Raw genomic sequence first — 143810 nt, forward strand, 5'->3', positions numbered from 1 at the left:
CTCTCTCTCTTCTCTCTGTCTCTCTCTGTCTCTCTCTCTGTCTCACTCTCTCCCTCTCTCTCTTTTCTCTCTCTGTGTATCTCTCTCTCTGTCTCATTCTCTGTCTCACACTCTCTCTCTCTCTCTCTGTCTCTCTTCCGCTCTCTCTTCCTCTCTGTGTCTGTCTGTCTCAGTCTCTCTCTCTTCTCTCTCTCTCTGTCTCTCTCTCTCTCTGTCACTCTGTCTCTCTCTCTCTGTCTCTCTCTCTCTGTCTCTCTTTCTCTCTGTCTCTCTGTTTCTCTCTCTCTCACTGTGTCTCTCCCTCTCTCTGTCTCTCTGTCTCTCTCTCTCTCTCTGTCTCTCTCTCTCTCTGTGTCTCTCTCTCTCTCTCTCTGAATCTCTGTCTCTCTCCCTTTGCGTGTGTCCCTCTCTCTCCCTCACTCACTCACTCTCTCTCTGTCCCTCTGCCACCTTCTCTCTATCAGTATTATGCTCTGTCTCTATTATTTCGATGTATATCTTGCCTTTCCTTCACTGTCGCCGGGGCAACTACCTCCCTAACAGCACAGTGGGTGTACCTACCCCTCGGGGACTGCAGCGGCTCAAGAAGGCAGCTCACCCCCACCTCCTGAAGGGCAACTAGGGATGGGTAATAAATGCCGGTATAGCCAGCGACGCCCACACCCCGTAAAGGAATTTCTCCTAAATTTAGACTTTCAGATGTGAGATTCACAAACAGCTGTCCTCACAGATGTTCGTGGAAGTCGGCAACTCGCATCGCTAGATGGCAAATGATGCTTAAACAGTTAATTTTAAATCTGACGGCGATAGATTCTTGTCATCTGAACCATCAATGGATGAGAGGCAAAGTTGTGAAACGGGGTCAGGGTGCAAATCAAACACAATGGCCCTGAATGGGTGAACATGCTTGAGGGGCTGAATGGCCTCCTGTTCCTGTGTAACAGGCTGGAGAAGGGGCTGAATGGGCCCCTCCTCCTGTCCTGTGTAACAGGCTGGAGAAGGAGCTGAATGGGGCCTCCTGTTCCTGTGTAACAGGCTGGAGAAGGGGCTGAATGGGGCCTCCTGTTCCTGTGTAACAGGCTGGAGAAGGGGCTGAATGGGGCCGCCTCCTGTTCCTGTGTAACAGGCTGGAGAAGGGGACTGAATGGGGCTTCCTGTTCCTGTATAACAGGCTGGAGAAGGGGCTGAATGGGGCCTCCTGTTCCTGTGTAACAGGCTGGAGAAGGGGCTGAATGGGGCCTCCTCTTGTTCCTGTGTAACAGGCTGGAGAAGGGGCTGAATGGGGCCTCCTGTTCCTGTGTAACAGGCTGGAGAAGGTGCTGAATGGGGCCTCCTGTTCCTGTGTAACAGGCTGGAGAAGGGGCTGAATGGGGCCTCCTCCTGTGTAACAGGCTGGAGAAGGGGCTGAATGGGGCCTCCTCCTGTTCCTGTGTAACAGGCTGGAGAAGGGGCTGAATGGGGCCTCCTGTTCCTGTGTAACAAGCTGTAGAAGGGGCTGAATGGGGCCTCCTGTTCCTGTGTAACAGGCTGGAGAAGGGGCTGAATGGGGCCTCCTGTTCCTGTGTAACAGGCTGGAGAAGGGGCTGAATGGGGCCTCCTGTTCCTGTGTAACAGGCTGGAGAAGGGGCTGAATGGGGCCTCCTGTTCCTGTGTAACAGGCTGAAGAAGGGGCTGAATGGGGCCTCCTGTTCCTGTGTAACAGGCTGGAGAAGGGGCTGAATGGGGCCCTCCTCCTGTTCCTGTGTAACAGGCTGGAGAAGGGGCAGAATGGGGCGAATGGGGCCTCCCCCTGTTCCTGTCCAACAGGCTGGAGAAGGGGCTGAATGGGGCCTCCTGTACCTGTGTAACAGGCTGGAGAAGGGGCTGAATGGGGCCTCCTGTTCCTGTGTAACAGGCTGGAGAAGGGGCTGAATGGGGCCTCCTGTTCCTGTGTAACAGGCTGGAGAAGGTGCTGAATGCGGCCTCCTGTTCCTGTGTAACAGGCTGGAGAAGGGGCTGAATGGGGCCTCCTCCTGTGTAACAGGCTGGAGAAGGGGCTGAATGGGGCCTCTTCCTGTTCCTGTGTAACAGGCTGGAGAAGGGGCTGAATGGAGCCTCCTCCTGTTCCTGTGTAACAGGCTGGAGAAGGGGCTGAATGGGGCCTCCTGTTCCTGTGTAACAGGCTGGAGAAGGGGCTGAATGGGGTGTCCTGTTCCTGTGTAACAGGCTGGAGAAGGGGCTGAATGGAGCCTCCTCCTGTTCCTGTGTAACAGGCTGGAGAAGGGGCTGAATGGGGCCCTCCTCCTGTTCCTGTGTAACAGGCTGGAGAAGGGGCAGAATGGGGCCTCCTGTTCCTGTGTAACAGGCTGGAGAAGGGGCTGAATGGGGCCCCCTCCTGTTCCTGTGCAACAGGCTGGAGAAGGGGCTGAATGGGGCCTCCTGTTCCTGTGTAACAGGCTGGAGAAGGGCTGAATGGGGCCTCCTCCTGTGTAACAGGCTGGAGAAGGGGCTGAATGGGGCCTCCTGTTCCTGTGTAACAGGCTGGAGAAGGTGCTGAATGGGGCCTCCTGTTCCTGTGTAACAGGCTGGAGAAGGGGCTGAATGGGGCCTCCTCCTGTGTAACAGGCTGGAGAAGGGGCTGAATGGGGCCTCCTCCTGTTCCTGTGTAACAGGCTGGAGAAGGGGCTGAATGGAGCCTCCTCCTGTTCCTGTGTAACAGGCTGGAGAAGGGGCTGAATTGGGCCTCCTGTTCCTGTGTAACAGGCTGGAGAAGGGGCTGAATGGAGCCTCCTCCTGTTCCTGTGTAACAGGCTGGAGAAGGGGCTGAATGGGGCCTCCTGTTCCTGTGTAACAGGCTGGAGAAGGGGTTGAATGGGGCCTCCTGTTCCTGTATAACACGCTGGAGAAGGGGCTGAATGGGGCCTCCTCCTGTTCCTGTGTAACAGGCTGGAGAAGGGGCTGAATGGGGCCTCCTCCTGTTCCTGTGTAACAGGCTGGAGAAGGTGCTGAATGGGGCCTCCTGTTCCTGTGTAACAGGCTGGAGAAGGGGCTGAATGGGGCCTCCTCCTGTTCCTGTGTAACAGGCTGGAGAAGGGGCAGAATGGGGCCTCCTGTTCCTGTGTAACAGGCTGGAGAAGGGGCTGAATGGAGCCTCCTCCTGTTCCTGTGTAACAGGCTGGAGAAGGGGCTGAATGGGGCCTCCTGTTCCTGTGTAACAGGCTGGAGAAGGGGTTGAATGGGGTCTCCTGTTCCTGTATAACACGCTGGAGAAGGGGCTGAATGGGGCCTCCTCCTGTTCCTGTGTAACAGGATGGAGAAGGGGCTGAATGGGGCCTCCTCCTGTTCCTGTGTAACAGGCTGGAGAAGGTGCTGAATGGGGCCTCCTGTTCCTGTGTAACAGGCTGGAGAAGGGGCTGAATGGGGCCTCCTCCTGTTCCTGTGTAACAGGCTGGAGAAGGGGCTGAATGGGGCCTCCTGTTCCTGTGTAACAGGCTGGAGAAGGGGGCTGAATGGGGCCTCCTCCTGTTCCTGTGTAACAGGCTGGAGAAGGGGCTGAATGGGGCCTCCTCCTGTTCCTGTGTAACAGGCTGGAGAAGGGGCTGAACGGGGCCTCCTGTTCCTGTGTAACAGGCTGGAGATGGGGCTGAATGGGGCCTCCTCCTGTTCCTGTGTAACAGGCTGGAGAAGGGGCTGAATGGGGCCTCCTGCCTGTGTAACAGGCTGGAGAAGGGGCTGAATGGGGCCTCCTGTTCCTGTGTAACAGGCTGGAGAAGGAGCTGAATGGGGCCTCCTCCTGTTCCTGTGTAACAGGCTGGAGAAGGGGCTGAATGGGGCCTCCTCCTGTTCCTGTGTAACAGGCTAGAGAAGGGGCTGAATGGCCTCCTGTTCCTGTGTAACAGGCTGGAGAAGGGGCTGAATGGGGGGATTATTGGTGAGTGTGTCAGTCGGGTGGGGTGAGTGTGTCAGTCGGGGGGAGTGAGTGTGTCAGTCGGGGGGGGGTGAGTGTGTCAGTCGGGGGGGGTGAGTGTGTCAGTTGGGGGGATGAGTGTGTCAGTTGGGGGGGTGAGTGTGTCAGTCGGGGGGGTGAGTGTGTCAGTTGGGGGGGTGAGTGTGTCAGTTGGGGAAGTGAGTGTGTCAGTTGGGGGGGTGAGTGTGTCAGTCGGGGGGGTGAGTGTGTCAGTCGGGGGGGTGAGTGTGTCAGTTGGGGGGGTGAGTGTGTCAGTCGGGGGGGTGAGTGTGTCAGTCGGGGGGGTTTCAGTGAGTGTGTCAGTTGGGGGGGTGAGTGACTCAGTCGGGGGGGGTGAGTGTGTCAGTCGGGGGGGGGGTTTCAGTGAGTGTGTCAGTTGGGGGGTGAGTGTGTCAGTCGGGGGGGTAGTGAGTGTGTCAGTCAGGGGGGTTTCAGTGAGTGTGTCAGTCGGGGGGGTGAGTGTGTCAGTTGGGGGGGGTGAGTGTGTCAGTTGGGGGGGTGACTGTGTCAGTCGGGGGGGTGAGTGTGTCAGTCGGGGGGTTTCAGTGAGTGTGTCAGTCGGGGGGGAGTGAGTGTGTCAGTTGGGGGGGTGAGTGTGTCAGTCGGGGGGGGGGGGTGAGTGTGTCAGTCGGGGGGGGGGGGGGTGAGTGTGTCAGTCGGGGGGGTGAGTGTGCCAGTCGGGGGGGTGAGTGTGTCAGTTGGGGGGTGAGTGTGTCAGTCGGGAGGGTGAGTGTGTCAGTCGGGGGGGTGAGTGTGTCAGTCGGGGGGGTTTCAGTGAGTGTGTCAGTTGGGGAGTGAGTGTGTCAGTTGGGGGGGGTGAGTGTGTCAGTCGGGGGGTGAGTGTGTCAGTCGGGGGGGGGGGGGGTGAGTGTGTCAGTTGGGGGGGTGAGTGTGTCAGTCAGGGGGGTGAGTGTGTCAGTCAGGGGGGTTTCAGTGAGTGTGTCAGTTGGGGGGTGAGTGTGTCAGTCGGGGGGGTAGTGAGTGTGTCAGTCGGGGGTTTCAGTGAGTGTGTCAGTCGGGGGGGTTTCAGTGAGTGTCAGTTGGGGGGTGAGTGTGTCAGTTGGGGGGGTGAGTGTGTCAGTTGGGGGGTGAGTGTGTCAGTTGGGGGGTGAGTGTGTCAGTCGGGGGGGTGAGTGTCAGTCGGGGGGGGGGGGGTGAGTGTGTCAGTTGGGGGGTGAGTGTGTCATTTGGGGGTGAGTGTGTCAGTCGGGGGAGGGGGGTGAGTGTGTCAGTCGGGGGTGAGTGTGTCAGTCGGGGGTGAGTGTCAGTCGGGGGGTGAGTGTGTCAGTTGGGGGGGTGAGTGTGTCAGTTGGGGGGTGAGTGTGTCAGTCGGTGGGGGGGGTGAGTGTGTCAGTCGGGGGGGGGTTGAGTGTGTCACTCGGGAGGGGTTTCAGTGAGTGTCAGTCGGGGGGTTGAGTGTGTCAGTCGGGGGGCGAGTGTGTCAGTCGGGGGGGTGAGTGTGTCAGTTGGGGGGGTGAGTGTGTCAGTTGGGGGGGTGAGTGTGTCAGTTGGGGGGGTGAGTGTGTCAGTTGGGGGGGTGAGTGTGTCAGTCGGGGGGTGAGTGTGTCAGTCGGGGGGGGGGGGGTGAGTGTGTCAGTCGGGGGGGGGGGGGGTGAGTGTGTCAGTCGGGGGAGAGAGTGTGTCAGTCGGGGGGGGGGGTGAGTGTGTCAGTCGGGGGGGGGGGGTGAGTGTGTCAGTCGGTGGGGGGGTGAGTGTGTCAGTCGGGGGAGGGGGGGTGAGTGTGTCACTCGGGGGTGTGGGTTGAGTGTGTCACTCGGGGGGGTGGGTTGAGTGTGTCACTCGCGGGGGTGGGTTGAGTGTGTCAAGCAGGGGGTTTCAGTGAGTGTGTCAGTTGGGGGGGTTTCAGTGAGTGTGTCAGTTGGGGGGGGTTTCAGTGAGTGTGTCAGTTGGGGGGTGAGTGTGTCAGTTGGGGGGTGAGTGTGTCAGTTGGGGGGTGAGTGTGTCAGTTGGGGGGTGAGTGTGTCAATCGGGGGGGTGAGTGTGTCAGTCGGGGGGTGAGTGTGTCTGTCGGGGGGGGGGGGTTCAGTGAGTGTGTCAGTTGGGGGGTGAGTGTGTCAGTTGGGGGGGGTGAGTGTGTCAGTCGGGGGGGTGAGTGTGTCAGTCGGGGGGGTGAGTGTGTCAGTCGGGGGGGTGAGTGTGTCAGTCGGGGTGGTGAGTGTGTCAGTCGGGGGGGTGAGTGTGTCAGTTGGGGGGTGAGTGTGTCAGTCGGGGGGGGGGGTGAGTGTGTCAGTTGGGGGGAGGGTGAGTGTGTCAGTCGGGGGGGTGAGTGTGTCAGTTGGGGGGGTGAGTGTGTCAGTTGGGGAGGGTGAGTGTGTCAGTTGGGGGTGAGTGTGTCAGTCGGGGGGTGAGTGTGTCAGTCGGGGGGGTGAGTGTGTCAGTTGGGGGGGTGAGTGTGTCAGTTGGGGGGGGTGAGTGTGTCAGTTGGGGGTGAGTGTGTCAGTCGGGGGGTGAGTGTGTCAGTCGGGGGTGAGTGTGTCAGTCGGGGGGGTGAGTGTGTCAGTCGGGGGGGGGTGAGTGTGTCAGTCGGAATCTGCTCCAGTCCGCGATGAGCTGGATTTGAATGTGACATCAGCGGGGAACATTCCAGCTGTGGCTGCCAGTCGGGAAATGAAAAGCAGCTGTTTGTTTACACCCAGGTCTGGGAAGCAAAGGAATTCCATCAGGAAACGTCCAGAATTCCCAACCAGAGGGAGAAAGAAGGGAAGGAACCGCACCCGAGAGAGAGCGAGACAGATAGACACATCGCATATACTCGTCACTTGTGTGAGTACACAGGCCTGCCCACAATCACCATCCATTCACTATTAAAGGAGTGTTCCTTCACACCCAGGCTCTCTCACACACTGAAATCACTATTAAAGGAGTGTTCCTTCACACCCGGGCTCTCACACACACTGAAATCACTATTAAAGGAGTGTTCCTTCACACCCGGGCTCACACACACTGAAATCACGATTAAAGGAGTGTTCCTTCACACCCGGGCTCACACACTGAAATCACTATTAAAGGAGTGTTCCTTCACACCCGGGCTCACACACACTGAAATCACTATTAAAGGGGTGTTCCTTCACACCCGGGCTCACACACACTGAAATCACTATTAAAGGGGTGTTCCTTCACACCCGGGCTCTCACACACACTGAAATCACTATTAAAGGAGTGTTCCTTCACACCCGGGCTCACACACACTGAAATCACTATTAAAGGGGTGTTCCTTCACACCCGGGCTCTCACACACTGAAATCACTATTAAAGGAGTGTTCCTTCACATCCGGGCTCACACACACACTGAAATCACTATTAAAGGAGTGTTCCTTCACACCCGGGCTCACACACACTGAAATCACTATTAAAGGAGTGTTCCTTCACACCCGGGCTCACACACACTGAAATCACTATTAAAGGAGTGTTCCTTCACACCCAGGCTCACACACACACTGAAATCACTATTAAAGGGGTGTTCCTTCACACCCGGGCTCACACACACTGAAATCACGATTAAAGGAGTGTTCCTTCACACCCGGGCTCACACACACTGAAATCACTATTAAAGGGGTGTTCCTTCACACCCGGGCTCTCACACACACTGAAATCACTATTAAAGGAGTGTTCCTTCACACCCGGGCTCACACACACTGAAATCACTATTAAAGGGGTGTTCCTTCACACCCGGGCTCTCACACACTGAAATCACTATTAAAGGAGTGTTCCTTCACACCCGAGCTCACACACACACTGAAATCACTATTAAAGGGGTGTTCCTTCACACCCGGGCTCACACACACTGAAATCACTATTAAAGGAGTGTTCCTTCACACCCGGGCTCTCTCACACACTGAAATCACTATTAAAGGGGTGTTCCTTCACACCCAGGCTCACACACACACTGAAATCACTATTAAAGGAGTGTTCCTTCACACCCGGGCTCTCACACACTGAAATCACTATTAAAGGGGTGTTCCTTCACACCCGGGCTCACACACACACTGAAATCACTATTAAAGGAGTGTTCCTTCACACCCGGGCTCTCTCACACTGAAATCACTATTAAAGGAGTGTTCCTTGACACCCGGGCTCACACACACTGAAATCACTATTAAAGGAGTGTTCCTTCACAACCAGGCTCACACACACACTGAAATCACTATTAAAGGAGTGTTCCTTCACACCCGGGCTCACACACACACTGAAATCACTATTAAAGGAGTGTTCCTTCACACCCGGGCTCACACACACTGAAATCACTATTAAAGGAGTGTTCCTTCACACCCGGGCTCACACACACTGAAATCACTATTAAAGGAGTGTTCCTTCACACCCGGGCTCTCACACTGAAATCACTATTAAAGGAGTGTTCCTTCACACCCGGGCTCACACACACTGAAATCACTATTAAAGGGGTGTTCCTTCACACCCGGGCTCACACACACTGAAATCACTATTAAAGGGGTGTTCCTTCACACCCGGGCTCACACACACTGAAATCACTATTAAAGGGGTGTTCCTTCACACCCGGGCTCTCTCACACACTGAAATCACTATTAAAGGAGTGTTCCTTCACACCCGGGCTCACACACACACTGAAATCACTATTAAAGGAGTGTTCCTTCACACCCGGGCTCACACACACTGAAATCACTATTAAAGGAATGTTCCTTCACACGTGGGCTCACACACACTGAAATCACTATTAAAGGAGTGTCCCTTCACACCCAGGCTCTCACATACTGAAATCACTATTAAAGGGGTGTTCCTTCACACTCGGGCTCACACACACACTGAAATCACTATTAAAGGAGTGTTCCTTCACACCTGGGCTCACACACACTGAAATCACTATTAAAGGAGTGTTCCTTCACACCCAGGCTCACACACACTGAAATCACTATTAAAGGGGTGTTCCTTCACACCCGGGCTCACACACACTGAAATCACTATTAAAGGAGTGTTCCTTCACACCCGGGCTCACACACACTGAAATCACTATTAAAGGAGTGTTCCTTCACACCCGGGCTCACACACACACTGAAATCACTATTAAAGGAGTGTTCCTTCACACCCGGGCTCACACACTGAAATCACTATTAAAGGAGTGTTCCTTCACACCCGGGCTCACACACACTGAAATCACTATTAAAGGAGTGTTCCTTCACACCCGGGCTCTCACACACACTGAAATCACTATTAAAGGAGTGTTCCTTCACACCCAGGCTCTCTCATACTGAAATCACTATTAAAGGGGTGTTCCTTCACACCCGGGCTCACACACACACTGAAATCACTATTAAAGGAGTGTTCCTTCACACCCGGGCTCACACACTAAAATCACTATTAAAGGAGTGTTTCTTCACACCCGGGCTCTCACACACACTGAAATCACTAATAATGGAGTGTTCCTTCACACCCGGGCTCACACACACTGAAATCACTATTAAAGGAGTGTTCCTTCACACCCGGGCTCTCACACTGAAATCACTATTAAAGGAGTGTTCCTTCACACCCAGGCTCACACACACACTGAAATCACTATTAAAGGAGTATCCCTTCACACCCGGGCTCACACACTGAAATCACTATTAAAGGAGTGTTCCTTCACACCCGGGCTCACACACACTGAAATCACTATTAAAGGAGTGTTCCTTCACACCCGGGCTCTCACACACACTGAAATCACTATTAAAGGAGTGTTCCTTCACACCCAGGCTCTCACATACTGAAATCACTATTAAAGGGGTGTTCCTTCACACCCGGGCTCACACACACACTGAAATCACTATTAAAGGAGTGTTCCTTCACACCCGGGCTCACACACACACTGAAATCACTATTAAAGGAGTGTTCCTTCACACCCGGGCTCACACACACACTGAAATCACTATTAAAGGAGTGTTCCTTCACACCCGGGCTCACACACACACTGAAATCACTATTAAAGGGGTGTTCCTTCACACCCGGGCTCTCACACACACTGAAATCACTATTAAAGGAGTGTTCCTTCACACCCGGGCTCACACACTGAAATCACTATTAAAGGAGTGTTCCTTCACTACCGGGCTCACACACTGAAATCACTATTAAAGGAGTGTTCCTTCACACCCGGGCTCTCTCACACACTGAAATCACTATTAAAGGGGTGTTCCTTCACACCCGGAATCACACACACTGAAATCACTATTAAAGGGGTGTTCCTTCACACCCGGGCTCTCTCACACACTGAAATCACTATTAAAGGAGTGTTCCTTCACACCCGGGTTCACACACACACACTGAAATCACTATTAAAGGAGTGTTCCTTCACACCCGGGCTCTCTCACACACTGAAATCACTATTAAAGGTGTGTTCCTTCACACCCGGGTTCACACACACACACTGAAATCACTATTAAAGGGGTGTTCCTTCACACCCGGGCTCACACACACTGAAATCACTAATAAAGGAGTGTTCCTTCACACCCGGGCTCACACACACTGAAATCACTATTAAAGGAGTGTTCCTTCACACCCGGGCTCACACACTGAAATCACTATTAAAGGAGTGTTCCTTCACACCCGGGCTCTCACACACTGAAATCACTATTAAAGGGGTGTTCCTTCACACCCAGGTTCACACACACACACTGAAATCACTATTAAAGGAGTGTTCCTTCACACCCGGGCTCACACACACTGAAATCACTATTAAAGGAGTGTTCCTTCACACCCGGGTTCACACACACTGAAATCACTATTAAAGGAGTGTTCCTTCACACCCGGGCTCTCACACTGAAATCACTATTAAAGGAGTGTTCCTTCACACCCGGGCTCTCTCACACACTGAAATCACTATTAAAGGAGTGTTCCTTCACACCCGGGCTCTCTCACACACTGAAATCACTATTAAAGGGTGTTCCTTCACACCCGGGCTCACACACACACTGAAATCACTATTAAAGGAGTGTTCCTTCACACCTGGGTTCACACACACACACTGAAGTCACTATTAAAGGAGTGTTCCTTCACACCCGGGCTCACACACACTGAAATCACTATTAAAGGAGTGTTCCTTCACACCCGGGCTCTCTCACACACTGAAATCACTATTAAAGGAGTGTTCCTTCACACCCGGGCTCACACACACTGAAATCACTATTAAAGGGGTGTTCCTTCACACCCGGGCTCTCTCACACACTGAAATCACTATTAAAGGAGTGTTCCTTCACACCCGGGCGCTCTCACACACTGAAATCACTATTAAAGGAGTGTTCCTTCACATCCGGGCTCTCACACTGAAATCACTATTAAAGGAGTGTTCCTTCACACCCGGGCTCACACACACACTGAAATCACTATTAAAGGTGTGTTCCTTCACACCCGGGCTCACACACACACTGAAATCACTATTAAAGGAGTGTTCCTTCACACCTGGGTTCACACACACACTGAAATCACTATTAAAGGAGTGTTCCTTCACACCCGGGCTCTCTCACACACTGAAATCACTATTAAAGGAGTGTTCCTTCACACCTGGGTTCACACACACACACTGAAATCACTATTAAAGGAGTGTTCCTTCACACCCGGGCTCACACACACTGAAATCACTATTAAAGGAGTGTTCCTTCACACCCGGGTTCACACACACTGAAATCACTATTAAAGGAGTGTTCCTTCACACCCGGGCTCACACACACTGAAATCACTATTAAAGGAGAGTTCCTTCACACCCGGGCTCTCACACTGAAATCGCTATTAAAGGGGTGTTCCTTCACACCCGGGCTCACACACACTGAATCACTATTAAAGGAGAGTTCCTTCACACCCGGGCTCTCACACTGAAATCACTATTAAAGGAGTGTTCCTTCACACCCGGGCTCACACACACTGAAATCACTATTAAAGGCGTGTTCCTTCACACCCGGGCTCACACACACTGAAATCACTATTAAAGGAGTGTTCCTTCTCACCCGGGCTCTCTCACACACTGAAATCACTATTAAAGGAGTGTTCCTTCACACCCGGGCTCACACACTGAAATCACTATTAAAGGAGTGTTCCTTCACACCCGGGCTCACACACACACTGAAATCACTATTAAAGGAGTGTCCCTTCACACCCGGGCTCACACACTGAAATCACTATTAAAGGAGTGTTCCTTCACACCCGGGCTCACACACACTGAAATCACTATTAAAGGAGTGTTCCTTCACACCCGGGCTCTCACACACACTGAAATCACTATTAAAGGAGTGTTCCTTCACACCCAGTCTCTCACATACTGAAATCACTATTAAAGGGGTGTTCCTTCACACCCGGGCTCACACACACACACTGAAATCACTATTAAAGGAGTGTTCCTTCACACCCGGGCTCACACACACACTGAAATTACTATTAAAGGAGTGTTTCTTCACACCCGGGCTCTCACACACACTGAAATCACTATTAAATTAGTGTTCCTTCACACCCGGGCTTACACACTGAAATCACTATTAAAGGAGTGTTCCTTCACACCCGGGCTCTCACACTGAAATCACTATTAAAGGAATGTTCCTTCACATCCGGGCTTACACACACTGAAATCACTATTAAAGGAGTGTTCCTTCACACCCGGGCTCACACACACACTGAAATCACTATTAAAGGGGTGTTCCTTCACACACTGGCTCACACACACTGAAATCACTATTAAAGGAGTGTTCCTTCACACCCGGGCTCACACACACTGAAATCACTATTAAAGGAGTGTTCCTTCACACCCGGGCTCACACACACTGAAATCACTATTAAAGGAGTGTTCCTTCACACCCGGGCTCACACGCACTGAAATCACTATTAAAGGAGTGTTCCTTCACACCCGGGCTCACACACACACTGAAATCACTATTAAAGGAGTGTTCCTTCACACCCGGGCTCACACACACTGAAATCACTATTAAAGGAGTGTTCCTTCACACCCAGGCTCACACACACACTGAAATCACTATTAAAGGAGTGCTCCTTCACACCCGGGCTCACACACTGAAATCACTATTAAAGGAGTGTTCCTTCACACCCAGGCTCTCACAAACTGAAATCACTATTAAAGGGGTGTTCCTTCACACCCGGGCTCACACACACACTGAAATCACTATTAAAGGGGTGTTCCTTCACACCCGGGCTCACACACACACTGAAATCACTATTAAAGGAGTGTTCCTTCACACCCAGGCTCTCACAAACTGAAATCACTATTAAAGGAGTGTTCCTTCACACCCGGGCTCACACACACAATTAAATCACTATTAAAGGAGTGTTCCTTCACACCCGGGCTCACACACACACTGAAATCACTATTAAAGGAGTGTTCCTTCACACCCAGGCTCACACACACACTGAAATCACTATTAAAGGAGTGTTCCTTCACACCCAGGCTCACACACACACTGAAATCACTATTAAAGGAGTGTTCCTTCACACCCAGGCTCACACACACTGAAATCACTATTAAAGGAGTGTTCCTTCACACCCAGGCTCACACACACTGAAATCACTATTAAAGGAGTGTTCCTTCACACCCAGGCTCGCACACACACTGAAATCACTATTAAAGGAGTGTTCCTTCACACCCGGGCTCACACACACACTGAAATCATTATTTAATGAGTGTTCCTTCACACCCGGGCTCTCACACACACTGAAATCACTATTAAAGGAGTGTTCCTTCACACCCGGGCTCACACACACACTGAAATCGCTATTAAAGGAGTGTTCCTTCACACCCAGGCTCACACACTGAAATCACTATTAAAGGAGTGTTCCTTCACACCCGGGCTTACACACACTGAAATCACTATTAAAGGAGTGTTCCTTCACACCCGGGCTCACACACACTGAAATCACTATTAAAGGAGTGTTTCTTCACACCCAGGCTCTCACAAACTGAAATCACTATTAAAGGGGTGTTCCTTCACACCCGGGCTCACACACACACTGAAATCACTATTAAAGGGGTGTTCCTTCACACCCGGGCTCACACACACTGAAATCACTATTAAAGGAGTGTTCCTTCACACCCAGGCTCTCACACACTGAAATCACTATTAAAGGAGTGTTCCTTCACACCCGGGCTCACACACACACTGAAATCACTATTAAAGGAGTGTTCCTTCACACCCAGGCTCACACACACACTGAAATCACTATTAAAGGAGTGTTCCTTCACACCCAGGCTCACACACACACTGAAATCACTATTAAAGGAGTGTTCCTTCACACCCAGGCTCACACACACTGAAATCACTATTAAAGGAGTGTTCCTTCACACCCAGGCTCGCACACACACTGAAATCACTATTAAAGGAGTGTTCCTTCACACCCGGGCTCACACACACACTGAAATCATTATTTAATGAGTGTTCCTTCACACCCGGGCTCTCACACACACTGAAATCACTATTAAAGGAGTGTTCCTTCACACCCGGGCTCACACACACTGAAATCACTATTAATGGAGTGTTCCTTCACACCCAGGCTCACACACTGAAATCACTATTAAAGGAGTGTTCCTTCACACCCGGGCTTACACACACTGAAATCACTATTAAAGGAGTGTTCCTTCACACCCGGGCTCACACACACTGAAATCACTATTAAAGGAGTGTTCCTTCACACCCGGGCTCACACACACTGAAATCACTATTAAAGGAGTGTTCCTTCACACCCAGGCTCACACACTGAAATCACTATTAAAGGAGTGTTCCTTCACACCCGGGCTTACACACACACTGAAATCACTATTAAAGGAATGTTCCTTCACACCCAGGCTCACACACACTGAAATCACTATTAAAGGGGTGTTCCTTCACACCCGGGCTGACACACTGAAATCACTATTAAAGGAGTGTTCCTTCACACACTGGCTCACACACACTGAAATCACTATTAAAGGAGTGTTCCTTCACACCCGGGCTCACACACACTGAAATCACTATTAAAGGAATGTTCCTTCACACCCGGGCTCACACACACTGAAATCACTATTAAAGGGGTGTTCCTTCACACCCGGGCTCACACACACACTGAAATCACTATTAAAGGAGTGTTCCTTCACACCTGGGTTCACACACACACACTGAAGTCACTATTAAAGGAGTGTTCCTTCACACCCGGGCTCACACACACTGAAATCACTATTAAAGGAGTGTTCCTTCACACCCGGGCTCTCTCACACACTGAAATCACTATTAAAAGGAGTGTTCCTTCACACCCGGGCTCACACACACTGAAATCACTATTAAAGGGGTGTTCCTTCACACCCGGGCTCTCTCACACACTGAAATCACTATTAAAGGAGTGTTCCTTCACACCCGGGCGCTCTCACACACTGAAATCACTATTAAAGGAGTGTTCCTTCACATCCGGGCTCTCACACTGAAATCACTATTAAAGGAGTGTTCCTTCACACCCGGGCTCACACACACACTGAAATCACTATTAAAGGGGTGTTCCTTCACACCCGGGCTCACACACACACTGAAATCACTATTAAAGGTGTGTTCCTTCACACCTGGGTTCACACACACACACTGAAATCACTATTAAAGGAGTGTTCCTTCACACCCGGGCTCTCTCACACACTGAAATCACTATTAAAGGAGTGTTCCTTCACACCTGGGTTCACACACACACACTGAAATCACTATTAAAGGAGTGTTCCTTCACACCCGGGCTCACACACACTGAAATCACTATTAAAGGAGTGTTCCTTCACACCCGGGTTCACACACACTGAAATCACTATTAAAGGAGTGTTCCTTCACACCCGGGCTCACACACACTGAAATCACTATTAAAGGAGAGTTCCTTCACACCCGGGCTCTCACACTGAAATCGCTATTAAAGGGGTGTCCCTTCACACCCGGGCTCACACACACTGAATCACTATTAAAGGAGAGTTCCTTCACACCCGGGCTCTCACACTGAAATCACTATTAAAGGAGTGTTCCTTCACACCCGGGCTCACACACACTGAAATCACTATTAAAGGCGTGTTCCTTCACACCCGGGCTCACACACACTGAAATCACTATTAAAGGAGTGTTCCTTCTCACCCGGGCTCTCTCACACACTGAAATCACTATTAAAGGAGTGTTCCTTCACACCCGGGCTCACACACTGAAATCACTATTAAAGGGGTGTTCCTTCACACCCGGGCTCACACACACACTGAAATCACTATTAAAGGAGTGTCCCTTCACACCCGGGCTCACACACTGAAATCACTATTAAAGGAGTGTTCCTTCACACCCGGGCTCACACACACTGAAATCACTATTAAAGGGGTGTTCCTTCACACCCGGGCTCACACACACACACTGAAATCACTATTAAAGGAGTGTTCCTTCACACCCGGGCTCACACACACACTGAAATTACTATTAAAGGAGTGTTTCTTCACACCCGGGCTCTCACACACACTGAAATCACTATTAAATTAGTGTTCCTTCACACCCGGGCTTACACACTGAAATCACTATTAAAGGAGTGTTCCTTCACACCCGGGCTCTCACACTGAAATCACTATTAAAGGAATGTTCCTTCACATCCGGGCTTACACACACTGAAATCACTATTAAAGGAGTGTTCCTTCACACCCGGGCTCACACACACACTGAAATCACTATTAAAGGGGTGTTCCTTCACACACTGGCTCACACACACTGAAATCACTATTAAAGGAGTGTTCCTTCACACCCGGGCTCACACACACTGAAATCACTATTAAAGGAGTGTTCCTTCACACCCGGGCTCACACACACTGAAATCACTATTAAAGGAGTGTTCCTTCACACCCGGGCTCACACGCACTGAAATCACTATTAAAGGAGTGTTCCTTCACACCCGGGCTCACACACACTGAAATCACTATTAAAGGAGTGTTCCTTCACACCCGGGCTCACACACACTGAAATCACTATTAAAGGAGTGTTCCTTCACACCCAGGCTCACACACACACTGAAATCACTATTAAAGGAGTGCTCCTTCACACCCGGGCTCACACACTGAAATCACTATTAAAGGAGTGTTCCTTCACACCCAGGCTCTCACAAACTGAAATCACTATTAAAGGGGTGTTCCTTCACACCCGGGCTCACACACACTGAAATCACTATTAAAGGGGTGTTCCTTCACACCCGGGCTCACACACACTGAAATCACTATTAAAGGAGTGTTCCTTCACACCCAGGCTCTCACAAACTGAAATCACTATTAAAGGAGTGTTCCTTCACACCCGGGCTCACACACACTGAAATCACTATTAAAGGAGTGTTCCTTCACACCCGGGCTCACACACACACTGAAATCACTATTAAAGGAGTGTTCCTTCACACCCAGGCTCACACACACACTGAAATCACTATTAAAGGAGTGTTCCTTCACACCCAGGCTCACACACACACTGAAATCACTATTAAAGGAGTGTTCCTTCACACCCAGGCTCACGCACACTGAAATCACTATTAAAGGAGTGTTCCTTCACACCCAGGCTCGCACACACACTGAAATCACTATTAAAGGAGTGTTCCTTCACACCCGGGCTCACACACACACTGAAATCATTATTAATGAGTGTTCCTTCACACCCGGGCTCTCACACACACTGAAATCACTATTAAAGGAGTGTTCCTTCACACCCGGGCTCACACACACTGAAATCGCTATTAAAGGAGTGTTCCTTCACACCCAGGCTCACACACTGAAATCACTATTAAAGGAGTGTTCCTTCACACCCGGGCTTACACACACTGAAATCACTATTAAAGGAGTGTTCCTTCACACCCGGGCTCACACACACTGAAATCACTATTAAAGGAGTGTTCCTTCACACCCGGGCTCACACACACTGAAATCACTATTAAAGGAGTGTTCCTGCACACCCGGGCTCACACACCCTGAAATCACTATTAAAGGAGTGTTCCTTCACACCCGGGCTTACACACACTGAAATCACTATTAAAGGAGTGTTTCTTCACACCCAGGCTCTCACAAACTGAAATCACTATTAAAGGGGTGTTCCTTCACACCCGGGCTCACACACACACTCAAATCACTATTAAAGGGGTGTTCCTTCACACCCGGGCTCACACACACTGAAATCACTATTAAAGGAGTGTTCCTTCACACCCAGGCTCTCACACACTGAAATCACTATTAAAGGAGTGTTCCTTCACACCCGGGCTCACACACACACTGAAATCACTATTAAAGGAGTGTTCCTTCACACCCAGGCTCACACACACACTGAAATCACTATTAAAGGAGTGTTCCTTCACACCCAGGCTCACACACACACTGAAATCACTATTAAAGGAGTGTTCCTTCACACCCGGGCTCACACACACTGAAATCACTATTAAAGGGGTGTTCCTTCACACCCAGGCTCACACACACTGAAATCACTATTAAAGGAGTGTTCCTTCACACCCAGGCTCGCACACACACTGAAATCACTATTAAAGGAGTGTTCCTTCACACCCGGGCTCACACACACACTGAAATCATTATTTAATGAGTGTTCCTTCACACCCGGGCTCTCACACACACTGAAATCACTATTAAAGGAGTGTTCCTTCACACCCGGGCTCACACACACTGAAATCACTATTAATGGAGTGTTCCTTCACACCCAGGCTCACACACTGAAATCACTATTAAAGGAGTGTTCCTTCACACCCGGGCTTACACACACTGAAATCACTATTAAAGGAGTGTTCCTTCACACCCGGGCTCACACCCACTGAAATCACTATTAAAGGAGTGTTCCTTCACACCCAGGCTCACACACACTGAAATCACTATTAAAGGAGTGTTCCTTCACACCCGGGCTCCCACACACACTGAAATCATTATTTAATGAGTGTTCCTTCACACCCGGGCTCTCACACACACTGAAATCACTATTAAAGGAGTGTTCCTTCACACCCGGGCTCACATACACTGAAATCACTATTAAAGGAGTGTTCCTTCACACCCGGGCTCACACACACTGAAATCACTATTAAAGGAGTGTTCCTTCACACCCAGGCTCACACACTGAAATCACTATTAAAGGAGTGTTCCTTCACACCCGGGCTTACACACACACTGAAATCACTATTAAAGGAATGTTCCTTCACACCCAGGCTCACACACACTGAAATCACTATTAAAGGGGTGTTCCTTCACACCCGGGCTGACACACTGAAATCACTATTAAAGGAGTGTTCCTTCACACACTGGCTCACACACACTGAAATCACTATTAAAGGAGTGTTCCTTCACACCCGGGCTCACACACACTGAAATCACTATTAAAGGAATGTTCCTTCACACCCGGGCTCACACACACTGAAATCACTATTAAAGGGGTGTTCCTTCACACCCGGGCTGACACACTGAAATCACTATTAAAGGAGTGTTCCTTCACACCCGGGCTCACACACTGAAATCACTATTAAAGGAGTGTTCCTTCACACCCGAGCTCACACACACTGAAATCACTATTAAAGGGGTGTTCCTTCACACACTGGCTCACACACATTGAAATCACTATTAAAGGAGTGTTCCTTCACACCCGGGCTCTCACACACACTGAAATCACTATTAAAGGAGTGTTCCTTCACACCCGGGCTCACACACACTGAAATCACTATTAAAGGGGTGTTCCTTCACACCCGGGCTCTCACACACACACTGAAATCACTATTAAAGGAGTGTTCCTTCACACCCGGGCTCACACACACTGAAATCACTATTAAAGGGGTGTTCCTTCACACACTGGCTCACACACACTGAAATCACTATTAAAGGAGTGTTCCTTCACACCCGGGCTCACACACACTGAAATCACTATTAAAGGAGTGTTCCTTCACACCCAGGCTCGCACACACACTGAAATCACTATTAAAGGAGTGTTCCTTCACACCCGGGCTCACACACACACTGAAATCATTATTTAATGAGTGTTCCTTCACACCCGGGCTCTCACACACACTGAAATCACTATTAAAGGAGTGTTCCTTCACACCCGGGCTCACACACACTGAAATCACTATTAATGGAGTGTTCCTTCACACCCAGGCTCACACACTGAAATCACTATTAAAGGAGTGTTCCTTCACACCCGGGCTTACACACACTGAAATCACTATTAAAGGAGTGTTCCTTCACACCCGGGCTCACACACACTGAAATCACTATTAAAGGAGTGTTCCTTCACACCCAGGCTCACACACACTGAAATCACTATTAAAGGAGTGTTCCTTCACACCCGGGCTCCCACACACACTGAAATCATTATTTAATGAGTGTTCCTTCACACCCGGGCTCTCACACACACTGAAATCACTATTAAAGGAGTGTTCCTTCACACCCGGGCTCACACACACTGAAATCACTATTAAAGGAGTGTTCCTTCACACCCGGGCTCACACACACTGAAATCACTATTAAAGGAGTGTTCCTTCACACCCAGGCTCACACACTGAAATCACTATTAAAGGAGTGTTCCTTCACACCCGGGCTTACACACACACTGAAATCACTATTAAAGGAATGTTCCTTCACACCCAGGCTCACACACACTGAAATCACTATTAAAGGGGTGTTCCTTCACACCCGGGCTGACACACTGAAATCACTATTAAAGGAGTGTTCCTTCACACACTGGCTCACACACACTGAAATCACTATTAAAGGAGTGTTCCTTCACACCCGGGCTCACACACACTGAAATCACTATTAAAGGAATGTTCCTTCACACCCGGGCTCACACACACTGAAATCACTATTAAAGGGGTGTTCCTTCACACCCGGGCTGACACACTGAAATCACTATTAAAGGAGTGTTCCTTCACACCCGGGCTCACACACTGAAATCACTATTAAAGGAGTGTTCCTTCACACCCGAGCTCACACACACTGAAATCACTATTAAAGGGGTGTTCCTTCACACACTGGCTCACACACATTGAAATCACTATTAAAGGAGTGTTCCTTCACACCCGGGCTCTCACACACACACTGAAATCACTATTAAAGGAGTGTTCCTTCACACCCGGGCTCACACACACTGAAATCACTATTAAAGGGGTGTTCCTTCACACCCGGGCTCTCACACACACACTGAAATCACTATTAAAGGAGTGTTCCTTCACACCCGGGCTCACACACACTGAAATCACTATTAAAGGGGTGTTCCTTCACACACTGGCTCACACACACTGAAATCACTATTAAAGGAGTGTTCCTTCACACCCGGGCTCACACACACTGAAATCACTATTAAAGGAGTGTTCCTTCACACCCGGGCTCACACACACTGAAATCACTATTAAAGGAGTGTTCCTTCACACCCGGGCTCACACACACTGAAATCACTATTAAAGGAGTGTTCCTTCACACCCGGGCTCACACACACTGAAATCACTATTAAAGGAGTGTCCCTTCACACCCGTGCTCACACACACTGAAATCACTATTAAAGGAGTGCTCCTTCACACCCGGGCTCTCACACACACTGAAATCACTATTAAAGGAGTGTTCCTTCACACCCGGGCTCACACACACTGAAATCACTATTAAAGGGGTGTTCCTTCACACCCGTGCTCACACACACTGAAATCACTATTAAAGGAGTGTTCCTTCACACCCGTGCTCACACACACTGAAATCACTATTAAAGGAGTGTTCCTTCACACCCGGGCTCTCACACACACTGAAATCACTATTAAAGGAGTGGTCCTTCACACCCGTGCTCACACACACTGAAATCACTATTAAACGAGTGTTCCTTCACACCCAGGCTCACACACTGGAATCACTACCGTGAACCCAGTGGCGATCTGTTTTATAGCAAGGTAAAAGAACAGTACAGGCCCTTCGGCCCTCCAAGCCTGTACTGGTCATGATTCCACCCTTGGCAAAATCCCTCAGCCCTTCCTTGTGCCGTATCCCTCTATACCCATCCTATCCATGTCAAGATGCCTTTTGAACGCCGTTAATGTATCTGCTTCCACAACCTCCCCTGGCAGCGCGTTCCAGGCACTCACCACCCTCTGCGTAAAAAACCTGCCTCGCACATCTCCTCTAAACTTTGCCCACGGACCATAAACCTATGCCCCCTGGTGACTGACCCCTCCACCCTGGGAAAGAGTGCCCGCCCATCCACTCTATTCATGCCCCTCATAATCTTGTATTAATTCTCTCCCAACGTTGGAGGCGATTGAGTCAGTACCATGTGATTAGAGAGTAATCTGTCTGAACTAATACGGGGTAAAAATGCTATTCTGGGCGGGTATGAATTGGTTCCCGAAGCATATTGGCAAACGTTTCAGAATTGAAGGAGACATCAGCACAGACATATGTTGAATTCGAAAGGGGGTAAGCAGAACAATTTTGATAGACGGGTGCGAGAATTGGGGGTTGCAAATACCCATGAGGCTTTGAGAGAGATCATTCTCTTCGGGAAATCAGCACGGTGGCCCCAAAGATGTGGAGGGTTGGTGAATTGGCCACGCTAAATTGCTCCTTAATTAGAAAAACAATTTCAAAATTCAATTCTCCGGAAGGAGTTTAAGAATTTCCTACCTTGGATAATAAGAACCCACGTTGAAGACCAGATGGTGAATACTGCCAGACAGGCAGCAATTATGGCTGACGATTCACAGCTCGTCCATGGATTTAAACCTTTGTTCCATCACACCCATACTTTGGAAAAGGATAGGAAGTGGGAGAGTGAGAGGGTAGCTGTAGCCACGGTAAAGAATGGATGGCTGGGAATACTCCGAGATCTCCCCCCTCAGACCAGGAAGGAAGGTACTGAGGGTGGAAGTGAGACTCTGAGGTATCACCATTGTAACAAGGTGGGACATGTTCATTCCGTGTGTTGGAAGTTACAAGGAAAGCCCATGGGAGTCGATAAGGAGCATTCTGAAAAGGGAATAAAAGTGGAGAATGCAGTGCAGACTGTAGCTTTAACTAGACTGAGGAGACCCGAGATTGGCACTGCTGTGGGAGCAGGGTGAGGAATGAGGCAGGTGAGAGATATGCAGGGTTTGTGTCTAAGGGGAAGATCACCCCATTTTCCTCAGCTGAGGTACCGAAACCCATAACTACCTGAAGTGGCACAAGGGCTACTTCCTTACTGGAGAAGGATTTGGTTTTCCCTCCAGAGAGTTCAATAAAAGCTAAGGTATTAGTGAATGGGATCGGAGGAGATTATATCTTAGTTCCATTGTATAAAGTGCAATTGGAGTGTGATTTAGTGTCAGGTTCAGTAGTTGTCAGGGCGATTAAGGAGTTACCAGTGGACGGAGTGGACTTACTATTGGGGAATGATTTGGCAGGAGTGAAGCTTTACCCGTGATTCCAGATTGTCCGAGGGAGGTACTGCAGACAGTGCATGAGACAACAACGGTTGGGCAATGTAGGAGTCACAAAGAAACCCACTGGATGTGAAATGGCTCAAAGACATTGACCATATCATCAAATCAAATGACAGTGGGAGTGAACCAGGTTCTCAGAGTTCCAGGGCCAAAGCTGACCAGAGGAAGGCGGAGCCCGAATTCGACAGTAATGACAGGGATGAAGAGTCGGACGAGAGATTGAGATGAGGAGGAACTACTTCTCGTCGAGGGTGGTGCATTTGTGGAACTCGCTGCCCCATAATGCAGTGGGGTCTGAGTCATCGAATGGGTCCAAGAAGGAGATAGATCTATTTCTGATTTTAAAACGGGTTAAAGGGATATGGGGAGCAGATAGGGAGGTGGATTTGAGACCAGGAAGCGATCAGCCATGATCTGATTGAATGGCGGAGCAGGCTCGAAGGGCTGAATTGACGACTTCTGCTCCTAATTCGTACGTTCCGATGAGAATTCTGAATCCGATTTTGGTTCAGATCATGAAGTAATTATAACCAGCTGTCACCAAATTAATCTTTCGCTCTCTGATCTTGAACAAATGGCAAGTAATCCTTCCAAAGCCGGGAAAACAGACAGCAAATGGGAAGAAGAAAGTGACTTTGACATTCCTAAATGTAATTTGTTGCAGACTCTTTCAGTAAACCCATTGCCACTCACTTCAGGCGTAAGTATTGCCCAGAACATGCCGGCTTTGAGGGAGAATATACATGATAGCAACGGCATCAGTTAATCAGGACGAGGACAGTAAGGGCTGTGAAGTGATACCAAGCCAACAGCTGGTTAACCCACGTCCTTTTAAAGGTCCACAGTGCCTCTTCAAGGGAAAGGAAGGAAGTAGTAAAGGGGATGAAGTAATCAATTCCATTTGAAAGTTCAGAGGAAAGATGAAGGAGAGACATGTCGTGATTCCGCCTCCCCATCTGTCAGCAACAAACCAGATGGTGTCGATAATGCGTTATTCCCCCTATTCTGAAGGTAAAGAGGAACAGTTGAAAATCTGGACAGCACAAAGTGTTTCAGTCCGTATCACTCAACGGAGATGGGGGGCTGCGATTACAAAAAGTTCGATAGCTGCACAACCAACAACGGTGGGTAGTCACGGAAAGTAACCACGCACAGGAAAAGAGAGACAGCAAAGATGGAGGGGTTGAAGAGTGTTAATTGGTTAAGAATGAAGGAAATATTTCCCTCAGATTGACAACACTACTTGCCGTTCCGTTGCAGTAGATCCTCGACAGTTTGATCAATGTCATTAGGCGATCAGAAAAGACTGACTGCGTTAGCCGAGAGGCAGATCTAATAAAGGTACAAAGAATATAGTAGGGCAGCGCGGTAGCACAGTGGTTAGCACAGTTGCTTCACAGCTCCAGGCTCCCAGGTTCGATTGGGTCACTGTCTGTGTGGAGTCTGCACATTCTCCCCGTGTGTGCGTGGGTTTCCTCCGGGGACTGGGAAGGGAACCTGCACAATGGGGATGGACCGAATGGAGATGCGTTTGTGATTTATGTCTTGCATACTTAATTTTAAAACCTTGAAGTTTAATTCCCAATGAATTGGCCCAAAAGGCTGTGCTCTGCCCAATAACAGGTGGTGATTGTTTCCTGTTCCGCTGGAATGTCTTTCAGAGTCTCTTGGTTTGCGTTTGGTTTGAGTTCTGATTCTGGCAGCGCTGCGGGGGCCGCAGCTAAGCCCCCCCCCCAAACGATCCGGCCGACTCTCTCCAGGAGGTCCCTGTGAGGGCCGACTCTCTCCAGGAGGTCCCTGTGAGGGCCGACTCTCTCCAGGAGGTCCCTGTGAGGGCTGACTCTCTCCAGGAGGTCCCTGTGAGGGCTGACTCTCTCCAGGAGGTCCCTGTGAGGGCCGACTCTCTCCAGGAGGTCCCTGTGAGGGCCGACTCTCTCCAGGAGGTCCCTGTGAGGGCTGACTCTCTCCAGAAAGCCTCTGCCTGCTGTTTTTCCAGTCACGACAGGAGACCGAAGACAAACCACCAACTGAAATCAGTTTGATGAGTCAGAAGGTGCCTCTCCCGAGGAAACTGTCAGCCATGCCGTGAACCAAAGACTTTCAACTGCACGCTTCCTGTGAAGAAAGCGTGCTAAAACCATCAACTGAGTCAACGTTCTTCACACCACTTCTGATTTTTACCCCTTTCTGTCCCTCTGTGTTTGTCTATCGTGTGTGTGTGTGTGTCTGTATATAGAGGGTAGGGCAGGTTAAAGTGGGGATTAGGTATTAGCTTATCAGTAACCAGTTGTACTAACATCATATTACATGATAGTTCTTATTCCTGTATACATTTACAAACCTGGTGACTGTAATTGTTGAACAGCCAAAGGCCAGATGTTGGGTATTTTTCAACAGAATTATTGGTTAATTCACTTGTGTTGTAACTCCAGGACGGGTGGGACTGGAACTGACCGCATACTAACCGGGAAAGTCGTAACTGTCATGGGTCAGTACTGAGGGAGTGCCGCACTGTCAGAGGGTCAGTACTGAGGGAGTGCCGCACTGTCAGAGGGTCAGTACTGAGGGAGTGCCGCACTGTCAGAGGGTCAGTACTGAGGGAGTGCCGCACTGTCAGAGGGTCAGTACTGAGGGAGTGCCGCACTGTCAGAGGGTCAGTACTGAGGGAGTGCCGCACGGTCAGAGGGTCAGTACTGAGGGAGTGCTGCACTGTCAGAGGGTCAGTACTGAGGGAGTGCTGCACTGTCAGAGGGTCAGTAGTGAGGGAGTGCTGCACTGTCAGAGTGTCAGTACTGAGGGAGTGCTGCACTGTCAGAGGGTCAGTACTGAGGGAGGGCCGCACTGTCAGAGGGTCAGTACTGAGGGAGTGCTGCACTGTCAGAGGGTCAGTACTGAGGGAGTGCTGCACTGTCAGAGGGTCAGTACTGAGGGAGTGCTGCACTGTCAGAGGGTCAGTACTGAGGGAGTGCCGCACTGTCAGAGGGTCAGTACTGAGGGAGTGCTGCACTGTCAGAGGGTCAGTACTGAGGGAGTGCTGCACTGTCAGAGGGTCAGTGCTGAGGGAGTGCCGCACTGTCAGAGGGTCAGTACTGAGGGAATGCCGCACTGTCAGAGGGTCAGTACTGAGGGAGTGCTGCACTGTCAGAGGGACTGTACTGAGGGTGTGCTGCACTGTCAGAGGGTCAGTACTGAGGGAGCCGCACTGTCAGAGGGTCAGTACTGAGGGAGTGCAACACTGTCAGAGGGTCAGTACTGAGGGAGAGCTGCACTGTCAGAGGGTCAGTACTGAGGGAGTGCCGCACTGTCAGAGGGTCAGTACTGAGGGAGTGCCGCACTGTCAGAGGGTCAGTACTGAGGGAGTGTGGCCACTCGCAAACCGGGAAGGTGGACAGCCCGATCTCTCTCTCGAGAACTCAGGGGGGGAACAGGGCAAACCGCTCCCACCACCCTACCCCACACCAGTAGAATGAAGACAATCTACAAACGAGACGGAGGGTCCTGGCAATGAGGGTAAAACGGTACCACTTAGCGGTGAGACCCCCAGTCAGAACCCCTCAAAACAAGACAATACAGGTGAACAGTGATGTAAATAATGCCGGGGCGAACTGCGACCCCTGTCACACACACACGCACACACGCAATCACACGCACACACACACACGCACACGCACGCACACACACACACGCACACACGCACACGCACGCACGCACACACGCACGCACGCACGCACGCACGCACACACACACACACGCACACACACACACACACACAGTAGCTGCCTGAGGCTCATGTGTTGCCTTGACTGTTGTGTCGATTATTACCGTTGCTTCCTGTACTTTTCGTGCAGTTTTCAATGCAAAATGCCAACAGAAATATTTATAAAAAATTACTGAGTTGTTACGGGGCAGAAAGAGGCCATTCGGCCCATCATGTCTCCACCTGCCCCATGATTTTCGACATCTCCATCTAATCTCCTCGTCGCCTTTTCCACCCAAGGGGAACATCGCAATCTCTCCAATCTATCCTCATAACTGAAGATTCTCATCCCCGAACCATTCTTGTCAACCTCCTCTGCTCTCTCTCCCGTGAGTTTGCCTCCTTCCTGTCGTGTAGCGCTCAGAACAGCGCACAATATTCCAGCTAAGGTTTAACTGGTGTGTTGTGTCAGTTCAGTATAACCTCCTCGCTCCTGTACTCTCTGCTCAATGATCGAAGCACATCTCTCCGGTGGCGAGAGAAGGTTTGCCGATGTTAATGCTGTCCCGTCTTTGTGCAGGATGGGATCGAGTCCCAGGGCCTGACTGGGTCGCAGGATAGATTCAAAGATGGCCGACACGCACATCTCCGCCATCGCGTCCGCTCCGCTCTCCGAGTCCCTCACAGACAGAAGGCCTTTAGCTCCACTCATGGATTCTGGCAATAAATCGTCCTCAGGCCTAGGTGAGTGTTTTGTATCGGGGGGGGTGGCTGGTGTTTGTGACTAGGGTCAGAGCAGAATATTAATTCAGACCCACGTCTCTCTCTCTTTCTCTCTCTCTCCCTCTCCTAGGAGCCCCCAAGCCTCCTGTCAAAACAAAGCCAACCGTCCCACCCAAACCGTCTGCTGCGAAGCCTCCCCTTGCCGAACTGCCATCGGTGCGCAAGGTGAACTCACTGGCTGGGCCCAGGCCCTACGGCGCCCCCGGAGCCCGCCCGCACCAGCCCGTCCGCCGCCCCTCCTCCTCTTCCATCTCGCCCTGCCCCTCCCCCACCTCGCCGCAGCCCCCCGCGTTGGCCGCCGGGCCCCCCACCCCTACCTCTGCGGCCCCCCCCTTGCTGGAGCTGCTGGCCGAGGCCATGAGGGGGGCGCCGCCCCAACCCACGGCCGGGCAGCCGCAGGCAGCGCCTCCCCAGGCCGGCCGGCCGGCGCCGCCCCCCACAGCCGAGCGGCCGGCCGGCAAGCCGGTCTTCCGGGTCAGGCCGGTGGCGGTACGCGGGCCGGGCAAGCGGTTCCCCGGCACCACGGTGGAGGAGATCCTGGCCAAAATGGAGGAGCCGAAGAGGGAGGGGGACGGAGGGCGGCGGCGGAGTCGCGAGCTCTCGGCCAGCGAGCTTTCCCCCCGCTTCGGCTCCACATCCTTCGCATTCTTCAACCGGGAGCCCGCTGGAGGGGTCTTCACCACGACAACCAGTGAGGGCAAGGAGAATCGTCCGTCCGCGCAAGCTCGCTCGCCACCAGCAGGCCCCAACTCCCAGCCGGCAACGCCGGAGATCGGAATCGAGGACAACACAGACGAACCCGGCACAGCCAGAGCTTCCCCACGGCAGGAAACACGGCCAACACCAACCAACGGGTAAGTGGGATAACTCCCTCTACACTGTCCCCATCAAACACTCCCTCCGCACTGTCCCCATCAAACACTCCCTCCACACTGTCCCCATCAAACACTCCCTCCACACTGTCCCCATCAAACACTCCCTCCACTACTGTCCCCATCAAACACTCCCTCTACACTGTCCCCATCAAACACTCCCTCCACACTGTCCCCATCAAACACTCCCTCCACACTGTCCCCATCAAACACTCCCTCCGCACTGTCCCCATCAAACACTCCCTCTACACTGTCCCCATCAAACACTCCCTCCACACTGTCCCCATCAAACACTCCCTCCACTACTGTCCCCATCAAACACTCCCTCCACTACTGTCCCCATCAAACACTCCCTCCACACTGTCCCCATCAAACACTCCCTCCACTACTGTCCCCATCAAACACTCCCTCTACACTGTCCCCATCAAACACTCCCTCCACACTGTCCCCATCAAACACTCCCTCCACACTGTCCCCATCAAACACTCCCTCCACACTGTCCCCATCAAACACTCCCTCCACTACTGTCCCCATCAAACACTCCCTCTACACTGTCCCCATCAAACACTCCCTCCACACTGTCCCCATCAAACACTCCCTCCACACTGTCCCCATCAAACACTCTCCGCACTGTCCCCATCAAACACTCCCTCCGCACTGTCCCCATCAAACACTCCCTCCACACTGTCCCCATCAAACACTCCCTCCACACTGTCCCCATCAAACACTCCCTCCGCACTGTCCCCATCAAACACTCCCTCTACACTGTCCCCATCAAACACTCCCTCCACACTGTCCCCATCAAACACTCCCTCCACTACTGTCCCCATCAAACACTCCCTCCACTACTGTCCCCATCAAACACTCCCTCCACACTGTCCCCATCAAACACTCTCCGCACTGTCCCCATCAAACACTCCCTCTACACTGTCCCCATCAAACACTCCCTCCGCACTGTCCCCATCAAACACTCCCTCCGCACTGTCCCCATCAAACACTCCCTCCGCACTGTCCCCATCAAACACTCCCTCCACACTGTCCCCATCAAACACTCCCTCCACACTGTCCCCATCAAACACTCCCTCCACACTGTCCCCATCAAACACTCCCTCCACTACTGTCCCCATCAAACACTCCCTCTACACTGTCCCCATCAAACACTCCCTCCACACTGTCCCCATCAAACACTCCCTCAACACTGTCCCCATCAAACACTCTCCGCACTGTCCCCATCAAACACTCCCTCCGCACTGTCCCCATCAAACACTCCCTCCACACTGTCCCCATCAAACACTCCCTCCACACTGTCCCCATCAAACACTCCCTCCGCACTGTCCCCATCAAACACTCCCTCTACACTGTCCCCATCAAACACTCCCTCCACACTGTCCCCATCAAACACTCCCTCCACTACTGTCCCCATCAAACACTCCCTCCACTACTGTCCCCATCAAACACTCCCTCCACACTGTCCCCATCAAACACTCTCCGCACTGTCCCCATCAAACACTCCCTCTACACTGTCCCCATCAAACACTCCCTCCGCACTGTCCCCATCAAACACTCCCTCCGCACTGTCCCCATCAAACACTCCCTCCGCACTGTCCCCATCAAACACTCCCTCCGCACTGTCCCCATCAAACACTCCCTCCGCACTGTCCCCATCAAACACTCCCTCCACACTGTCCCCATCAAACTCTCCCTCCGCACTGTCCCCATCAAACACTCCCTCCGCACTGTCCCCATCAAACACTCCCTCTACACTGTCCCCATCAAACACTCCCTCCACACTGTCCCCATCAAACACTCCCTCTACACTGTCCCCATCAAACACTCCCTCCGCACTGTCCCCATCAAACACTCCCTCTACATTGTCCCCATCAAACACTCCCTCCACACTGTCCCCATCAAACACTCCCTCTACACTGTCCCCATCAAACACTCCCTCCGCATTGTCCCCATCAAACACTCCCTCCGCACTGTCCCCATCAAACACTCCCTCCGCACTGTCCCCATCAAACACTACCTCTACACTGTCCCCATCAAACACTCCCTCTACACTGTCCCCATCAAACACTCCCTCCGCACTGTCCCCATCAAACACTACCTCCGCACTGTCCCCATCAAACACTCCCTCTACACTGTCCCCATCAAACACTCCCTCCGCACTGTCCCCATCAAACACTCCCTCCGCACTGTCCCCATCAAACACTCCCTCTACACTGTCCCCATCAAACACTCGCTCCACACTGTCCCCATCAAACACTCCCTCCACACTGTCCCCATCAAACACTCCCTCTACACTGTCCCCATCAAACACTCCCTCCGCACTGTCCCCATCAAACACTCCCTCCGCACTGTCCCCATCAAACACTCCCTCCGCACTGTCCCCATCAAACACTCCCTCTACACTGTCCCCATCAAACACTCCCTCCGCACTGTCCCCATCAAACACTCCCTCCGCACTGTCCCCATCAAACACTCCCTCCGCACTGTCCCCATCAAACACTCCCTCCGCACTGTCCCCATCAAACACTCCCTCCGCACTGTCCCCATCAAACACTCCCTCTACACTGTCCCCATCAAACACTCCCTCCACACTGTCCCCATCAAACACTCCCTCCGCACTGTCCCCATCAAACACTACCTCCGCACTGTCCCCATCAAACACTCCCTCTACACTGTCCCCATCAAACACTCCCTCCGCACTGTCCCCATCAAACACTCCCTCCGCACTGTCCCCATCAAACACTCCCTCTACACTGTCCCCATCAAACACTCGCTCCGCACTGTCCCCATCAAACACTCCCTCCGCACTGTCCCCATCAAACACTCCCTCCACACTGTCCCCATCAAACACTCCCTCCGCACTGTCCCCATCAAACACTCCCTCCACACTGTCCCCATCAAACACTCCCTCTACACTGTCCCCATCAAACACTCCCTCTACACTGTCGCCATCAAACACTCCCTCTACACTGTCCCCATCAAACACTCCCTCTACACTGTCCCTCTCAAACACTCCCCCTGCACTGTCCCTCTCAAACACTCCCTCTGCACTGTCCCTCTCAAACACTCCCTCCGCACTGTCCCTCTCAAACACTCCCTCCGCACTGTCCCCATCAAACACTCCCTCCACACTGTCCCCATCAAACACTCCCTCCACACTGTCCCCATCAAACACTACCTCCGCACTGTCCCCATCAAACACTCCCTCTACACTGTCCCCATCAAACACTCCCTCCGCACTGTCCCCATCAAACACTCCCTCTACACTGTCCCCATCAAACACTCCCTCCGCACTGTCCCCATCAAACACTCCCTCCGCACTGTCCCCATCAAACACTCCCTCCGCACTGTCCCCATCAAACACTCCCTCCACACTGTCCCCATCAAACACTCCCTCCACACTGTCCCCATCAAACACTACCTCCGCACTGTCCCCATCAAACACTCCCTCTACACTGTCCCCATCAAACACTCCCTCCGCACTGTCCCCATCAAACACTCCCTCCGCACTGTCCCCATCAAACACTCCCTCTACACTGTCCCCATCAAACACTCGCTCCACACTGTCCCCATCAAACACTCCCTCCACACTGTCCCCATCAAACACTCCCTCTACACTGTCCCCATCAAACACTCCCTCCGCACTGTCCCCATCAAACACTCCCTCCGCACTGTCCCCATCAAACACTCCCTCCGCACTGTCCCCATCAAACACTCCCTCCACACTGTCCCCATCAAACACTCCCTCCGCACTGTCCCCATCAAACACTCCCTCCGCACTGTCCCCATCAAACACTCCCTCCGCACTGTCCCCATCAAACACTCCCTCCGCACTGTCCCCATCAAACACTCCCTCCGCACTGTCCCCATCAAACACTCCCTCTACACTGTCCCCATCAAACACTCCCTCCACACTGTCCCCATCAAACACTCCCTCCGCACTGTCCCCATCAAACACTACCTCCGCACTGTCCCCATCAAACACTCCCTCTACACTGTCCCCATCAAACACTCCCTCCGCACTGTCCCCATCAAACACTCCCTCCGCACTGTCCCCATCAAACACTCCCTCTACACTGTCCCCATCAAACACTCGCTCCACACTGTCCCCATCAAACACTCCCTCCACACTGTCCCCATCAAACACTCCCTCCGCACTGTCCCCATCAAACACTCCCTCCGCACTGTCCCCATCAAACACTCCCTCCGCACTGTCCCCATCAAACACTCCCTCTACACTGTCCCCATCAAACACTCCCTCCGCACTGTCCCCATCAAACACTCCCTCCACACTGTCCCCATCAAACACTCCCTCCGCACTGTCCCCATCAAACACTCCCTCCACACTGTCCCCATCAAACACTCCCTCCACACTGTCCCCATCAAACACTCCCTCCGGACTGTCCCCATCAAACACTCCCTCTACACTGTCCCCATCAAACACTCCCTCCACACTGTCCCCATCAAACACTCCCTCCACACTGTCCCCATCAAACACTCCCTCCGGACTGTCCCCATCAAACACTCCCTCTACACTGTCCCCATCAAACACTCCCTCTACACTGTCCCCATCAAACACTCCCTCCGCACTGTCCCCATCAAACACTCCCTCCGCACTGTCCCCATCAAACACTCCCTCCGCACTGTCCCCATCAAACACTCCCTCCGCACTGTCCCCATCAAACACTCCCTCTACACTGTCCCCATCAAACACTCCCTCCACACTGTCCCCATCAAACACTCCCTCCACACTGTCCCCATCAAACACTACCTCCGCACTGTCCCCATCAAACACTCCCTCAACACTGTCCCCATCAAACACTCCCTCCGCACTGTCCCCATCAAACACTCCCTCCGCACTGTCCCCATCAAACACTCCCTCTACACTGTCCCCATCAAACACTCGCTCCACACTGTCCCCATCAAACACTCCCTCCACACTGTCCCCATCAAACACTCCCTCTACACTGTCCCCATCAAACACTCCCTCCGCACTGTCCCCATCAAACACTCCCTCCGCGCTGTCCCCATCAAACACTCCCTCCGCACTGTCCCCATCAAACACTCCCTCTACACTGTCCCCATCAAACACTCCCTCCGCACTGTCCCCATCAAACACTCCCTCCACACTGTCCCCATCAAACACTCCCTCCACACTGTCCCCATCAAACACTCCCTCCGGACTGTCCCCATCAAACACTCCCTCTACACTGTCCCCATCAAACACTCCCTCCACACTGTCCCCATCAAACACTCCCTCCACACTGTCCCCATCAAACACTCCCTCCACACTGTCCCCATCAAACACTCCCTCTACACTGTCCCCATCAAACACTCCCTCCACACTGTCCCCATCAAACACTCCCTCTACACTGTCCCCATCAAACACTCCCTCTACACTGTCCCCATCAAACACTCCCTCCACACTGACCCCATCAAACACTCCCTCTACACTGTCCCCATCAAACACTCCCTCTACACTGTCCCCATCAAACACTCGCTCCACACTGTCCCCATCAAACACTCCCTCCACACTGTCCCCATCAAACACTCCCTCTACACTGTCCCCATCAAACACTCCCTCCACACTGTCCCCATCAAACACTCCCTCCACACTGTCCCCATCAAACACTCCCTCCACACTGTCCCCATCAAACACTCCCTCCACACTGTCCCCATCAAACACTCCCTCCACACTGTCCCCATCAAACACCCTCTACACTGTCCCCATCAAACACTCCCTCTACACTGTCCCCATCAAACACTCCCTCCACACTGTCCCCATCAAACACTCCCTCCACACTGTCCCCATCAAACACTCCCTCCACACTGTCCCCATCAAACACTCCCTCTACACTGTCCCCATCAAACACTCCCTCTACACTGTCCCCATCAAACACCCTCTACACTGTCCCCATCAAACACTCCCTCCACTACTGTCCCCATCAAACACTCCCTCTACACTGTCCCCATCAAACACTCCCTCTACACTGTCCCCATCAAACACTCCCTCCATTCTGTCCCCATCAAACACTCCCTCCACACTGTCCCCATCAAACACTCCCTCTGCACTGTCCCCATCAAACACTCCCTCCACACTGTCCCCATCAAACACTCCCTCCACTACTGTCCCCATCAAACACTCCCTCCACTACTGTCCCCATCAAACACTCCCTCCACACTGTCCCCATCAAACACTCCCTCCACACTGTCCCCATCAAACACTCCCTCCACACTGTCCCCATCAAACACTCCCTCCACACTGTCCCCATCAAACACTCCCTCCACACTGTCCCCGTCAAACACTCCCTCCACACTGTCCCCATCAAACACTCCCTCTACACTGTCCCCATCAAACACTCCCTCCACACTGTCCCCATCAAACACTCCCTCCACACTGTCCCCATCAAACACTCCCTCTACACTGTCCCCATCAAACACTCCCTCTGCACTGTCACCATCAAACACTCCCTCCTCACTGTCCCCATCAAACACTCCCTCCACACTGTCCCCATCAAACACTCCCTCTACACTGTCCCCATCAAACACTCCCTCTACACTGTCCCCATCAAACACTCCCTCCACACTGTCCCCATCAAACACTCCCTCTACACTGTCCCCATCAAACACTCCCTCTACACTGTCCCCATCAAACACTCCCTCCACACTGTCCCCATCAAACACTCCCTCCACACTGTCCCCATCAAACACTCCCTCTACACTGTCCCCATCAAACACTCCCTATACACTGTCCCCATTAAGCACTCCCTCCACTACTGTCCCCATCAAACACTCCCTCTACACTGTCCCCATCAAACACTCCCTCCGCACTGTCCCCATCAAACACTCCCTCTACACTGTCCCCATCAAACACTCCCTCGACATTGTCCCCATCAAACACTCCCTCTACATTGTCCCCATCAAACACTCCCTCTACACTGTCCCCATCAAACACTCCCTCTACACTGTCCCCATCAAACACTCCCTCTACACTGTCCCCATCAAACACTCCCTCCGCACTGTCCCCATCAAACACTCCCTCCGCACTGTCCCCATCAAACACTCCCTCTACAGTGTCCCCATCAAACACTCCCTCTACACTGTCCCCATCAAACACTCCCTCTACACTGTCCCCATCAAACACTCCCTCTACAGTGTCCCCATCAAACACTCCCTCTACACTGTCCCCATCAAACACTCCCTCTACACTGTCCCCATCAAACACTCCCAGGACAGGTACAGCACAGGGTTAGATACAGAGTAAAGCTCCCTCTACACTGTCCCCATCAAGCACTCCCAGGACAGGTACAGCACGGGGTTAGATACAGAGTAAAGCTCCCTCTACACTGTCCCCATCAAACACTCCCTCCGCACTGTCCCCATCAAACACTCCCTCCGCACTGTCCCCATCAAACACTCCCTCTACACTGTCCCCATCAAACACTCCCTCCGCACTGTCCCCATCAAACACTCCCTCCACACTGTCCCCATCAAACACTCCCTCCACACTGTCCCCATCAAACACTCCCTCCGGACTGTCCCCATCAAACACTCCCTCTACACTGTCCCCATCAAACACTCCCTCCACACTGTCCCCATCAAACACTCCCTCCACACTGTCCCCATCAAACACTCCCTCCACACTGTCCCCATCAAACACTCCCTCTACACTGTCCCCATCAAACACTCCCTCCACACTGTCCCCATCAAACACTCCCTCTACACTGTCCCCATCAAACACTCCCTCTACACTGTCCCCATCAAACACTCCCTCCACACTGACCCCATCAAACACTCCCTCTACACTGTCCCCATCAAACACTCCCTCTACACTGTCCCCATCAAACACTCCCTCCACACTGTCCCCATCAAACACTCCCTCCACACTGTCCCCATCAAACACTCCCTCTACACTGTCCCCATCAAACACTCCCTCCACACTGTCCCCATCAAACACTCCCTCCACACTGTCCCCATCAAACACTCCCTCCACACTGTCCCCATCAAACACTCCCTCCACACTGTCCCCATCAAACACTCCCTCCACACTGTCCCCATCAAACACCCTCTACACTGTCCCCATCAAACACTCCCTCTACACTGTCCCCATCAAACACTCCCTCCACACTGTCCCCATCAAACACTCCCTCCACACTGTCCCCATCAAACACTCCCTCCACACTGTCCCCATCAAACACTCCCTCTACACTGTCCCCATCAAACACTCCCTCTACACTGTCCCCATCAAACACCCTCTACACTGTCCCCATCAAACACTCCCTCCACTACTGTCCCCATCAAACACTCCCTCTACACTGTCCCCATCAAACACTCCCTCTACACTGTCCCCATCAAACACTCCCTCCATTCTGTCCCCATCAAACACTCCCTCCACACTGTCCCCATCAAACACTCCCTCTGCACTGTCCCCATCAAACACTCCCTCCACACTGTCCCCATCAAACACTCCCTCCACTACTGTCCCCATCAAACACTCCCTCCACTACTGTCCCCATCAAACACTCCCTCCACACTGTCCCCATCAAACACTCCCTCCACACTGTCCCCATCAAACACTCCCTCCACACTGTCCCCATCAAACACTCCCTCCACACTGTCCCCATCAAACACTCCCTCCACACTGTCCCCGTCAAACACTCCCTCCACACTGTCCCCGTCAAACACTCCCTCCACACTGTTCCCATCAAACACTCCCTCTACACTGTCCCCATCAAACACTCCCTCCACACTGTCCCCATCAAACACTCCCTCCACACTGTCCCCATCAAACACTCCCTCTACACTGTCCCCATCAAACACTCCCTCTGCACTGTCACCATCAAACACTCCCTCCTCACTGTCCCCATCCAACACTCCCTCCACACTGTCCCCATCAAACACTCCCTCTACACTGTCCCCATCAAACACTCCCTCTACACTGTCCCCATCAAACACTCCCTCCACACTGTCCCCATCAAACACTCCCTCTACACTGTCCCCATCAAACACTCCCTCTACACTGTCCCCATCAAACACTCCCTCCACACTGTCCCCATCAAACACTCCCTCCACACTGTCCCCATCAAACACTCCCTCTACACTGTCCCCATCAAACACTCCCTATACACTGTCCCCATTAAGCACTCCCTCCACTACTGTCCCCATCAAACACTCCCTCTACACTGTCCCCATCAAACACTCCCTCCGCACTGTCCCCATCAAACACTCCCTCTACACTGTCCCCATCAAACACTCCCTCGACATTGTCCCCATCAAACACTCCCTCTACATTGTCCCCATCAAACACTCCCTCTACACTGTCCCCATCAAACACTCCCTCTACACTGTCCCCATCAAACACTCCCTCTACACTGTCCCCATCAAACACTCCCTCCGCACTGTCCCCATCAAACACTCCCTCCGCACTGTCCCCATCAAACACTCCCTCTACAGTGTCCCCATCAAACACTCCCTCTACACTGTCCCCATCAAACACTCCCTCTACACTGTCCCCATCAAACACTCCCTCTACAGTGTCCCCATCAAACACTCCCTCTACACTGTCCCCATCAAACACTCCCTCTACACTGTCCCCATCAAACACTCCCAGGACAGGTACAGCACAGGGTTAGATACAGAGTAAAGCTCCCTCTACACTGTCCCCATCAAGCACTCCCAGGACAGGTACAGCACGGGGTTAGATACAGAGTAAAGCTCCCTCTACACTGTCCCCATCAAACACTCCCAGGACAGGTACAGCACGGGGTTAGATACAGAGTAAAGCTCCCTCTACACTGTCCCCATCAAACACTCCCAGGACAGGTACAGCACGGGGTTAGATACAGAGTAAAGCTCCCTCTACACTGTCCCCATCAAACACTCCCAGGACAGGTACAGCACGGGGTTAGATACAGAGTAAAGCTCCCTCTACACTGTCCCCATCAAACACTCCCAGGACAGGTACAGCACGGGGTTAGATACAGAGTAAAGCTCCCTCTACACTGTCCCCATCAAACACTCCCAGGACAGGTACAGCACGGGGTTAGATACAGAGTAAAGCTCCCTCTACACTGTCCCCATCAAACACTCCCAGGACAGGTACAGCACGGGGTTAGATACAGAGTAAAGCTCCCTCTACACTGTCCCCATCAAACACTCCCAGGACAGGTACAGCGGGGGGTTCTAGCTCCCTGTGCACTGCCGAGTGAGAGTGGGTGCTCCCGGTGTTGGGGTTAGGGGGGACAGTGATTGTCATGAATGATGTGAGACTGACTCATTTCTGTTTCTCTCTCTCGCTCATTTCCAGGCATTTCAATGCTGAAGACGAGCAGATCAGGTTGGAGGCCCGGTCCCAGGTGAGTGACTGCTCGGCTGTGGGAGGCGCGGGACAGTTTGCGGGGTGGGGGAGGCGGGGGGGGGGGGGGGGGGGGGAGTGGGAGGGAGGTTGGCTGAGCGGGGAGATAGTGGAGGAGAGGAGTGGGGGGGGGAGGTGAGGCAGGGATGGAGGGAGCAGTGAGAGAGGTGGAGAGGGAGGACAGGGTGGAAGGGGGCTGGCTGGAGGAAGGGTGGGCTGGAGCCCGGGGAGGGTAGGGAGGGGGGAATGGATGGAGGCAGGTGGAGGGGAGGGAGGGGGAGAGGGTTTGCGTGGGGTTTTTGGATGAAGGGTGGATGGGGAACAGGGCTTGGGAAGGTATCCTGGGAGAGTGATTGTGTTTTCCAAGTGGCATTGTAAATACTCTGGCCTCTCTCTCTCTCTTTCTCGGCAGATCTTGCAAAACAAGGAGATGGTTGTGAAGTCCGAAGACTCCGTCGCCCATCAGCCATCTGGGGAACTGACCGGAGGGAGGAGCTCACTGGGGTCAGAGGTCACCGAGAAAGAGTCATTCGGGTCAGAGATTGGCGTGCGATGGTCAATGGGGGAACGGCATGGACCCAGGCCTCTCCTCCATTTGGCATCGCCCACTGCAGAGTGCGATCCCATAGGAGATGACGATTTTGCCTGCTCAGTACCCCCCGTCTCACCCTCGTCACCTGCCGGTTCCCTCCAGACATCACCCTCTCCCACCTCTGAACTGAGCCCAAGGCTCTGGGCACTGATGGAGCGAGCACGCATCCAGGGAGCCGAAGAGGAGGCCGCACTGCAACAAACAAACCAGGAACGTCTGGCCGAGGAGCAGCGTCTGGCCGAGGAGCAGCGTCTGGCCGAGGAGCAGCGTCTGGCCGAGGAGCAGCGTCTGGCCGAGGGGCAGCGTCTGGCCGAGGGGCAGCGTCTGGCCGAGCAGCGTCTGGCCGAGGAGCAGCGTCTGGCCGAGGGGCAGCGTCTGGCCGAGGAGCAGCGTCTGGCCGAGGGGCAGCGTCTGGCCGAGGGGCAGCGTCTGGCCGAGGGGCAGCGTCTGGCCGAGCAGCGTCTGGCCGAGGGGCAGCGTCTGGCCGAGCAGCGTCTGGCCGAGGAGCAGCGTCTGGCCGAGGGGCAGCGTCTGGCCGAGGAGCAGCGTCTGGCCGAGGAGCAGCGTCTGGCCGAGCAGCGTCTGGCCGAGGAGCAGCGTCTGGCCGAGGAGCAGCGTCTGGCCGAGGGGCAGCGTCTGGCCGAGGGGCAGCGTCTGGCCGAGGAGCAGCGTCTGGCCGAGCAGCGTCTGGCCGAGGGGCAGCGTCTGGCCGAGGAGCGTCTGGCCGAGGGGCAGCGTCTGGCCGAGGAGCAGCGTCTGGCCGAGGAGCAGCCTCTGGCCGAGGGGCAGCGTCTGGCCGAGGGGCAGCGTCTGGCCGAGGGGCAGCGTCTGGCCGAGGGGCAGCGTCTGGCCGAGGAGCAGCGTCTGGCCGAGGAGCAGCGTCTGGCCGAGGAGCAGCGTCTGGCCGAGGAGCAGCGTCTGGCCGAGGAGCAGCGTCTGGCCGAGGGGCAGCGTCTGGCCGAGGAGCAGCGTCTGGCCGAGGAGCGTCTGGCCGAGGGGCAGCGTCTGGCCGAGCAGCGTCTGGCCGAGGAGCAGCGTCTGGCCGAGGAGCAGCGTCTGGCCGAGGAGCGTCTGGCCGAGGGGCAGCGTCTGGCCGAGCAGCGTCTGGCCGAGGAGCAGCGTCTGGCCGAGGAGCAGCGTCTGGCCGAGGAGCGTCTGGCCGAGGAGCGTCTGGCCGAGGAGCGTCTGGCCGAGGAGCAGCGTCTGGCCGAGGAGCAGCGTCTGGCCGAGGAGCAGCGTCTGGCCGAGCAGCGTCTGGCCGAGGGGCAGCGTCTGGCCGAGGGGCAGCGTCTGGCCGAGGAGCGTCTGGCCGAGCAGCGTCTGGCCGAGGAGCAGCGTCTGGCCGAGGAGCAGCGTCTGGCCGAGGGGCAGCGTCTGGCCGAGGGGCAGCGTCTGGCCGAGGGGCAGCGTCTGGCCGAGCAGCGTCTGGCCGAGGGGCAGCGTCTGGCCGAGGAGCGGCGTCTGGCCGAGGGGCAGCGTCTGGCCAAGGGGCAGCGTCTGGCCGAGGAGCAGCGTCTGGCCGAGGGGCAGCGTCTGGCCGAGGGGCAGCGTCTGGCCGAGGGGCAGCGTCTGGCCGAGGAGCAGCGTCTGGCCGAGGGGCAGCGTCTGGCCGAGGGGCAGCGTCTGGCCGAGCAGCGTCTGGCCGAGGGGCAGCCTCTGGCCGAGGAGCGTCTGGCCGAGGAAGAGCGGCTGGGCAGGCACCTGGCAGAGGAGGAGAGTCTCGCTGGGAAACAGCATTCGGCAGACACGGAGAATCCCGCAGCCCAGTATCTGGCAGAGAGTCTCGCTGGGAAACAGCGTTCGGCAGACACGGAGCATCCCGCAGCCCAGTATCTGGCAGAGAGTCTCGCTGGGAAACAGCGTTCGGCAGACACGGAGCATCCCGCAGCCCAGTATCTGGCAGAGGAGGAGAGTCTCGCTGGGAAACAGCGTTCGGCAGACACGGAGCATCCCGCAGCCCAGTATCTGGCAGAGGAGGAGAGTCTCGCTGGGAAACAGCGTTCGGCAGACATGGAGCATCCCGCAGCCCAGTATCTGGCAGAGGAGGAGGATTATCTAGTAGCCAGGAGTCTGCGAGTGGAGTGTGACGAGCCGTCTTTCCTTGAATCAGACGTCTCGAGGTCTTCAGATTGGGGCCTCTCCGAGTCCTTTGAGTGGTCGACACCCAGATCTCTGGAACGGGCGGCGGGTCAGCAAGGTCGGAGCCAGACGGAGAAAACGGACCACTTGCCCTCTGTGCTTCCCACCGTCTGCCCAACGACTGGGCTGGACGGGGAGACGGAGCGTCTCGGAGATGGGCAGACGGAGCGTCCCGGAGACGGGCAGACAGAGCGTCCCGGAGACGGGGAGACGGAGCGTCCCGGAGACGGGCAGACGGAGCGTCCCGGAGACGGGCAGACGGAGCGTCCCGGAGACGGGCAGACGGAGCGTCCCGGAGACGGGCAGACGGAGCGTCCCGGAGACGGGCAGACGGAGCGTCCCGGAGACGGGCAGACGGAGCGTCCCGGAGACGGGCAGACGGAGCGTCCCGGAGACGGGCAGACGGAGCGTCCCGGAGACGGGCAGACGGAGCGTCCCGGAGACGGGCAGACGGAGCGTCCCGGAGACGGGCAGACGGGGCGTCCCGGAGACGGGCAGACGGAGCGTCCCGGAGACGGGCAGACGGAGCGTCCCGGAGACGGGCAGACGGAGCGTCCCGGAGACGGGCAGACGGGGCGTCTCGGAGACGGGCAGACGGAGCGTCCCGGAGACGGGCAGACGGAGCGTCTCGGAGACGGGCAGACGGAGCGTCCCGGAGACGGGCAGACGGAGCGTCCCGGAGACGGGCAGACGGAGCGTCCCGGAGACGGGCAGACGGAGCGTCCCGGAGACGGGCAGACGGAGCGTCCCGGAGACGGGCAGACGGAGCGTCCCGGAGACGGGCAGACGGAGAGTCCCGGAGACGGGCAGACGGGGCGTCCCGGAGACGGGCAGACGGGGCGTCCCGGAGACGGGCAGACGGAGCGTCCCGGAGACGGGCAGACGGAGCGTCCCGGAGACGGGCAGACGGAGCGTCCCGGAGACGGGCAGACGGGGCGTCCCGGAGACGGGCAGACGGGGCGTCCCGGAGACGGGCAGACGGGGCGTCCCGGAGACGGGCAGACGGAGCGTCTCGGAGACGGGCAGACGGAGCGTCCCGGAGACGGGCAGACGGAGCGTCCCGGAGACGGGCAGACGGAGCGTCCCGGAGACGGGCAGACGGAGCGTCCCGGAGACGGGCAGACGGAGCGTCCCGGAGACGGGGAGACGGAGCGTCCCGGAGACGGGCAGACGGAGCGTCTCGGAGACGGGCAGACGGAGCGTCCCGGAGACGGGCAGACGGAGCGTCCCGGAGACGGGCAGACGGGGCGTCTCGGAGACGGGCAGACAGAACGTCTCGGAGACGGGCAGACGGAGGGACTCACACCCTCAAGCGAAGTGGCTGAACTCGGGAGTGGGCGGGACAGCGAGGCCTCCCCGGTGGAGCAGCCAGGAGCAGGGGATGCCAGGACCCCAGGGAGTCAGAGCAAGGCCACCAGCGAGGAGGGAGAGATCGTCAGTGGGCGAAACGAGGAATCGATGGATTCGCAGAGAGATGACCACAGAGCAAGAGACAGAACCAGCGGCGAGTGTGACCAGGTAATGGGGCCGCTGGGAGGGGGGGGGGGGGGGGGGGGGGGGGTGCTGGAGATCATGTCCCTTTAGCTGGGTTCGTGCAGAACGTACTGTCGCTGGAGATGGTGTACTGTCCCTTTAAGCACGCCAGGGAGGGTGCATTGTGCCTTTAACTCTGTTGGCCACAGTGTCCTGTCCCTTCAACCATTCCGCAGGAATAGCCGTTTTGGGAAGAAAAAAAATATTACGTCGAAGCTTTTTGCTTTACACTCATCAGAGCATTCAGCAGGATTGGCAGGACGAGGAGGGGTGGGAGGGGGGGAGGGACAACTATTGATACTGTCAGAGGAGAGATCACTCTTTTGTTTGGCAAGTCGACTCTGATTGGCAGAGGCTTTGCCATGGGGAAATGCAACTGTTGATAGTGACTGACAGTTAACTGGCAAGCTGGATTTGGAATCCGAACCCTGATTGGTCGAGACATCGTCCCGTGGACTGGATCAGTGAATGGCTGAACCCGGTTTTGTTCACCTGGAACAGGCGCAATGTGTATACAGGACTAAAGGGTTCGACATGTCTGTTTTTTTTTCAGCAGAGTAGAGGCTGTACCGCCCCTTTGATTGTCATCGAGTCAGAACAGCACAGGAACAGGCCCTTCGGCCCACACTGTCTATTCTGGCCATAAGTACCGATCCCATTTTCCAGCACTTGTCGGCCATTTCAGTGCCTGTCCAGGTGACTCTTAAACGTTGCGGTTGTACCTGCCTCCCCCACCCTCTGGGGGAACACAGTGTTCCCTCAGGTCCCCCTCTAAACCACTCACTCCTCACCTTAAACCTCCACCGTCTGGTCCCAGACACCTCAGCCATAGTGGGGTGGCGGGGGGGGGGGGGGGGGGGGGGGGGGGGGGGGGGGGGGGGGGGGGGGAGATTCATCGAATCAGAGAAACACACAGTGCAGAAACCGCCCTTCGGCCCATTGGGTCTGCCAATCCTAATCCCATTTTCCACCCTATCTGTGCCTCTCATAATTTTGTCTACTTCTGTCAGCCCCCCCCTCAGTTCGAGGGAAAACAAACGGCAGACTATCCAGTCTCCCCTCATAGCTGAAACGTTCCATCCCGGGCAACGTCCCGGGGAATCTACTCCTCAGCCCCTCCAGTCCAATGGCGTCCGTCTGATAGGCTGCCAACCAGAGCTGCTCACAATATTCTGCCTGTGGCTGAACCAATGTTTTATACTGTTGACCCGACTGCACTGTCCCTTTAACTGGGCTAGAGAGGTTGCACTGTCCCTTTAACTGGGCTAGAGAGGTTGCACTGTCCCTTTAACTGGGCTAGAGAGGTTGCACTGTCCCTTTAACTGGGCTAGAGAGGTTGCACTGTCCCTTTAACTGGGCTAGAGAGGTTGCACTGTCCCTTTAACTGTGCTAAAGAGGTTGCACTGTCCCTTTAACTGGGCCAGAGAGGTTGCACTGTCCCTTTAACTGGGCTAGAAATGATGTCCTGTTCCTTTAACTGTGCTAAAGAGGTTGCACTGGCCCTTTAACTGGGCTAGAGAGGTTGCACTGTCCCTTTAACTGGGCTAGAGAGGTTGCACTGTCCCTTTAACTGGGCTAGAGAGGTTGCACTGTCCCTTTAACTGGGCTAGAGAGGTTGCACTGTCCCTTTAACTGGGCTAGAGAGGTTGCACTGTCCCTTTAACTGTGCTAAAGAGGTTGCACTGTCCCTTTAACTGGGCCAGAGAGGTTGCACTGTCCCTTTAACTGGGCTTGAAATGATGTCCTGTTCCTTTAACTGTGCTAAAGAGGTTGCACTGGCCCTTTAACTGGGCTAGAGAGGTTGCACTGTCCCTTTAACTGGGCTAGAGAGGTTGCACTGTCCCTTTAACTGGGCTAAAGAGGTTGCACTGGCCCTTTAACTGGGCAAGAGAGGTTGCACTGTCCCTTTAACTGGGCTAGAGAGGTTGCACTGTCCCTTTAATTGTGCTGGGGAAGCTTAACCTCACACGGTTGGTGGAGCAGAAGGAGGAGGAGTTTAAGAGGTGGGACATGCTGCCGCTGTCTCTGGCGTGTGGGGTGCAGTCCGTCAAGATGACGGTGCTCCCGAGGTTTCTGTTCCTGTTCCAGTGCCTCCCCCATCCTTATCCCGAAGGCCTTTTTCAGGCGGGTTAACAGGAGCATTACGGGGTTTGTGTGGGCACACGGGACCCCGAGGGTGAGACGGGTGTTCCTGGAGCGGGGTAGGGATGGGGGGGGCTGGCGCTGCCCAACCTCTGTGGGTATTATTGGGCTGCCAACGCAGCGATGGTGCGTAAGTGGGTAATGGAGGGGAAGGGGCAGCATGGAAGAGGATGGAGATGGCATCCTGTGTGGGCACGAGCCTGGGGTCCCTGGCAACGGCGCCGCTGCCGCTCCCTCCAACGAGGTATACCACGAGCCCGGTGGTGGCAGCTACCCTCAAAATCTGGGGGCAATGGAGGCGGCACAGGGGAGAAGTGGGGGGCTCGATGGAGGCCCCGATACGGAGGAACCACTGGTTTGTTCCGGGGAGAATTGATGGCGGGTTCCTGAGTTGGCACAGGGCAGGTGTTAGGAGGTTGAGGGACCTGTTCATAGACGGGAAGTTTGCGAGCCTGGGTGAGCTGGAAGGGAAGTTCAGGCTCCCCCCGGGGAACACCTTTAGGTACATGCAGGTTAGGGCGTTTGTCAGGCAGCAGGTGGTGGGGTTCCCCTTGCTGCCGCCGCGTGGGGTCCAGGACAGGGTGCTCTCGGGGGTGTGGGTTGGAGAGGGGAGGATCTCGGCAACATACCAGGTGATGCAGGAGGGAGACGAGGCCTCGGTGGAGGAACTGAAGGGTAAATGGGAAGAGGAGCTGGGTGAGGAGATTGAGGAGGGACGTGGGCGGACACCCTAGAAAGGGTGAACTCCTCCTCTTCCTGTGCGAGGCTTAGCCTCATACAGTTCAAGGTGCTGCATAGGGCCCACATGACCGGAACAAGGATGAGCCGGTTCTTTGGAAGCGAGGACAGGTGTATTAGGTGCTCAGGGAGCCCAGCAAACCACGCCCATATGTTCTGGGCATGCCCAGCGCTGGGGGAGTTTTGGAAGGGGGTAGCAAAGACGGTATCGAGGGTGGTGGTTTCCAGGGTCAAACCGGGATGGGGGCTCGCAATATTTGGGGTTGCAGTGGAGCCGGGAGTGTAGGAGGCGAAAGAGGCCGGGGTCCTGGCCTTTGCGTCCCTAGTAGCCCGGCGGAGGATTCTTCTTCAGTGGAAGGATGCGAGGCCCCCAAGCGTGGAGGCCTGGATCAATGATATGGCGGGGTTTATTAAATTGGAGAGGGTGAAATGTGCCCTGAGGGGGTCAGTGCAGGGGTTTTTCAGGAGATGGCAACCATTCCTAGATCTCCTGGCAGAACGGTAAAAAACAAAAGGTCAGCAGCAGCAGCAACCTGGGGGGGGGGGGGGGGGGGGGGGGGGGAGGGTTTTTTTTTTGTTCTTTCTGTTATTAGTATTTTCTGTTATTGATACTTTGTGAAAATTTGAATAAAAATTATTTTTAATAATTGTGCTGGGGAGGGTGTTCTGTTCCTTTAACTGGGATAGAAATGGTTTCCTGTCCCTTTAACTGGGTTGGGTGGATTGGCCATGATAAATTGCCCTTAGTGTCCAAAATTGCCCTTAGTGTTGGGTGGGGTTACTGGGTTATGGGGATGGGGTGGAGGTGTGGGCTTGGGTGGGGTGCTCTTTCCAAGAGCCGCTGCAGACACGAAAGGCCGAATGGCCTCCTTCTGCACTGTAAATTCTATGGCAAAAAAAATGGTGCCCTGTCCCTTTAACTGGGCTAGAGAGGTTGCACTGTCCCTTTAATTGGGCCAGAAATGGTGCCGTGTCGCTTTAACTGTGTTGGAGAAGGTGCCCTGTCCCTTTAACTGGGCTAGAGAGGTTGCACTGTCCCTTTAATTGGGCCAGAAATGGTGCCGTGTCGCTTTAACTGTGTTGGAGAAGGTGCCCTGTCCCTTTAACTGGGCTAGAGAGGTTGCACTGTCCCTTTAATTGGGCCAGAAATGGTGCCGTGTCGCTTTAACTGTGTTGGAGAAGGTGCCCTGTCCCTTTAACTGGGCTAGAGAGGTTGCACTGTCCCTTTAACTGTGATGGGGAGAGTGTTCTGTCCCTTTAACTGGGCGAGACATGATGCCCTGTCCCTTTAACGGTGTCGGAGAAGGTGCCCTGTCCCATTAGCTGTGCTGGAGATGGTGTCCTGTCCCTTTAACCGCACTGGAGAGGCTGCCCTGCCCCTTTAAACGTGCCGGTGGGGGGAAGCTGTCCTGTTCTTTTCACCATGTTGGGGGGGGGGGGGGGGGTTACCCTGCCCCTTTAAGGCCACTTGCCGGTGAATTGTACCTTGTGTACATTTAACCGTCCTGGTGAGGGAGGAGTTCCCCTTTAACAGTGCCGCGGGGAATATTTGGTGCCTCCTGATCGTTCTGCGCCTTTAAGGCTGGCGCTGGGAACGGTCCTGCGGTGTTTCTTTAAGCACCAGGTGTGTCCCGAGACTGGGGATGACTAACAGGGAGGTGTGGGGAGGGGGGAGTGCGCAGACTTTCCCAGGAGCGAGGGAGCGTGACAGGCTGAGAGAGAGAGAGAGAGAGGCTGTCGGACAGGTTCGGGCAAGTTCAGCTCTTTGACAGACACAAGACAGAGGGACTGGGGGGGTGGGGGGGGAGAGACAGGACGAGAAGCGCAAGGGAGAGCAGTTGCCTGGGATCGGACTGTGCCCGAGAAGTGGCGGGCGTGCTGGGGGAGGGGTTGGGGGAGGGGCTGGGGGAGGGGAGCAGGGTTGGGGGGGGTCGCTTCTGGAAATACAGATCATGTACAGTGAACATATTCGTTCCCTGTTCAACAAGCTAACACTTGACACTGGCTCCGAATCCCAAGGCACAGATTCCGGGATAGGGAGCGATTTGGGTTCTCCCGAATGGCACAATCGCTGTCATAGGGAGTTGGACACACTGGTGAGTTGGGACAGCCCCTATCGGGGTGGGGAGGGGGGGGGGGGGGGGGGATTAACCCTCTGACCCGTCCTCGGCCCATTTACATACACCAGGGAACCTGTTCCCTGAGCTTTGTGTGCCTGTATCAAAAACAATTAATCTTTCCATTTCTCCCCGTACAGTCTGCTCGGGTGGAATCTATTGATGAGTGCCTCCCCGCACGTCACGGTTACGTCAACGACGGTGCTGAGCAGGCAGCGAATGGAGAAGGACCGGACCAGGTCCCTGTGAGGTTCAACCCCAGTGACCTGCTCCTCCGCAGCACCCAGCGGCACTCCAAGGTCCCAGCACAACTTACCGTGATCGATGACAATCTGAACTCAGCTCCCAGGTAAAACCTCTTCATTATACACCACAAAGTTCAAACATGGTACGGCTAGAGGCAACAGGACCCATCAGAGACCCTGTTTAAAGAGGGAGTCTCTCTCCGTCAGGGACCCTGTTTAAAGAGGGAGTCTGTCCGTCAGGGACAGTGTTTAAAGAGGGAGTCTCTCTCCGTCAGGGACCCTGTTTAAAGAGGGAGTCTGTCCGTCAGGGACCCTGTTTAAAGAGGGAGTCTGTCCGTCAGGGACCCTGTTTAAAGAGGGAGTCTGTCCATCAGGGACCCTGTTTAAAGAGGGAGTCTGTCCGTCAGGGACCCTGTTTAAAGAGGGAGTCTGTCCATCAGGGACCCTGTTTAAAGAGGGAGTCTGTCCGTCAGGGACCCTGTTTAAAGAGGGAGTCTGTCCGTCAGGGACCCTGTTTAAAGAGGGACTCTCTCCGTCAGGGACAGTGTTTAAAGAGGGAGTCTTTCCGTCAGGGACCCTGTTTAAAGAGGGAGTCTCTCCGTCAGGGACTCGGTTTAAAGTGGGAGTCTGTCTGTCAGGGACCCTGTTTAAAGAGGGAGTCTGTCCGTCAGGGACCCTGTTTAAAGAGGGAGTCTCTCCGTCAGGGACCCTGTTTAAAGAGGGAGTCTCTCCGTCAGGGACCCTGTTTAAAGAGGGAGTCTTTCCGTCAGGGACTCGGTTTAAAGAGGGAGTCTCTCCGTCAGGGACCCTGTTTAAAGAGGGAGTCTCTCCGTCAGGGACAGTGTTTAAAGAGGGAGTCTCTCCGTCAGGGACCCTGTTTAAAGTGGGAGTCTCTCCGTCAGGGACCCTGTTTAAAGAGGGAGTCTCTCCGTCAGGGACCCTGTTTAAAGAGGGAGTCTCTCCTTCAGGGACCCTGTTTAAAAAGGGAGTCTGTCCGTCAGGGACCCTGTTTAAAGACGGAGTCTCTCCGTCAGAGACCCTGTTTAAAGAGGGAGTCTCTCCGTCAGGGACCCTGTTCAAAGAGGGAGTCTCTCCGTCAGGGACAGTGTTTAAAGAGGGAGTCTCTCCGTCAGGGACAGTGTTTAAAGAGGGAGTCTCCCAGTCAGGGACCCTGTTTAAAGAGACAGTCTGTCCGTCGGGACCCTGTTTAAAGATGGAGTCTCTCCGTCAGGGACCCTGTTTAAAGAGGGAGTCTCTCCGTCAGGGACCCTGTTTAAAGAGGGAGTCTCTCCGTCAGGGACAGTGTTTAAAGAGGGAGTCTGTCTGTCAGGGACCCTGTTTAAAGAGGGAGTCTCTCCGTCAGGGACCCTGTTTAAAGAGGGAGTCTCTCCGTCAGGGACCCTGTTTAAAGAGGGAGTCTCTCCGTCAGGGACCCTGTTTAAAGAGGGAGTCTCTCCGTCAGGGACCCTGTTTAAAGAGGGAGTCTCTCCGTCAGGGACCCTGTTTAAAGAGGGAGTCTCTCCGTCAGGGACCCTGTTTAAAGAGGGAATCTCTCCGTCAGGGACCCTGTTTAAAGAGGGAGTCTCTCCGTCAGGGACCCTGTTTAAAGAGGGAGTCTCTCCGTCAGGGACCCTGTTTAAAGAGGGAGTCTCTCCGTCAGGGACCCTGTTTAAAGAGGGAGTCTCTCCGTCTGGGACCCTGTTTAAAGAGGGAGACTCTCAGTCAGGGACAGTGTTTAAAGAGGGAGTCTCTCCGTCAGGGACCCTGTTTAAAGAGGGAGTCTCTCCGTCAGGGACCCTGTTTAAAGAGGGAGTCTCTCCGTCAGGGACCCTGTTTAAAGAGGGAGTCTCTCCGTCAGGGACCCTTTTTAAAGAGGGAGTCTCTCCGTCAGGGACCCTGTTTAAAGAGGGAGTCTCTCCGTCAGGGACAGTGTTTAAAGAGGGAGTCTCTCCGTCAGGGACCCTGTTTAAAGAGGGAGTCTCTCCGTCAGGGACAGTGTTTAAAGAGGGAGTCTCTCTGTCAGGGACCCTGTTTAAAGAGGGAGTCTCTCCGTCAGGGACAGTGTTTAAAGAGGGAGTCTCTCCGTCAGGGACAGTGTTTAAAGAGGGAGTCTGTCCGTCAGGGACCCTATTTAAAGAGGGAGTCTCTCCGTCAGGGACCCTGTTTAAAGAGGGAGTCTGTCCGTCAGGGACCCTGTTTAAAGAGGGAGTCTGTCCGTCAGGGACCCTGTTTGAAGAGGGAGTCTGTCCGTCAGGGACCCTGTTTAAAGAGGGAGTCTCTCCGTCAGGACCCTGTTTAAAGAGGGAGTCTCTCCATCAGGGACCCTGTTTAAAGAGGGTCTCTCCGTCAGGGACCCTGTTTAAAGAGGGAGTCTCTCCGTCAGGGACCCTGTTTAAAGAGGGAGTCTCTCCGTCAGGGACCCTGTTTAAAGAGGGAGTCTCTCCGTCAGGGACCCTGTTTAAAGAGGGAGTCTCTCCGTCAGGGACCCTGTTTAAAGAGGGAATCTCTCCGTCAGGGACAGTGTTTAAAGAGGGAGTCTCTCCGTCAGGGACCCTGTTTAAAGAGGGAGTCTCTCCGTCAGGACCCTGTTTAAAGAGGGAGTCTCTCCATCAGGGACCCTGTTTAAAGAGGGAGTCTCTCCGTCAGGGACCCTGTTTAAAGAGGGAGTCTCTCCGTCAGGGACCCTGTTTAAAGAGGGAGTCTCTCCGTCAGGGACCCTGTTTAAAGAGGGAGTCTCTCCGTCAGGGACCCTGTTTAAAGAGGGAGTCTCTCCGTCAGGGACCCTGTTTAAAGAGGGAGTCTCTCCGTCAGGGACCCTGTTTAAAGAGGGAGTCTCTCCGTCAGGGACTCGGTTTAAAGTGGGAGTCTCTCCGTCAGGGACCCTGTTTAAAGAGGGAGTCTGTCCGTCAGGAACCCTGTTTAAAGAGGGAGTCTCTCCGTCAGGGACAGTGTTTAAAGAGGGAGTCTCTCCGTCAGGGACCCTGTTTAAAGAGGGAGTCTCTCCGTCAGGGACCCTGTTTAAAGAGGGAGTCTCTCCGTCAGGGACCCTGTTTAAAAAGGGAGTCTGTCCGTCAGGGACCCTGTTTAAAGAGGGAGTCTCTCCGTCAGAGACCCTGTTTAAAGAGGGAGTCTCTCCGTCAGGGACAGTGTTTAAAGAGGGAGTCTCCCAGTCAGGGACCCTGTTTAAAGAGGGAGTCTGTCCGTCGGGACCCTGTTTAAAGATGGAGTCTCTCCGTCAGGGACCCTGTTTAAAGAGGGAGTCTCTCCGTCAGGGACCCTGTTTAAAGAGGGAGTCTCTCCGTCAGGGACAGTGTTTAAAGAGGGAGTCTGTCTGTCAGGGACCCTGTTTAAAGAGGGAGTCTATCCGTCAGGGACAGTGTTTAAAGAGGGAGTCTGTCTGTCAGGGACCCTGTTTAAAGAGGGAGTCTCTCCGTCAGGGACCCTGTTTAAAGAGGGAGTCTCTCCGTCAGGGACCCTGTTTAAAGAGGGAGTCTCTCCGTCAGGGACCCTGTTTAAAGAGGGAGTCTCTCCGTCAGGGACCCTGTTTATAAAGGGAGTCTCTCCGTCAGGGACCCTGTTTAAAGAGGGAGTTTCTCCGTCAGGGACCCTGTTTAAAGAGGGAGTCTCTCCGTCAGGGACCCTGTTTAAAGAGGGAGTCTCTCCGTCAGGGACAGTGTTTAAAGAGGGAGTCTCTCCGTCAGGGACCCTGTTTAAAGAGGGAGTCTCTCCGTCAGGGACCCTGTTTAAAGAGGGAGTCTCTCCGTCAGGGACAGTGTTTAAAGAGGGAGTCTCTCCGTCAGGGACAGTGTTTAAAGAGGGAGTCTCTCCGTCAGGGACCCTGTTTAAAGAGGGAGTCTCTCCGTCAGGGAGCCTGTTTAAAGGGAGTCTGTCCTTCAGGGACCCTGTTTAAAGAGGGAGTCTCTCTGTCAGGGACCCTGTTTAAAGAGGGAGTCTCTCCGTCAGGGACCTGTTTAAAGAGGGAGTCTCTCCGTCAGTCAGGGACCCTGTTTAAAGGGGGAGTCTCTCCGTCAGGGACCCTGTTTAAAGAGGGAGTCTCTCCGTCAGGGACCCTGTTTAAAGAGGGAGTCTCTCCGTCAGGGACCCTGTTTAAAGAGGGAGTCTCTCCGTCAGGGACCCTGTTTAAAGAGGGAATCTCTCCGTCAGGGACCCTGTTTAAAGAGGGAGTCTCTCCGTCTGGGACCCTGTTTAAAGAGGGAGTCTCTCCGTCAGGGACCCTGTTTAAAGAGGGAGTCTCTCCGTCTGGGACCCTGTTTAAAGAGGGAGACTCTCAGTCAGGGACAGTGTTTAAAGAGGGAGTCTCTCCGTCAGAGACCCTGTTTAAAGAGGGAGTCTCTCCATCAGGGACCCTGTTTAAAGAGGGAGTCTGTCCGTCAGGGACAGTGTTTAAAGAGGGAGTCTCTCCGTCAGGGACCCTGTTTAAAGAGGGAGTCTCTCCGTCAGGGACCCTGTTTAAAGAGGGAGTCTCTCCGTCAGGGACAGTGTTTAAAGAGGGAGTCTCTCCGTCAGGGACCCTGTGTAAAGAGGGAGTCTCTCCGTCAGGGACCCTGTGTAAAGAGGGAGTCTCTCCGTCAGGGACCCTGTTTAAAGAGGGAGTCTCTCCGTCAGGGACCCTGTTTAAAGAGGGAGTCTCTCCGTCAGGGACCCTGTTTAAAGAGGGAGTCTCTCCGTCAGGGAGTCTGTTAATAATGCATTTTGGAAGGTCTAATGCAGTTCGGGAATATACAGTGAATGGTAGAACCCACAAGAGTATTGACAGTCAGAGAGATCTAGGTGTACAGGTCCACAGGTCACTGAAAGGGGCAACACAGGTGGAGAAGGTAGCCAAGAAGGCAGACGGCATGCTTGCCTTCATTGGCCGGGTCATTGAGTATAAGATTTGGCAAGTCATGTTGCAGCTGTATAGAACCTTAGTTAGGCCACACTTGGAGTATAGTGTTCAATTCTGGTCGCCACATTACCAGAAGGATGTGGAGGCTTTAGAGAGGGTGCAGACGAGATTTACCAGGATGTTGCCTGGTATGGAGGGCATTAGCTATGAGGAGAGGTTGAATAAACTCGGTTTGTTCTCACTGGAACGACGGAGGTTGAGGGGCGACCTGATAGAGGTCTACAAAATTATGAGGGGCATAGACAGAGTGGATAGTCAGAGGCTTTTCCCCAGGGTAGAGGGGTCAATTACTAGGGGGCATAGGGTTAAGGTGCGAGGGGCAAGGTTTAGAGGAGATGTACGAGGCAAGTTTTTTACACAGAGGGTAGTAGGTGCCTGGAACTCGCTGCCGGAGGAGGTGGTGGAAGCAGGGACGATAGTGACATTTAAGGGGCATCTTGACAAATACATGAATAGGATGGGAAGAGAGGGATACGGACCCCGGGAGTGTACAAGATTTTAGTTTAGACGGGCAGCATGGTCGGCGCAGGCTTGGAGGGCCGAAGGGCCTGTTCCTGTGCTGTACTTTTCTTTGTTCTTTGTCAGGGACCCTGTTTAAAGAGGGAGTCTCTCTGCTGATATCATGTCGTCTCTCTTCGTCTGCTGCTAACTCTGAACCATCCTCTGTTTCAGGACAGAGTCTGTGTCGGCAGGTGAGCCAGCACAGGCTCCTGCTGCCCTGGAGCTGAATGGAGTTACCACTGATTCCAGTGAGATTGAGGGTGTAGGCCTGGCCGTTGCTGTGGAAACAGGCAGCCTAGCTGACAGGCCTGTGCTGGAAGCAGAGGCTCGCCAAGCAGCCGGAACGCAGGAAGAAACAGATGTACCTCCCGAAGACAGTACTAAACCAGAGAGCATTGATTTCTCATTCCTGGAGGTAAGTGACTGTCAGAGGGTCAGTACTGAGGGAGTGCCGCACTGTCAGAGGGTCAGTACTGAGGGAGTGCCGCACTGTCAGAGGGTCAGTACTGAGGGAGTGCCGCACTGTCAGAGGGTCAGTACTGAGGGAGTGCCGCACTGTCAGAGGGTCAGTACTGAGGGAGTGCTGCATTGTCAGAGGGTCAGTACTGAGGGAATGCCGCACTGTCAGAGGGTCAGTACTGAGGGAGTGCTGCACTGTCAGAGGGTCAGTACTGAGGGAGTGCCGCACTGTCAGAGGGTCAGTACTGAGGGAATGCCGCACTGTCAGAGGGTCAGTACTGAGGGAGTGCTGCACTGTCAGAGGGTCAGTACTGAGGGAGTGCCGCACTGTCAGAGGATCAGTACTGAGGGAATGCCGCACTGTCAGAGGGTCAGTACTGAGGGAGTGCCGCACTGTCAGAGGGTCAGTACTGAGGGAGTGCCGCACTGTCAGAGGGTCAGTACTGAGGGAGTGCCGCACTGTCAGAGGGTCAGTACTGAGGGAGTGCTGCACTGTCAGAGGGTCAGTACTGAGGGAGTGCTGCACTGTCAGAGGTTCAGTACTGAGGGCAGTGCTGCACTGTCAGAGGGTCAGTACTGAGGGAGTGCGGCACTGTCAGAGGGTCAGTACTGAGGGAGTGCTGCACTGTCAGAGGGTCAGCACTGAGGGAGTGCCGCACTGTCAGAGGGTCAGTACTGAGGGAATGCCGCACTGTCAGAGGGTCAGTACTGAGGGAGTGCTGCACTGTCAGAGGGTCAGTACTGAGGGAGTGCTGCACTGTCAGAGGATCAGTACTGAGGGAGTGCCGCACTCAGAGGTTCAGTACTGAGGGAGTGCTGCACTGTCAGAGGGTCAGTACTGAGGGAGTGCCGCACTGTCAGAGGTTCAGTACTGAGGGAGTGCTGCACTGTCAGAGGGTCAGTACTGAGGGAGTGCTGCACTGTCAGAGGGTCAGTACTGAGGGAGTGCTGCACTGTCAGAGGGTCAGCACTGAGGGAGTGCCGCACTGTCAGAGGGTCAGTACTGAGGGAGTGCCGCACTGTCAGAGGGTCAGTACTGAGGGAGTGCCGCACTGTCAGAGGGTCAGTACTGAGGGAGTGCTGCACTGTCAGAGGGTCAGTACTGAGGGAGTGCTGCACTGTCAGATGGTCTGTACTGAGGGAGTGCAGCACTGTCAGAGGGTCAGCACTGAGGGAGTGCTGCACTGTCAGAGCGTCAGTACTAAGGGAGTGCCGCACTGTCAGAGGGTCAGTACTGAGGGAGAGCTGCACTGTCAGAGGGTCAGTACTGAGGGTGTGCCGCACTGTCAGAGGGCCAGTACTGAGGGAGAGCTGCACTGTCAGAGGGTCAGTACTGAGGGAGTGCCGCACTGTCAGAGGGTCAGTACTGAGGGAGTGCTGCACTGTCAGAGGGTCAGTACTGAGGGAGTGCCGCACTCTCAGAGGGTCAGTACAGAGGGAGTGCCGCACTGTCAGAGGGTCAGTACTGAGGGAGTGCTGCACTGTCAGAGGGTCAGTACTGAGGGAGAGCTGCACTGTCAGAGGGTCAGTACTGAGGGAGAGCTGCACTGTCAGAGGGTCAGTACTGAGGGAGTGCCGCACTGTCAGAGGGTCAGTACTGAGGGAGTGCTACACTGTCAGAGGGTCAGTACTGAGGGAGTGCCGCACTGTCAGAGGGTCAGTACTGAGGGAGTGCCGCACTGTCAGAGGGTCAGTACTGAGGGAGTGCCGCACTGTCAGAGGGTCAGTACTGAGGGAGTGCTGCACTGTCAGAGAGTCAGTACTGAGGGAGTGCTGCACTGTCAGAGGGTCAGTACTGAGGGAGTGCTGCACTGTCAGATGGTCAGTACTGAGGGAGTGCCGCACTGTCAGAGGGTCAGTACTGAGGGAGTGCTGCACTGTCAGAGGGTCAGTACTGAGGGAGTGCCGCACTGTCAGAGGGTCAGTACTGAGGGAGTGCTGCACTGTCAGAGGGTCAGTACTGAGGGAGTGCTGCACTGTCAGAGGGTCAGTACTGAGGGAGTGCTGCACTGTCAGAGGGTCAGTACTGAGGGAGTGCCTTCACTGTCAGAGGGTCAGTACTGAGGGAGCTGCCGCTTCGAGGAGTACTCAGAGGGTCAGTACTGATGTGAGTGCATGCACTGTCAGAGGGTCAGTACTGAGGGAGTGCTGCACTGTCAGAGGGTCAGTACTGAGGGAGTGCTGCACTGTCAGAGGGTCAGTACTGAGGGAGTGCCGCACTGTCAGAGGGTCAGTACTGAGGGAGTGCCGCACTGTCAGAGGGTCAGTACTGAGGGAGTGCTGCACTGTCAGAGGGTCAGTACTGAGGGAGTGCCGCACTGTCAGAGGGTCAGTACTGAGGGAGTGCCGCACTGTCAGAGGGTCAGTACTGAGGGAGTGCTGCACTGTCAGAGGGTCAGTACTGAGGGAGTGCTGCACTGTCAGAGGGTCAGTACTGAGGGAGTGCTGCACTGTCAGAGGGTCAGTACTGAGGGAGTGCCGCACTGTCAGAGGGTCAGTACTGAGGGAGTGCCGCACTGTCAGAGGGTCAGTACTGAGGGAGTGCTGCACTGTCAGAGGGTCAGTACTGAGGGAGTGCCGCACTGTCAGAGGGTCAGTACTGAGGGAGTGCCGCACTGTCAGAGGGTCAGTACTGAGGGAGTGCTGCACTGTCAGAGGGTCAGTACTGAGGGAGTGCTGCACTGTCAGAGGGTCAGTACTGAGGGAGTGCTGCACTGTCAGAGGGTCAGTACTGAGGGAGTGCTGCACTGTCAGAGGGTCAGTACTGAGGGAGTGCCTCACTGTCAGAGGGTCAGTACTGAGGGAGTGCCGCACTGTCAGAGGGTCAGTACTGAGGGAGTGCCGCACTGTCAGAGGGTCAGTACTGAGGGAGTGCTGCACTGTCAGAGGGTCAGTACTGAGGGAGTGCTGCTCTGTCAGAGGGTCAGTACTGAGGGAGTGCCGCACTGTCAGAGGGTCAGTACTGAGGGAGTGCTGCACCGTTAGAGGGTCAGTACTGAGGGAGAGCTGCACTGTCAGAGGCTCAGTACTGAGGGAGTGCCGCACTGTCAGAGGGTCAGTACTGAGGGAGTGCCGCACTGTCAGAGGGTCAGTACTGAGGGAGTGCCGCACTGTCAGAGGCTCAGTATTGAGGGAGTGCCGCATTCTCAGAGGGTCAGTACTGTGCGAGTGCTGCACTGTCTGAGGGTCAGTACTGAGGGAGTGCTGCACTGTCAGAGGGTCAGTACTGAGGGAGTGCCGCACTGTCAGAGGGTCAGTACTGAGGGAGTGCCGCACTGTCAGAGGGTCGGTACTGAGGGAGAGCCGCACTGTCAGAGGGTCAGTACTGAGGGAGTGCTGCACTGTCAGAGGGTCAGTACTGAGGGAGTGCCGCACTGTCAGAGGGTCAGTATTGAGGGAGTGCTGCACTATCAGAGGGTCAGTACTGAGGGAGTGCTGCACTGTCAGAGGGTCAGTACTGAGGGACGGCTGCACTGTCAGAGGGTCAGTACTGAGGGAGTGCTGCGCTGTCAGAGGGTCAGTACTGAGGGAGTGCCGCACTGTCAGTGTTAGTACTGAGGGAGTGCCGCACTGTCAGAGGGTCAGTACTGAGGCAGTGCCACACTGTCAGAGGGTCAGTACTGAGGGAGAGTCGCACTGTCAGAGGGTCAGTACTGAGGGATTGCCGCACTGTCAGAGGGTCAGTACTGAGGGAGTGCCGCACTGTCAGGGTGTCAGTACTGAGGGAGTGCCGCACTGTCAGAGGCTCAGTATTGAGGGAGTGCCGCATTCTCAGAGGGTCAGTACTGAGGTAGTGCTGCACTGTCTGAGGGTCAGTACTGAGGGAAGTGCTGCGCTGTCAGAGGGTCAGTACTGAGGGAGTGCTGCGCTGTCAGAGGGTCAGTACTGAGGGAGTGCTGCACTGTCAGAGGGTCAGTACTGAAGGACGGCTGTACAGTCAGAGGGTCAGTACTGAGGGAGTGCTGCACTGTCAGAGGGTCAGTACTCAAGGAGTGCTGCACTGTCAGAGGGTCAGTACTGAGGGAGTGCTGCGCTGTCAGAGGGTCAGTACTGAGGGAGTGCCGCACTGTCAGAGTGTCAGTACTGAGGGAGTGCCGCACTGTCAGAGGGTCAGTACTGAGGGAGTGCTGCACTGTCAGAGGGTCAGTACTGAGGGAGTGCCGCACTGTCAGAGGGTCAGTACTGAGGGAGTGCCTCACTGTCAGAGGGTCAGTACTGAGAGGAGTGCTGCACTGTCAGAGGGTCAGTACTGAGGGAGTGCTGCACTGTCAGAGGGTCAGTACTGAGGGAGTGCCGCACTGTCAGAGGGTCAGTACTGAGGGACGGCTGCACTGTCAGAGGGTCAGTACTGAGGGAGTGCTGCACTGTCAGAGGGTCAGAACTGAGGGAGTGCCGCACTGTCAGAGTGTCAGTACTGAGGGAGTGCCGCACTGTCAGAGGGTCAGTACTGAGGGAGTGCCGCACTGTCAGAGGGTCAGGACTGAGGGACTGCTGCACTGTCAGATGGTCAGTACTGAGGGAGTGCTGCACTGTCAGAGGGTCAGTACTGAGGGAGTGCTGCTCTGTCAGAGGGTCAGTACTGAGGGAGTGCCGCACTGTCAGAGGGTCAGTACTGAGGGAGTGCCGCACTGTCAGAGGGTCAGTACTGAGGGAGTGCCGCACTGTCAGAGGGTCAGTACTGAGGGAGAGCTGCACTGTCAGAGGGTCAGTACTGAGGGAGTGCCGCACTGTCAGAGGGTCAGTACTGAGGGAGTGCCGCACTGTCAGAGGGTCAGTACTGAGGGAGTGCCGCACTGTCAGAGGGTCAGTACTGAGGGAGTGCTGCACTGTCAGAGGGTCAGTACTGAGGGAGTGCTGCACTGTCAGAGGGTCAGTACTGAGGGAGTGCTGCACTGTCAGAGGGTCAGTACTGAGGGAGTGCTACACTGTCAGAGGGTCAGTACTGAGTGAGTGCCTCACTGTCAGAGGGTCAGTACTGAGGGAGTGCCGCACTGTCAGAGGGTCAGTACTGAGGGAGTGCTGCACTGTCAGATCGTCAGTACTGAGGGAGTGCTGCACTGTCAGAGGGTCAGTACTGAGGGAGTGCCGCACTATCAGAGGGTCAGTACTGAGGGAGTGCCGCACTGTCAGAGGGTCAGTACTGAGGGAGCTGCACTGTCAGAGGGTCAGTACTGAGGGAGTGCCGCACTGTCAGAGGGTCAGTACTGAGGGAGTGCCGCACTGTCAGAGGGTCAGTACTGAGGGAGTGCCGCACTGTCAGAGGGTCAGTACTGAGGGAGTGCCGCACTGTCAGAGGGTCAGTACTGAGGGAGTGCCGCACTGTCAGAGGGTCAGTACTGAGGGAGAGCTGCACTGTCAGAGGGTCAGTACTGAGGGAGTGCCGCACTGTCAGAGGGTCAGTACTGAGGGAGTGCCGCACTGTCAGAGGGTCAGTACTGAGGGAGTGCTGCACTGTCAGAGGGTCAGTACTGAGGTAGTGCTGCACTGTCAGATCGTCAGTACTGAGGGAGTGCTGCACTGTCAGAGGGTCAGTACTGAGGGAGTGCCGCACTGTCAGAGGGTCAGTACTGAGGGAGTGCCGCACTGTCAGAGGGTCAGTACTGAGGGAGAGCTGCACTGTCAGAGGGTCAGTACTGAGGGAGTGCCGCACTGTCAGAGGGTCAGTACTGAGGGAGTGCCGCACTGTCAGAGGGTCAGTACTGAGGGGTGCTGCACTGTCAGAGGGTCAGTACTGAGGGAGTGCTGCACTGTCAGAGGGTCAGTACTGAGGGAGTGCTGCACTGTCTGAGGGTCAGTACTGAGGGAGTGCTGCACTGTCAGAGGGTCAGTACTGAGGGAGTGCCTCACTGTCAGAGGGTCAGTACTGAGGGAGTGCCGCACTGTCAGAGGGTCAGTACTGAGGGAGTGCCGCACTGTCAGAGGGTCAGTACTGAGGGAGTGCCGCACTGTCAGAGGGTCAGTACTGAGGGAGTGCCGCACTGTCAGAGGGTCAGTACTGAGGGAGTGCCGCACTGTCAGAGGGTCAGTACTGAAGGACGGCTGCACTGTCAGAGGGTCAGTACTGAGGGAGTGCTGCACTGTCAGAGGGTCAGAACTGAGGGAGTGCCGCACTGTCAGAGTGTCAGTACTGAGGGAGTGCCGCACTGTCAGAGGGTCAGTACTGAGGGAGTGCCGCACTGTCAGAGGGTCAGGACTGAGGGACTGCTGCACTGTCAGATGGTCAGTACTGAGGGAGTGCTGCACTGTCAGAGGGTCAGTACTGAGGGAGTGCTGCTCTGTCAGAGGGTCAGTACTGAGGGAGTGCCGCACTGTCAGAGGGTCAGTACTGAGGGAGTGCCGTGGTGTCAGAGGGTCAGTACTGAGGGAGTGCTGCACTGTCTGAGGGTCAGTACTGAGGGAGTGCTGCACTGTCAGAGGGTCAGTACTGAGGGAGTGCCGCACTGTCAGAGGGTCAGTACTGAGGGTGTGCTGCACTGTCTGAGGGTCAGTACTGAGGGAGTGCCGCACTGTCAGTGGGTCAGTACTGAGGGACTGCCGCACTGTCAGAGGGTCAGTACTGAGGGAGTGCCGCACTGTCAGAGGGTCAGTACTGAGGGAGTGCTGCACTGTCAGAGGGTCAGTACTGAGGGAGTGCTGCACTGTCAGAGGGTCAGTACTGAGGGAGTGCTGCACTGTCAGAGGGTCAGTACTGAGGGAGTGCTACACTGTCAGAGGGTCAGTACTGAGTGAGTGCCTCACTGTCAGAGGGTCAGTACTGAGGGAGTGCCGCACTGTCAGAGGGTCAGTACTGAGGGAGTGCTGCACTGTCAGATCGTCAGTACTGAGGGAGTGCTGCACTGTCAGAGGGTCAGTACTGAGGGAGTGCCGCACTATCAGAGGGTCAGTACTGAGGGAGTGCCGCACTGTCAGACGGTCAGTACTGAGGGAGCTGCACTGTCAGAGGGTCAGTACTGAGGGAGTGCCGCACTGTCAGAGGGTCAGTACTGAGGGAGTGCCGCACTGTCAGAGGGTCAGTACTGAGGGAGTGCCGCACTGTCAGAGGGTCAGTACTGAGGGAGTGCCGCACTGTCAGAGGGTCAGTACTGAGGGAGTGCCGCACTGTCAGAGGGTCAGTACTGAGGGAGAGCTGCACTGTCAGAGGGTCAGTACTGAGGGAGTGCCGCACTGTCAGAGGGTCAGTACTGAGGGAGTGCCGCACTGTCAGAGGGTCAGTACTGAGGGAGTGCTGCACTGTCAGAGGGTCAGTACTGAGGTAGTGCTGCACTGTCAGATCGTCAGTACTGAGGGAGTGCTGCACTGTCAGAGGGTCAGTACTGAGGGAGTGCCGCACTGTCAGAGGGTCAGTACTGAGGGAGTGCCGCACTGTCAGAGGGTCAGTACTGAGGGAGAGCTGCACTGTCAGAGGGTCAGTACTGAGGGAGTGCCGCACTGTCAGAGGGTCAGTACTGAGGGAGTGCCGCACTGTCAGAGGGTCAGTACTGAGGGAGTGCTGCACTGTCAGAGGGTCAGTACTGAGGGAGTGCTGCACTGTCAGAGGGTCAGTACTGAGGGAGTGCTGCACTGTCTGAGGGTCAGTACTGAGGGAGTGCTGCACTGTCAGAGGGTCAGTACTGAGGGAGTGCCTCACTGTCAGAGGGTCAGTACTGAGGGAGTGCCGCACTGTCAGAGGGTCAGTACTGAGGGAGTGCCGCACTGTCAGAGGGTCAGTACTGAGGGAGTGCTGCACTGTCAGAGCGTCAGTACTGAGGGAATGCCGCACTGTCAGAGGGTCAGTACTGAGGGAGTGCCGCACTGTCAGAGGGTCAGTACTGAGGGAGTGCCGCACTGTCAGAGGGTCAGTACTGAGGGAGTGCCGCACTGTCAGAGGGTCAGTACTGAGGGAGTGCCGCACTGTCAGAGGGTCAGTACTGAGGGAGTGCCGCACTGTCAGAGCGTCAGTACTGAGGGAGTGCCGCACTGTCAGAGGGTCAGTACTGAGGGAAGTGCCGCACTGTCAGAGGGTCAGTACTGAGGGAGTGCCGCACTGTCAGAGGGTCAGTACTGAGGGAGTGCCGCACTGTCAGAGGGTCAGTACTGAGGGAGTGCCGCACTGTCAGAGGGTCAGTACTGAGGGAGTGCCGCACTGTCAGAGAGTCAGTACTGAGGGAGTGCCGCACTGTCAGAGGGTCAGTACTGAGGGAGTGCCGCACTGTCAGAGGGTCAGTACTGAGGGAGTGCCGCACTGTCAGAGGGTCAGTACTGAGGGAGTGCTGCACTGTCAGAGGGTCAGTACTGAGGGAGTGCCGCACTGTCAGAGGGTCAGTACTGAGGGAGTGCCGCACTGTCAGAGGGTCAGTACTGAGGGAGTGCCGCACTGTCAGAGGGTCAGTACTGAGGGAGTGCCGCACTGTCAGAGGGTCAGTACTGAGGGAGTGCCGCACTGTCAGAGGGTCAGTACTGAGGGAGTGCCGCACTGTCAGAGGGTCAGTACTGAGGGAGTGCCGCACTGTCAGAGGGTCAGTACTGAGGGAGTGCCGCACTGTCAGAGGGTCAGTACTGAGGGAGTGCCGCACTGTCAGAGGGTCAGTACTGAGGGAGTGCCGCACTGTCAGAGGGTCAGTACTGAGGGAGTGCCGCACTGTCAGAGGGTCAGTACTGAGGGAGTGCCGCACTGTCAGAGGGTCAGTACTGAGGGAGTGCCGCACTGTCAGAGGGTCAGTACTGAGGGAGTGCTGCACTGTCAGAGGGTCAGTACTGAGGGAGTGTCGCACTGTCAGAGGGTCAGTACTGAGGGAGTGCTGCACTGTCAGAGGGTCAGGACTGAGAGAGTACCGCACTGTCAGAGGGTCAGTACTGAGGGAGTGCTGCACTGTGAGAGGGTCAGTACTGAGGGAGTGCTGCACTGTCAGAGGGTCAGTACTGAGGGAGTGCTGCACTGTCAGGAGGGTCAGTACTGAGGGAGTGCTGCACTGTCAGAGGGTCAGTACTGAGGGAGTGCTGCACTGTCAGAGGGTCAGGACTGAGGAGATGCTGCACTGTCAGAGGGTCAGTACTGAGGGAGTGCTGCACTGTCAGAGGGTCAGTACTGAGGGAGTGCTGCACTGTCAGAGGGTCAGTACTGAGGGAGTGCTGCACTGTCAGAGGGTCAGTACTGAGGGAGTGCCGCACTGTCAGAGGGTCAGTACTGAGGGAGTGCCGCACTGTCAGAGGGTCAGTACTGAGGGAGTGCCGCACTGTCAGAGGGTCAGTACTGAGGGAGTGCTGCACTGTCAGAGGGTCAGTACTGAGGGAGTGCCGCACTGTCAGAGGGTCAGGACTGAGAGAGTGCTGCACTGTCAGAGGGTCAGTACTGAGGGAGTGCTGCACTGTCAGAGGGTCAGTACTGAGGGAGCGCTGCACTGTCAGAGGGTCAGTACTGAGGGAGTGCCGCACTGTCAGTGGGTCAGTACTGAGGGAGTGCTGCACTGTCAAAGGGTCAGTACTGAGGGAGTGCCGCACTGTCAGAGGGTCAGTACTGAGGGAGTGCTGCACTGTCAGAGGGTCAGTACTGAGGGAGTGCTGCACTGTCGGAGGGTCAGGACTGAGAGAGTGCTGCACTGTCAAAGGGTCAGTACTGAGGGAGTGCTGCACTGTCAGAGGGTCAGGACTGAGAGAGTGCTGCACTGTCAGAGGGTCAGTACTGAGGGAGTGCTGCACTGTCAAAGGGTCAGTACTGAGGGAGTGCCGCACTGTCAGAGGGTCAGTACTGAGGGAGTGCTGCACTGTCAGAGGGTCAGTACTGAGGGAGTGCCGCACTGTGGGAGGGTCAGGACTGAGGAGAGCGCTGCACTGTCAGAGGGTCAGTACTGAGGGAGCCCGCACTGTCAGAGGGTCAGTACTGAGGGAGTGCCGCACTGTCAGAGGGTCAGTACTGAGGGAGTGCTGCACTGTCAGAGGGTCAGTACTGAGGGAGTGCTGCACTGTCAGAGGGTCAGTACTGAGGGAGTGCTGCACTGTCAGAGGGTCAGTACTGAGGGAGCGCTGCACTGTCAGAGGGTCAGTACTGAGGGAGTGCTGCACTGTCAGAGGGTCAGTACTGAGGGAGTGCTGCACTGCTCAGAGGGTCAGTACTGAGGGAGTGCTGCACTGTCAGAGGGTCAGTACTGAGGGAGTGCCGCACTGTCAGAGGGTCAGTACTGAGGGAGTGCTGCACTGTCAGAGGGTCAGTACTGAGGGAGTGCTGCACTGTCAGAGGGTCAGTACTGAGGGAGCGCTGCACTGTCAGAGGGTCAGTACTGAGGGAGCGCTGCACTGTCAGAGGGTCAGTACTGAGGGAGCGCTGCACTGTCAGAGGGTCAGTACTGAGGGAGTGCCGCACTGTCAGAGGGTCAGTACTGAGGGAGTGCCGCACTGTCAGAGGGTCAGTACTGAGGGAGTGCTGCACTGTCGGAGGGTCAGTACTGAGGGAGTGCCGCACTGTCAGAGGGTCAGTACTGAGGGAGTGCCGCACTGTCAGAGGGTCAGTACTGAGGGAGTGCCGCACTGTCAGAGGGTCAGTACTGAGGGAGTGCCGCACTGTCAGAGGGTTAGTACTGAGGGAGCGCTGCACTGTCAGAGGGTCAGTACTGAGGGAGCGCTGCACTGTCAGAGGGTCAGTACTGAGGGAGTGCCGCACTGTCAGAGGGTCAGTACTGAGGGAGTGCCGCACTGTCAGAGGGTCAGTACTGAGGGAGTGCCGCACTGTCAGAGGGTCAGTACTGAGGGAGTGCCGCACTGTCAGAGGGTCAGTACTGAGGGAGTGCTGCACTGTCAGAGGGTCAGTACTGAGGGAGTGCTGCACTGTCAGAGGGTCAGTACTGAGGGAGTGCTGCACTGTCAGAGGGTCAGTACTGAGGGAGTGCCGCACTGTCAGAGGGTCAGTACTGAGGGAGTGCTGCACTGTCAGAGGGTCAGTACTGAGGGAGTGCTGCACTGTGGGAGGGTCAGTACTGAGAGAGTGCCGCACTGTCAGAGGGTCAGTACTGAGGGAGTGCTGCACTGTCAGAGGGTCAGTACTGAGTGAGTGCCGCACTGTCAGAGGGTCAGTACTGAGGGAGTGCTGCACTGTCAGAGGGTCAGTACTGAGGGAGTGCTGCACTGTCAGAGGGTCAGTACTGAGGGAGTGCCGCACTGTCAGAGGGTCAGTACTGACGGAGTGCCGCACTGTCAGAGGGTCAGTACTGAGGGAGTGCCGCACTGTCAGAGAGTCAGTACTGAGGGAGTGCTGCACTGTCAGAGGGTCAGTACTGAGGGAGTGCTGCACTGTGGGAGGGTCAGTACTGAGGGAGTGCCGCACTGTCAGAGGGTCAGTACTGAGAGAGTGCCGCACTGTCAGAGGGTCAGTACTGAGGGAGTGCCGCACTGTCAGAGGGTCAGTACTGAGAGAGTGCCGCACTGTCAGAGGGTCAGTACTGAGGGAGTGCCGCACTGTCAGAGGGTCAGTACTGAGAGAGTGCCGCACTGTCAGAGGGTCAGTACTGAGGGAGTGCCGCACTGTCAGAGGGTCAGTACTGAGTGAGTGCTGCACTGCCAGAGGGTCAGTACTGAGGGAGTGCCACACTGTCAGAGGGTCAGTACTGAGAGAGTGCTGCACAGTCAGAGGGTCAGTACTGAGGGAGTGCCGCACTGTCAGAGGGTCAGTACTGAGTGAGTGCTGCACTGCCAGAGGGTCAGTACTGAGGGAGTGCCACACTGTCAGAGGGTCAGTACTGAGGGAGTGCTGCACTGTCAGAGGGTCAGTACTGAGGGAGTGCTGCACTGTCAGAGGGTCAGTACTGAGGGAGTGCTGCACTGTCAGAGGGTCAGTACTGAGGGAGTGCTGCACTGTCAGAGGGTCAGTACTGAGGGAGTGCCGCACTGTCAGAGGGTCAGTACTGAGGGAGTGCTGCACTGTCAGAGGGTCAGTACTGAGGGAGTGCCGCACTATCAGAGGGTCAGTACTGAGGGAGTGCCGCACTGTCAGAGGGTCAGTACTGAGGGAGCTGCACTGTCAGAGGGTCAGTACTGAGGGAGTGCCGCACTGTCAGAGGGTCAGTACTGAGGGAGTGCCGCACTGTCAGAGCGTCAGTACTGAGGGAGTGCCGCACTGTCAGAGGGTCAGTACTGAGGGAATGCCGCACTGTCAGAGGGTCAGTACTGAGGGAGTGCCGCACTGTCAGAGGGTCAGTACTGAGGGAGTGCCGCACTGTCAGAGGGTCAGTACTGAGGGAGTGCCGCACTGTCAGAGGGTCAGTACTGAGGGAGTGCCGCACTGTCAGAGAGTCAGTACTGAGGGAGTGCCGCACTGTCTGAGGGTCAGTACTGAGGGAGTGCCGCACTGTCAGAGGGTCAGTACTGAGGGAGTGCCGCACTGTCAGAGGGTCAGTACTGAGGGAGTGCTGCACTGTCAGAGGGTCAGTACTGAGGGAGTGCCGCACTGTCAGAGGGTCAGTACTGAGGGAGTGCCGCACTGTCAGAGGGTCAGTACTGAGGGAGTGCCGCACTGTCAGAGGGTCAGTACTGAGGGAGTGCCGCACTGTCAGAGGGTCAGTACTGAGGGAGTGCCGCACTGTCAGAGGGTCAGTACTGAGGGAGTGCCGCACTGTCAGAGGGTCAGTACTGAGGGAGTGCCGCACTGTCAGAGGGTCAGTACTGAGGGAGTGCCGCACTGTCAGAGGGTCAGTACTGAGGGAGTGCCGCACTGTCAGAGGGTCAGTACTGAGGGAGTGCCGCACTGTCAGAGTGTCAGTACTGAGGGAGTGCCGCACTGTCAGAGGGTCAGTACTGAGGGAGTGCCGCACTGTCAGAGGGTCAGTACTGAGGGAGTGCTGCACTGTCAGAGGGTCAGTACTGAGGGAGTGTCGCACTGTCAGAGGGTCAGTACTGAGGGAGTGCTGCACTGTCAGAGGGTCAGGACTGAGAGAGTACCGCACTGTCAGAGGGTCAGTACTGAGGGAGTGCTGCACTGTGAGAGGGTCAGTACTGAGGGAGTGCTGCACTGTCAGAGGGTCAGTACTGAGGGAGTGCTGCACTGTGGGAGGGTCAGTACTGAGGGAGTGCTGCACTGTCAGAGGGTAAGTACTGAGGGAGTGCTGCACTGTCAGAGGGTCAGGACTGAGAGAATGCTGCACTGTCAGAGGGTCAGTACTGAGGGAGTGCTGCACTGTCAGAGGGTCAGTACTGAGGGAGTGCTGCACTGTCAGAGGGTCAGTACTGAGGGAGTGCTGCACTGTCAGAGGGTCAGTACTGAGGGAGTGCCGCACTGTCAGAGGGTCAGTACTGAGGGAGTGCCGCACTGTCAGAGGGTCAGTACTGAGGGAGTGCCGCACTGTCAGAGGGTCAGTACTGAGGGAGTGCTGCACTGTCAGAGGGTCAGTACTGAGGGAGTGCCGCACTGTCAGAGGGTCAGGACTGAGAGAGTGCTGCACTGTCAGAGGGTCAGTACTGAGGGAGTGCTGCACTGTCAGAGGGTCAGTACTGAGGGAGTGCCGCACTGTCAGTGGGTCAGTACTGAGGGAGTGCGGCACTGTCAAAGGGTCAGTACTGAGGGAGTGCCGCACTGTCAGAGGGTCAGTACTGAGGGAGTGCTGCACTGTCAGAGGGTCAGTACTGAGGGAGTGCTGCACTGTGGGAGGGTCAGGACTGAGAGAGTGCTGCACTGTCAAAGGGTCAGTACTGAGGGAGTGCTGCACTGTCAGAGGGTCAGGACTGAGAGTGCTGCACTGTCAGAGGGTCAGTACTGAGGGAGTGCTGCACTGTCAAAGGGTCAGTACTGAGGGAGTGCCGCACTGTCAGAGGGTCAGTACTGAGGGAGTGCTGCACTGTCAGAGGGTCAGTACTGAGGGAGTGCCGCACTGTGGGAGGGTCAGGACTGAGAGAGCGCTGCACTGTCAGAGGGTCAGTACTGAGGGAGCCCCGCACTGTCAGAGGGTCAGTACTGAGGGAGTGCCGCACTGTCAGAGGGTCAGTACTGAGGGAGTGCTGCACTGTCAGAGGGTCAGTACTGAGGGAGTGCTGCACTGTCAGAGGGTCAGTACTGAGGGAGTGCTGCACTGTCAGAGGGTCAGTACTGAGGGAGCGCTGCACTGTCAGAGGGTCAGTACTGAGGGAGTGCTGCACTGTCAGAGGGTCAGTACTGAGGGAGTGCTGCACTCTCAGAGGGTCAGTACTGAGGGAGTGCTGCACTGTCAGAGGGTCAGTACTGAGGGAGTGCCGCACTGTCAGAGGGTCAGTACTGAGGGAGTGCTGCACTGTCAGAGGGTCAGTACTGAGGGAGTGCTGCACTGTCAGAGGGTCAGTACTGAGGGAGCGCTGCACTGTCAGAGGGTCAGTACTGAGGGAGCGCTGCACTGTCAGAGGGTCAGTACTGAGGGAGCGCTGCACTGTCAGAGGGTCAGTACTGAGGGAGTGCCGCACTGTCGGAGGGTCAGTACTGAGGGAGTGCCGCACTGTCAGAGGGTCAGTACTGAGGGAGTGCTGCACTGTGGGAGGGTCAGTACTGAGGGAGTGCCGCACTGTCAGAGGGTCAGTACTGAGGGAGTGCCGCACTGTCAGAGGGTCAGTACTGAGGGAGTGCCGCACTGTCAGAGGGTCAGTACTGAGGGAGTGCCGCACTGTCAGAGGGTCAGTACTGAGGGAGCGCTGCACTGTCAGAGGGTCAGTACTGAGGGAGCGCTGCACTGTCAGAGGGTCAGTACTGAGGGAGTGCCGCACTGTCAGAGGGTCAGTACTGAGGGAGTGCTGCACTGTCAGAGGGTCAGTACTGAGGGAGTGCTGCACTGTCAGAGGGTCAGTACTGAGGGAGTGCTGCACTGTCAGAGGGTCAGTACTGAGGGAGTGCCGCACTGTCAGAGGGTCAGTACTGAGGGAGTGCTGCACTGTCAGAGGGTCAGTACTGAGGGAGTGCTGCACTGTGGGAGGGTCAGTACTGAGAGAGTGCCGCACTGTCAGAGGGTCAGTACTGAGGGAGTGCTGCACTGTCAGAGGGTCAGTACTGAGTGAGTGCCGCACTGTCAGAGGGTCAGTACTGAGGGAGTGCTGCACTGTCAGAGGGTCAGTACTGAGGGAGTGCTGCACTGTCAGAGGGTCAGTACTGAGGGAGTGCCGCACTGTCAGAGGGTCAGTACTGAGGGAGTGCCGCACTGTCAGAGGGTCAGTACTGAGGGAGTGCTGCACTGTCAGAGGGTCAGTACTGAGGGAGTGCTGCACTGTGGGAGGGTCAGTACTGAGGGAGTGCCGCACTGTCAGAGGGTCAGTACTGAGAGAGTGCCGCACTGTCAGAGGGTCAGTACTGAGGGAGTGCCGCACTGTCAGAGGGTCAGTACTGAGGGAGTGCCGCGCTGTCAGAGGGTCAGTACTGAGGGAGCGCCGCACTGTCAGAGGGTCAGTACTGAGGGAGTGCTGCACTGTCAGAGGGTCAGTACTGAGGGAGTGCTGCACTGTCAGAGGGTCAGTACTGAGGGAATGCTGCACTGTCAGAGGGTCAGTACTGAGGGAGTGCTGCACTGTCAGAGGGTCAGTACTGAGGGCGTGCCGCACTGTTAGAGGGTCAGTACTGAGGGAGTGCCGCACTGTCAGAGGGTCAGTACTGAGGGAGTGTTGCACTGTCAGAGGGTCAGTACTGAGGGAGTGCTGCACTGTCAGAGGGTCAGTACTGAGGGAGTGCCGCACTGTCAGAGGGTCAGTACTGAGGGAATGCTGCACTGTCAGAGGGTCAGTACTGAGGGAGTGCTGCACTGTCAGAGGGTCAGTACTGAGGGCGTGCCGCACTGTTAGAGGGTCAGTACTGAGTGAGTGCTGCACTGTCAGAGGGTCAGTACTGAGGGAGTGCCGCACTGTCAGAGGGTCAGTACTGAGGGAGTGCCGCACTGTCAGAGGGTCAGTACTTAGGGAGTGCCGCACTGTCAGAGGGTCAGTATTGAGGGAGTGCTGCACTGTTAGAGGGTCAGTACTGAGGGAGTGCTGCACTGTCAGAGTGTCAGTACTGAGGGAGTGCTGCACTGTCAGAGGGTCAGTACTTAGGGAGTGCCGCACTGTCAGAGGGTCAGTATTGAGGGAGTGCTGCACTGTTAGAGGGTCAGTACTGAGGGAATGCCGCACTGTCAGAGGGTCAGTACTGAGGGAGTGCTGCACTGTCAGAGTGTCAGTACTGAGGGAGTGCTGCACTGTCAGAGGGTCAGTACTGAGGGAGCGCTGCACTGTCAGACGGTCAGGACTGAGAGAATGCTGCACTGTCAGAGGGTCAGTACTGAGGGAGTGCTGCACTGTCAGAGGGTCAGTACTGAGGGAGTGCCGCACTGTCAGAGGGTCAGTACTGAGGGAGTGCTGCACTGTCAGAGGGTCAGGACTGAGGGAGTGCTGCACTGTCAGAGGGTCAGGACTGAGAGAATGCTGCACGTGCGGATGGAGTGTGGCGTCCCACGGAAGGGGTGGGCTTATTGGGAGTTTCCTATTGGCTGAACGGTTATGAAGCGCGCGCTGCCTTTCCAGCGGCCGTTGGTCATTTAAAAAGTGGCGCGAGCCGTGCACATGCGCCACCCGTGCGCAGGCGCGAGCCGCCCCCAGCCGCGGAGACCCACATGGGTTGGAAAGGGGCGTGGTTTGAGAGCCGCCGGCTTCACCCATTGGGCTGGAGGCAGTCCGGCCGCTGTCTGCATGCGCTGATTGGCTGGTGCTGCGGCCCCGTTCGCCCCCCACGTGGTTTGTTCCCCGGCGGCCATGTTGTGTGCTGCTTTTTTCGCGCCGTTTCTCCTCAGCCTCCAGCAGGTTGGTGCCGAGTGACTGCAAGCTGCCGCTTGACAAAGTGCTTGACAGTTACTGTCACTGGGGATTGATGGGGAAAGGTTGTTTTCCTGCAACTTTCATGACCCCCTGGGTTAGGCTTCGAATTCAGGGTGACGAGCCACAGATTCTCTGTTAAACGTTTCCCCCGGGGTGAATCTTTCAGGAGTGAATGTGAACCCCCTCCCCGGGAAAGGAGCACTCCCTCCCGGCTAAGGGAGTGAATGTGAACCTCCTCCCCGGGAAAGGAGCGCTCCCTCCCGGCTAAGGGAGTGAATGTGAACCCCCTCCCCGGGGAAGGAGCGCTCCCTCCCGGCTGAGGGAGTGAATGTGAACCTCCTCCCCGGGAAAGGAGCGCTGATCCCGGCCAGACGGAGTGAATGTGAACCCCCTCCCCGGGAAAGGAGCGCTGATCCCGGCGAGACGGAGTGAATGTGAACCCCCTCCCCGGGAAAGGAGCACTCCCTCCCGGCTAAGGGAGTGAATGTGAACCCCCTCCCCGGGGAAGGAGCGCTGATCCCGGCGAGACGGAGTGAATGTGAACCTCCTCCCTGGGAAAGGAGCGCTCCCTCCCGGCTAAGGGAGTGAATGTGAACCCCCTCCCCGGGAAAGGAGCGCTGATCCCGGCTAAGGGAGTGAATGTGAACCCCCTCCCCGGGAAAGGAGCGCTCCCTCCCGGCTAAGGGAGTGAATGTGAACCCCCTCCCCGGGAAAGGAGCGCTCCCTCCCGGCTAAGGGAGTGAATGTGAACCTCCTCCCCGGGAAAGGAGCGCTCCCTCCCGGCTAAGGGAGTGAATGTGAACCTCCTCCCCGTGAAAGGAGCGCTCCCTCCCGGCTAAGGGAGTGAATGTGAACCCCCTCCCCGGGGAAGGAGCGCTCCCTCCCGGCTAAGGGAGTGAATGTGAACACCCTCCCCGGGAAGGAGCGCTCTCTCCCGGCTAAGGGAGTGAATGTGAACCTCCTCCCCGGGGAAGGAGCGCTCCCTCCCGGCTAAGGGAGTGAATGTGAACCTCCTCCCCGGGGAAGGAGCGCTCCCTCCCCGTTAAGGGAGTGAATGTGAACACCCTCCCCGGGAAAGGAGCGCTCTCTCCCGGCTAAGGGAGTGAATGTGAACCTCCTCCCGGGAAAGGAGCGCTCCCTCCCGGCTAAGGGAGTGAATGTGAACCTCCTCCCCGGGGAAGGAGCGCTGATCCCGGCCAGACGGAGTGAATGTGAACCTCCTCCCCGGGAAAGGAGCGCTCCCTCCCGGCTAAGGGAGTGAATGTGAACCTCCTCCCCGGGGAAGGAGCGCTGATCCCGGCTAAGGGAGTGAATGTGAACCTCCTCCCCGGGAAAGGAGCGCTCCCTCCCAGCTAAGGGAGTGAATGTGAACCCCCTCCCCGGGAAAGGAGCGCTCCCACACAGCTAAGGGAGTGAATGTGAACCCCCTCCCCGGGAAAGGAGCGCTCCCTCCCAGCTAAGGGAGTGAATGTGAACCCCCTCCCCGGGAAAGGAGCGCTCCCTCCCGGCTAAGGGAGTGAATGTGAACCTCCTCCCCGGGAAAGGAGCGCTCCCTCCCGGCTAAGGGGGTGAATGTGAACCTCCTCCCCGGGAAAGGAGCACTCCCTCCCGGCTAAGGGAGTGAATATGAACCCCCTTACCGGGAAAGGAGCGCTGATCCCGGCTAAGGGAGTGAATGTGAACCCCCTCCCCGGGAAAGGAGCACTGATCCCGGCCAGACGGAGTGAATGTGAACCTCCTCCCCGGGGAAGGAGCACTCTCTCCCGGCTAAGGGAGTGAATGTAAACCCCCTCCCCGGGAAAGGAGCGCTCCCTCCCGGCTAAGGGAGTGAATGTGAACCCCCTCCCCGGGAAAGGAGCGCTCCCTCCCGGCTAAGGGAGTGAATGTGAACCCCCTCCCCGGGGAAGGAGCGCTGATCCCGGCCAGACGGAGTGAATGTGAACCTCCTCCCCGGGAAAGGAGCGCTGATCCCGGCCAGACGGAGTGAATGTGAACCCCCTCCCCGGGAAAGGAGCGCTGATCCCGGCCAGACGGAGTGAATGTGAACCCCCTCCCCGGGAAAGGAGCGCTCCCTCCCGGCTAAGGGAGTGAATGTGAACCTCCTCCCCGGGAAAGGAGCGCTCCCTCCCCGTTAAGGGAGTGAATGTGAACCCCCTCCCCGGGAAAGGAGCGCTCCCTCCCCGTTAAGGGAGTGAATGTGAACCTCCTCCCCGGGAAAGGAGCGCTGATCCCGGCTAAGGGAGTGAATGTGAACCCCCTCCCCGGGAAAGGAGCGCTCCCTCCCGGCTAAGGGAGTGAATGTGAACCTCCTCCCCGGGAAAGGAGCGCTCCCTCCCGGCTAAGGGAGTGAATGTGAACCTCCTCCCCGGGAAAGGAGCGCTCCCTCCCCGTTAAGGGAGTGAATGTGAACCCCCTCCCCGGGAAAGGAGCGCTCCCTCCCCGTTAAGGGAGTGAATGTGAACCTCCTCCCCGGGAAAGGAGCGCTGATCCCGGCTAAGGGAGTGAATGTGAACCCCCTCCCCGGGAAAGGAGCACTCTCTCCCGGCTAAGGGAGTGAATGTGAACCTCCTCCCCGGGAAAGGAGCACTCTCTCCCGGCTAAGGGAGTGAATGTGAACCTCCTCCCCGGGAAAGGAGCGCTGATCCCGGCTAAGGGAGTGAATGTGAACCTCCTCCCCGGGAAAGGTGCGCTGATCCCGGCTAAGGGAGTGAATGTGAACCTCCTCCCCGGGAATGGAGCACTCCCTCCCGGCTAAGGGAGTGAATGTGAACCCCCTCCCCGGGGAAGGAGCGCTGATCCCGGCCAGACGGAGTGAATGTGAACCTCCTTCCCGGGAAAGGAGCGCTCCCTCCCGGCTAAGGGAGTGAATGTGAACCCCCTCCCCGGGAAAGGAGCGCTGATCCCGGCCAGACGGAGTGAATGTGAACCTCCCCGGGAAAGGAGCGCTGATCCCGGCTAAGGGAGTGAATGTGAACCCCCTCCCCGGGAAAGGAGCGCTGATCCCGGCCAGACGGAGTGAATGTGAACCTCCTCTCCGAGAAAGAAGTGCTCCCTCCCGGCTAAGGGAGTGAATGTGAACCCCCTCCCCGGGAAAGGAGCGCTCCCTCCCGGCTAAGGGAGTGAATGTGAACCCCCTCCCCGGGAAAGGAGCGCTGATCCTGGCCAGACGGAGTGAATGTGAACCTCCCCGGGAAAGGAGCGCTGATCCCGGCCAGACGGAGTGAATGTGAACCTCCTCCCCGAGAAAGGAGCGCTCCCTCCCGGCTAAGGGAGTGAATGTGAACCTCCTCGGGAAAGGAGCGCTCCCTCCCGGCTAAGGGAGTGAATGTGAACCTCCCCGGGGAAGGAGCGCTGATCCCGGCCAGACGGAGTGAATCTGAACCACTTCCCCGGGAAAGAAGGGCTCTCTCCCGGCTAAGTGAGTGAATGTGAACCGCCTTCCCGGGAAAGGAGCGCTGATCCCGGCCAGACGGAGTGAATGTGAACCGCCTTCTGCCTCTGAAATCCATCAAACTCTTCAAGGATGTGACACAGAGTGAAGAACCAGACCCGAATGAGGGAGGGAAACACCTTTCACACAGCAAGACGGAGTTGCCAACCCCCCCGGGGTTGTGGCGAGCCTCAGTTCGGTGCTGGAGGCAGTTTCTAAATGTCCAAACTGAGCACGCCCGAGCTGCAGAGTCGCGACGACCGTCTCAGAGCGACCCATCGGCCTGTGAGTTCCAATAGCTTTGTAGTCGACCTGTACAAACTGGATGGGTTAACCGGGTCTGATGTCCTTGGCAGGGGGTAGTTGGGGGGGGTGGTGGGGTACTTGCTAAAGCGGTTGGGGACGGTTCAAACTAATATGGCAAGGTGATGGGAAACCATGTAAGGATTTGGAGCAGGGGGAATCAAGTACATGTGAAAAAGACAGCAGGGAGACCAAGAAAAGTGACAGGCAGAGAGATCAAGGGCCTGCATCAGATGATGACAGTGTAGAAAATACTAGGTGCTAGGGGTGAAAGTATTCACAAAGGCCCGAGTATAAGTAAACAAAGCAGTTTATTATGTCAGAATTCTGGGAGGGGAGGTGTCAGACTCTGCGGCCGATTGACAGCACCTTCTCTCACTTATGCTAAAGCTCTCACGGGTTAAAATACAGATTCAAGGGGCGGAATTAGTTTTTTTCTCATTTACATACAATCAATCAACTATATTCACGTCACACTTATTACATGCAGTCAATCTATTTTCCTAGCATCCCACTGATCACATATATGGTTAAAGTGGGTGTGATCTTACCCACCCCTAACTTCATACAGAAGTAGTTCAAAACGAACATAATGATGTGTCCTGTCTACGGGGGCGGGGGGACGGACTTTGAGCTTATCAAGGATACATTGCAAGTCTGGTTCTGTGAATCTGTTATCCGCGGCTGTTGGGACACCCTCTATACAGACCCACGCTTGGGTCTCATGAGGCAGTTTACAGGGAATGTGGCTTGTTCAGCCATTTTGTGTCATTAATATCACAAAATAGCTAACAGCCATTGTGGTGGTATGATTTGCATAGCTGTCTGCCATTGGTGCAGAATACTGGCTTACCATTGGCCCTGGTTGGTCATGTGCCTCTCGGCCGATTGGTTGAGACCAGCCATGTGACGGCTCCCCGATTGGTCGAGAGGCTGAGTTAACCCCGCCTCCAGAGCGAGGTATAAATACCCAGAACGCCCGGCGGTCGTCCATTTACTGTAGTCGACCGCACGGCTAACTTCTAGCTTATTAAAGCCTAACTTTTGCACAGCAACTCGTCTCGCGTCCGATTGATGGTGCATCAGCCATTTTCTGTCTTTTCTGATATTAACAGCATTGAGTATACACTATCTATTTCTACAAATTGCCTCTTCTAAACAGGTATCTAAGCCAATGAGCGCCTTTTGTTTCATCAGAACTATTCAAAAGTAATATAGGAGCACAAATGTAGTTACAGGGCCACCTATAATTTATATCATAGTCCATTGTCACAAAATGTCCCCCAATAGCCAACAACACTAGTTTTAATTTGGGACAATTGTGGGAGAGAAAGGCAATGTAATTTAGAAAGCTACGTTAAAAAAAAAGGTCATTTTAGACAAAGAACAAACATTCAAAGTATTACTGCCTGGAATCAAATGGAAGTGTTTGATTTCTGTTGTACACATGAAGATATTTTATTGGGCTGTAAGATTTCTTTAGGGCTCGTGGTAGGGATCGGATTAAGTAATTGAGGTGGACAATTGAGACAGGAAATAGGAATTAGAATATTGGGTGCAACTCAATGGACTATTTCAATCTGAGATTAATATGAAAGGGAAAGTCCAGAGTAGGATGGTAAATTGATAAACTTTCTCTTGGTAATGTCTGTGTCCTTGTCTGTGCTTTCATTTAAGAGAAGAAAGCCTGATATTCTGGCCACCACCCAAGGCATCTAGATCATACGTGGAGAGATAGGCAACAACTTTCAGATCTTTTGATAAGATCACAAAAGGTTCAAGAATGTGTGCTATGATATTGGGGGCATCGCGTGCGTGTACAGATGAATTACGTGTGAAGTGACTAATAGGCAGGCTGGCCATTAGGCACTGAAGCTCAGGTCCCATGTACTCACACTACTCGACAAACAGCATGGCCAGAAATGGTCAATGGGACAACAGTGTGAAACAATCTCATTAAGTGATCATAGAATTTACAGTGCAGAAGGAGGCCGTTCGACCCATCGAGTCTGCCCCAGCTCTTTGAAAGAGCACCCTACCCAAGGTCAACACCTCCACCCTATCCCCATAACCCAGTAACCCCACCCAACAATAAGGGCAATTTTGGACGCTAAGGGCAATTTAGCACGGCCAATCCACCAAACCTGCACATCTTTGGACTGTGGGAGGAAACCGGAGCACCCGGAGGAAACCCACGCACACACGGGGAGAGCGTACAGACTCCGCACAGACAGTGACCCCAAGCCGGGAATCAAACCTGGGACCCTGCAGCTGTGAAGCAATTGTGCTATCCACAATGCTACCATGCTGATCAAGACACATGTTCCATAGAGAAACTGACTAAAACAATTGGAAAAGAATCAAACATACTGATACCTGTCGAAATGAGCACGATGTAAGTAACAGGGTAAATTATTTGAATAAGAACAAGTAAGGGCCTGGTCGCAAGTCAACCTGGTGAGATATATCGACAGGATGCATACAGATAATTTGGAGAGCTGGAGAATATTTTAAGTCCATACATGATGTTATTTTGAATGATATTTGAATGAGATGATTTGCAAATGGGGAGTGTCAGGGAGAAAGCAATATCAATCTAATCATTCAGAGCTCACATTCAAATTACAATAGATTATGGGATAAACTGGAATCAAAAACAAAAATAAAGTGTAGTTTCTCCCTGCACAGATCACCCCACCCCGCGGGCTAGAGAGAAAAAAAGTGACCAAGAATAATAAGGGGGAGAGGAGTAAGATCTCATCTTGTGAAAACGTTACTCGCAAGCCAAAATTACATTTATTTCAGTTTAGTTCTATGCACGGCAACTCAATGTGATTTTATGATCAATTACGGTCCAAACACTCATCAATGACCCGGTTTTAGCATCACACTCAAAATTGACAAGGGAGAAAGGACATATCTAAGAACATTGTATAAGGTGTTAGTGAGGCCACACCTGGAGTATTGTGTTCAGTTTTGGTCTCCTTACTTGAGAAAGGACATACTGGCGCTGGAGGGTGTGCAGAGGAGATTCACAAGGTTAATCCCAGAGCTGAAGGGGTTGGATTACGAGGAGAGGTTGAGTAGACTGGGACTGTACTCGGAATTTAGAAGGATGAGGGGGGATCTTATAGAAGGGAATTTAGAAGGGAATAGATAAGATAGATGCGGGCAGGTTGTTTCCACTGGCGGGTGAAAGCAGAACTAGGGGGCATAGCCTCAAAATAAGAGGAAGTAGATTTAGGACTGAGTTTAGGAGGAACTTCTTCACCCAAAGGATTGTGAATCTATGGACTTCTTTGCCCAAGCAGTTGAGGCTCCTTCATTAAATGTTTGGGGGAATGTGCTGGAGTTGTAAAGGGAAAGCTTTACTTGCTGCCCTACTTCAAACAAGCCTTACTTTGTTTCTTCCTTGTGCCCATTCTCACAGCGGCTGCCAGCTGGGCCGCCTTCACATTTGCTATCAACTGCTGTACAGCGTCTTCGTGTGTGAGGGCTGTCACTGCGGGGCTGGTCAAATCTAAGCCTAACAAATATTCCGTTCCTTTCATGGGGCGTCCGGTCATGAGAGTGTGAGGGGTGTATCCTGTGGACGTGGATACTGTGTTTCGTAAAAACATCAATGCAAATGGGAGAACTGAGTCCCAGGTGCTATTGTTCTGCTGAACCATTTTCCTAAGGGTGGCTTTTAGTGTCCTGTTCATGCGATCGACGATACCACTTGACTGGGGGTGGTACGTGATATGAAACTTTTGAGTAATTCCAAAAATTGTGAGGACGTTTTTCATAATACATCCTGTAAAATGGGAGCCTTGATCGGATTCTATGCTGCGGGGGAGTCCCCATCTTGTAAAGATGTGGTGGGTTAGTATTTTGGCTGTGGTCTTTGCCATATTAGTGCGCAATGGAAATGCTTCCACCCATTTTGTGACGGTGTCGACCACCAACACATACTTATATCCGTTTCTGCAAGGGGGTAGGGGTCCTATGAAGTCTATTTGGAAGTTAGTCCACGGGCCATTAACGGGGCGGGTATGGCTAAGTTGATCCTTTGCCTATTTGTCCGGATTGTTCTGGGCACAGATCAAGCAATTCTCAACGTAGTGCGTTACGTCGTCTTTCAAATTTGGCCACCAACAGAGCGATTTGAAGTGGGCTAAAGTGGGTTCAAGTCCCTGATGTCCATGATTGTCATGGAACAAACAAATGAGTGGTTCCTATCCTGCTCTGGAACTACATAAAGGCTGTCTTTAAGGATCACATCATCATGTGTGGTTATAGAATTCTTAAATTTGTCATAAGAGGCTGGGAAGGTTCCCTTTAAAACTTCCCTGACCTTCTCGTCCTGTTTCTGTGCCTGGGCTAGATCTTGTATGTTGGTCTGTGAGACCTGAACTGTGTGTACTGGGGCGCTTTCGGTGGGGGGGGGGGGGGGGGGGTTCCAAAAATAACCATGTCTAGAACCTGCCTTTGCTAGGGCATCTGCTTTAACATTTCCAGGTGGGGAAGAACGGTGGTGACTGCGAACTTTTACAATGCCGTATTTCCTGTCCTTTGCCTGCTTTAAAATGTGGCGGAATAATGGGGCTGATGGTAGGCGTTTTCCGTCTGCGGAAACAAATCCTCTTGTTTCCCACAGGGGTAGGAATTCGGTTAAGCTATTACAGACATACAAGCTGTCTGAATAGATGTCTGCTGGGGTGGGGAACGGATCGGGGTGGTCTACAATGTAAGCTATCGCTGCCAGTTCTGCTGTCTGCGAGCCTAAGTGTCCTGGCAACTTTAGGGAAATCGCTTCTAGGGCGCGTCCCTGCGCGTCCTCTACATAAATGCCGCAACCTGTTATGCGTCTGCCGTCTAAAACTGTGGAGGAGCCATCCACATAGATTTTCAGGGGTGCGCACGTGTCTGTGGGCTGGGGTCTCTGGGGTGAACTACCTATCTTCCTGGGAGGTGTCTTTGGAATGAATGGGCCTGTGGTGTGCTGTGTGGAGATAATCTCACTTTCATGAGGGGTGCCTGGGTACTGTAAATTGTCCACAAGGAAAGTGTGTGTCTTTGTTCTTTTAACGGTGATGTCCCATCCCTGTAAAAGAAGGGTCCAACGGGCTGCGCGGATTTGGCTGACTGTGCCATCTTTAAGTCGGCCGTCTAACAGTAGCTGTGTGGGGGGGGTGTTCTGTGAGGATGGTGATGGGGTTGAGTCCTGTAATGTATGAGAAATACTGTACTGCCCAAAAACCTGTGAGCAGGTGCCTTTCACAGGCAGAAAATCCTTGCTCGACAGGGTTTAATACACGGGATGCGTATGCTCCGGGTCTTAACTGGTCATGGCGTTCCTGGAGGAGCATGGCCGAAAGGGTTCAGTCGGGGTTTGCTACTTCAATAGCGTACGGGGAAAGTGGGTCTGGAACCTGTAGTGCGGGGGCTGTGCTGAGTGCTCTTTTTAAAGCATCCATGGCATCTGTATGTTGCGGAAGCCATTCCCAAGGTGCCTTTTTCTTGAGAAGGTCGGATGGGGCGCTGCTTTAGTGGTGAAACCGTTGATGTGTATTCGGCAGTAGCTAACCAGTCCTAAAAATGACCGGAGGGCTGAGACGTGGGGAAGGGGCAATTTGACAATCAAGTCAATCCTTTTCTGCTCGATCTCCCGTTTACCATGCGCGATAACTGTTCCCAAGTATATCACTTTTTCTTCCAAAATCTGGGCCTTTTTGGGGTTAATCTTGCATCCAATTTCTTTTAGGAGTCCTAGGAGTTCTGCTAGAAGCGAAATGTGCTCTGCCTTTGTGTCAGTCTGTAGTAGCAGGTCATCTACATACTGGACCAGACATTCAGGGCGGGAAAATTTAGCTAATCCATTTGCCAGCTGTCGGTGGTAAATGGAGGGGGAGTTGTGGAAACCTTGTGGCAGGCAAGTCCACGTGTACTTCTGTCCTTTAAAAGTGAAAGCGAATTTGTACTGGCACGCTTTAGCCAATGGAATGGACCAGAAGACGTTACTAATGTCCAAAACCGCAAAGAATCGTGACTGGAGTACCTGCTTAAGCATGGTCTCGGGACTTGTGGCTACAGTGGGGGCTGCTGCTGGGGTTACCTTGTTCAGTTCCCGGTCATCAATGGTCAGTCACCATGATCCATCGGGTTTCCTGACAGGCCAAATCGGGGCATTATTAGTGGAGGCTACTGATCTCAGTACGCCCTGTTCTAACAAGCTGTCTATGACTTTTGAGATTTCGCCCTCTGCTTCCTGGGGAAATTCGTACTGTTTCTGGGGTCTGGGGTCAGGACCTGTAATCTGCACAGAGCCAGCCATTCTGCCACAGTCGTATTTGTGCTGTGCAAATGCTGCTTTGTGTTCTTGCAGTACTGCCCTAACCTGTTTGTCTGCACTAATTGTTCTCGAGTCAAACCAGTATTCTCCAACTGAGCTGATCCTATTTGCATATTCTCCGACTGTGAGCGTGACGGGGGCTCTTGCTGCTTTTGCCATTCTCCGGACACATTTGTTGACTGGATCAAATGAAAGGTTGTGGGAGCTCATAAAGTCGATTCCTAAAATGTGTTCCGCTGTGTGGGGCAGATCAACTAACACTATGGGGTGCTTTGTGGTTATATTGCCGATGAGGGTGATGGTGTCTGTAGTGGGCCACGTGTCCCTCTGGAACATCATGGCGGAATTGAGTGTGGTGCGGGACCCTCCTGTGCCCCAAAGAAATTCAACGGGCTGACTCCGGACTTTGCCTGCTACGACCGGTCGGCCGGACCTATCCCAAAGGGTGTCACAGACCCAAGTTGGGGAGCACAAACACCGTCAGTCTGTGCCGTTCATGTCTCCCTGGTCTGAACGGGCACTAACACTATGAATAGGCTTTGCTCTATTCCTATTTAGGGTGCCTGTCTGTTGGGCTCTCTGTGCTTTCTGTGGGGCGTTGCACTCTCGTGCAGTTGTAACACTCCTGTGATTTGGGCTGGGGTGGGCTGTTCCTACTCTCATTTATCCATGCGGGGTTCTGGTGCGCTTTAACTGTATGCATATCTGCACCTGCCTGCTCTTCCTCGGGTTTCCTAAAATTGGTCTTGCTCTGAACGGATTGCTCCCAAGCGCGGGACAACCTTTTCAAAACCCCTTTCACATTGTGGGCCTCATCTGAGGGGTCATAATTTGCGCAAGCTCTCTGTCCTGCCTCTGTTGCATGAGAGATCAAGATTCAAGTCCATTTTGCCATGCTATCTGGGGACAAGTGGGCGCGGGCTAATTCTCCGAAAACTGCAGTGGAATGAATCTGCAAGCATCCAGCAAACGCTGTGGGGTCTTCTTTTGCCTGCATCTATTCAGGCCTTCTACCGGGTCTCCTCTGTTATAGCCGATCGCATCAAGGATCGCTGTGTGCATCTCTGCTAGGGTGCCTTCTCCTACATTCTGTGGGTCGGGAAGGGCTGCTACAACTGAAGGATCGAGGCTCAAAACTGTGAGCTTCTCAAAACTGCTCTCTCTCGTCCAGGCCGTACATGGTGGCCTGTTGGTTAACTTTTGCAAAGAATTGGTGTGGGTCTGAAGTGGGGAAGAACGGTGTGATTTTCTAACAAGCGTCCCGTAATTGGGTCACGGTTAAGGGGGTTGTATACAGGAAATCCGTGTCTCCTTCTGTTGCGGCCCTGCGGTGTGTGGTTACCGGATTCATGGGGGTGTGTTCTGCCTGTTCGGTGGTGGGGGTGGTGGGGGGGGGGGGGGGGGGGGGGGGGGGGGGGTTGAGGTGCTCTTCTTTTCTGGGGTTTCTCCTGCGTACATGCTCCATGTACGTATCTATGGGCTGTTTCGTTTAATTCCTGCCAATCGGGGCCTCGTTCCTGATCTAGTTGGGGTCCGAATGTGCTCTGAAAGCCATTTTGAACTGAAAGTAGGGATTGCAATTCTGCAATTTGCTTCTGGCACTTTGCGTGGTCTACTGAGCTCTGCCTTTATTCCGTTGTGGAAGCATGGAGTGCTCGTAGGGCTGCTTTTAAATCACTGCACTGTTTCTGCAATGCCTCTACCTGCTGTTCTGTTTCTTGTCTTACCAAGACTGCACGTCGTGTGTCCTGGTAGGCCTTGTCATACTGGGTCTGGAAGCTGCTTAAGTGCGCCAGACAAGACTGGTGTGCCCTCTTGGCATCATCCACCTCTCTGTCTTTTGCTGCTAACTTCCCTCTTGACTCTCTGTTCTCTCTCTCTATCTCGCTCACGTCTACCTTACTGGTTCTATCTGTCTCCTCTATCTCTCTATGGAGCGTCCTAACGACCTCCTCTGTGCCTCGCAGTTGTGCCAGACAGGACACGATTGCCATCGGCTTGCAAGCTTTTCCCAAGCTCTTCTTGTGAATCTCTGTCAGGTTCTCCCACCAAGTATGTCTTATACTCCCGGGATCTGTTTCTTCATTCGCGCAGAATTCGCTCCAAAGGTGCTGTCCTTTTCCTTTGAGGTACTTCCTTATTTCCTCTTCCCAAACGGGACACTGTCCTACTCTGCTGGTCGCTGCGACCTCAAATTCCTGTGGGTACAAAAGGCGTTCCATTGCCTTCATTGCCATTCTTCCTATATCTGGGGGTTCTCTATTAAATTTGGAACAGGGGGTGATAAAGCGGTGGTGTAAACACGGGTACGGCTAATTTCCGGCCTACAAAACTCCCGACAGTTTTACGCAACAAAATCTCTCAGGTTTAACTTATATCCCTGTTAGTACGCATGCATTAACACACTTCCAAATTCTGGAGGATTGATCAGTACTGCTTAAACTCTTGTGGTTCTTCTGTTTCCAATTGGATTTCTCATTCACATTTTAGGTTCTCTTGGAGTGGGGGGGGGGGGGGGCACTTCTAAGTCGAGTCCCGTCAGGAGTCGCCAGTAAATGTTGCTCGTTATGCTTTCCCTTAATGTGCTCTGTTTTAATTACCTTTGCTCAAAAGTCGCCAGGTATCTTTCTGATACCACCACAAGGTTCAAAGCCGAAAACTGATCAATGACTCGATACGCCAGTTAGTAAGTTTGAAATCAATGCACATTTATTTACACACACAGTCAATTATTACTCATGCATAAACTCTACTCGCTAAACTACAACTACTACTACTAAAAGCCTATACTTAGCTTCGAGTGGCCCACTCAGTCAGAGGAACAATGGCCATTGTCCGGTTCTGATACTGTTGGCTTCGAACTGGTATATAATAGTAGCTAGGAGCGTCTATCTCGTAGCTTGCGTTGGACTTACTTGGCTGGTGCTTGGCGGGCCTCTCGTTGCTGAGAGCCGAATGCCAAGGTGAAGATGGAAAAGCTAAGTGTTCTCAAGAGCTTCTAAGAGAGCGAACTGACCTTTGGGACTCTGTTTTATAGCCCCCAGGGGTTTCGCGCCCTTCTGGGCGGACCTTGGACTTGGTCCCAATTAATTGGACCATGTCCCAATCGTTTGTATTGATTTTTTCCAATAACGGGGTTGTTCCCTGATCGCTGGGCGGGCTCTAGGTAACCGTTGGCCTGCCTTTGTTTTAGCTTCCACTGGTGCCGGGGAGTCTACCCTGGTACCGATTGTTTCAATGTTTCTTTTTGTCCCCGGAGATAGCTCATTACTATGCTAATGGCTTGTAGTTTCAGTTCTGTCTGGGTTCTGCAAGTTCCAATCCACAGGAAACCTTGCACCTGCTTGTTTTTCTAGTGCTGTCCATTTTTCCCTGCACTTTGCGAGTGTCCATTTTGGAATCGGTACGTGGCCACCCCAGGTGGCTACAATCCCAAAGTGTATCATGGAGTTCACCTGACCCACAACTTTGAATAGATTGTGGTTATGGGGGAGCACACGGCCAGACTCTGCAGATGTGATGCAACAGAGATCTACAGTACTTTTAAATTAACTTCACTACTGAGAGCAGTTACCCCTTTGAAATCACCAAGTGAATATTCCCCAGTCTGCAGAGTTTCATACATGTTCTGGCTGTGACTGCAGCTTTTCCAAATCGAAAACAAAACTAAAACACACTCTGTAGCAAACAGCCCAAAGCGAAAGTAAAAAGCTGACTGACAGCCCAGCTCTCCCCACTCTCTGACATCAGTGCAGAAATAAACACGCATTTCTTAAAGGTACATCCACTACAGCTATTTTATAAACACCTATTTCTTAAAGGTACTCTCACATGACATAAATCTATGTTCTTTGTAGTTATTTTTGCCACATTGTATTTTTGACAACCAAATGTATCTGTAAAAGGATGTCAAGAAACACTGAAGTAGCAATATCTTTACAGCGCAGGGAGCTCTTTTTATTGATTCCTTATTATTGATATTATTTATTAATATATTCATTGATTTATTTTATTAAGTTTAAAATAATAAAAAAGGAGGGAGTGATAGATTACAGATTTATTGATTTGTAAGATATGATGCAGCATAATTTTCAAATTCGGTACATAAACAGAAAATGGAATGTCGACAAAACCGAAGTCAGGGGCTGGATTTGCCGATTGCCGCTACCGAAATCGGGTTCGGCAAACGTTAGGAGAATCCAAGTTTGCGCCCAAATCAGGGACGGCGCTGCTTTTGCGATGCTCCGTCCCCTCCGAAGTGGCGTACTCGGAGAATACGCTGCGTATCGCGGGCCTCAGGGCATTACCTGAGGCCCACCCCCAGACGCTCCGCCCCTGACCGGCCGAGTCCCTGACGGCCTGGGTCACGTGTCGGGAACTCTGCCTGGCGGGTGAGGACTCAGTCCAGTGCCTTCACAGGGCGGGGGGGGGGGCGATCTGCGGGCGTGGGGGGGGGGGGCATTCGGGGCTTGGGAACTGTTGGGGGGGGGGGGGGGCGGTGGTCCGGGTTGTGCAAGCCGGCTGAAGTGGGGAACTATTTTGCCGGCCATGAGACATGCGCAGCCACGGATCCGGCAATTCTCCATGGCATATCGGCAGCTAGAGCCGGGTGCTCCATGCTGCCATCTTGCTAGCCCCCCAGCAAAATGGGGAATCGGGGGCCGTTTTGCGCCAGTTTCATGGTGTAAAACGCCACCCTTCCCATGCCGGCTTGGGGACATAACCTCAGAATTGGGGAATCCAGCCCACGGTTCCAGATACAATGGCGGGATTCTCCAGGTACCGGCGGGGCAGCCCGCTCCGGTGCCGAGGAGTGCCGTGAGCCACTCTGGCGTCGGGCCGCCCTGAGGGTGCGGAATCCTCTGCACCTTCAGGGGCTAGGCCGGTGCTGGAATGTTTGGCGCCAAGTCAACCGGCGCGGAAGGGCCTCCGCCGGCCAGCGTGAGTTGGCGCATGCGTCGGAGCACCAGCGTGTGCTGGCATCATCGCAGCGCATGCGCAGTGGGTTTCTTCTCCGCACCGGCCACGGCGGAGGTTGACTGCACCGGTGCAGCGGGAAAGAGTGCCCCCACGGCACAGGCCCGTCCGCGGATCGATGAGCTCCGATCGCGGCCCAGGCCACCGTGGGCCACCCCCCGGGACCAGATCCCCCCCCCCCCCGAGGACTCTGCAGGCCGCCCGTGGAACCAGGTCCTGCTGGTTAGGACCTGTTGTGATTTACGCCGGCGGGACCCGCCGAAAACAGGCGGCCACTCGGCCCATTGCGGGCCGGAGAATCACCGGAGGGGGCCGCTGCCAGCAGCCGACGACCAGCGCGCCGCGATTCCCACCCCCGACAAAACACGGGCGCCGGAGAATTCGGCAGCCGGCGGGGGTGGGATTCACGCCGGGGGGGGGGGGGGGGGGGGGGGGGGGGGGGGGGGGGGGGGGGTCGGAGAATCCCGCCCAATATAAGAATTGCTGTAGAAAGCTAATATTATTTCAAAAGATACTTTGTTAATGCTTTCAGGATGACTAGACTATCGTTTCACAATACATTCAGTAATAAAATGTATCAAAAGCACCGGTAGTGCAAGCACACTGGGCTGGATTCGCCGTTTCTGCGGCTGTGCCGTCTAAAAGGGAGAATTTACGTGGGAGGTTTATGCGGAAAAAAACAGTGTGAACCCCTTCACCGATTCCGGCTAGCACCGGCGCCGACCAAGGCTCCCGCCTCCCGTACCGAAAACAGCCGGAGAATGGCCGGGTCTCAGGCTGCGCATGCGCAAGGCTGACAACCTGCAGCGGTCGACATGGAGTTGGCCGAGCGCTGACCCGAACCACCATCTGTGTTCCCCCCAGCCTTCGCAGAACCCCCCCCCCCGGCTAACGGCACGCATCCTGTTACACAGTCACGCTCCGCAGCCGCCACACCGGAGTCACAATCTGTTTGAGCACACGTGTCCCGCGCCGGGAACTTGGCCCATCGTGGGTGGGCCAGATGGTGACGCCCTGATTTCGGTGTCACGATGACGCCATTTCCGAGGGGGCAGAGAGTGGCTGACCGGCGTCGGCATCAGAGCCCATTCTCCGCCCGATCGCCAACTATGATGTCGGACAAGAACAAAATGCCATTCATGGTTTTTGTTTTTTACTTTTTCCTCCAAATCATTTATTTATTTTTTAAAAATAATTTTTATCAAAGTTTTCACAAAATATCAGCAACAAAATGTAAAAGGAAGCCAATAGAATTAAATATAAAATAGAACAAAACAACTCAATGCCCCCCTCCCCCTATACATAAATAATAATTAACACCCGTCGATACGCATGGCAAACATAGCCAATATATACACCCCTCAGATCCCTAATATAGAAAAACAAAAATAAAATAGAACCCACCCCCCCCCGCCTCGTTGTCTACCGTTCTGCCAGGAAGTCTAGGAACGGTTGCCACCGCCTGAAAAACCCTTGTACCGACCCCCTCAAAGCAAAATTCACCCTTTCCAATTTAATAAACCCTGCCATGTCATTGACCCAGGCCTCCACGCTTGGGGGCCTCGCATCCTTCCACTGAAGAAGAATCCTCCGCCGGGCTACCAGGGATTCAAAGGCCAGAACACCGGCCTCTTTCGCCTCCTGCACTCCCGGCTCCACTGCAACCCCAAATATTGCAAACCCCCAGTCCGGTTTGCCCATAGATCCTACCACCCTCGACACCGTCCTTGCTACACCCTTCCAAAATTCCTCCAGCGCTGGGTTTGCTGGACTCTCTGAGCACCTAACACACCTGTCCTCACCCCCAGAAAACCGGCTCAGCCTTGTCCCGCTCATGTGTGTCCTATGCAGCACCTTAAACTGTATGAGGATGAGCCTCGCGCACGAAGAGGAAGGGTTCGGCCTCCCTAGGGCATCCGCCCATGTCACCTCCTCGATCTCCTCCCCCAACTCCTCCCCCCACTTACCTTTCAGCTCCTCCACCGAGGCCTCCTCCTCCTCCTGCATCACCTGGTATGTTGCCGAAATCTTCCCCTCTCCAACCCACATCCCCGAGAGCACCCTGCCCTGTACCGTGCGTGGCGGCAACAGCAGGAATTCCACCACTTGCCGCCTGGCAAATGCCCTTACCTAAAAATACCTAAAGGTGTTTCCCGAGGGGAGCCCGTACTTCTCCTCCAGCTCACCCAAGCTCGCGAACTCCCCATCCACAAACACATCCCCCAACCTTCTTATCCCTGCCCTGTGCCACCCCGAAAACCCTCCATCCATTCTCCCCGGACAAACTGGTGGTTCCCCCGTATCGGAGTCCACACCGAGGCCCCCACCTCCCCCCCCTGTACCGCCTCCATTGCCCCCAAATTTTGAGGGTAGCCGCCACCACCGGGCTCATGGTATACCTCGTTGGAGGGAGCGGCAGCGGCGCCGTTGTCAGCGCCTCCAGACTCGTGCCCCACAAGACGCCGTCTCCAGTCTCTTCCATGCTGCCCCTCCCCCTCCATCACCCACTTGAAATGTAATGAAATGAAATGAAAATCGCTTATTGTCACAAGTAGGCTTCAATGAAGTTACTGTGAAAAGCCCCTAGTCGCCACATTAGCGGCCCAGTAGTACCCACAGAGGTTGGGCAGCGCCAGAACCCCCCATCCCTACTCCGCTCCAGGAACATCCTTCTCACCCTCGGAGTCCCTCGCGCCCACACAAACCCCGTTATGCTCCTGTTGACCCGCCTAAAGAAGGCCTTCGGGATAAGAATGGGGAGGCACTGGAACAGGAACAAAACCTTGGCAGCATCGTCTGTGGTAGTATGACTAGGGGTATTACGGTACCTGGGAGTGTGAGCTGCCATTGGTGCAGAGGGCCCGCTGCCCATTGGCCCAAGTATCGTGTTCTCCGTATTCCTATTGGCTAAGAGGAAGGTAGCTTCCTATGAGGCGGGGTATAAGAACCCGTGTTCCCCTGCAGCCAGGCCATTTCCTGTACGTCTGCTGCCGGGCTCACTTCTTGCTAATTAAAGCCTTTTCGTTTCAGACTTCACCTACGTTTCGTGTCCATTGATTGTGCATCAATTTAATTAGCAAGATTTTACAGGATGGAGCTCCGCATCAAGCCGGACGACTCAGCCCCCACTCAGTGAATGCAACAGCAGCATTTAAGCACTGGCTGGCTTGCTTCAACAGTTACCTGAGCACAGCGGAAAATGTCCCGACAAAGGAGCAGAAACTGCACATCCTCCACTCGTGCGTCGGCACCGCCGTATACACGCTCATAGAGGGCACGGCAGACTACAACGCGGCTATGGACTTGCTCAAAGGACATTTCATACGGCCGGTGAACCAAGTCTACGCTCGGCACCTACTAGCCACAAGGCAGCAGATACCTGGTGAGTCACTGGATGAATTTTACCGTGCCCTCCTCGTGCTGGGGAGGAACTGCGGCTGCCCAAATGTGTCTGCTGCTGAGCATACCGAACTTCTGATCTGAGACGCCTTTATTGCAGGCAGTCCTCGCAGATCCGCCAAAGACTGTTGGAGATAGAAACTCTTAAGCCTCACGGAGGCACGGGCCCTCGCTTCCTCCCTAGACATCGCAAATCGAAACGCACGCTCGTACACCCCCGACCGCGCGGCGGCCCCCTGGGCAGCGTGGAACTCGGCCCCTCTCCCCCACGGACTCGGACCCCCCCCCCAGGCCTGCGCCGCAGGGCACCCCGAAAAACCCGCGGGGCCCCGTTACTATTTCTGCGGCCAGGCAAAGCACCCCCGTCAGCGCTGCCCGGCCCGTTCTGCAACCTGCAAAGGCTGCGGGAAGAAGGGCCACTTTGTGGCCATTTGCCAGGCAAAGGCGGTCACTGCGGTCCCGGGCAGCGACCACGGGACCTCCCCGCTCGCTCTCTTCAGGGGCCCCCTGCGGCCCGCGGACCTCGCTGTCCCCATCCCCCGACGCCACGTGCGATCCCTGGGCGCCGCCATTTTGGATCTCCAACTCCACATGTGGGGAACGGGCGCCGCCATTTTGTCCATCACCCACCATGTGCGGCCGACGGTCGCCGCCATCTTGGATCGGCTCCGAGGACCCAGAGGGTGACTACTCCCTGCCTGATGAAGACTCCGACTATCTGCCACGACTCACTTCAGTCACACTGGATCAGTCTCGGCCCCGCATCCTCTCCACAGCGACCACGAAGATTCTGCTCAACGGCCTCGAGACGAACTGCATGCTGGACTCCGGGAGCACGGAGAGTTTCGTCCACCCCTCCACGGTATAACGCTGCGCTCTCCCTGTTTACCCGGTTAAGCAAAAAATCGCCCTGGCCTCCGGCTCTCACTCAGTACAGATCACAGGGTGCTGCATAGCAGACCTCACGGTCCAGGGGAGGAAATTTAAAAACTACAAGCTATTTGTCCTCCCCCACCTCTGCGCGGCAGCACTCCTGGGGTTAGACTTCCAGTGTAACCTCCAGAGCTTAGCATTCAAATTCGGCAGCCCTATGCCCCCCCTCACTGTCTGCAGCCTCGCGACCCTCAAGGTCGATCCCCCTCTCCTGGTCCCCTGGGTGAACCACGAACAACTCGCTCTTCCCCATGTTGAGCTTAGAACATAGAACATTGCAGCGCAGTACAGGCCCTTCGGCCCTCGATGTTGCGCCCATCTACACTATTCCCTTATCATCCATATGCCTATCCAATGACCATTTAAATGCCCTTAGTGTTGGCGAGTCCACTACTGTTGCAGGCAGGGCATTCCACGCCCTTACTACTCTCTGAGTAAAGAATCTACCTCTGACTTCTGTCCTATATCTATCTCCCCTCAATTTAAAGCTATGTCCCCTCATGCCAGACATCATCATCCGAGGAAAAAGCTCTCACTGTCCACCCTATCTAATCCTCTGATCATCTCGTATGCCTCAATTAAGTCACCTCTTCACCTTCTCTCTAATGAAAACAGCCTCAATCCCTCAGCCTTTCCTCATATGATCTTCCCTCCATACCAGGCAACATTCTTATAAATCTCCTCTGCACCCTTTCCAATGCTTCCACATCCTTCCTTTAATGCTGCGACCAGAACTGCATGCAATACTCCAAATGCGGCCTCACCAGAGTTTTGTACAACTGCAACATGACCTCATGGCTCCGAAACTCAATTACTCCACCAATAAAAGCTAACACACCGTACGCCTTCTTAACAACCCTCTCACCCTGGGTGGCAACTTTCAGGGATCTATGTATCTATCTATCTATCTTGTACCCTGAGAAATCCCTGAACTTCCTGAGGCTCCTCATTACCTCCGGCATCTCTCCCCCCCCCCACCACCGGGTCCGCCACATATAGCAGCAAGTAGTCCGCATAGAGCGACACCCTATGCTCCTCCCCACCCCGCACCAGCCCCCTCCAGTTCCTTGACTCCCTCAGTGCCATAGCCAGGGGTTCAATCGCCAGTGCGAAGAGCAGGGGGAACAAGGGAAACCCCTGCCTCATCCCTCGATGTAACCGAAAGTATTCAGACCTCCTCTTGTTCGTGGCCACACTCGCCATCGGGGTCTCGTACAACAGCCCAACCCACCTGACGAACCCCTCCCCAAACCCGAATCTCTTCAGCACTTCCCACAGGTACCCCCACTCTACCCTATCAAAGGCCTTCTCGGCATCCATCGCTGCCACTATCTCCGCCTCCCCCTCCCTCGCCTGCATCATAATGTTCAGGAGCCTCCGCACATTCGTGTTCAACTGCCTCCCCTTCACGAACGCTGTCTGGTCTTCGTGAATGACCTGCAGTACACAATCCTCAATTCTCATAGCTAAGCCCTTCGCCAGCACCTTGGCGTCTACATTTAACAGCGAGATCGGCCTGTAAGACCCACACTGCGGGGGATCCTTGTCCCGCTTCAGGATCAAGGAGATCAGTGCCCGGGACATCGTTGGGGGCAAACCCCCCCCCCCCCCCCCCCCCCCCCCCCTTGCCTCATTGAAGGTCCTGACCAGCAATGGGCCCAACAGGTCCACATATTTTTTGTAAAACTAGACCGGGAAACCGTCCGGCCCCGGTGCCTCCCCCCCCCTCTGAATGCTCCCTCTCCCTTTGGTCTGCTCCTCCAGCCCAATCGGGGCCCCTAATCCCACCACCAGTCCCTCCTCCACCTTCGGGAACCTCAGTTGGTCCAGAAAGCGGCCCATCCCTCCCTCCTCCACCGGGGGCTCGGACCGATACAGTTCCTCATAAAAGTCCCTGAAGACCCCATTGATACCAATCCCACTCCGCGCCACACTCCCTCCCCTATCCTTAACTCCCCCGATCTCCCTAGCTGCGTCCCGCTTCCGAAGCTGATGCCCCAGCATCCGGCTTGCCTTTTCCCCGTATTCGTAAATCGCCCCCTGGGCCTTCCTCCACTGTGCCTCCGCCTTCCTGGTGGTCAACAGGTCGAATTCGGCCTGGAGGCTGCGCCTCTCCCTCAACAGTCCCTCCTCCGGTCCTCCACGTACCTCCTGTCCACCCTCACCATCTCCCTCTGTTCTCTCCTCTCCTTGTGGGCCCTAATGGAGATCAGCTCTCCCCTAACCACCGCCTTCAGCGCCTCCCAGACCATCCCCACTCAGACCTCCCCGTTATCGTTGGCCTCCAGGTACCTTTCTATGCTCCCTCGGACCCGCTCGCTCACCTCGTCCGTCGACAGCCCCACCTCCAAGCGCCACAAGGGGCGCTGGTCCCTCTCCTCCCCCAGCTCTAAGTCTACCCAATGTGGGGCGTGATCTGAAATGGCTATCGCCGAGTACTCGGTATCCTCTACTCTCGCAATCAGCGCCCTGCTCATAACAAAGAAGTTGATCCGGGAATAGGCCTTATCAGTGTGCGAGAAGAACGAAAATTCCCTAGTCCCCGGCCTTGCAAATCCCCAAATCCCTCCCATATGGTCCATGAACCCCCTCAGCACTTTAGCCGCCGCCGGCCTCCTATCCGTCCTGGATCTGGAGCGATCCAGTGCCGGATCCAACACCATGTTAAAGTCCCCCCCCCCCGCCATTATTAGGCCCCCCCACTTCCAAGTCCGGGATCCGACCCAACATGCGCCGCATAAATCCGCATCGTCCCAGTTTGGGGCGTACACGTTGACCAGCACCACCCTCTCCCCTTGCAGCTAGGACCCCTCCTAGCTGCGTTGCTCCCCGCATTGCACTCCCGCAAGTCAGCTGACTCCTGCTGACCCCGGCTGCTCCCACCTCTCCTTCGACTCCTCCCATTGTGGGATTTCCCTCCCCCTCGATTACCCACCAGCAGGCTCTCCGCCTCCCCCATCCATCCCAAGCGCGGGAAAAAGCCCGTGCTTCCCCGCCCTGGCCCCGCCCCCTTTCAGCCTTCAGCGTGGGGAAAAACCCGTGCTTCCCCGCCCCCTTCAGCCTTCAGAACGGGAAAAAGCTTTCCACCTGCCTGGCCCCGCCTCCTCTGGCGCAGCGCCTATCACAGGCCCAGTCCCCTCACCCCCGACTCGGCCCTCACCCTCCCCCGCGGGGCCCTATTCCCCTCTACCGGCCATCCACCTTCCACTCCCTTTATTTGCCCCCCCTCCAAGAGCCCACCCGACAGACCCAACCAACACAGTGCCCAACTCTCCCTAACCGCCCACACCGAATCAAAAATAAACAAGAGCAAAGAACCCCCCTCAAAATGTAACACAACCACAATAATCCCCAACCATCCCCACGCACGACCCCCCCATCCCGACCCTCAGTTTGTGTCCAGCTTCTCGGTCTGAACAAAGGCCCACGCCTCCTCCGTGAACTCAAAATAACGGTGCCAGTCCTTGTAGGTGACCCACAGACACGCCGGCTGCAGCATGCCAAACTTCACCCCCTTCCTGTGCAGCACCGCCTTCGCCCGGTTGTACCCGGCCCTCTTCTTCGCCACCTCCGCGCTCCAGTCCTGATATATTCGAACCTCCGCGTTCTCCCACCTGCTGCTCCTCTCTTTCTTGGCCCACCTGAGTACGCACTCCCAATCAGCGAACCGATGAAACCGCAACAGCACCGCCCGCGGTGGCTTGTTAGCCTTGGGCCTCCTCGCCAGCACTCTATGGGACCCTTCCAGCTCCAGGGGCCCCTGGAAGGACCCGGCTCCCATCAGCGAGTTTAACATGGTGGCCACATGGGCCCCCATGTCCGACCCCTCCAGCCCCTCCGGGAGGCCCAGGATCCGCAAATTCTTCCACCTCGACCGATTCTCCATCTCCTCGAACCGTTCCTGCCATTTCTTGTGGAGCGCCTCATGCGAGGCCCAAGATCTCGAACTCGTTATCTGCGATCTTTTGCCGGACCTCGCGGATCGCCACCCCCTGGGCCGCCTGGGTCTCCAGCAGCTTATCAATAGAAGCCTTCAGCGGCTCCGTCAGGTCTGCTTTGAGCTCCCTGAAGCAACGCTAGATAACCTCCTGCTGTTCCTGCGCCCACTGCATCCATGCTGCCTGGTCTCCGCCCGCCGCCATCTTGCTTTTCTTCCCTCGCACTTTCTTTGGCTTCACCACCACTTTTCTAATCGCCCCGCTCCTGGTCCAAGCCATCCACTGTCGGGGGAATGTTTCAGTCTCCTTCCCACACTGGGAAGTGTCGAACAAATGCCGTTGGGGGCCCTGAAAAGAGCCCAAAAGTCCGTTCCAAGCGGGAGCTGCCGAACGTGCGACTTAGCTCTGCATACCACAACCGGAAGTACGACATTCATGGTAGATGCACATAGACATTTAATTAATTTGACAGACATTAGTGAAGTTTAAGTAATGGCCAATGCCTGGATAACAAATCATGTTCTCAGTGACAGACAGTTCTTTGAATAAATCAGAAAGCCTCAGCTGAGAATTCAAACCAATGGAAGTAAACAAGGGGTTAAACCATAGATAAAGATTTCTGTAAGAATGTGATCCGTATCACTGGTTAAGAGAAGAATTTTAACCGTCAGAGATTCTTGAAGCATTCATGGAAATTACATTTAAAAATCTTTGTTGAAATGACTTTTATTTTGTAAGCCATTTCTGCAATTACTATTATTTAAAAATTTGTTCCTTCACTTTTCAGTATCTCAAATACTTTTCAATGAACTCACAAACAATTCTTGATAAAATATAAAGTGCTTTCCATACATCTTCGACCGGACTGAGTACCTTATCCTGAGTAGCAATAAGAAGATCTTTCAAAATACACGATTTACTGGGGGACATTTTAAAAATAGACTCTGTTTACTGTTGGGCACTGTTTAAATAGACTGTTTACTGGAGGGCACTGTTTAAATAGACTGTTTACTGTAGGACACTGTTTCAATAGACTGTTTACTGTAGGGCACTGTTTAAATAGACTGTTTACTGTTGGGCCCTGTTTAAATAGACTGTTTACTGTAGGGCACTGTTTAAATAGACTTTACGGTAGGGCACTGTTTAAATAGACTGTTTACTGTAGTGCCCTGTTTAAATAGACTGTTTACTGTAGGGCACTGTTTCAATAGACTGTTTACTGTAGGGCACTGTTTAAATAGACTTTACTGTAGGGCACTGTTTAAATAGACTGTTTACTGTTGTACACTGTTTAAATAGACTGTTTACTGTAGGGCACTGTTTAAATAGACTGTTTACTGGAGGGCACTGTTTAAATAGACTGTTTACTGTAGGGCACTGTGTAAATAGACTGTTTACTGTAGGGCACTGTTTAAATAGACTGTTTACTGTAGGGCACTGTTTAAATAGACTGTTTACTGTAGGACACTGTTTAAATAGACTGTTTACTGTAGGGCACTGTTTAAATAGACTGTTTACTGTAGGACACTGTTTAAATAGACTGTTTACTGTAGGGCACTGTTTAAATAGACTGTTTACTGTAGGGCACTGTTTAAATAGACTGTTTACTGTAGGACACTGTTTAAATAGACTGTTTACTGTAGGGCACTGTTTAAATAGACTGTTTACTGTAGGACACTGTTAATAGACTGTTACTGTAGGGCACTGTTTAAATAGACTGTTTACTGTAGGGCACTGTTTAAATAGACTGTTTACTGTAGGGCACTGTTTAAATATACTGTTTACTGTAGGGCACTGTTTAAATAGACTGTTTACTGTAGGACACTGTTTAAATAGACTGTTTACTGTAGGGCACTGTTTAAATAGACTGTTTACTGTAGGGCACTGTTTAAATAGACTGTTTACTGTAGGGCACTGTTTAAATAGACTGTTTACTGTGGGGCACTGTTTAAATAGACTGTTTACTGTAGGGCACTGTTTAAATAGACTGTTTACTGTAGGGCACTGTTTAAATAGACTGTTTACTGTAGGGCACTGTTTAAATAGACTGTTTACTGTAGGGCACTGTTTAAATAGACTGTTTACTGTAGGGCACTGTTTAAATAGACTGTTTACTGTAGTACACTGTTTAAATAGACTGTTTACTGTAGTACACTGTTTAAACAGACTACTCTAGGGCACTGTTTAAATAGACTGTTTACTGTAGGACACTGTTTAAATAGACTGTTTACTGTTGTACACTGTTTAAATAGACTATTTACTGTAGGGCACTGTTTAAATAGACTGTTTACTGCAGGGCACTGTTTAAATAGACTGTTTACTGTAGGACACTGTTTAAATAGACTGTTTACTGTAGGGCACTGTTTAAATAGACTGTTTACTGTCGGGCACTGTTTAAATAGACTGTTTACTGTAGGGCACTGTTTAAATCAGGGGTGGGCAAACTACGGCCCGCGGGCCGCATGCGGCCCGCCAAAGGTATTTTCTGCGGCCCACCAAGTCATTAAAAAAAAAAAAAAAAAAAAAAATTTTTCTAAAAAAAAAAATTTTTTTTTTTTTAAATTTTTTTTTAAAGGTTAATGGGTGGGGGGGCTGTTGGATTACTTACTGGCATAGGGTGGATACGTTGACTTGAGTAGGGTGATCATTGCTTGGCACAACGTCGAGGGCCGAAGGGCCTGTTCTGTGCTGTACTGTTCTATGTTCTATATGAGGCGCCCAGAATCATAACCGGGTGAAGTAATTATTTTACTTAATATACTATGCGGCCCTTTGTGAATTGTGAATTTCTGAATGCGGCCCTTGCACGGAAAAGTTTGCCCACCCCTGGTTTAAATAGACTGTTTACTGTAGGGCACTGTTTAAATAGACTGTTTACTGTAGTACACTGTTTAAATAGACTGTTTACTGTAGTACACTGTTTAAATAGACTGTTTATTGTAGGGCACTGTTTAAATAGACTGTTTACTGTAGGGCACTGTTTAAATAGACTGTTTACTGTAGGGCACTGTTTAAATAGACTGTTTACTGTATGGCACTGTTTAAATAGACTGTTTACTGTGGGGCACTGTTTAAATAGACAGTTTACTGTAGGGCACTGTTTAAATAGACTGTTTACTGTAGGGCACTGTTTAAATAGACTGTTTATTGTAGGGCACTGTTTAAATAGACTGTTTACTGTAGGGCACTGTTTAAATAGACTGTTTTCTGTAGGGCACTGTTTAAATAGACTGTTTACTGTAGGGCACTGTTTAAATAGACTGTTTACTGTACGGCACTGTTTAAATAGACTGTTTACTGTAGGGCACTGTTTAAATAGACTGTTTACTGTGGGGCACTGTTTAAATAGACTGTTTATTGTAGGGCACTGTTTAAATAGACGGTTTATTGTAGGGCACTGTTTAAATAGACTGTTTACTGTAGGGCACTGTTTAAATAGACTGTTTACTGTAGGGCACTGTTTAAATAGACTGTTTACTGTAGGGCACTGTTTAAATAGACTGTTTACTGTCGGGCACTGTTTAAATAGACTGTTTACTGTAGGGCACTGTTTAAATAGACTGTTTACTGTAGGGCACTGTTTAAATAGACTGTTTACAGTAGGGCACTGTTTAAATAGACTGTTTACTGTAGGGCACTGTTTAAATAGTCTGTTTACTGTAGGGCACTGTTTAAATAGACTGTTTAGTGTAGGACACTGTTTAAATAGACTGTTTACTGTAGGGCACTGTTTAAATAGACTGTTTACTGTAGGGCACTGTTTAAATAGACTGTTTACTGTAGGGCACTGTTTCAATAGACTGTTTACTGTAGGGCACTGTTTAAATAGACTGTTTACTGCAGGGCACTGTTTAAATAGACTGTTTACTGTAGGGCACTGTTTCAATAGACTGTTTACTGTAGGGCACTGTTTAAATAGACTGTTTACTGCAGGGCACTGTTTAAATAGACTGTTTAGTGTAGGACACTGTTTAAATAGACTGTTTACTGTAGGGCACTGTTTAAATAGACTGTTTACTGTCGGGCAATGTTTAAATAGACTGTTTACTGTAGGGCACTGTTTCAAAAGACTGTTTACTGTAGGGCACTGTTTAAATAGACTGTTTACTGTAGTGCACTGTTTAAATAGACTGTTTACTGTCGGGCACTGTTTAAATAGACTGTTTACTGTAGGGCACTGTTTAAATAGACTGTTTACTGTAGGACACTGTTTAAATAGACTGTTTACTGTTGGACACTGTTTAAATAGACTGTTTACTGTAGGGCACTGTTTAAATAGACTCTGTTTACTGTAGGGCACTGTAAATAAACTGTTTACTGTAGGGCACTGTTTAAATAGACTTTACGGTAGGGCACTGTTTAAATAGACTGTTTACTGTAGTGCCCTGTTTAAATAGACTGTTTACTGTAGGGCACTGTTTCAATAGACTGTTTACTGTAGGGCACTGTTTAAATAGACTTTACTGTAGGGCACTGTTTAAATAGACTGTTTACTGTTGTACACTGTTTAAATAGACTGTTTACTGTAGGGCACTGTTTAAATAGACTGTTTACTGGAGGGCACTGTTTAAATAGACTGTTTACTGTAGGGCACTGTGTAAATAGACTGTTTACTGTAGGGCACTGTTTAAATAGACTGTTTACTGTAGGGCACTGTTTAAATAGACTGTTTACTGTAGGACACTGTTTAAATAGACTGTTTACTGTAGGGCACTGTTTAAATAGACTGTTTACTGTAGGACACTGTTTAAATAGACTGTTTACTGTAGGGCACTGTTTAAATAGACTGTTTACTGTAGGGCACTGTTTAAATAGACTGTTTACTGTAGGACACTGTTTAAATAGACTGTTTACTGTAGGGCACTGTTTAAATAGACTGTTTACTGTAGGGCACTGTTTAAATAGACTGTTTACTGTAGGACACTGTTTAAATAGACTGTTTACTGTAGGGCACTGTTTAAATAGACTGTTTACTGTAGGGCACTGTTTAAATAGACTGTTTACTGTAGGGCACTGTTTAAATAGACTGTTTACTGTAGGACACTGTTTAAATAGACTGTTTACTGTAGGGCACTGTTTAAATAGACTGTTTACTGTAGGGCACTGTTTAAATAGACTGTTTACTGTAGGGCACTGTTTAAATAGACTGTTTACTGTAGGGCACTGTTTAAATAGACTGTTTACTGTAGGGCACTGTTTAAATAGACTGTTTACTGTAGGGCACTGTTTAAATAGACTGTTTACTGTAGGGCACTGTTTAAATAGACTGTTTACTGTAGGGCACTGTTTAAATAGACTGTTTACTGTAGGGCACTGTTTAAATAGACTGTTTACTGTAGTACACTGTTTAAATAGACTGTTTACTGTAGTACACTGTTTAAACAGACTACTCTAGGGCACTGTTTAAATAGACTGTTTACTGTAGGACACTGTTTAAATAGACTGTTTACTGTTGTACACTGTTTAAATAGACTATTTACTGTAGGGCACTGTTTAAATAGACTGTTTACTGCAGGGCACTGTTTAAATAGACTGTTTACTGTAGGACACTGTTTAAATAGACTGTTTACTGTAGGGCATTGTTTAAATAGACTGTTTACTGTCGGGCACTGTTTAAATAGACTGTTTACTGTAGGGCACTGTTTAAATCAGGGGTGGGCAAACTACGGCCCGCGGGCCGCATGCGGCCCGCCAAAGGTATTTCTGCGGCCCACCAAGTCATTAAAAAAAAAAAAAAAAAAAAAAATTTTTCTAAAAAAAAAAATTTTTTTTTTTTAAATTTTTTTTTAAAGGTTAATGGGTGGGGGGGCTGTTGGATTACTTACTGGCATAGGGTGGATACGTTGACTTGAGTAGGGTGATCATTGCTTGGCACAACGTCGAGGGCCGAAGGGCCTGTTCTGTGCTGTACTGTTCTATGTTCTATATGAGGCGCCCAGAATCATAACCGGGTGAAGTAATTATTTTACTTAATATACTATGCGGCCCTTTGTGAATTGTGAATTTCTGAATGCGGCCCTTGCACGGAAAAGTTTGCCCACCCCTGGTTTAAATAGACTGTTTACTGTAGGGCACTGTTTAAATAGACTGTTTACTGTAGTACACTGTTTAAATAGACTGTTTACTGTAGTACACTGTTTAAATAGACTGTTTATTGTAGGGCACTGTTTAAATAGACTGTTTATTGTAGGGCACTGTTTAAATAGACTGTTTACTGTAGGGCACTGTTTAAATAGACTGTTTACTGTATGGCACTGTTTAAATAGACTGTTTACTGTGGGGCACTGTTTAAATAGACAGTTTACTGTAGGGCACTGTTTAAATAGACTGTTTACGGTAGGGCACTGTTTAAATAGACTGTTTATTGTAGGGCACTGTTTAAATAGACTGTTTACTGTAGGGCACTGTTTAAATAGACTGTTTTCTGTAGGGCACTGTTTAAATAGACTGTTTACTGTAGGGCACTGTTTAAATAGACTGTTTACTGTACGGCACTGTTTAAATAGACTGTTTACTGTACGGCACTGTTTAAATAGACTGTTTACTGTGGGGCACTGTTTAAATAGACTGTTTATTGTAGGGCACTGTTTAAATAGACGGTTTATTGTAGGGCACTGTTTAAATAGACTGTTTACTGTAGGGCACTGTTTAAATAGACTGTTTACTGTAGGGCACTGTTTAAATAGACTGTTTACTGTAGGGCACTGTTTAAATAGACTGTTTACTGTCGGGCACTGTTTAAATAGACTGTTTACTGTAGGACACTGTTTAAATAGACTGTTTACTGTAGGGCACTGTTTAAATAGACTGTTTACAGTAGGGCACTGTTTAAATAGACTGTTTACTGTAGGGCACTGTTTAAATAGACTGTTTACTGTAGGGCACTGTTTAAATAGACTGTTTACTGTAGGACACTGTTTAAATAGACTGTTTACTGTAGGGCACTGTTTAAATAGACTGTTTACTGTAGGGCACTGTTTAAATAGACTGTTTACTGTAGGGCACTGTTTCAATAGACTGTTTACTGTAGGGCACTGTTTAAATAGACTGTTTACTGCAGGGCACTGTTTAAATAGACTGTTTACTGTAGGGCACTGTTTAAATAGACTGTTTACTGTAGGGCACTGTTTAAATAGACTGATTACTGCAGGGCACTGTTTAAATAGACTGTTTAGTGTAGGACACTGTTTAAATAGACTGTTTACTGTAGGGCACTGTTTAAATAGACTGTTTACTGTCGGGCAATGTTTAAATAGACTGTTTACTGTAGGGCACTGTTTCAAAAGACTGTTTACTGTAGGGCACTGTTTAAATAGACTGTTTACTGTAGTGCACTGTTTAAATAGACTGTTTACTGTCGGGCACTGTTTAAATAGACTGTTTACTGTAGGGCACTGTTTAAATAGACTGTTTACTGTAGGACACTGTTTAAATAGACTGTTTACTGTTGGACACTGTTTAAATAGACTGTTTACTGTAGGGCACTGTTTAAATAGACTCTGTTTACTGTAGGGCACTGTAAATAAACTGTTTACTGTAGGGCACTGTTTAAATAGACTGTTTACTGTAGGGCACTGTTTAAATAGTCTGTTTACTGTAGGGCACTGTTTAAATAGACTGTTTACTGTAGGGCACTGTGTAAATAGACTGTTTACTGTAGGGCACTGTTTAAATAGACTGTTTACTGTAGGGCACTGTTTAAATAGTCTGTTTACTGTAGGGCACTGTTTAAATAGACTGTTTACTGTAGGGCACTGTTTCAATAGACTGTTTACTGTAGGAGGCTGTTTAAATAGACTGTTTACTGTAGGGCACTGTTTAAATAGAATGTTTACTGTAGGGCACTGTTTAAATAGTCTGTTTACTGTAGGGCACTGTTTAAATAGACTGTTTACTGTAGGGCACTGTTTAAATAGACTGTTTACTGTAGGGCACTGTTTAAATAGACTGTTTACTGTAGGACACTGTTTAAATAGACTGTTTACTGTTGGACACTTTAAATAGACTGTTTACTGTAGGGCACTGTTTAAATAGACTCTGTTTACTGTAGGGCACTGTAAATAGACTGTTTACTGTAGGGCACTGTTTAAATAGACTGTTTACTGTAGGGCACTGTTTAAATAGTCTGTTTACTGTAGGGCACTGTTTAAATAGACTGTTTACTGTAGGGCACTGTGTAAATAGACTGTTTACTGTAGGGCACTGTTTAAATAGACTGTTTACTGTAGGGCACTGTTTAAATAGTCTGTTTACTGTAGGGCACTGTTTAAATAGACTGTTTACTGTAGGGCACTGTTTCAATAGACTGTTTACTGTAGGGCACTGTTTAAATAGACTGTTTACTGTAGGGCACTGTGTAAATAGACTGTTTACTGTTGGGCATGTATACATAGGGTGGCATGGTTGCACAGTGGTTAGCACTGTGGCTTCACAGCACCAGGGTCCCAGGTTCGATTCCCGGCTGGGTTGACTGTCTGTGCGGAGTCTGCACGGTCTTCCCGTGTCCGCGTGGGTTTCCTCCGGGTGCTCCGGTTTACTCCCACCAGTCCCAAAAGACGTGCTGTTAGATAATGTGGACACTCTGAATTCTCCTTCTGTGTACCCGAACCGGCGCCGTGGTGTGGCGACTAGGAGATTTTCACAATAACTTTATTGTGGTGTTAATATAAGCCTACTTGTGACAGTGAGAGAAATTATTATTGTGTAGATGGTTTAAAGTTGGATAGTGTTTAAAAAGACTCTGTTTCCTGCAGCGCACTGAGGGGAGTGCCCGACCTGGCCCCTAAACCCTTCCACCAACATCCCTGCAACCCACGCCCTAAACCCACCCTCTAAATTGAAGTTTGTCCTTCTTAATCAATCCCTTGGTCTGTCTTTGCTGTATTAAACTGTTTGCAATCCTCGGGTCTGTTAAATGTTTTGGTTAAATGTTTTTATTGGTTTGTTTTGGTATACATAATAAATACAGATCAGAACAGAACAATGAGAATTCCGCCAGGGAGTACTTAAGAAATACCAAACGTTACTTACATCGAGATTGGTTTCAACTATTTACATGGATCTATCACAGTTTCTTCTTTCTGTTCTTTTGTCCATTCCTCGCTGTATTTGCTGCTGCTGATGTGTTCCCCTGTGTATCACTCCGCACCAGTTTATCCCTCTCTTTTCTTACCCCTGGTTCCCATTGTTGCTACTCATGCACCCCCCCCCTTCACTTCCTTGTGTCCCCTGGCTCTCCTGTTGGACACGACCAATGGGCATTCACGACAGACACAGAAGTGACACTACAACAGGAGGGCATTACACCAACCCATATATAAAGGGCACAGCACACATGCTCAGTCTCTTTCCAGTGGAGACACTCAGTGAGAACAGGGTTGATTGAAACACATCACACCCACCACGTGGATTGTAGCAGACTGGTTAGTCAGTCTGAGTAGCTATAGCAGGATTAACAGGAGAGTCGAAGCCATGTAGGAGAATCATTAACAGTTTAATAAACGTTTTGAAGCTATCTCCAAGTCTATCTTCCTTTTGTCAGAGTGCACATCAAGGAAGCAGCTTATGCTACGTCAAGAGCATAACAAAACAGTCACCTTGCAGGAGGTCTCCTCGGTGAGTAGCCAATGGGATTCTGGCTTCTTTGTCCAGTGAGTTCGAAAAGGCCTTGGGGATATTGATCGGGATGGATCTATAAGAGGTACCTGGGAAGTACGTTGATTTTGATCGTCTCCTCCCTCCCCGCCAGGGAGAGTGGGATTGTGTTCCATCTCTGCTGATCCTTTTCTATTTAAGGCAATTATGATGCGATGAGGCAAGACTTAGGATGCATGGGATGGAGAGGAAAACTACAGGGGATGGGAACAATGGAAATGTGGAGCATGTTCAAGGAATAGCTACTGTATGTCCTTGATAAGTATGTACCTGTTAGGCAGGGAGGAAGTGGTCGAGCGAGGGAACCGTGGTTTACTAAAGTAGTTGAAACACTTGTCAAGAGGAAGAAGGAGGCTTATGTAAAGATGAGACGTGAGGGTTCAGTTAGGTGTTCGAGAGTTACAAGTTAGCTAGGAAGGACCTAAAGAGAGAGCTAAGAAGAGCCAGGAAGGGACATGAGAAATCTTTGGCAGGTAGGATCAAAGATACCCCTAAATCTTTCTATAGATATGTCAGGAATAAAAGAATGACTAGGGTAAGAGTAGGGCCAGTCAAGCGCAGTAGTGGGAAGTTGTGCGTGGAGTCCGAGGAGATAGGAGAGGTGCTAAATGAATATTTATCGTCAGTATTCATGCAGGAAAAAGACAATGTTGTTGAGGAGAATACTGAGATACAGGCTACTAGACTAGAAGGGCTTGAGATTCATAAGGAGGAGGTGTTAGTAATTCTGGAAAGTGTGAAAATAGATAAGTCCCCTGGGACGGATGGGATTTATCCTAGGATTCTCTGGGAAGCTAGGGAGGAGATTGCTGAGCCTTTGGCTTTGATCTTTAAGTCATCTTTGTCTACAGGAAGACTGGAGTATAGCAAATGTTGTCCACTTGTTCAAGAAGGGGAGTAGAGATAACCCCGGTAACTATAGACCAGTGAGCCTTACTTCTGTTGTGGGAAAAGTCTTGGAAAGGTTTATAAGAGATAGGATGTATAATCATCTGGAAAGGAATAATTTGATTAGAGATAGTCAACATGGTTTTGTGATGGGTAGGTCATGCCTCACAAATCTTATTGAGTTCTTTGGGAAGTTGACCAAACAGGTGGATGAGGGTAAAGCAGTTGATGTGGTGTATATGGATTTCTGTAAAGCGTTTGATAAGGTTCCCCACGATCGGGTATTGCAGAAAATACGGAGGCATGGGATTCAGGGTGATTTAGCAGTTTGGATCAGTAATTGGCCAGCTGAAAGAAGGCAGAGTGTGGTGGTTGATGGCAAATGTTCATCCTAGAGTTCAGTTACTAGTGGTGTACCACAAGGATCTGTTTTGGGGCCACTGCTGTTTGTCATTTTTATAAATGACGTGGAGGAGGGTGTAGAAGGATGGGTGAGTAAATTTGCAGATGACACTAAAGTTGGTGGAGTTGTGGACAGTGCGGAAGGATGTTACAAGTTACAGAGGGACATAGATAAGCTGCAGCGCTGGGCTGAGAGGTGGCAAATGGAGTTCAATGCAGAAAAGTGTGAGGTGATTCATTTTGGAAGGAATAACAGGAAGACAGAGTACTGGGCTAATGGGAAGATTCTTGGTAGTGTGGATGAGCAGAGAGATCTCGGTGTCCATGTACATAGTGTGGTGAATGTGATTCACACTATATATAGTTGCCAATATCACTCCATGTATATATGTTCGTTATCTACCCGTTGTAAGATCAATGCTGTATATAGTTGCCAATATAACTCCGTGTATATATGTTCACTATCCACCATTGTAAGTGCAGTTGCACTATCCGACCACCAGGGGGAGTCGCTCTGGGAGTACGCGAGAGTTTGTACTTGGCTCCTCCCTTGGCTCCGCCCTGGACTCCTCCCCCTGGGACTGCCGTATAAAGATCAATGCCTTAGAGCCAGCCTGCCAGTTCATCTGAAGTTCAATGACGAATAGGCTGGCTCTGTTGTAAGTGTATTAAAGCCTCTATTCAGATCCAACTACACGTGTTCACTGAATTGATGGTTCCATCACATGGATCCCTCAAAGTTGCCACCTGGTTGAAGGTTGTTAAGAAAGCGTACGGTGTGTTAGCTTTTATTGGTAGAGGGATTGAGTTTCAGAGCCATGTGGTCATGTTGCAGTTGTACAAAACTCTGGTGCGGCTGCATTTTGAGTATTGCGTGCAGTTCTGGCCTCCACATTTTCGAAGGATGTGGAAGCATTGGAAAGGGTGCAGAGGAGATTTACAAGGATGTTGCCTGGTATGGAGGGAAGATCTTATGAGAAAAGGCTGAGGGACTTGAGGCTGTTTTCGTTAGAGAGAAGAAGGTTAAGAGGTGACTTAATTGAGGCATACAAGATGATCAGAGGATTAGATAGGGTGGACATCAAGAGCCTTTTTCCTCGGATGGTGATGTCCAGCACGAGGGGACAAAGCTTTAAATTGAGGGGAGATAGATATAGGACAGATGTCAGAGGTAGGTTCTTTACTCAGAGAGTAGTAAGGGCATGGAATGCCCTGCCTGCAACAGTAGTGGACTCGCCAACACTAAGGGCATTCAAATGGTCATTGGATAGGCATATGGACGATAAGGGAATAGTGTAGATGGGCTTTAGATTGGTTTCACAGGTCGGCGCAACATCGAGGGCCGAAGGGCCTGTACTGCGCTGTAATGTTCTATGTTCTATGTTCCTGTCAGGTTGGGGGACATCTGTCCAGAATTTGTGTTGGGCTTATTTAAATGGCAGGCCCACCAGCTCTGCCCCTGCCCCTTGTGAGTTCACCAGGAGGATCTTGCTTTTACTCATGTTGAGTTTGTTGCCTGAGAAGGCGCCAAACTCTTTCAAGAGCGCGATGAGTCCTTTGAAGCTGCTTCGTGGGTCCGAGATGTAGAGGAGCAGGTCATCCAAATAGAGCCAGACTCTGTGCCCATGATCCGTAGGTCTTGACGCCTGAACCGGTTCTCGTCTTTGCCTTTCCCCTTCAAGTTCCCTTTCATCGTGACCAGCCTTGCCACCTCCTTCTCCAGAGCGTCGATTCGGTCGCCCTGGTCTGGTGCAGCCTTTTCCAGCTCTTTGATCGTTTGCTCCTGGGTTTCCAGTCACCTTTCCGCCTTATCCCGGACCACCTGCATGGCCGCCAGAGCTTCGGCAGCTGCACCCTTCACCGTAGCTTGTATATCTAATTTTGTTTCATCCCAATATTCTCTCAGTTCTCTTGAGAGACACATCCTCCACCCATCCCCTGGTGAGAGGGGGAGGAGAGGGGGGGAAGGGGGATGGGAGCTTCCCGTGCAGTGGGCCGGTCACTCATGCTCTGGCGAGGTCTGAGTTTCGCCGCCTCGTCCGCCGGTCTGTTCATCCCGGCGTTTTCCGCTCCTGGTTTCTCTGGAACGGCTGTTATTTGGCATTTTTTCCTCTTGTGTTAGAACATAAGAACATAATAACTAGGAGCAGGAGTCGGCCATCTGGCCCCTCGAGCCTGCTCCGCCATTCAATTAGATCATGGCTGATCTTTTGTGGACTCAGCTCCATTTTCCGGCCCGAACACCATAACCATTAATCCCATTATTCTTCAAAAAATTATCTTTATCTTAAAAAACATTTAATGAAGGAGCCTCAACTGCTTCACTGGGCAACAAATTCCATAGATTCACAACCCTTTGGGTGAAGAAGTTCCTTCTAAACTCAGTCCTAAATCTACTTCCCCTTATTTTGAGGCTATGTCCCCTAGTTCTGCTTCCACCCGCCAGTGGAAACAACCTGCCCGCATCTATCCTATCTATTCCCTTCATAATTTTATATGTTTCTATAAAATCCTCATCCGTCTAAATTCCAATGAGTACAGTCCCAGTCTACTCAACCTCTCGTAATCCGACCCCTTCAGCTCTGGGACTAACCTCGTGAATCTCCTCTGCACACCCTCCAGCGCCAGTACGTCCTTTCTCAGGTAAGGAGACCAAAACTATTGGTAGTGGTGGGGGGATTTTCTTCTGGTGTACATGGCCTTGTTTGGGCAAAAGTTTTCTGATTCGTGGGAGGAAAGCCACCTGATGTGTGACTTCTCAGCACATCCCCGTCACTGGGAGTGTCAGCATGGGTTTATGAGCGGGAAATCATGCTTGACAAATCTACTGGAATTTTTCGAGGATGTAACTAGTGGAGTGGATGAGGGGGAGCCAGTCGATGTAGTGTATTTAGACTTTCAGAAGGCTTTTGACAAAGTCCCGCGTGAAAGATTAGTGTGTAAAATTGAAGTGCATGGGATTAGGGGTCGTGTATGGAGATGGGTAGAAAGCTGGTTGGCAGACAGGAATGAACGAGTCTTTTTCTCAATGGCAGACTAGTGGGACCCCAGCTATTCACAATATATATTAATGATTTAGATGAGGGAACTAAATGTCATATCTCCACATTTGTAGATGATACCAAGCTGAGTGGGAGGGTGAGCTGTGAGGAGGATGTATAGATCCTTCAGTGTTATTTGGGCAAGTGGAGTGAGTGGGCAAATGAATGGCAGATGCAGTTTAATGTGGATAAATGTGAGGTTATCCACTTTCATAGCAAAAACAGGGAGGCAGATTGTTATCTGAATGGTTATAAATTAGGTGAGGGGAATGTGCAGTGAGACCTGGGTGTCCTCGTACACCAGTCGCGGAGGGTAAGCATGCAGATACAGCAGGCGGTAAAGAAGGCTTGGTGGCTTTCACATTGAGTACAGGAGCAGGGATGTCTTGCTACAGTTTACAGGGCCTTGGCGAGGGTGTGCGAGAGAGAGAGGCGAGGGTGTGCGAGAGAGAGAGGTGAGGGTGTGCGAGAGAGAGAGGCGAGTGTGTGTGAGTCATCAAATCTGTCCTCACAATGACAATTCTAACACCCCAGCAATTTGTTCAACTTTCACTGCACTCCCTCCACGGCAAACATATCATTTCATAAAGTGAAGAGATCAAAACTGCCCGCAGACCCCCACACGTGGACTACAACCCTGTGTGATGGGTTGAGGTACTCCGGGCCTGAAAACACTTTCTTACAAACCTATTATTTAGGTTAAGCCACCAAAAGAGGGAAATCTATTTCTCTCCTAAGATTCAGAATAGCTCTCATGAGGGGAGGTTGCCTTTCTGTATCTCAAAGAGCCAAACAAGATTTAAGTTATTTTCTCGTGGAATAAGTTCAGATACGTCACTCCTAACTAAAATCCCCTACCTCTGTCGGTCGTGGATCCTTGTCACCCAACTCAGTATTGGATATTGCCAATGGGTTCTGCTCCATTCCCTGTGTGGGAAGGGCATGAGGGTAAATTAGCTTTTACTGTCGGGGAAGGTCAGTGGCCGGGACTTTCCGAGCCCGCGCCGGGTTGGAGAATCCGCGAGGGGACGCGAGAATCACGTCCCGCCGCCGGCTTACCTATTGTCCAATTTTCGGACGTCCGCGGGATCGCCGCCGCGCAGTCAGGGGCCGTTGAAAGCGCCCCCCCCCCCTCCCCTCGCCGATTCTCCGGGCCCCGATGGGCCAAGTGGCTGCCGAGTTCGGTCAAGTCCCGCCGGCGTGGGTTACTCAGGTCCTACACGGCGAGATCTGGAAGGTGTGTCTGCGGGGGCCGTGCTGGGGGGGAAACGGGGCGGGGGGGGGGTGGATCAGACCTCGGAGGGGGGGGGGGGGGGGGGGGGCTCCACAGTGGCCTGGCTCGTGATCGGGGCCTTTTGATCGGCGGGCGGCTGGTTCCGTGGGGGCCTTCTTTCCTCCACGCCGGGCCCCTGTAGGGCTCTGCCACATTGCCCGAGGGCCGGCGCAGAGACGGGAACCCACGCACATGCGCGGAATCACGTCGGCCGTAGCGTGAACTCCCGCCGGTCATTCCGCACCGGCTGGAGCTGCGGGGACCACTCCAGCACCAACCTAGCCCCCTTGGAAGGGGAGCATTCCTCATTACTGGGGACTGTTCACACCGGATTGGTTGGCGCTGCTTTTCAAGTTGGCATCAGAACTTGGCCGCGGAATTGGAGAATCCCGGCCTGTGTACTTGGACTAGGCTACCTCAAGGGTTTCACAATAGTCCGGCCATTTTTCATAGGCCCATGGCCGAGGTGGTCGCCCAAGTGAATCTTCGCGGGACACGGAGTACCATACTCCAGTATGTGGACGATATCCTCATAGCTTCAGTCAGGGAACAAGACCACATGATCGCCCTCACCCGCGCAGTTAGGGCGGGGAGAGGTTGCGTACCACATTAAACAAGGGCACAGAAATATTTCAGGGGATTGGAAGAAAACCAGTCTAGAAATGCCAGAAACCCCAGACCATAAGAGGAGTTAGGCAGGCATGGGGGCCATTCAACTACTGTAGAAATTTTATAGAGAATTACTCGGAGATTGCGGAGCCATTGCAAGAATTGATTGAGAAGGGAAGGCCGTCTCGGGAACGAGTCGAGTGTGGCCCCGAGCAAGACACAGCCTTTAACAAATTAAACCGGACTCTCACTTTAGCTCCAGCCTTAGGGCTGCAGGATTCGACGAAACCCTTTCACCTCTATTGTGACAATCAGGGGGGTGGGGGGGCAATACACAGCGGTGGTAGGTCAGAAACACAGGGACAAGATGCGGCCAGTAACCTATTACTCATGCAAACGGGGTCCCAGTGGTGGCAGGCTTACGTCGATGTGCGCAGGCCCTGGATTGTGCCAAATGGGCGATAGAGGCAGCAGAAGCAATGACTCTCTTCGAATCCTTCATTCCCCTCATTCCATAGTACAGCTATTAGAAGCAGGGAAAATAAGGGCAGTTTCAGATAGTCGCCGAGCTAACTGGGCCAGCATTTTAGTCCTGGCAGAGAAAATAATCCAGATAGTTAAAGATTCAACCCTTAATCCTGTGTCCATGATGGTTAAAGAAGGTGCGGGGCATAATTGTGTCGAGGAGGTCAATGAGAGCGAGAGTGGCGGGATACCAGGCGAACCATTTGATACACCATCAATAACACACGACGAGGGATGAACATAACTGAGGCTTTAATACACTAAACAGCAAGCCTCCTGCCTCTGGACCCGAACTGGGTCCGGAGGCAGAGACTTGCCACCTTTATACAGAAGCCCGAGGAGAGGAGCCACAAGCGGAGCCAGCCTGGACAAGCCCAGGCATGTACAATACAATACAATGCATATAATGCAATAACATGATTTACCATACCATTGGAAGGGGAAGATGTTTGGGAATTATTTCTATGGGTCCAGGAAATATCACGAGGGGCTGCCGCACACCACATGGGGGGTAATGGATAAAACAGGCACGGTACTAAGGGGAAGCCAGATTCCGGGAACATGGTCAGCTGAGGTAGCAGAATTAATAGCCCTTACAGAAGCCTTGAGGTCAGCAGCAGGAAAGAGGGAGAATACATATACAGACAGCCGGTATGCTTTCGGAGTGATTCATGACTATATGCCAGCTTGGGTTAGGCATGGTTACATAGCTTCATCAGGGGGGAATGTGCAACATGAACAGCACATACGAGACCTGGTAGAAACAGCCAGAGACCCAGCAGAAGCCGCCGTAATCAAAGAAGCCGCCATAAAAAGGTACAAATCAGCTTCTTCAAAAGAGTTAACGGGCTGATCATGAGCTTTGTCTGGGTGGGAAAATCCCCGCGGGTGAAGAAGGCGATGTTGGAGAGGAACCGCGGCGAGGGAGGGCTGGCTTTGCCGAGTCTGATCAATTATTACTGGGCGGCCAACATCACTATGATAAGGAAGTGGATGGTGGGTACGGGGTCTATTTGGGAACGGGTGGAGGCGGCTTTGTGCAGGGGCTCCAGCTTGGAAGCCCTGGTCACGGCTCCTCTACCGCTGCCGCCGGCCAAGTAAACCACCAGCCCGGTAGTGGTGGCGACCCTGCGGATATGGGGCCAGTGGAGGAGGCATGTGGGGGAGATGGGGGCGTCTGTCTGGGTGCCAATCTGCGACAACCATCGGTTTGCCCCCAGCAGTATGGATGGAGGGTTCCGAGTATGGCGGCGAGCAGGGGCGGGAAGGGTGGGTGATATGTTCCTGGAAGGGAGCTTCGCGAGTTTGAGGAGCTTGGAGGAGAAATTTGGGTTGGTAAGGGGAAATGATTTTAGATACCTACAGTTGCGGGACTTTGTTCGTAGACAGGTCCCATCTTTCCCACGCCTCCCGCCAATGGCGATCCTCGACAGAATAGTCTCGAGGAGGGAAGAAGGGAAGGGCAGAGTCTCGGGTATATATAAGGTGCTTATGAGGGAGGAAGGGTCCCAGACAGAGGAACTGAAACTTAAATGGGAGGAGGAGCTAGGCTGGGAAATGGAGGATGGGCTGTGGACAGAGGCCCTGAGTAGGGTAAATTCGACCGCGACATGTGCTAGGCTCGGGCTGATCCAATTTAAGGTCGTTCACCGGGCCCATATGACGGTGGCTCGGATGAGCAAATTTTTCGGTATAGAGGACAAATGCGCTAGGTGCGCGGGAGGACCAGCGAACCACGTTCACATGTTTTGGGCATGCCCTGAGCTGAGGGGGTACTGGGAGGGATTTGAGGGGGTCATGTCCCAGGTGCTAAAAACAAGGGTGGTGATGAGTCCAGGGGTGGCAATTTTTGGGGTTTCGGAAGACCCGGGCGTCCAGGGGGAGAAAGAGGCCGATGTTTTGGCCTTTGCTTCCCTGATAGCCCGGTGACGAATATTATTGGCGTGGACGGACTCAAAGCCCCCGAAGACTGAGTGGTGGCTTGCGGACATGTCAAGTTTCCTGGGGATGGAAAAAATTAAGTTCGCCTTGAGGGGATCTGTGCAGGGGTTCACCCGGAGGTGGCAACCATTTATTGACTTCTTTGCGGGAGAGTGAGCGTCAGCAGGGGGGTGGGGGGGAGGGGGGTAGAGTAGAGTAGGAGGGAAAATATGGCGGGGAGCGGGCTTGTGCAATATGTTACGATGGAAGTATTGAAAGTACGTGGATCTTTGCACATTTTCGCTTTTTTTGCATCCTTTCTGATGATGTCTGTAACTGTTTATAAAGCCAAAAACTACCTCAATAAAATTGTTTATACGAAAAAAAGGTACAAATCAGGCAACAGCAAGGCAATACTGCCCTACAGTAAATAGTCTATTTAAACAGTGCCCTACAGTAAACAGTCTATTTAAACAGTGCCCTACAGTAAATAGTCTATTTAAACAGTGCCCTACAGTAAATAGTCTATTTAAACAGTATCCTACAGTAAATAGTCTATTTAAACAGTGCCCTACAGTAAACAGTCTATTTAAACAGTGCCCTACAGTATGAAATGAAAATCGCTTATTGTCACGAGTAGGCTTCAATGAAGTTACTGTGAAAAGCCTTTAGTCGCCACATTCCGGCGCCTGTCCGGGGAGGCTGGTGCAGTAAACACCAGGGGAGGGGGAGGCTGGCGTCAAACCTGCCCGGATTTGACGCCAGCCTTACGATTTCTCCCTATCTGGGAGAATCGCGCCCAGTGTATTTAAACAGTGCCCTACAGTAAACAGTCTATTTAAACAGTGCCCTGCAGTAAACAGTCTATTTAAACAGTGCCCTACAGTAAACAGTCTATTTAAACAGTGCCGACAGTAAACAGTCTATTTAAACAGTGCCCCACAGTAAACAGTCTATTTAAACAGTGCCCTACAGTAAACAGTCCATTTAAACAGTGTCCCACAGTAAACAGTCTATTTAAACAGTGTCCTACAGTAAACAGTCTATTTAAACAGTGCCCTACAGTGAACAGTCTATTTAAACGGTGCCCTGCACTAAACCATCTATTTAAAGAGTGTCCTACAGTAAACAGACTATATAAACAGTGTCCTACAGTAAACAGTCTATTTAAACAGTGTCCTACAGTAAACAGTCTATTTAAACAGTGTCCTGCACTAAACCGTCTATTTAAAGTGTCCTACAGTAAACAGTCTATTTAAACAGTGCCCTACAGTAAACAGTCTATTTAAACAGTGTCCTACAGTAAACAGTCTATTTAAACAGTATCCCACAGTAAACAGACTATTTAAAGAGTGTCCCACAGTAAACAGTCTATTTAAACAGTGCCCTGCACTAAACCGCCTATTTAAACAGTGTACTACAGTAAACAGTCTATTTAAACAGTGCCCTACAGTAAACAGTCTATTTAAACAGTGCCCTACTATAAATTGACTATTTAAACAGAGTCCTACTATAAATTGACTATTTAAACAGAGTCCTACAATAATCTGTCTATTTAAACAGTGTCCTACATTAAACAGTCTATTTAAACAGTGTCCTCCAGTAAACAGTCTATTTAAACAGTGCCCTACAGTAAATAGTCTATTTAAACAGTGTCCTACAGTAAACAGTCTATTTAAACAGTGCCCTACAGTAAACAGTCTATTTAAACAGTGCCCTACAGTAAACAGTCTATTTAAACAGTGCCTCACAGTAAACAGTCTATTTAAACAGTGCCCTACAGTAAATAGTCTATTTAAACAGTATCCTACAGTAAATAGTCTATTTAAACAGTGCCCTACAGTAAACAGTCTATTTAAACAGTGCCCTACAGTATGAAATGAAAATCGCTTATTGTCACGAGTAGGCTTCAATGAAGTTACTGTGAAAAGCCCCTAGTCGCCACATTCCGGCGCCTGTCCGGGGAGGCTGGTGCAGTAAACACCAGGGGAGGGGGAGGCTGGCGTCAAACCCGCCCGGATTTCTCCCTCTCTGGGAGAATCGCGCCCAGTGTATTTAAACAGTGCCCTACAGTAAACAGTCTATTTAAACAGTGCCGACAGTAAACAGTCTATTTAAACAGTGCCCTACAGTAAACAGTCTATTTAAACAGTGTCCTACAGTAAACAGTCCATTTAAACAGTGTCCTACAGTAAACCGTCTATTGAAACAGTCCACCACAGTAAACAGTCCATTTAAACAGTGTCCCACAGTAAACAGTCTATTTAAACAGTGCCCTGCACTAAACCATCTATTTAAAGAGTGTCCTACAGTAAACAGACTATATAAACAGTGTCCTACAGTAAACAGTCTATTTAAACAGTGCCCTGCACTAAACCGCCTATTTAAACAGTGTACTACAATAAACAGTCTATTTAAACAGTGTCCTACAATAATCTGTCTATTTAAACAGTGTCCTACATTAAACAGTCTATTTAAACAGTGTCCTCCAGTAAACAGTCTATTTAAACAGTGCCCTACAGTAAACAGTCTATTTAAACAGTGCCCTACAGTAAACAGTCTATTTAAACAGTGCCCTACAGTAAACAGTCTATTTAAACAGCTTCCTACAGTAAACAGTCTATTTAAACAGTGTACTACAGTACAGTAAACAGTCTATTTAACAGTATCCTACAGTAAACAGTCTATTTAAACAGCCTCCTACAGTAAACAGTCTATTTAAAGTGTCCTACAGTAACCGGTCTATTTAAACAGTGCCCTACAGTAAACAGTCTATTTAAACAGTGCCCTACAGTAAACAGTCTATTTAAACAGTGCCCTGCACTAAACCATCTATTTAAACAGTGCCCGACAGTAAACTGTCTATTTAAACAGTGCCCTACAGTAAACAGTCTATTTAAACAGCCTCTTACAGTAAAAAGTCTATTTAAACAGTGCCCTACAGTAAACAGTCTATTTAAACAGTGTCCTACAGTAAACAGTCTATTTAAACAGTGTTCAACAGTAAAGTCTATTTAAACAGTGTCCTACAGTAAACAGTCTATTTAAACAGTGCCCTACTATAAATTGACTATTTAAACAGTGTCCTACAATAATCTGTCTATTTAAACAGTGTCCTACATTAAACAGTCTATTTAAACAGTGCCCTACAGTAAACAGTCTATTTAAACAGTGCCCTACAGTAAACAGTCTATTTAAACAGTGTCCTACATTAAACAGTCTATTTAAACAGTGCCCTACAGTAAACAGTCTATTTAAACAGTGCCCTACAGTAAACAGTCTATTTAAACAGTGTCCTCCAGTAAACAGTCTATTTAAACAGTGCCCTACAGTAAACAGTCTATTTAAACAGTGCCCTGCAGTAAACAGTCTATTTAAACAGTGCCCTACAGTAAACAGTCTATTTAAACAGTGCCCTACAGTAAACAGTCTATTTAAACAGTGCCCTACAGTAAACAGTCTATTTAAACAGTGCCCTACAGTAAACAGTCTATTTAAACAGTGCCCTACAGTAAACAGTCTATTTAACAGTGCCCTACAGTAAACAGTCTATTTAAACAGTGCCCTACAGTAAACAGTCTATTTAACAGTGCCCTACAGTAAACACTATTTAAACAGTGTCCTCTAGTGAACAGTCTATTTAAACAGTGTCCTCTAGTGAACAGTCTATTTAAAGTGCCCAACAGTAAACACTATTTAAACAGTGTCCTCTAGTGAACAGTCTATTTAAACAGTGTCCTCTAGTGAACAGTCTATTTAAACAGTGCCCTACAGTAAACAGTCTATTTAAACAGTGTCCTACTGTAAACAGTCTATTTAAACAGTGTCCTACAGTAAACACTATATAAACAGTGCCCTACAGTAAACACTATTTAAACAGTGTCCTCTAGTGAACAGTCTATTTAAACAGTGCCCTACAGTAAACAGTCTATTTAAACAGTGCCCTACAGTAAACACGATTTAAACAGTGCCCTACAGTAAACAGTCTATTTAAACAGTGCCCTACAGTAAACACTATTTAAACAGTGCCCGACAGTAAACACTCTATTTAAACAGTGCCCTATAGTAAACACTATTTAAACAGTGTCCTCTAGTGAACAGTCTATTTAAACAGTGCCCTACAGTAAACAGTCTATTTAAACAGTGCCCTACAGTAAACACTATTTAAACAGTGCCCGACAGTAAACACTCTATTTAAACAGTGCCCTATAGTAAACACTATTTAAACAGTGTCCTCTAGTGAACAGTCTATTTAAACAGTGCCGTACAGTAAACACTATTTAAACAGTGTCCTCTAGTGAACAGTCTATTTAAAACGTGCATCTGGCAACACTGACCAGAAACAGGTCAAGGCAGTGGGCAACCGAGGGATCTGTCCGACCCGACTGTCTGCCACTCTTCTGTCATGTGAGTGGTCTTTAAGAAAGGTTTGGTTTTACCACATGATCTGTAGCATGGCTTTAGTCATGTCATTTGTGGGTGGAGCTGGGCTTTGGCTGTTAGGTGAAAGGGGGCTCAGTTTCTTTGGTTTCATTTTCGGATTGTTCATTTGGCCTGCAATGTTTCCCTGTATTCTCTGTTTTGTTTTAAAGCTGTTCTAGTGAACTGAAAGCGCATTGGGCGTGGCAAACTGCCTTGGTAACCTTAAAACTGGAGTTGCTTTCTGGAAGGAGTTTTGAATCTGCTGGTTGGAGCTGGATCAGACGCTCAGGGAAAGGACCAGTCCCATTCAAGTGAGATTACAGTGTTCTGGGCCACGCCCTTGATAGTGGTTTTGGTTTCTTGGATTTTGTTATTGAATTGGAACAGTTAAGGGGGTTATATACATAGATTACTGTACCTGTTGTGTTTTCTTTATGTTTGTAATTGCTAACACATTCTTGCTGTGTTTTATATATGTTTAATGACATTCTTATAATAAACATTGTTTTGATAAAGGAAGCCTAGGACGTTTGATGAATCCTAACCAAATTCAACATAAAAGTTATAGGTCAGGTTCATAATACACTTTGGAGTTTATAAGCCCTCACCCATAACACTACCATGGTTACATTCACAGCCCGGTATCCCTGGAGATGGAGCCTGCAGTGGCCACGGGCAGTATCCATACCCGGTGGATCCCATAGGGTCTGGGGTGCTTTACTGACCCTTTTAATCACATTTTGGTTTGATGTTTAAAGCTTCATTTTCTCTTTATATTTGTTTAGGGCAGTACCCTATTCAGGATCTTCCCCTTAGTTTTTCTGATTTAGTTTAATTGGTTGAATTAAAGTCGTTGAAAACTGATGCATCGTCTCATGTCCTTTTGCGCGGCTGGGGGGGGGGGGGCAGGACTGCTGCTGCAGCATACCATTTGATGTACCATCAATTCGACTCAAGACACATTTAGGATCTGAATTGTGGCTTTAATCTGCTAGTTGTTAGCCCGGTGGTCGTCTACAGAGAATGGCCGACCGCCGGGAACTCTGGGTACTTATACCCCGCCTCGGAGGCGGGGCCTACTGGCCTCTTGACCAATTGGAGCGCAGTCACATGACTGGTCCCAATCAATCGGGCGAGAGGCACATGACCAGACAGAGCCAATGGGAAACCAGTGCTCTGCACCAATGGCAGTGCTCATATCCATACCACCACATCATTCACGTCCTATCCCTGCCCGTTACCTAAATACGGCAGAGATGTATTCGACGATTTTAAGGTGACAGAGAGTCGTTAGCTCGTGGAAGGCCAGCGATGAGCCCGCTGGAATAACTCTGCGAGGGAACAAGTGGATAAAGACGGTTTCTGCAGCAACTGACAGAGAGGCCTGGGGTGACAGCCAGTGAGATGACAGAGTAAGTAAGGAGCCGTTGTGGCAGCATGCACTTGTGCTAGGAGCTTTAGCCCAGAGAGAGGGGCATGGCAGCAAGGACTGCGGACATTCTGGTTCAGTCTCAGACAACTGACAAGGTGGAGCGACAGAGGATGGTCTTCCAAGGTCAACGGATTCCGTAAGGTCCAAGATCTGGGGACCCCGGTTCAAATCCCGTCAATAAAGATTAGGAATTAATGGCCTAAACCCAGCAGGTTCACCGATCCCCCTTCGGGAAGGAAGTCTGCCGTCCTGGGGGCCTGCATGTGACTCCAGATCCTCAGCAATGTGCTTCCCTCTCAGATGCCTTTTGGAACGGAGGCCCAAACAGCGTGGCAGACAGCCAGCAACTGAATGAAAAACAAACATCCTCCAACACCATCAGCAATTTAATCCTTTTTATTCACATTTGGAGGATATTAAGCAAGATACAGAGAGATTACAGAAACCTATGAAGCAACCGATGCAAACTTTGCACAACTGTCAATCGACAGATAATTGCCGAAGCCAAAATAACACGCTGCAAAATAACGGGCAGCACGGTAGCATGGTGGTTAGCATAAATGCTTCACAGCTCTAGGGTCCCAGGTTCGATTCCCGGCTGGGTCACTGTCTGTGTGGAGTCTGCACGTCCTCCCCGTGTGTGTGGGTTTCCTCCGGGTACTCCGGTTTCCTCCCACAGTCCAAAGATGTGCGAGTGAGGTGGATTGGCCATGCTAAAATTGTCCAGAGTCAGCCTGCAGTTCACCGATAGTTCATCAATGGGTAACAGGCTGGCTCTGTATCTGGTAAACTGATGGTTCCATCAACCTGGTCTCCCATATACATCATTTATCTGGTTCATGACTGATGTCAGTTTGTGTTTGGGGCTGGTTTAGCACAGTGGACTAAATAGCTGGCTTTTGAAGCAGACCAAGGCAGGCCGCAAGCGCGGGTTCAATTCCCGTACCAGCCTCCCCGAACAGGCGCCGGAAAGTGGCGACTAGGGGCTTTTCACAGTAACTTCATTTGAAGCCTATTCATGACAATAAGCGATTATTATTATTATTATTATGATTGTCGTCATTTGTATCAGGCAATTTACAAGCTTATGTTAAAAAGACGAATTGTGTTAAAACCGAGGAGGTTCAAAATGAAGCATTTTTAAAGTTACGCCTGCAATGAGAGAAATTTACTGCGCATGATTTGAGAATATTGAGATTGATGGAAAACTAATTGGGATTGATTTCACACACACATGCATAACGGAACATTATTTACAATATAACTGTAATTACAGCAAATCAACGCTGGACTCCATTATAACAATGAGATAAATGTATTTGGATTTGTTACGTGTACCAAGGTGAAGTGAAAAGTATTTTTCTGCGAGCAGCTCAAAAAGATCATTTAATACATGAACAGAAAAGAAAATACATAATAGGGCAACACAAGGTACACATGCAAATACATAGACACCAGCATTGGGTGAAGCATTCAGGGTGTTAATGAGGTCAGTCCATAAGAGCGTTCGTGCGTGTTCTCAGACTTCTGTAACTCCTGCCCGATGGAAGAAGTTAGAAGAGTGAGTAATCGAGGTTTGAGTTGAGGCGGTGATGAACAGAGGGTGGGAGGATATTAAGGATGTGTTTAGGAAGGGAAGGGTTAGCACCAAAAGGAATGGAGACCATGTACAAAACCAGCTAGCAAGCTTCCTGGGAATGGAAGTCCTCATGTAGCTGAAGGTCAGTCTCGTGGAGAATGTGATGTTGTCGATTGCAACAGGAAGAAAGTTGATGATGATGTGGGTTAATGAGAATGTCCGTTTCCAGGTTCGAGGTGGCGGAGAATAAAAGCCATTGCGTCACTTTGCTCTGTAGGATGATCCTGGTGTAGAGGGTGTCCCTGATAAAGGAGAGTCCGGTACGGAGAGCGCTGATGGAGTCTGGTCAGCCTTGGGGCAGAATGGATGAATCAGTTCGCATGGCTTCTGGAAACCCCACAAGTAGTCTGATCACCACCAGCTGGTGGCAACGTATGGGAACAGCGAGGTATGGAGTGGGAGTGAGAAAGATCATGGATAGTGGGTCTTGACTGTGGGGTATTGTATCCTTTCGCTGGGGAATTGTCTCTTACCTAATACCAGAGCGGGAAGTGAGGAGGGGTCAGGTTTAATGGTGGGCAGATTGGGGGGTGGGATGAAATTAGGCATGTGGTTCTAAGGGTGGTCAATGAGGCTCCCATTGTGACTTCCGGTTGCGGCTATGACCAGCTAAGTCGCACATTTGGCAGCTCCTGCGACAAAGGTGTTTAAGGGCCGATTGGAGGGCCCCGACGGTACTGTAAAGACGAATCCCGGTGGGGGAAGGCTCCCTGAGGAGAGTGAGACCAACTTTATGGTCGGTACTCGGAGAGGGGCGACAAAAAAAGCGGCAGCAGCTCCCCAAAAAAAGCGGGGGAAGAGGACCAAAATGGCGGCCGGTGGTGCACTAGAAGATTGGAGAAAATGGGCGGAGGAGCAGCAGGCCGCTCTCCTCCGGTGTTTTACGGAGCTGAAAGTGGAACTCTTAGAGTCCATGAACGCGACGACCACAAGGCTGATGGGGGCCCAGGCGACCCAAGAGGCGTCGATAAGAGAGCTGCAGCAGGAGATGGCGGTGAGGGAGGAGGAAGCAACGGTCCTCGTGGGAAAGGTGGAGGTGCACGAGGCACTCCACCTGAAATGGCAGAGCCGCTTTGAGGAGCTGGACACGCGAATGAGGCGGAAGAACTTGAGGATCCTGGGCCTAGCAGAAGGCCTGGAGGGGCCTGATCTCCCAAAATATGTAGCGGAGATGTTGAGCTCCCTGATGGGAGAGGGGGCCGGTCCATCGCCCCTGGAGCTGGAAGAAGCATATCGGGTCATGGCTAGGCGGCCTAGGGCAAGCGAGCCCCCGAGGGCGGTGCTGGTGCGGTTCCAGCGTCTCTGCGATCGGGAGAAAGTGCTGAGGTGGGCCAAGAGGGAGAAAAGCAGCAAATGGGAGAATTCGACGGTGCGGATATATCAGGACTGGAGTGCGGAGGTGGCAAAGCGGCGGGCCCGGTTTAACCGAACGAAGGCGGTGCTGCACGCAAAAAGGATCAAGTTTGGAATGCTGCAGCCAGCGCGCTTGTGGGTCACCTACAAGGACCAGCACCATTACTTTGAGACCCCAGAGGAGGCATGGACTTTTGTTTGGGAGGAAAAGCTGGACCTGAACTAGAACTTGGGAACGCCGGCGGTCGAGGCCGCCCGAGTACCCTTGACTGATCAAGTGGCCCATGTCTTTCTTAGGCCAGGTCGGAACTTGGTTAAAGTTGATGGATCGTTTGGTTTCTTTGAAACTTGTGTTATGGGGGGTTTCTTTGTTCCTTTTTGTGTGTCTCTTCCCGTTGCCAACTTCCCTTAATTATTGTTGTTGTAGGGGGGGCTTTTTTACTGTTTTTTGATCTGTTCTTTAAGGGTTATGGTTACTGTTGGTTAAGTACGTTATTATTGGGTAGTTATTTAGTTATTTAGTTATGCAGGCATAGTTATGTATTTATGTATTTATTTGCGATTTGTTATTTATATTGTTATATTGTTAAGTTGGGGAGGCGGGACGGGGGGGGAGCAAGTGGGTTATGCGTGTTTTCTTTTCTCTTTTTTCTTCCTCTCGTTTTAAGGGGGCTTTGTTATCGGTGTGGATGGGGACGGGGGTGGAATTGAAGATGGCGGGGTAGGGTGTGGCCGGGCGAAAGCGCGGGCTCTCCCCTGTTTCCCGCGCGCGGGACGGAGGAAGGGGGAGGAGAGAAGAGTGGGGTGTGGCCAGCAATGGCGGCTTTTCCGCGCTGAAGCGGAGTCAGAGAGGGATGGCAAGGGGGGGGGAGGCCCCTCCCCCCCCCCCACATCGGGAGGAGTCGGAGTGTGGCAGGGGCAGCCGGGTCAGCGAAAACCAGCTGACTCTCGGGAGTACGATGGTGGATACACTGCGGCTAGGAGGGGTCCTAGCCGGGGGGGGGGGGGGGGGGGGGGGGGGGGGGGGGGGGGGGGGGGGGGGGTTAGGGGGGGGATACCGGGTTGCTGCTGGAAAGGCTGAGGACGGGAAGGGAAGAACGGGAGGAGAGAGGGGGGGGGGGGGGGGCCATCGCCATGGGGAACGGGTCAGAAGGGGAGGGTCGACCCGGGGCGAACAGGGGACAGAACATGGCTAATAGACAGGGGAAAGGGACGGGTCGCTCCGCGACCCGGTTGATTACTTGGAATGTGAGGGGGCTGAACGGACCGGTCAAGAGATCAAGGGTTTTTTCACACCTAAAGGGACTGCAGGCGGATGTGGCAATGTTGCAGGAGACTCACTTGAGAGTAGTAGACCAGGTGCGCCTGAGAAGGGGGTGGGTGGGACAGGTGTTCCACTCAGGCTTGGACGCAAAGAACCGGGGGGTGGCGATTTTGGTGGGAAAGAGGGTGTCGTTCGTGGCGGCGCAGGTGGTAGCAGATAAGGAGGGTAGGTACGTGATGGTGAAGGGTAGGCTGCAGGGAGAGAATGTGGTGCTGGTGAATGTGTATGCCCCGAATTGGGATGACGCGGGTTTATGAGGCGCCTGTTGGGCCTCATTCCGGGTCTGGAGGCAGGAGGCCTGATCATGGGGGGGGACTTCAACACAGTGCTCGACCCTGGGCTGGACAGATCGAGTTCCAGGACGAATAGGAGGCCGGCAGCGGCGGAGGTGCTAAGGGGGTTCATGGAGCAGATGGGGGGGTAGACCCTTGGAGATTTGGCAGGCCAAGGGCGAGGGAGTATTCTTTTTTCTCCCACGTCCACAGGGTGTACTCCAGAATAGACTTTTTTGTACTGAGCAGGGGGCTGATTTCGAGAGTGCAGGACACGGAGTACTCGGCCATTGCGATTTCGGACCATGCACCACACTGGGTAGAGGTAGAACTGGGGGAAGCACGGGACCAGCGCCCGCTGTGGCGCCTGGATGTGGGGCTGCTGGCGGACGATGAGGTGTGCGGAAGGGTCCGGAAGGGCATTGAGAGATATCTGGGCACGAACGACACGGGCGAGGTGAAGGTGGGGGTAGTATGGGAGGCCCTGAAAGCAGTGATCAGAGGAGAGCTGATCTCCATAAGGGCACACAGAGAAAGGAAGGAGAGGCAGGAGAGGGAGAGACTGGTGGGGGAACTTATAGAAGTGGACAGGAGATATGCGGAGACACCAGAGGAGGGGCTGTTGAGGGAGCGGCGCAGTTTACAGGCCCAGTTTGACCTACTGACCACTAGGAAGGCGGAGACGCAATGGAGAAGGGCACAGGGTGCGGTCTATGAGTACGGGGAAAAGGCGAGCAGGATGCTAGCACACCAGCTGCGCAAGCGAGATGCAGCCAGAGAGATTGGGGGAGTGAGAGAGAAGGGAGGGAACGTAGTGCAGAAGGGGCAAGAGGTGAACGGGGTCTTCAGGGATTTCTACAGGGAATTGTACCGGTCTGAGCCGCCCAGGAGGAGGGGGGGAATGGAGAACTTCCTCGATAGATTGAGGTTCCCAAAGGTCCAGGAGGAACGGGTGGAGGGGCTGGGGGCGCCGATAGAGCTGCAGGAACTAGTTAAAGGGATAGGCCAGATGCAGGCGGGGAAGGCGCCGGGGCCGGATGGGTTCCCGGTGGAATTTTATAAGAAGTATGTGGACTTGGTGGGTCCAGTGCTGGTGCGAGCCTTCAATGAGGCGCGAGAGGGGGGGGCTCTGCCCCCGACAATGTCACAGGCCCTGATCTCCTTGATCCTGAAGCGGGACAAAGACCCTGTACAGTGCGGGTCCTATAGGCCTATCTCCCTCTTGAATGTAGATGCCAAACTGTTGGCAAAGGTCCTGGCAACCAGAATAGAGGATTGTGTGCCAGGGGTAATCCATGAGGACCAGACGGGTTTCGTAAAGGGACGACAACTTAATACAAATGTCCGGAGGCTGTTGAATGTAATTATGATGCCAGCAGTGGAGGGGGAGGCTGAGATAGTGGTAGCACTGGATGCGGAGAAGGCATTCGATAGGGTGGAGTGGGAATACCTGTGGGAGACGCTGGAACGGTTTGGGTTTGGGGAGGGATTTATCAAGTGGGTGAAGCTGCTGTATTCGGCCCCGATGGCGAGTGTGGTTACAAACGGGAGGAGGTCGGAGTATTTTGGGCTCCATCGAGGTACCAGGCAGGGATGCCCCCTATCCCCCTTACTATTTGCATTAGCGATCGAACCGTTGGCGATGGCACTGAGGGGTTCAGGGGGTTGGAGAGGACTGACAAGGGGAGGGGAGGAGCATCGGGTATCACTCTATGCGGATGATTTGTTGTTGTATGTGGCGGACCCTCCACAAGCTGAACTTTTCAAGGCTGGTGGAGCAGATGGAGGAGGAGTTCAAGAGGTGGGACATGGTACCGCTGTCGCTAGCAGGGAGGGTGCAGTCAGTCAAAATGACGGTCCTCCCGAGGTTCTTGTTTCTGTTCCAGTGCTTGCCCATCTTCCTCCCCAGGGCCTTCTTCAAGAAGGTAACTAGCAGCATTATGGGCTATGTGTGGGCGCATGGCACCCCTAGAGTGAGAAGGATTTTCTTGGAACGGAGTAGGGACAGTGGAAGATTAGCGCTACCCAATCTTTCCGGATACTACTGGGCGGCGAACGCATCGATGGTGCGCAAGTGGGTGATGGAGGGGGAGGGGGCAGCTTGGAAACGTATGGAGAGGGCGTCCTGCGGCAATACAAGCCTGGGGGCGCTAGTAACGGCACCATGGCCGCTCCCCCCCACAAGGTATACCACGAGTCCGGTAGTGGCGGCCACCCTTAAAATCTGGGGGCAGTGGAGGCGACACAGGGGGGAAGTGGGGGGTCTGATGGCGGCGCCACTGAGAGGGAACCACAGATTTGTCCCGGGGAACACTGGCGGGGGATTCCAGAGCTGGCACAGGGCGGGCATCAGGCAACTGAGGGACATGTTCATAGAGGGGAGGTTTGCGAGCCTGGGAGAGCTGGAGGAGAAATTTGAGCTCCCCCCGGGGAACACGTTTAGATACCTGCAGGTGAAGACATTTGCCAGACGACAGGTGGAAGGATTCCCCTTGCTTCCCGATGGAGGGGCGAGTGATAGGGTGCTGTCAGGGGCCTGGGTCGGAGAAGGGAAGGTCTCGGACATCTACAAAATAATGCAGGAGGTGGAGGAGGTACCGATAGAGGAGCTGAAAGACAAGTGGGAAGCGGAGCTGGGAGAGCAGATAGAAGATGGGACATGGGCGGATGCCCTAGAGAGGGTCAATTCGTCGTCGTCGTGCGCAAGGTTGGGCCTCATCCAATTTAAGGTGCTGCACAGAGCCCATATGACAGGGACTAGGATGAGTCGGTTCTTCGGGGGTGAGGACAGGTGTGTTAGGTGTTCGGGAAGCCCTGCGAACCATGTACATATGTTCTGGATGTGCCCGGCACTGGAAGAGTTCTGGGAGGGGGTGGCGGGGACGGTATCGAGAGTGGTGGGAACCAGGGTCAAACCAGGGTGGGGGCTAGCGATTTTTGGGGTTGGGGTGGAGCCAGGAGTACAGGAGGCAGGGGAGGCCGGAATATTGGCCTTTGCGTCCTTGGTAGCTCGGAGAAGGATCTTGATTCAGTGGAGGGACACAAGGCCACCAAGCGTTAACACCTGGTTAAACGACATGGCAAGCTTCATCCAATTGGAAAGAATCAAATTCGCCCTGAGAGGGTCGGTACAGGGGTTCTTCCGGCGGTGGCAGCCCTTCCTTGACTTTCTGGATTAGAGATAGGAACCGGAGGCCGAAACAGCAGCAACCCGGGGAGAAAAGGCGGGGGGGGGGGGAAGGGAGGGGATAGCAACGAAGGGAGCACGGCAGCGGGGGGTCGCGGGCAAGGACTGCCCGAGGCCATCGGCAGAAAGGGAAAAACGGTTTGGTTGCTAGACTGATAGCGCGGAGGGGGGGGGGGGGGGGGGGGGAGGGGGGGTGGGGGGGTGCGCGCGGGGGAGGGCGGGGGGAGGTTTTTCCAGGGGGGACTTGTGGTGTTATAATTTAAAATGTAATAGGGGTAAATGTTTGTATTGAAAAATTTCAATAAAAATTATTTAAAAAAAAAAAATGAGGCTCCCATTGTGACGGGGGGGGGGGGGGGGGGGAGGGGGGGGGGGCTGACTATGTTGGGCTCATTGCAGTCATGGACTGACACCTGGCGGTGGCTGTTGATTGGCGGATGGAGGTAAGGAAGCTTGCCAATGAAGGAGAGGGTGGGGTCGGGATGTCAGAGGTCAGGGAGTCCAATAGTGGTTTGAGAGGATCCAGTGTTGGCGGGACAGGCGAGGATGCAGAGTCGTATAAACTCAGAGGTTTCACATGTGGGGAGGAACTGGGGGGAGTGGTATGGTAATAGTGTGGGGGAGGGGATAAATGCAGTAACTATTGTGGGGGGGGGGGGGAGTGGGTGCATTGTGGGTATCAGTTTGTGGAAATGAGCAGAGGAACTGTTATAGGGGTAACATGCCACAGTGTGCAAACGTGTCCAGGAAGTTCAGGAGTTGCTTTCCGGAGTGGGTGGTGTGTGGGTGGTGGTGGGGGGTGGGGGGGTGGGGGGGGAAACATTACCAATCTGTGTCGTACCAATTGTTTTGTGGAAGTCAGCATCAAAATTTAAGAAAAACGGTTTGCCCAATTTATGCAGACAGTTTCTCAGCTAAACTGTTTGCAACACCTCTGCATCCTCAGTGTATCAAAGACCATTATTTTCACCAACGCAATTTCAATGTTGAAGACTTTTTCAAAAGGGCCCAGGACAGCACAATTCAACCCAGAGTAATTGCAGAATCTGTCGCTGCATCAACACTTGCTCAGGGTCCTGATGGGCAATGGACAAGTCAGACGTTGTTGCTCTTGATCGCGCTGAGTTGGACGAATTGAGCTTTCATCAATCTTCACATCATATTCCGCTTCGAGCTCTGCGGTGATCTTCTCCCATGGAATGTTCCAATCGGAAATGTCTGTCGCAGGAAGCACATTGTATTTCTCTGCGAATTGCTTGTTGTAGGTGAACAACACCCATTTCCAGTAAGGTGGTATCTCAGCCGTTAGGTCAAAAGGGATGTTCCAGGAATCAGAGCGTTTGCACTGTGTTTCTATATAGGCCTTGCCAAATATCCCCATCATGGTTCGTGTAAATCTTTGCCAGTAAGATTCACCTTCTGTCCGATAACAATACAAATCAGATGCTGTAGCTTGGCAGCTTCCAGTAGCTAGCTCCTTACTCCATCTCCAATTACAGCCTCCTATCCCCTGGGGCCAGTGATATGTAGCTGAGTGCTTCTCATGGATTTTAGTGGTGATATCACAGGGTACTCTGCAAAATGGACAATGTTCCCCACAACCGCACAGCATCTTGTACAGTTCACTGGAAGGATCAGTGGAAAGGTTTGAAACTTTCTCTTCAATATCCCATCCCTTAATGCTCTGAAGGAGGCTTCCATCCAAGCCTTGGACATAATCTGTCAATTTCATCACAAATCTGGGAGCATTTTTGAAAACATGGTCCCTTCCCTGAGGCAACACAACGTGTTCTCCGAGTCTGTGCTTGAAATCCTTCAAAAACAATTCAATTTCACCAGGTGAACTTTTCTTGATGTCTTCGATCATTGTCTGCATGAGTTGTACTTTCTCCTTGAGAATTTTAGCAGCGATGCGGTAAATCGTGGATTTCTGGTTCTCCAATCGTTTGCAATGGTTCAGCACCTGCTTTCTCACCCACTCTTGCTCGGAATTCTGGGTATTTTCAATGTATTGACAATATGCCTCAAAGCTGTTTTGCTTTCTCAGATCCAGCATAATTCCCACTTGGAGGTTTCTGCGCGATTCGAATTCTGCGTTTGGCCCATCTCTGATGTGACACACGATCGCATACCCCAAAACCTGGTTAAGATGTTTCAGCAAAGCAGGTTTCAGGAAGGAGTCACAGAACAGTTTAGCACAGGTCTCACTCTGGTCCTTTTCAGAGTATATACATTTAAATATTGTAAAATAGTAATTCTTCTGACTTGTTAGCCTCTTCACTGTGTTGTGTTCATCACAGAATCGATCGTGCTTCTCTTGAAATCTCTGAACTGCATAGCCACAGATCTGGATTTTCACATCAGTGCTGAACAGTTCATTGACCTGGAATGAATCCCCATCGGCTTTCTGTAGTTTTGCATCAATTTCTCTGAGGAGTTCTTGACAGAGCAGCGGATGATAATCTTCGCCGTTCTTTACGGTTTCTTCTACATATAGTTTGCATTGTGAAATCAATCCTACAGCGATTCTCTTAGCTTCAACCAAACAGTCAGATTCCACCCATTCTTCCATATTCTTTTCTGAGTTTACTTTATAGTACCAGTAGTTACTTATCTTACAATAAACAGCATTTGCCTTTCCTAGAATTCTTTTCATGAGGGATCTTTTGCTCGCCTCAATGTGATGCTGGGAAATCTTTAATGGCAATTTGCTCAAATCCCAGAGACTTGTCCCAGATGCCAGCTTTTCGGTGAGTACTCTTCCATGTCTCCTCATATTTCCCCGCAAGCTCGTTTCCATGTCTCTCTCGATCTCGATTACCTGGGGCTGATATTCTACTGACTGCATTGTTTCTATCCACATCTTTTCAAACGCTTTATTCAACTCGCTCTCACTTTGTTCTGCTGATTGCATTTTTAATTTGTGTAAAAGTTGATCCACTCGTTCTTGTATTTTATCCGTGTAGGTACTTAAAATGTTGTTTAATTTATTCAAATTTTTTTGTCTGATCACTGCTTCCCTGCATTTTCTCTTTGTGCTTGTCTCAAGCTCCAAGCACTCTGTCTCAAAACTTGCTGACATCTCAGCTTTAAACCTCTCCACCAGATGTGCCTGGGCAGCATCTGTCTTGAAATATTCTTCAATTTCATTCAGCTTTTGGTTTTTCTTCTCAGTTATGACTTTCAAAACTTCACTCTTCAGAATATCTTCTAGTTCCTGTAGGTCTCCATTACAGTTTCTAATTCTCGTGTGGGCTTTCTGAAGCCAGGAATACACCTCACTCTTCATCTTCCATTCCAAATCCGAGTATTTCACTGAGAGTTGGTTGTAGGCGTTCGCAACTAGACTGTTCCTGAAACTGAAAATGAAATTCTCGTGTTTCACTGCATCCCACGTGCTTTTCATCCAGCTGATGAACTCGGTGATGGTGGAGGGTCTCCTGTTGAGGAAATGCTGTAATATATTCTCTTTGAGTTCTCCCACCTTCTGACTGTATCCCACGTTCACTGGCGCCATGGGAGGGGTTCCACACCACAGCCCTGGGATGTACCAGTTGTTTTTCTTAGAATCATAATCTAAAACATCGGAGAACTTTGAAACTTTGCCGTCTTGTTTCTCAGCTATCGCTGCGATGTTGGTCATCTGGTCCAGTTCCCGTTCGATTGATTTGTGACTTTCGACATTTTTCTGATGTGCAGACACATCTCCAATTTTCTGGTGGAGAAATTGACAATTGGGTCTTTTCCCGACAGTTTTCATTCGAATAAATGCATGGACCACGATTTCTAATACCTCTTTCATCTCCGAAGCGGTCTCTGTTGACATATTAATTAATGTTAAATCACTTAATCCACACACCAGTGTTGCCAGTTCATTGTCGTGCTCATATTCCACGCCAATATCGGACATTTCCTGGGCCTCCAAACCCTCGGTGTCCAAGATCAGGATAAAATCACAGCCCTGTTCCCGTATTTTTCCTGAAGTTTTCAGGAGCTGCATGTTGACCCCACGGGTGCATCTTCCGCTTCCCACTGCAAACTGTGAGCCGAACATGGTGTTGAGCAGAGTAGACTTACCTGTGCTCTGTACTCCCAACACCGAGATAACAAACAGACTGCTCCTCGGCCCAACCTTTCTGTCAACTTCCTCCAACACACTGCTCACCCACTGCACCGGTATGTTGGAAACATCTCCATCCATTAGCTCCAATGGGAAACCCTCCAGCAACAGATCAGCTGCTATTGAAGGAAACAGTTTGATATCTGGGGGAATGGTTCCCACTGCCTGAAACACTTCATAGATCAGTCCCATTTCCCGGAGGAAATGCTCCAAACCCAGGGAACTGTTACCAACATTCTTATCGGGCTCAGTGAGTTGGTCATCAATCTCTTGACATTGGACTTGCTTCTCAGGCTCTCGGTTTAAGGCCCTCTGATCATGAAGCATTGTGCGTGACCTGGAGTCCAGGTCATACCTCAGATAGTTTAGGAAGAGTTTCCTGTTGACTCCCACGGTCTGGAGCTCTTGCATTATTTCCCTCATGACCTCTGACATTCCTCTCTGTACTAATCCCCGACAAAGCTCTTGCCTCTCCTTCTTGAGTTGGCCCACATAATCCGCCACATTTGAATCACCAAGGCTCTTGGGACGACACAGTTTCTTCTCGATATCTGAATTCTTTTCCCAAACATCGCCCTGGAAATACAACTGTGTCTCCCTGAATGCTTTAACCTCTTCATTCAGAATCGAACGGATACATTTTGCTGACCTCTCCCGAGTTCTCCTAATCTCAGTCTCTTCTTCATCGATCAGAAACTTGCTCTCCTTGGCCTCTGAGACCATCTTCTGTAAACTCTGAGCCGTCCCTTTTAATCCTGACCTCATTTTCTCTACTATTTTGGATCGAACATCTTTTGAAAAAACAGCGTCATTTTTTTGACATTTTGATAAAACCCGATCTTTTACTATGAAGTTTGCTTGGCTTAAATTTTGTAAATGACGAATTGTTTGTTCTATTTGATCACATCCAGGAGTGGGTATTAGAAACAGTTTCTGCGAAAGGTTGGGACTGGATAACAGAAATCCTTCTGTTTGTTCATTTAAACAATCAAAGAAAACGAACACAGCCGTGGCAACTTTACTCAGGAAGCTGAAGTGTTCAGGGAAGTCCAGGGCATCTCCGCGGAGATTCATTATGGCCAAGGGCTCTGGAATGATATCGATATCTTGACTGCCCGAAGGAAGATACCAGCACAGTTCGATCATCCCATCTGAAACCTTTCTAGCTACATCGCCAGATATCATATCTGAATGGACAAAATAATTCAGATGGGGTTGTGAGTTGCTGAAGATGTAATTTAACATTTTTGATTTTGACAACGAGCAGCGACCAAGCCGAGTGAAAGCAAAGGTTGGAAGTTCAGACGTGGCCATAGATTCTTCGATGAATCCAATTTTTTTGCTCAGTGAATGAGGTCGGTATCTTCTCACAATGGAGCGCATGGGCCCCAAAAGAAAGGTTGGCTTCCCTTCAGGGCAGGGTAATATTATTGGAACCGCAAACTGACACAGAGACAGTTTGAGAATCACTTCCTGCTGCAGGAAAGTGTCAGCACACAATAACAGGGCAGTAATGATGTCCAACGGGTTGATAGACGCTGTTTTGTACGTTTTAGCTACAAGGCCAAAACAATCATCTTCTGCTGCTGCTGTAGCTTGTGTTGAATCCGCTGGTGGTTGTTGGATTTCTCTGGCAGAGGGATTCAGCCCCAACAGCAACCTGAGGAAATGCCAGGGAATATCTTTGGGACAAGTTGGTGCCTTATATTGCAGCTCCTCTATATTAATCTCCAGTACCTTATTCAGGGACAGTTTATTGGGATAGTGTTCCTGCAGACCAAGAGTTTCCAGTAGCTGTTGAAATTTAGACAGAGCAAAGGTATTTATCCCAGAGGAGTAAGCCATTTCTCTGTGAACGGATTCTTCACTTTTCTGAAATGATAAGAAAAAGCAGAATGTTTAATACACCTTTCCAAATCTGGAGACCACCTAAATCTTTATACCCAAATCCTGTGACTGTTATAAATAGCCGTCATAAGAACGGAAAATTCGGAGTCACTGTTGAACTGTGAGAAATCCGTGAAACAAAAAAAGTAATCAAACTTGCTTCATTCTTCATTCAGATGCTCATTTGCTGTGTTTAATAAACGACATACGGCGTGCTTGCCTTCATTGGCCGGGGCGTTGAGTATAAGGATTGGCAAGTCATGTTGCAGCTGTATAGAACCTTAGTTAGGCCACACTTGGAGTATAGTGTTCAATTCTGGTCGCCACACTACCAGAGGGATGTGGAGGCTTTAGAGAGGGTGCAGAAGAGATTTAACAGGATGCTGCCTGGTATGGAGGGCAAAAGCTATGAGGAGAGGTTGAATAAACTCAGTTTGTTCTCACCAGAACGACGGAGGTTGAGGGGCGACCTGATAGAGGTCTACAAAATTATGAGGGGCGCAGACAGAGTGGATAGTCAGAGGCTTTTCCTCAGGGTAGAGGGGTCAATTACTAGGGGGCATAGGTTTAAGGTGCGGGGGGACAAAGTTTAGAGGAGATGTACGAGGCAGGTTTTTTACACAGAGGGTAGTTGGTGCCTGGAACTCGCTGCCGGAGGAGGTGGTGGAAGCAGGGACGATAGTGACATTTAAGGGGCACCTTGACAAATACATGAATAGGATGGGAATAGAGGGATATGGACCCAGGAAGTGTAGAAGATTTTAGTTTAGACGGGCAGAATGGTTGGCGCAGGCTTGGAGGGCCGAAGGGCCTGTTCCTGTGCTGTACTTTTCTTTGTTCTTTGTTCCTTGACTGATGATGAATGCTGCAACAAACTGTCTTACTATCAAAAGAAAACCTTTGCTGGTAAAGCCAGGCATCTGCATGTAACTGAATTGTCAATGGTGTTTTTGTTGTGGAGACAGTGACCACTTTTATGTATGGTAATACCAGGCCTACTTGGACAGAACTAGTCCAAAAGTTGGACCAAATGTGATTGCCAATAATTATCAAGCCAGTGAAATGGGAGAAGGCTATAATGGACTATATTCATGTGGTGTTTGCTTGTTTAAAAATGTAAAATGACATATTGTATAGAATGTAAATCGTATGTAATCTTTTAAAAAATAAATTTAGAGTATCCAATTCCAATTAAGGGGCAATTTAGCGTGGCCGATTCACCTACCCTGCACATCTTTGTGTTGTGGGGGCGAAACCCACGCAGACATGGGGAGAATGTGCAAACTCCACACGGGCAGTGACCCAGAGCCGGAATCGAACCTGGGACCTCAGCGTCGTGAGGCAGCAGTGCTAACCACTGCGCCACCATGCTGCCCAATTGTATGTAATCTGAAGAAATGTGCAAACCACTGCGCTGCCTTGCTTATTGGGTGATAACGGGGAATTGTCTAAAAATTGTTGGAAAAGAGTTACTTTAAATTTTAGCCAAGAGATACCATTGTGATAAATGTATGAATTTCACATATATTGGGCGCGATTCTCCGCTGCCTACGACGGGTCGGAGAATAGCGGGAGGGCGTCCCCGACATTTTACACGCCCTCCCGCTATTCTCCCGCCCCCCCCCACGGCCGCAAATCGCTGCTTTCTGTTTTTTACGGCGAACAGCAATTCTCCCCAGGCCGATGGGCCGAGTGCCCAGGCCTTTACGGCCGTTTTTACGGCAGCAAACACACCTGCTTGCTGCCGTAGTAAAAATGGCCGCAACATGCCCGTTCTGGGCATCCAGGGCCCCGATTGGCATGACAGTACCACGGCCGTGCCATGGGGGGCGTGGGACGCACTCTTTCTCCCTCCGCCGTCCCGCAGGATCAGTCCGGGGGGGACGCCGAGGGAGATGACGGCCCCGCGCATGCGTGGGTTGGAGCCGTCCAATCTGCGCATGCCCGACCAACGTCATCGTGCGCGTCAGCCAGCGTGATGCTTGGCGCGTGGACTTAGCGACGGTCTCTAAGGCCGCGATGCTGTGGTTCACGGGGCCCCGCTGCTAGCCCCGCCCGGGGGGGAGAATCGGGTCCCGTTGTGGGGCGGTCCCACGCCGTCGGGAAACCCCCGGGCTGCCGGCAAAACGGAGCATCCCGCCGGCAGAGAATCTGGTCCATTATGTTCAGTTTAGTCAGATGATGTAGTTAATGGGAGGAGCCAGGGGCTGACAAAGTTTTTGGATTTTGAGTTCAGGTTTGGATTGAGATAGGAACAGATGAGAAGCTGTGCTCTCTGCAGTTTGCGTTTTAGATCTGTCTGTGGACAGACTAGCAGTTTCTTTCCAAACAGTTCAGTTAAAGATCTGACTGGGGACAGACCAGAAGCAGCTGATCCCAAGACAATGAGTTAAAGATTTTTTGTGAACAGGACGAGCAATTTCAAAGGCTGGCTGTTTAAACAGTCGTCGAGATAGGCAGGAAATCTGAAAATTGGGTCCTTGAGGATATAGTTTTCTCAAAGTGGTTTACCAAGACATCTGTTTACAGCAAACATCCCTGAGTGTGCTAACTGTAGATAAAAGTGGATTGTGACCTGAGATGGGTGTTTGAACGGAGAAGGATAGTAGTTAGGGGGTTATTGTGTCATTGTATTGAGAAGCACTGTTTAACTGGTAGTTGAAACCTATTTGTCTTTATCATAATGTTAGTGATAAAAGTTGTTTTAATTTACCATATGCCTATTTGTGGGTATAATCTCCTGGAGCAAAGTATCCTTTCCTCAGTTTTTACAAATGAAATAAAATATTGAGGTTCCTGTCTAGCATTTGATCCACTGTGAGGTCTGGTTTGGGTATGTAACTGCAAACTACCTCAAACCATAGGTACAACAGGACTCTCATTAGAAGATGCAATGAGGTAATTTAGAGAGTGGGGATGGCTGGACAGATGTGGTATTGAGGTTGACCTGGCTGTGTTTATTGTACATGTGTTAACTGACGCTTAGTGTAGCCACCTGGGGTGGCCACTGCCCAACACAAAATGGAAGATTGCAAGGAATGCAGGGAAAATGGACATGTTGGAAAGCAGCAGCTTGCAAAGCGATTGTGTATTGGGACGACTGCAGAAACCGGTTTTGACTGCTGCAGAGACCAGACAGCACTGTGGAAAGAAAACCCGTTAACATACTAATGAGGCGATACCGGGCGATCCCCAGATACAATGGACACAAGTTAAACACAGATCGATACATTCTCTGGAAGGCCAGACCCAGTGGCGCCAGAGAAGCCCAAAACAATAGGTCCCAAGAACCGCCTCAGTGACCGAGGAACTGCCCTATGATTGGGGGGGTTCAAACATATCGACCCAATCGATTCCAAGCAGGTAAGGGAGTCCGCCCAAAGGGGCGCGGACCCCCTGGGACCTATAAAAGAAAGGTCCCACACATGGTTCACTCTCCTGTCTCCTGGCTTCTACTCCAGCCATCGAGCAGCAGCCACCAACAAGTAAGTGCCTAACGATGATGACCGCTACCAGAAATAGGCACTCCTGACCTCCTTTTCAATTGATAACAATCCGAAGTCTGCAGACCAGAGCAGAGCAAGAGGCCTTGTTCCCTGACCTCGCAGTTCCTTCGAGATAAGTATTAGTTGTTTAGCAGTAGGAGTAAGTTTAATCCTTTAGCGTGTGCATGGGTAGTTATTATAATTGTATTATAATAAACTCTAGTTGTTTGGACTTACTAATTGGTGTACGGTTTTATTGCTTTGAACTTCACCTTGAAGCTTGTGGCGGTGTCTTAACGGCACCTGGCGACTCCAGAGCTAAGTAACGAAACAGAGCCAAAGTGAGTGTTAAGCACACTCACCCAGAACGACCAACAACATGCGTTAACTGACGCTTAATTCTTGGATGATGTTACCCAGATGAGAAATGGAAAGAGAGAAAGATTTAACTTTTGAGGACAGCGGAGATAGTGATATGTGCACCACAAGAGAAGTCTATCTTAGTGATTCTCTGGGTATGATTGAATACGCAAGAATGGGGCAAGGTGAGATCCATCAAGCCCATTTAGAAAACAGTAATGTGTTGCAGGAGGATCTTGTCATTATCCTTGTCAAACACTTCAGATATATTGAGATGACGTGGAGGGATAGCTTACCAGAGGGACCTTGGTATGTACCTTAAAAGTTTCCTGAATGACAGGTAAATAAGAAAGCATGTGGTATTCTTGTCTTTATTAGCAGAGGTATATAATGTATGGAGGATGGTTAGCTCAGTTGACTAGACGGCTGGTTTATGAAGGGAGTGTGGGTTAAATTCCTATACCGACTGAGGTTACTCATGCAGGCCCCGCCTTCTCAACTTTTCCCTTGCCTGACGTGTCACGATCCTCAGGTTAAATCATCGCCTGTCAGCTCTCTCTCTCAAAAGGGCAGAGCAGTCTCTCGGGGACCATGGCGACTTGCATTTTGCAGAATATAATTGTCGGAGGTTATGCTGGAGCTGTATAAAACGTCTGTTAGGCCACAGCTAGAGTACTGTGTGCAGTTCTGGTCACCACACTATAGAAAGGATGTGATTGCATGAGAAAGGGTTCAGAGACGATTCACCAGGATGTTGTCTGGGCTGGAGCATTTCAGCTGTGAAGCGAAGCTGGATAGGCTGGGGTTAGTCTCCATAGAGTAGAAAAAGCTAAGGCGATCGAGGGCTACAAAATTATGAGATAGAACAAATAGGAAGGAACATTTCCCCTTATTGGAGCTGTCAACAAGCAGGCGGCATAGATTTACGGTAAGGAGCAGGCAGTTTAGACGGGTGTTACAGTACACTGGGTGAGCGTGTGGTCAGTTCTAACCCCACAGACCCCAGAGTCCCAACATAAGTAAATTAACCAATAATTTGTATATTCTCTGAGATCTTTAAACTTTGCCTGCTCCAATGAGTTACAAGCACCAGATTTAGAAGTAAAACATTAACAAAGGGTTTAAACTAGTTCAGCAGGGGATTGGGAACCTGAATTGTAGCTCCCGTATACAGGAGGTTGAGAGTAGTGAGGTCATGAGTAAGGTTACAAAGTTGCAGGAGTGAACCGGCAGACAGGAAGGTGGTTTAAAGTGCGTCTACTTCAATGCCAGGAGCATCCGGAATAAGGTGGGTGAGCTTGTGGCATGGGTTGGTACCTGGGACTTCGATGTTGTGGCCATTTCGGAGACATGGATAGAGCAGGGACAGGAATGGTTGTTGCAGGTTCCGGGGTTTAGATATTTCAGTAAGCTCAGGGAAGGTGGTAAGAGAGGGGGAGGGGTGGCATTGTTAGTCAAGGACAGTATTACGGTGGCTGAGAGGACATTTGATGAGGACTCGAATACTGAGGTAGTATGGACTGAGGTTAGAAACAGGAAAGGAGAGGTCACCCTGTTAGGGCTTTCTATAGGCCTCCGAAACGTTCCAGAGATGTAGAGGAAAGAATTGCAAAGATGATTCTGGATAGAAGCGAAAGTAACAGGGTAGTTGTTATGGGGGACTTTAACTTTCCAAATATTGACTGGAAACACTATAGTTCGAGTACTTTAGATGGGTCCGTTTTTGTCCAATGTATGCAGGAGGGTTTCCTGATGCAGTATGTAGATAGACCAACAAGAGGCGAGGCCACATTGGATTTGGTACTGGGTAATGAACCAGGACAGGTGTCAAATTTGGAGGTAGGTGAGCACTTTCTTGATAGTGACCACAATTTGATTACGTTTACTTTAGTGATGGAAAGGCATAGGTATATACCGCAGGGCAAGAGTTATATCTGGGGGAAAGGAAATTATGATGCGATGAGGCAAGACTTAGGATGCATCAGATGGGGAGGAAAACTGCAGGGGATGGGCACAATGGAGCTTGTTCAAAGAACAGCTACTGCGTGTCCTTGATAAGTATATACCTGTCAGGCAGGGAGGAAGTGGTCGAACGAGGGAACCGTGGTTTACTAAAGCAGTTGAAACACTTGTCAAGAGGAAGAAGGAGGCTTATGTAAAGATGAGACGTGAAGGTTCAGTTAGGGTGTTCGAGAGTTACAAGTTAGCTAGGAAGGACCTAAAGAGAGAGCTAAGAAGAGCCAGGAAGGGACATGAGAAATCTTTGGCAGGTAGGATCTTTGGATCAGAAATTGGCTAGCTGATAGAAGACAAAGAGTGGTGGTTGATGGGAAATGCTCCAGTTACTAGGGGTGTACCACAAGGATCTGTTTTGGGGCCACTGCTGTTCGTCATTTTTATAAATGACCTGGAGGACGGCGTAGATGGATGGGTGAGTAAATTTGCGGATGATACTAAAGTCGGTGGAGTTGTGGACAGTGCGGAAGGATGTTACAAGTTACAGAGGGACATAGATAAGCTGCAGAGCTGGGCTGATATGTGGCAAATGGAGTTCAATGCAGAAAAGTGTGAGGTGATTCATTTTGGAAGGAATAACAGGAAGACAGAGCACTGGGCTAATGGTAAGATTCTTGGTAGTGTGGATGAGCAGAGAGATCTCGGTGTCCATGTCCATAGATCCCTGTAAGTTGCCGCCCAGGTTGAGAGGGTTGTTAAGAAGGCGTACGGTGTGTTAGCTTTTATTGGTAGAGGGATTGAGTTTCGGAGCCATGAGGTCATGTTGCAGCTGTACAAAACTCTGGTGCAGCCACATTTGGAGTATTGCGTGCAATTCTGGTCGCTGCATTATAGGAAGGATGTGGAAGCATTGGAAAGGGTACAGAGGAGATTTACAAGGATGTTGCCTGGTATGGAGGGACGATCTTATGAGAGAAGGCTGAGGGACTTGAGGCTGTTTTTGTTAGAGAGAAGAAGGTTAAGAGGTGACTTAATTGAGGCATACAAGATGATCAGAGGATTAGATAGGGTGGACAGTGAGAGCCTTTTTCCTCGGATGGTGATGTCCAGCACGAGGGGACATAGCTTTAAATTGAGGGGAGATAGATACAGGACAGATGTCAGAGGTAGGTTCTTTACTCAGAGAGTAGTAAGGGCGTGGAATGCCCTGCCTGCAACAGTAGTGGACTCGCCAACACTAAGGGCATTCAAATGGTCATTGGATAGGCATATGGACGATAAGGGGATAGTGTAGATGGGCTTTAGAGGGGTTTCACAGGTCGGCGCAACATCGAGGGCCGAAGGGCCTGTACTGCGCTGTAATGTTCTAAACTGTTTATTTATAACAAGAGTAAAAGATGAACAGATAATGGAAATAATGGAACGATGGTCTACGATTCCCAAAACCTGACTCACCCTCCACCCAGACATATGCAAGACAGAGACATGGTAAGGGAGTAGGGGAAGGGTTAAAATAACAGAAATTAGTGGAAAACATTTGAGATGAATCTTCGCTACCGAGTTTGTGGTCTCTGTAAGTGTTGGCCTTCTCAGAATGCGACCCACAAGGGAATTGATTTCCACAGGAGATTCAGGTCAGTGCAATTCTATCCTTCCACCACCAGATGGAGCGTCACACAGGAGATTCAGGTCAGTGCAATTCTATCCTTCCACCACCAGATGGAGCGTCACACAGGAGATTCAGGTCAGTGCAATTCTATCCTTCCACCACCAGATGGAGCGTCACACAGGAGATTCAGGTCAATGCAATTCTATCCTTCCACCACCAGATGGAGCCTCAATTCCCTGAGATAGTACTGGAGTTTTCTACCTGAGCGTTTATGGCAGATTCTCGGTCCAGTCTGCCTTTCCTGCTGGTCTGATCTCTGTGCAGAGACACTGTCTGTTTTGGGAAGAGAGTTCTGAGACTGCGCTTTTCCCAGCCATTCAGACAGAGCTGGTTATAGACCAGGTGGGAGAACCTGATGGCAGCCTTTTAAACCGGTAGTGCCCTTCACAGGTCCAGCTACTGCTTGCAGTTTTTTAAATAGGAATGCCTTCCACAGCTGGCTGGGAGCCCATTAAATCACCTGGCAGAGAGAGAGAGAGAGAGAGCGAGTTCCTTCAAGCTGTGATGGAACCATCAATTCACTAGACATGTGCTTTAAGATATGAACAGTGGTTTTAATCTATTTACAACAGAGCCAGCCTGTTCCGCGTTGAACTCTCGATGAACTGAACGACTGGCCCTGAGCAGTCCAGGGGGAGGAGTCGTGGGCGGAGCCAAGGGTGGAGTCTGTACAAACTCCTAAGCATTCCCAGCGCTACTCCCCCTAGTGGTCGGGCAACGCAACTACGCTTACAAATGTATAGTCTCATATATATACAATACAGTGTGAATTACGGAGTTACATTCACCACAAGATGCTTCCAGCTTGAGTATTTTTACAAAACTCAGGGCAAAATGGAGCTCTTCACATGACCCACCAGAGGTTGGTAGGAATGTGGAACTCACTGGCTGAAAGGGTGGTAGAAGATGGAGCCATCACAAGCAGTACTTGAATGATCCCACTATTGAACAGCATTTTTTTTTTGGCCGCACTTAGCCGCATATCCTGCCCTGGGAATAGGACACCATTTTTGAATGGCACCTCGCTAGATCGACCTTGGAACATAACCCCTCCAACCCCCCCCCCCCCCCCCCCCCCCCCCCAACTCAGCTGGTGAGGAGTCCTCGAACCACACAACCCCCCCCCCCCTGATTCCAGCAAGGGCTAAATATCAGCCTGGCACCCTGTGCTCCTACCGCCATGGCAGTGCCAGGGTGGCACAGGCAGAGTGCACAGGTGGCACTGCCAGGCTAGCCCAGGTGTCCAGGTGGCACCAACAGTGCAGGGGGGGGGGGGCACCCTGCCTGGAAGCCGACCACCCGGGGCCTCCGATCACCTGGCAAACCCCCCCCTCCCCAACCCCGGGACCTCATTAGTGTGGACCACTGCTAAATGGCGCTCGGCTGGGGTCTCCTTGGCGAGGCCGCTAGATACCGCGTGCCCATTTGATCGGGCGGCAGCAGAGCTAAGTGAGCATTTAAGCTCTTTTAGGCATGTGAGACTGGGTTCCGCCCATTGTGGCTGGAACCCAGATCACAACATCTCGCGATGTCTGGTTAGTCCTTGGAAAGTCCTTGGACTGACCTTCCACGGCCGCCTGCAGATTTAGCCCCATAATTATTCCAATTAAGACTAATTCATTACAGGACATTTTAAATACTATTTTTTTCCACAGTCTTGGTTCGTTTATTGAACACATTCGGCCTCTCAAATTCTGCGCGACTCAATTCCTGCTGACCAGCACCTCGCTGAATGTTTCCCGCCACAGGGCTGTGTTCACATCGGAAGCATTTGCCCAAGTTCATTTTAACCCAATCTCTCGACTGCTACATAGTTCAGACGTTGTTTGGTCCAACTGGCCGAGTGGGCGAGGTGGAGCTAGATCACTATAGAAGCGAGCTACCTCCAGATAACATCGCAAACATTCCCCAGAGAATTCAAAGCTGAACCACCACCGCACAAAACACAAAGACTCTCGACACTGGACAATTAATAGACTCTGGAAAATTGATATTGTGTGACTGTTTGTGTGTGACTTCAAACCACCCAGGGGTGCCCACCCCTCCACATAACATAGACCATCCCTCCACATTACATAGACCACCCCTCCACATAACATAGACCATCCCTCCACATAACATAGACCACCCCTCCACATAACATAGACCATCCCTCCACATAACATAGACCATCCCTCCACGAAACATAGACCATCCCTCCACGTAACATAGACCACCCCTCCACGTAACATAGACCACCCCTCCACATAACATAGACCACCCCTCCACATAACATAGACCACCCCTCCACATAACATAGACCATCCCTCCACATAACATAGACCACCCCTCCACATAACATAGACCACCCCTCCACATAACATAGACCACCCCACCCAGGACATTAGTCCTGTGACGGGGTAGGTGAAGTGCTTCAGAAAGGAAACCACCCCCAGGCCCACAGCCAATAATGTTCCTTACCCAACGTGAAGCTCCTGAAAATGTGACCAGAGACTGAATTCACTTTGAACAGCAGGAATTGATTTATCCTGGAGAAGATCATAAATCAATCTGCCTCCTCTGGAACTTACCTCCAATCAGCGGAATCAAACCCTATCACATCACTGTTGCTGAGCAGTTTAGGTTTCTGAAGCATTATCTTCACATTCAGCAACACAGAATAACAATGTCCCACCCTGAGGGAGGGGCATTTCGAGATAACGACACACACACCCAGTGAAATATGAAAAACAATCACACGCACACAGGTATTGAGTGACTGTGAGTGACTCCAAACCACCCAGGGCAGCTCTACCCCCCCCAACACAGACTAACCCACCCAGGGCAGCTCTACCCCCACCCAACACAGACTAACCCACCCAGGGCAGCTCTACCCCCACCCAACACAGACTAACCCACCCAGGGCAGCTCTACCCCCACCCAACACAGACTAACCCACCCAGGGCAGCTCTACCCCCACCCCAACACAGACTAACCCACCCAGGGCAGCTCTACCCCCACCCAACACAGACTAACCCACCCAGGGCAGCTCTACCCCCACCCAACACAGACTAACCCACCCAGGGCAGCTCTACCCCCACCCAACACAGACTAACCCACCCAGGGCAGCTCTACCCACCCCCCCCCCCCCAACCCAACACAGACTAGCCCACCCAGGGCAGCTCTACCCCCCCCCCCCCAACCCAACACAGACTAACCCACCCAGGGCAGCTCTACCCACCCCCCCCCCCCACCCCACCTAACACAGACTAACCCACCCAGGGCAGCTCTACCCGCCCCCCCCCCAACCCAACACAGACTAACCCACCCAGGGCAGCTCTACCCGCCCCCCCCCCAACCCGACACAGACTAGCCCACCCAGGGCAGCTCTACCCCCCCCCCCCCCCCCCCCCCCGCCCCCACCCAACCCAACACAGACTAACCCTCCCTGGGCAGCTCTATCCTCCCCCCCCCCCCAACCCAACAGACTAACCCAACCAGGGCAGCTCTACCCGCCCCCCCCCCCCCCCCAACCCAACACAGACTAACCCACCCAGGGCAGCTCTACCCCCCTCCCCCCCAACCCAACACAGACTAACCCACCCGGGGCAGCTCTTCCCCCCCCCCAACCCAACACAGACTAACCCACCCGGGGCAGCTCTTCCACCCCCCCCAACACAGACTAGCCCACCCAGGGCAGCTTTACCCCCCCCCCCCCAACCCCCCTAACCCAACACAAACTAACCCACCCAGGGCAGCTCTACCCCCACCACCCCCAACCCAACACAGACTAACCCACCCAGGGCAGCTCTACCCCCCCCCAACCCAACACAGACTAACCCACCCAGGGCAGCTCTACCCGTCCCACCCCCCCCCCAACCCAACACAGACTAACCCACCCGGG

At 52.0% G+C, this 143810-nt stretch overlaps 2 protein-coding genes across 2 annotated transcripts; one reads left to right on the plus strand and one right to left on the minus strand.

Annotated features, from left to right (window-relative positions):
• The first annotated feature begins 6598 nt into the window (after positions 1 to 6598).
• On the plus strand, positions 6599 to 71367 carry LOC119968056 (mediator of RNA polymerase II transcription subunit 12-like). Its single transcript, XM_038801155.1, has 8 exons — positions 6599 to 6730; positions 27628 to 27791; positions 27901 to 28684; positions 39018 to 39066; positions 39478 to 43314; positions 48467 to 48675; positions 54153 to 54396; positions 71362 to 71367. The coding sequence occupies exons 2-8, from the start codon at positions 27677 to 27679 to the stop codon at positions 71365 to 71367; spliced, it is 5244 nt and encodes a 1747-aa protein (XP_038657083.1). The 5' UTR covers positions 6599 to 6730; positions 27628 to 27676.
• Positions 71368 to 127304: 55937 nt separating this feature from the next.
• On the minus strand, positions 127305 to 132621 carry LOC119968057 (interferon-induced very large GTPase 1-like). Its single transcript, XM_038801157.1, has one exon. It carries the CDS (start codon positions 132413 to 132415, stop codon positions 127508 to 127510), a length of 4908 nt encoding a protein of 1635 aa, XP_038657085.1. The 5' UTR covers positions 132416 to 132621; the 3' UTR covers positions 127305 to 127507.
• Between the last annotated feature and the right edge of the window lie 11189 nt (positions 132622 to 143810).

This window comes from Scyliorhinus canicula, chromosome 6 (assembly GCF_902713615.1).
Source record: "Scyliorhinus canicula chromosome 6, sScyCan1.1, whole genome shotgun sequence".
Taxonomy (NCBI): Eukaryota; Metazoa; Chordata; class Chondrichthyes; order Carcharhiniformes; family Scyliorhinidae; genus Scyliorhinus; species Scyliorhinus canicula.

Coding starts and splice junctions, on each gene's coding strand:
- LOC119968057 (XM_038801157.1), bottom strand. CDS start 132,415: ATGGCTTACTCCTCTGGGATAAATACCTTTGCTCTGTCTAAATTTCAA.
- LOC119968056 (XM_038801155.1), top strand. CDS start 27,677: ATGGCCGACACGCACATCTCCGCCATCGCGTCCGCTCCGCTCTCCGAG. Junction 28,685..39,017: donor CGGCCAACACCAACCAACGG/GTAAGTGGGATA, acceptor GCTCATTTCCAG/GCATTTCAATGCTGAAGACG. Junction 48,676..54,152: donor AATCTGAACTCAGCTCCCAG/GTAAAACCTCTT, acceptor CCTCTGTTTCAG/GACAGAGTCTGTGTCGGCAG.